At 31.0% G+C, this 123,208-nt stretch overlaps 16 protein-coding genes across 19 annotated transcripts; 4 read left to right on the forward strand and 12 right to left on the reverse strand.

Moving 5' to 3' along the window:
- The first annotated feature begins 1,299 nt into the window (after positions 1 to 1,299).
- Positions 1,300 to 20,350, forward strand: LOC111685998. Of its 2 annotated transcripts, none has more exons than XM_046947501.1 (9): positions 1,300 to 1,552; positions 2,667 to 3,202; positions 11,430 to 14,553; positions 14,649 to 15,284; positions 15,360 to 15,366; positions 15,926 to 16,150; positions 16,230 to 16,675; positions 16,743 to 16,909; positions 17,453 to 20,350. In XM_046947501.1, exons 3-9 carry the CDS (start codon positions 11,560 to 11,562, stop codon positions 20,232 to 20,234), a joined length of 7,257 nt encoding a protein of 2,418 aa, XP_046803457.1. In that variant the 5' UTR covers positions 1,300 to 1,552; positions 2,667 to 3,202; positions 11,430 to 11,559; the 3' UTR covers positions 20,235 to 20,350. The 2 variants fall into 2 exon arrangements, with proteins under 2 accessions (XP_046803457.1, XP_046803458.1); XM_046947502.1 differs by having other exon boundaries at positions 15,941 to 16,150.
- Positions 20,351 to 44,065: 23,715 nt separating this feature from the next.
- Positions 44,066 to 44,708, reverse strand: LOC111685559 (general odorant-binding protein 28a-like). Its single transcript, XM_046946080.1, has 2 exons — positions 44,360 to 44,708; positions 44,066 to 44,299 (listed from the first exon to the last, which is right to left on the reverse strand). Exons 1-2 carry the CDS (start codon positions 44,450 to 44,452, stop codon positions 44,066 to 44,068), a joined length of 327 nt encoding a protein of 108 aa, XP_046802036.1. The 5' UTR covers positions 44,453 to 44,708.
- A 2,465-nt stretch (positions 44,709 to 47,173) lies between these two features.
- LOC111685555 (general odorant-binding protein 28a-like) lies at positions 47,174 to 47,967 on the reverse strand. The gene is made up of 3 exons (XM_023447821.2): positions 47,782 to 47,967; positions 47,534 to 47,622; positions 47,174 to 47,471 (listed from the first exon to the last, which is right to left on the reverse strand). The coding sequence occupies exons 1-3, from the start codon at positions 47,918 to 47,920 to the stop codon at positions 47,250 to 47,252; spliced, it is 450 nt and encodes a 149-aa protein (XP_023303589.2). The 5' UTR covers positions 47,921 to 47,967; the 3' UTR covers positions 47,174 to 47,249.
- Positions 47,968 to 52,082: 4,115 nt separating this feature from the next.
- Positions 52,083 to 52,861, reverse strand: LOC111685558 (general odorant-binding protein 28a-like). The gene is made up of 3 exons (XM_023447824.2): positions 52,640 to 52,861; positions 52,493 to 52,581; positions 52,083 to 52,422 (listed from the first exon to the last, which is right to left on the reverse strand). Exons 1-3 carry the CDS (start codon positions 52,776 to 52,778, stop codon positions 52,204 to 52,206), a joined length of 447 nt encoding a protein of 148 aa, XP_023303592.2. The 5' UTR covers positions 52,779 to 52,861; the 3' UTR covers positions 52,083 to 52,203.
- A 4,629-nt stretch (positions 52,862 to 57,490) lies between these two features.
- LOC111685557 (general odorant-binding protein 28a-like) lies at positions 57,491 to 58,226 on the reverse strand. Its single transcript, XM_023447823.2, has 3 exons — positions 58,037 to 58,226; positions 57,879 to 57,967; positions 57,491 to 57,807 (listed from the first exon to the last, which is right to left on the reverse strand). The coding sequence occupies exons 1-3, from the start codon at positions 58,173 to 58,175 to the stop codon at positions 57,589 to 57,591; spliced, it is 447 nt and encodes a 148-aa protein (XP_023303591.2). The 5' UTR covers positions 58,176 to 58,226; the 3' UTR covers positions 57,491 to 57,588.
- A 3,323-nt stretch (positions 58,227 to 61,549) lies between these two features.
- LOC111685556 (general odorant-binding protein 28a-like) lies at positions 61,550 to 62,262 on the forward strand. Its single transcript, XM_023447822.2, has 3 exons — positions 61,550 to 61,726; positions 61,791 to 61,879; positions 61,936 to 62,262. Exons 1-3 carry the CDS (start codon positions 61,588 to 61,590, stop codon positions 62,152 to 62,154), a joined length of 447 nt encoding a protein of 148 aa, XP_023303590.2. The 5' UTR covers positions 61,550 to 61,587; the 3' UTR covers positions 62,155 to 62,262.
- A 2,873-nt stretch (positions 62,263 to 65,135) lies between these two features.
- Positions 65,136 to 65,972, forward strand: LOC111685554 (DNA-directed RNA polymerases I, II, and III subunit RPABC1). The gene has a single exon (XM_023447820.2). The coding sequence runs from the start codon at positions 65,249 to 65,251 to the stop codon at positions 65,879 to 65,881; it is 633 nt and encodes a 210-aa protein (XP_023303588.1). The 5' UTR covers positions 65,136 to 65,248; the 3' UTR covers positions 65,882 to 65,972.
- A 391-nt stretch (positions 65,973 to 66,363) lies between these two features.
- LOC111685549 lies at positions 66,364 to 73,864 on the reverse strand. The gene is made up of 8 exons (XM_023447815.2): positions 73,482 to 73,864; positions 73,239 to 73,424; positions 72,707 to 73,177; positions 71,386 to 72,647; positions 68,351 to 68,639; positions 68,076 to 68,282; positions 67,419 to 67,991; positions 66,364 to 67,357 (listed from the first exon to the last, which is right to left on the reverse strand). The coding sequence occupies exons 1-8, from the start codon at positions 73,794 to 73,796 to the stop codon at positions 66,431 to 66,433; spliced, it is 4,230 nt and encodes a 1,409-aa protein (XP_023303583.2). The 5' UTR covers positions 73,797 to 73,864; the 3' UTR covers positions 66,364 to 66,430.
- Positions 73,865 to 75,934: 2,070 nt separating this feature from the next.
- Positions 75,935 to 80,046, forward strand: LOC111685548. Its single transcript, XM_046945647.1, has 8 exons — positions 75,935 to 76,391; positions 76,724 to 76,909; positions 78,983 to 79,040; positions 79,108 to 79,179; positions 79,242 to 79,283; positions 79,343 to 79,521; positions 79,575 to 79,725; positions 79,805 to 80,046. The coding sequence occupies exons 1-8, from the start codon at positions 76,056 to 76,058 to the stop codon at positions 79,933 to 79,935; spliced, it is 1,155 nt and encodes a 384-aa protein (XP_046801603.1). The 5' UTR covers positions 75,935 to 76,055; the 3' UTR covers positions 79,936 to 80,046.
- A 2,399-nt stretch (positions 80,047 to 82,445) lies between these two features.
- LOC111685550 (myoneurin-like) lies at positions 82,446 to 87,879 on the reverse strand. The gene is made up of 3 exons (XM_023447816.2): positions 87,494 to 87,879; positions 83,908 to 84,072; positions 82,446 to 83,836 (listed from the first exon to the last, which is right to left on the reverse strand). Exons 1-3 carry the CDS (start codon positions 87,785 to 87,787, stop codon positions 82,490 to 82,492), a joined length of 1,806 nt encoding a protein of 601 aa, XP_023303584.2. The 5' UTR covers positions 87,788 to 87,879; the 3' UTR covers positions 82,446 to 82,489.
- Positions 87,880 to 90,984: 3,105 nt separating this feature from the next.
- On the reverse strand, positions 90,985 to 93,478 carry LOC111685551 (zinc finger protein 432-like). Its single transcript, XM_023447817.2, has 3 exons — positions 93,131 to 93,478; positions 92,734 to 92,898; positions 90,985 to 92,607 (listed from the first exon to the last, which is right to left on the reverse strand). The coding sequence occupies exons 1-3, from the start codon at positions 93,416 to 93,418 to the stop codon at positions 91,273 to 91,275; spliced, it is 1,788 nt and encodes a 595-aa protein (XP_023303585.2). The 5' UTR covers positions 93,419 to 93,478; the 3' UTR covers positions 90,985 to 91,272.
- Positions 93,479 to 94,745: 1,267 nt separating this feature from the next.
- LOC111685547 (zinc finger protein 432-like) lies at positions 94,746 to 96,846 on the reverse strand. Its single transcript, XM_023447812.2, has 3 exons — positions 96,507 to 96,846; positions 96,210 to 96,374; positions 94,746 to 96,107 (listed from the first exon to the last, which is right to left on the reverse strand). The coding sequence occupies exons 1-3, from the start codon at positions 96,780 to 96,782 to the stop codon at positions 94,773 to 94,775; spliced, it is 1,776 nt and encodes a 591-aa protein (XP_023303580.2). The 5' UTR covers positions 96,783 to 96,846; the 3' UTR covers positions 94,746 to 94,772.
- A 1,019-nt stretch (positions 96,847 to 97,865) lies between these two features.
- Positions 97,866 to 101,285, reverse strand: LOC111685545 (zinc finger protein 614-like). Its single transcript, XM_023447810.2, has 5 exons — positions 100,943 to 101,285; positions 99,662 to 99,844; positions 99,511 to 99,594; positions 99,372 to 99,455; positions 97,866 to 99,313 (listed from the first exon to the last, which is right to left on the reverse strand). Exons 1-5 carry the CDS (start codon positions 101,234 to 101,236, stop codon positions 97,919 to 97,921), a joined length of 2,040 nt encoding a protein of 679 aa, XP_023303578.2. The 5' UTR covers positions 101,237 to 101,285; the 3' UTR covers positions 97,866 to 97,918.
- Positions 101,286 to 103,527: 2,242 nt separating this feature from the next.
- LOC111685543 (zinc finger protein 846-like) lies at positions 103,528 to 107,910 on the reverse strand. Its single transcript, XM_023447809.2, has 6 exons — positions 107,518 to 107,910; positions 105,691 to 105,843; positions 105,543 to 105,626; positions 105,368 to 105,484; positions 105,217 to 105,300; positions 103,528 to 105,160 (listed from the first exon to the last, which is right to left on the reverse strand). Exons 1-6 carry the CDS (start codon positions 107,806 to 107,808, stop codon positions 103,769 to 103,771), a joined length of 2,121 nt encoding a protein of 706 aa, XP_023303577.2. The 5' UTR covers positions 107,809 to 107,910; the 3' UTR covers positions 103,528 to 103,768.
- A 2,252-nt stretch (positions 107,911 to 110,162) lies between these two features.
- Positions 110,163 to 113,972, reverse strand: LOC111685552 (zinc finger protein 62 homolog). Its single transcript, XM_046946919.1, has 3 exons — positions 113,568 to 113,972; positions 111,716 to 111,952; positions 110,163 to 111,657 (listed from the first exon to the last, which is right to left on the reverse strand). Exons 1-3 carry the CDS (start codon positions 113,868 to 113,870, stop codon positions 110,317 to 110,319), a joined length of 1,881 nt encoding a protein of 626 aa, XP_046802875.1. The 5' UTR covers positions 113,871 to 113,972; the 3' UTR covers positions 110,163 to 110,316.
- A 1,263-nt stretch (positions 113,973 to 115,235) lies between these two features.
- On the reverse strand, positions 115,236 to 121,531 carry LOC111685553 (zinc finger protein 502-like). 3 transcript variants are annotated; one of them, XM_046947272.1, is made up of 4 exons: positions 121,262 to 121,531; positions 117,928 to 118,086; positions 116,760 to 117,044; positions 115,236 to 116,664 (listed from the first exon to the last, which is right to left on the reverse strand). In XM_046947272.1, exons 1-4 carry the CDS (start codon positions 121,427 to 121,429, stop codon positions 115,303 to 115,305), a joined length of 1,974 nt encoding a protein of 657 aa, XP_046803228.1. In that variant the 5' UTR covers positions 121,430 to 121,531; the 3' UTR covers positions 115,236 to 115,302. The 3 variants fall into 3 exon arrangements, with proteins under 3 accessions (XP_046803228.1, XP_046803230.1, XP_046803229.1); XM_046947274.1 differs by lacking the exon at positions 121,262 to 121,531 and having other exon boundaries at positions 115,238 to 116,664; positions 116,760 to 117,040; positions 117,928 to 118,033; XM_046947273.1 differs by lacking the exon at positions 121,262 to 121,531 and having other exon boundaries at positions 115,238 to 116,664; positions 116,760 to 117,061; positions 117,928 to 118,031.
- Between the last annotated feature and the right edge of the window lie 1,677 nt (positions 121,532 to 123,208).

Consider the following 123,208-nt stretch of genomic DNA (forward strand, 5'->3'; position numbering starts at 1 on the left):
TGATATTAGGAAACGATATTTTGATTATGTCTTTTTGAATGGGAGAACTTTCTGAGGGAAATCTTACTTCCTAAATGGAAATGGTTGCTTTAACTCTGGAATTACCAGAAAATTACTTAAAGATCATTAGGATATAACAACCAGATCATAATTAGATGGACCTGCTAAGTGAGCTGCTCATTGAGTGACCAACCATTATACATGATACACATAATCAATTCTTGAATAAAAAACTGAAACATTTATAAACTAAAAATAATTAATGACTAAAATAGCAATAAAAATTCTAAAATAAATTTGTTTTACAAATAAAAATATGCAAATACTTGAACATTGTATTATTGTACTTAGCGAGCAAAAATAATTAATTATTGATTTAATTTCAATAAATCAATAATAAATAAAACAAAATGAAAGTTTTCTATAGTTAATGATCAAAGTCAAACTAAGTATCTTCATAGTACACAAACACTTGATTATAAACACGTACATACAACATAAATAAATAGTACGAATGTGAAATGACCTCGTTTTAAGCCAAATTAAATATAAATAAAAACGACTAAAAAAAATAAACGACGACACAAACACAATCATAAACGACAGACAGACATAACTAACAGAGACGAAGAAACAAAAATTGTCACAAAGAAAACAAAGGCAAAAAGGCCAACAACTAATGGCAATAACCAAAAAAAAAATTGCATAAAATATGGTCGCTGTTGAAGACTTCGTCATTGTACGTTTGTTAGTTCGTCTTTTAAAGCAGGAAGAAATATACACAAGGAAACAAGAAAACATGTCCTTGAACACAAAAATATCAATAAATTTTAAGGATTTTCTGTAAAGTTTTTCTGGTAATCAATTACATTGTTTAACAAAAACCAAACAAAAATCATGACATTGCTGCTGTTGTTGTTTGCCTAAAATATTAATTAAATATTTGTCTAATCGCTGGCTTTTGTTTGGGGTTTTTGGGAGTCGACCATGTTTTCTTTAAACTCAAAAAATTTCGTATTTTATATTTTCTAAAGTATTTTAATGAATTACAATAAAAAAAAATATACATAGATATAGAAAAACAACAAATGCCGCTAAACAACAACAGCTGTTCTTTTATTGTTGTTGTTTTTTTTTGGAAATATAAGGAGAATAAGAGTATATAAATCAACTGAATAAAACCCGAAGTTGCATGAAGAGAAACAACACGAAGTCATTTATAGTCGTATTTTGTTATTGTGTGCCATAGTGATTTAGTGAGGCCAAACGCCGCTTCGCATTAACAACATTGCAAATGAAGAGTTTAGTTCTGTTTTCAACCCCGACGAAGTGGGTTTACTAACGTCGCGTTTGTTGTTTACAAAATTGAAAGAAACAAAAAAAAAAAGAAAACAAAAGCAAATTAAAAGAATGTTTGAGAATATTTAAACAAATACAACACTAAACCTAAAGAGAAACTTAACAGAGATGTTAGTATAACTAAAGAGTAGAATCACACATTTGATATTACAGTTAACATGCCTGTACTAACAGCTCTGTTGTTAGTTAGTTGGTTGGTTGAAGGAAGAAGAGTGTGTGAGCGAAAGAGTGGAGAGCCATTTTCTTTAACAGTTTCATATTTTCTTGTGTGTGTTTTGTGTTCTGTTTTATTATTATTTTTTTCAGTTTTTGACAGATTTTATTTTATTACGCGAGTGTGTAGTAAAAGACGACGTGCATTTATTAACGCAAGTGAAAAAAATTTTCTTTTGCTTTTCTTTTTTTTTCGCTAAGTTTTACAATAAAATTTGTTATTGGAAAGTAATTAAACAGGAAAATAAAATGTAACTAATAAAGTTTCCAAGAAAATTTGCCAAAAATACAAACAAGTTTTATAATTTTAATGAAGTTTTTTTTCCAAATTGCTTTTATTACAATATTCGTGTTTAATTTGTAGTGGATACATTACGTTCGTTGCAATGTCGTGTTATATTTGGCAAATTGCTTTCTCTTAATTAGTATTGTTTATTTTGTACTTGGTGTTAAGAAAAATTAAGAAAATCTAGTTCCAGCAGAGTTGTATATGGGAAAGTGAATTTTCTTTAATTTCTATAGAGCCTTCATATTTTTTTATGTTCTGTTTTTTGCTTTCATTATTTATCGGGTGTTGTATTTTTTCTTCAATTTTTAGTTGCTAGTCGTGTTTCTTTGGTTACGTTTTGTGTTATTTTTTTGTTTTCTTCTTTTTTTCTATATATGCTTTGCTCGTTTCTCATTCGTTTGCCAATTACGTTGACGACTAAAGACACATCGTTAATTTCCGTTTTGTTGCGTTTCCTTTTCATATTAAAAACAATAATATATATTATTTTCTTTAGTTTGTTTTATTTATTTTTCATTTCAAATTTATATTTTATCAAAAAACATGGCTGCTAAACATTTAATAAAATAAACAATATATACTCTTAACACACTCACTCACTCTCTCTCTCATTCTTCGTTACAATCTAATACTCTCATAAGAAGAAAAAAAAACTCTTTAATTAAACAAAATCAAAATAATATTAAGCAAATATTTATTATTTTGCTAATATTAGCAAGTGTCAGTTATAATAATTTAAATAAATAAAAGTGCCTAACTAATTAATAAATTTCTTACTCTCTTTCTCTCTATAACAACTATTTAGATAAAACTACTTTCATTTGTTAATGTTTAATACAAAAAAGAGAAATATGCAAATTTTATTATAAATTTTATTTTGTGCAAAATATGTTTTAAACAAAAGTTTCAAAGAAAAAAACAAAATCAAACTAAACCAATATTAAAACTTCATATTTATTACAAATAAAAAAAAAACTCATCAACAAATAATTTGTGACATTATTAAGAAAGAAAAACTAAATAATAAATGTCAATTGTCAAGTTATACAGTTGTTTCCTATTACTGTTTATAAGGCTGTCATAAACAGACAGCGCGTATGTGTGTGAGTGCGCGAATTGTTTTGATTTTTCTTCTTAATTTTTTTTGTATGTGTTTTCCCCATTTTGCTTCCTATTGTTTTTTGGGGAAAAATCTTTTGTTAATGAAATCAAAACCAACAACAGCAAGAAGAAGAAGCATTACATATGTTGCTCTAAAGCATAATTAAGGATTACAATACTGTTTTTTTTTTTGGGAAAACAAGGAGAACAATAACAAAAGTACTATATAACAAAAAAATGGTGAGTACTTGAGAAAATTAATTTTTATACTTATTGTATGGTTATGCAATTAAATTGCAATTTTCCTTAATATTCTAATTGGATTTTTTTTAATTATTTGTTTATATCTAATAAATCAATTTGAATTTACAAATTGTACAAAATAACAGTAAAAATTTTACTTTTTATTAAACTAGATAAACTACATACTAATCTATTAGAAAATACATTAATTTAAAGACTAGTTGATAATCTAGATAACTAACTAGTCTAAATAATAGTCCATAGTCTAGATAAATAACTAGACAAGAAACAATAGTCTATAAATAAGATAAAAGAATAATCTAAAGACTAGACTAAAAGAGTCTATAGATTTTCATATAGGCTAGACTATAAACTAGTCTATAGGCTAGGCAATAGACTGCCATCTATACTAGTTTAATAAATAGTTCATATACATATCTATTGACTAGAAAATATACTACTTTCTGGACTGCAGAACAGTTTAGACAAGCCACTAAGACAACAAGTAGGATAGACAATTATGCCCTCTAGATCTTCACAGAAACACTTCCCATTTCTCCTTTGCCTTTTTTAGGTTAAGTTTGGCTCGGATCTGAAAAAAATACAACTGACAACTAATGGTCCTGCTATATGAACCATTCTCGAAAAATCCAACAACATTTTCCAACCTAAGTGAGACAACTCGTAGGATCTTTACAAAAAACTTCCCATTTCTGTTTGCATTTTCAAGGTTAAGTTTGATTCAGATTATCGCACAGTATTCAGAAACTCAATTTTCTTAATGTACATTAGAGCTATTTAGATTACATAACAGGGTAGTCCATAGTTCAGACAAGTCACTGAGACAACTCGTAGAATAGACAATTATGCCCTCTAGATCTTGACAGAAACACTTCCTATTTCTGTATACCTTATTTAGGTGATGTTTGGTTCAGATCTGAAAAAAGTACAACTAACAACTGAAAAAACCAACAACATTATAGAATCATAACGATCTATTACTGAAATTGTCGCACAATATACAACAGGGTAGTCCATAGTTTAGATAAGACGTAGAATAGACATTTTAGGTTATGTTTGGTTCTGATATGAAAAAGTACAACTAATGGTACTGCTTTATGTATATTTCTTGAAAAATCTAACAACGTTTTCCAAACTTTTCGATCTACATGTAAAAGAAATAATCACACAATATTATCTAGTTTTACATTAGAGCTATTAGAGTTCCTGAGAGATGTTTTATGTGGAATAATATTACAGGTATTTGGATCTTATTTCGACGAAAGAATGGCCTATGTTCATGTTTGTGTCCTCTCTGAATACATACTTACATACTATCATATAAACGTCGGTACTTATTCTAAGTGTGCTTTTGGTCCAACTCTTGTTTGAGGCACCATTTTGGTTATATTCCACATTATTCCAAGTGATCGTTTGGGTTTATTTGCTCAAGATTTTAATACAGTTAAATATCCGAAAGTTTCCTTGTCTTTATAGCAGGTGTTATTATAAATTATCCACGATTTTATAGTTTTTCAAAAATGTTTTGTTATTAAGATTGAGAAGTAAACTCTTCGTATATTACGGCTTTTATGAGGTCGTTAAAGGAGTTTAGAAAACATTGAAAGCTTCAGGAGGCATTACTGAAATTAAAAAAAAGTACACACTAATTGAGCTTTGGTTTTTACTACAGATCCTTTCTCAAAATGTCTCGTTATATGGTGATTTTAAGAATTTAGTAAAGGACTTATACCTTCCTTAACGCTTAACTTTATCGCATATATCTTGAACACCTGGGTGGCAAATTATTGAAATTTTTTTCGATGTAGAGCTGAATTTTTAGTTCGCAGCTAAATTAGATGGTTATTTTCAGATTTATAATTTGATGGCATTGTGTGCCAAAGATATCCTGGAATATCCTTTGAAAACACTTTTTCCACTTTCCATCAAAAATTATAAATAAACAGTGAACTCATATTCTTAAAAAGTCCACAGGTGAAGGGTTTATAGAAAAACGTTCAAAACAATCAATTAATTTGTTCTGAATTGAAGATTTTTCAATCGGCAGCTATAGCAATTACTCAATTTTTAACAATGCTAGGATGTTAGTCTTTTTTAATCTTAATGGTGCTCTCTAAAAATATTACTTAATTAACACTTTAAATATAATTATTATTGATGGAGATATCTAGAATCCTCCACCTAATTTCCATATTTTAAAATAATAAACAAACATAATTCCTTTTTTTGCAATTTTTCAAAATTGTAATACATAACTAAATATGTACAATTATGTACTTATAAATCCTGTTTTGTCCTTTTCTGTTTTTCTTACATTTTTCACAATACAATTTATCTTGTGCCCGATAGTTTTTCTTTTCGTTTTCTTTTTGCAAAAAAAACACAAATAAGGAAATCATGTTAACGATAATATCAACCCTTATTTAATGTCTTCCTAATCTCCTAAACTTCTCAAAACAAAAACAACACAGCATCTGTTGATAGGCCTGACCTTACTAACTATGAATTGTTGTTTTTGCATGGTGTCTGCTTGTAAGTATACAAAGGAATTTTTCTAATATTTAGGCAAAAAGTAACACCTAACTCTATTCGTACGGCTTTTTGTTAATTTATAGTTGCTGAAAATAAAAATATCTAATGAAACCTATTAAAGATTTTAAATAAATTTTGATTAAGGTTGAGGTTAGGTTTATTAGAGGATGTACACTACATCCGAAGAAATACACCAAAGCCACTGCTGTGCGTTCCTTTTCATGGAAAAATTAATTTTTCAATGAATTCATTTAACGTTTCCGAAATAACATCACTTCGACGAATGTCATTGGCAAAGAAAGTACTCCAAAGTTTCACTGACCTCTTCAAAACTCTACATTCGTCTGAATTCGAACGTCCAATTTTGTATAGATGTGCTCCATTATACTAACCTCTCGTCTTGCTCTCATCAGGGTCTTCCCATATGATCTTTGTGGATCTACCCACCGTTTCATTATTCCAAGAGGCCTAATGGCATTCTCAACCATATTTTTTTGTTGCAAAACCTCGAAAGGTTTTGCAACATTTCCCGACTGTTGTTGGAATATAGTAATTTTTCGATTCTGCAAGGAATGATTCCAATAACTCCAGGGAATAGGACATTGGAAATCAACAACTTGTGGTGGCCCCTAGCCACCTGACTACCCAGGTGACCGACCATTTTAACATGGGCTTGTCCTACGAGGAAGTCAATCGTCACTCTACACCCTACAAAGAGACAGTAAAGAGACGATTGCACCCGCTCTCGCTTGCAAAGAGGACACTAAAGTGATGACTGTCTTCATTCTCAAAAAAAAAACTTCTAAAAATATAATCTCTAGGTTACTTGAGGACAGTAAATAGACGACTGTCTTCGCTCCCGCTTACAAAGAGGACACTAAAGTGATGACTGTCTTCATTTTCGATTACGAAGGGTACATTCGTGACAAATGACCCAAAACATACGAATTACGATCATCCAGATGGGTAACTATTAGTGGAAATTAATGTCATTTTCGTATACATTGACTCTTTGTCGAACTGCTGGGATTAAAGTGTCCTGAAACTAGTTTCTTGGAATTAATTGGAATCAGTCCATCAGTCTGATGGATGCAATATCTAGAATAACATATCGCTCTTAAGATCTTTAGATCTAACTTTAAGTAAGTCTGGTAACCCTTTCATGCACAAAACTAAACCGCTAGACTTTTTTGGATATGACCTCACTACACACTGTATTTTGACGTATATCGATTAATTTTGTTGAAAAATCGAAAAAGTGTTTAATATTGCAGGCTATTATCCTTTTTAGCATCAAATTCTAAAAAATAACGTATTTTTTCTTTAAAAATAACCATTTACTGTAGTTGTGAACTAAAAAGTAATGCTCTAAATCGTGAAAATATAAAAGAAATCTTGGGACACCGGTACGCGAAAGAGGTAACGACATAGAAAGTTTTCCAGCGTTTAACTGCCCCTTTGGTACTCTTCCGGTACCGTTCGTACAATCTTTAATAGTTGTACCCGTAAATAAAGTCAGAATATGTACCATCGTACTAATCTTTGACCTCCGCCTGGATCACCCCATATAACATTCCTGCTCTTACTTATCGTTTCATTAAAGACCACCTAGTCTTGTGGTATTCTCACCACAAGACCGTCTCGTTGCGTGGAATGGTTTTCATGCATAAGGTTAACTTTCTGTTGTTGTAACTGATTGGCTGTAAAAGGATGTTCTTGCCTGGAGAAAAAATCTTTTCCAGTGTTTAACAGCCCCTCGGAATGTTTGGTACTCTTCAGGATTCGTTCGTTCAATCTTTAATCGTTGTGCCTACAATTAAAATCAGAATATATACCATCGTACTAATCTTTAAGCTCTCGTCTGGATCTCCCACATAATATTTTTGCTCCTCCTTATCGTTTCATTAAACTAAGAGGTCTTTTTGCATGAAACGGTTTTCATGCGAATGGTTAACATTTTGTTGTTGTTGTAACAGATTGGCTGTGACTGGATGTTCTTCCCTGTGAAAAAAAAACTTTCTGTTGATACATCTTTTGCTGAGTTCATTGAGAATCTGGTCGTTCGGGAGTGGATATCCAATTGTCGTGGAAACGTTTCCTTAATAGCAAAAACATTCTTACTTTCATTGTCGACTATACACAATGAATATCAACAATATCGACTTACATAATAATAACAAAAACGAAAAAACTTTCTTTATCTACTATACACGATCTTAGACTAAACCTTATCAACATATGTATATCCTCCTAGACCTGGACTACACTAGGAAACTTTTATTTCAAAAACTATGTATTAATTCAATTTTCCGAGTACGGAAAACTCCGTACCGCGAGAGAGATGAATGATATTCTTTCTCTTTCTTACGCAAAATCAAAAGTTTCCTAGTGTAGACCAGCATCAGCAACTTTCCTCGTCGTAAAATATGTGAACATATGTTGCCGCCATATTTTTACACATTCCTGTAAGACATACACAGCAACTTCACTTTTGTTACTTTTGATATTATGTGAGAGAGAAGGATATAGAATAACAGAAGAATGCTCTCTTGTGGTATGGAGTTGGTCTCAAGTATATTTCATATTTATCAAGTATATTTCATATTTCAATCTCGAAAATTTCGACCCGCAAAAGGTTCACATAGACACACTGACGGATGGTCATAACTTTATCGACTCAAAAAGTGATTCTCAACCGATTTGAGAATCACTTTTTGACAACATTTTTGGGAGTAACAAACACCAGCACAAATGCATAATAATACATACATACATACATACATACATACATACATACATACATACATACATACATACATACATACTAATAAAATTACATTATATGGAACTCATGGTACTGTAAATATATTGGATATTCACATTACCACGAGTAAACTTTTACTAATTTAAACACTTTTTCCACCATTTTCATTTGATATATAATAATAAAACACAACTATTATGTATAATTTCTCTGATACTCTGGCAACACTATGTTATACTCACGCAATGTATATAACATAGTACAACGTTACGTATGAGTAATATTGAAATCAATTCAGAGTTTCTTAACTTATGTCACAAAAAGTAATTTATTTTTAAACTTTATAAAGGAAATAAATTATAAATATTAAATATAAATAAACATTTGTTAATTATATCAAAACAAATTAAATATTTAAAATGTTAAAATGAGATAAATTAATTTAATTTAAATTTCTTTATTAAAATGTGAAAAAAAAGAAAAGAAATTTTTGAAAAAATATAAGATTTTGATGAAAAAATTAAAACATTTAATATTACATTTATTTAAAAATTTCCATTTTTGTATACATACATATAGTTTTTAGTAATATGTAAAGTAAACATACACAATTTATAATAAAAATCCTTTTATAAAACTGATTTTGTATGCCAATGTTGAACGGCCCATTTGCATAATATTCAAACACAATAACTTCTATATAACACTTTAGTTTTGTTGCCAACTTTATTTTTCGTTTGTTCTTTCGTAAAGTTAAGCTTCAAAACTGTTCTGCTTTAATGAATATTTAGATAAGACACTAAAAAACCGGTTTCAAGGAGTTACTTTAGTAAAACGAAAGAAACAGAAACACAGACAAGTTAACAAAAATAAAAAAAAAATATGGAAAGAAAACGAACTAGTAAATAAAACACATGCTCCAGCCATGTTCTATAAACAGCATCTAAAATACAGGCAGCAAACAGCAGCAGCAGTAACATTAATATATTGCTAACATCAACAAAAGTTTTCATCGTCATGTCTTTTTGTATATTTTGGGAGGGTAAAAATGCATACACGTAGATAATATATTCATAAAGTACATATATGCATGAAAACCCTGCAGTTTTAAAGTTATCACTTGTCTACTTTGCACTAATCATACAGCTTATTTGACAGATCTAAACGATAAAATAATTGCATTATTTCTAGAATGTTTTCTAATGGAAATTAGGCAAAAGGTTTCTAATAGAAAATCTCAACGTTTAAACTTTTGATTTAGGAAGACTAAATACAAATATTTTTAAAATTTGAAATATTTTTATTTGAAATAATTTCCTTAAAATCTAATACCAAGTTTCAAAAACTGCAGGGTAGACTTTACTGCTGAGCTGTCATCATAGTAACTACAGCTACAATACGTATTAATTGATCATACAAAGAGAGGAAAAAGAAAAGATTAAAAGAAGTACATAATCAAAATAAAAGAAAATGGCTACTAAATATCGAATGTATAAGTAAGTTAACATTTATTAACCCTTTTCCAAAGTCCTTTTAAAGACGTTAACAGTTATTTTAATGAACATAAGTTTATATACGATTTAATTTATAAATGTTACTTTTCCAAGTTCATGGTATAAAAAATTGCAAGTGATCGGATATAGATTAAAAAAATAGTTTATTTAGGGCAAGTTTTTCTGATAAAGATAATCTTCATTCTTTGATTAAACCTGATTTAATATATGTTTCGTGTTTTTCAGTTATCAGTAAAGTTACTTATTATCTTAGTTTAACTGAGTGTAATTGGCCAATTAAACTCAAGTTATAAGTGAGAAAAACACAATTAACAAAAACAACAAAAACAATGATTTCGGAAGAACAAAAATATAATATTGTAAGTAAATTGCAATATTCTGAATTGTTTTGTTTTATTAATTATTGTTTTAAATGTTTATTTAACATTTTTTCCAAAATTTTCCATTTTACAAAACTATTGTTTGCAAAAAAACAGCTGTTCATTGTTTATGTTTTTGAGTGAAAACTTTGCAATACTAACAAAGTTAACCGAGCTTAAATCTAAAACTGAAAAACACTATTATCGGTTAAAGTCCGCCTAAATTTGTTCCGAGTTTAATCTAACAGCAAGTTAAGCCTAGTTTAAATGATGAGTAAGAAACCCGCCCTTAATGTATTAAAAATACAAACGGCAATAGTAGATCGATTATTATGCAGTAATTTTTCATAAAAATTTTTTTTTTTTGTAAATTTTTGTAGTATAGTTTATTTTCAAATATATGCAATATTAAAATGTCCATTCCATTCACAAATCGATATTGCAGTTTAAAGCTTCAATTTCCATATTTTAAGAATCTGGCAGAAACTTATTAAAAAAAATAAATTATTTAATACTATACATCATTAAAAAAAAGACAATTATATGAATATTTTTAACTGCAATTGTTAAGTCGTCGAAAAACGTTTGATTATTTCAAAATATATTTAGAACCCTATTTCGTTTTTTTTTAAACTGGTATCACATTGCATAAAGTGTTCTTCTTAATTTTTTTCCGACATATATCACTGTTTCATAATAAATCTAGGGCTGAGAAGCTCTAAATTTTGCCGACAATAAAAATACTGAATAATTTTGTTTTACTATCGATTTATATGGAGAATCGACAAATTTTTATATTATTTCACTTAATTGGCAACTCTCCCACAAACGCTTATGGCGGCGTAAAATCTTACATCGGCATGGAAGTTTATCCCTGAACGCCGTTATTGGTTGTAATTATAATAAACCATAATTTTACACAAAATAATTAAAACAATTTATATAAAAAACTAAAATTTGTTTTTAAAATTTATATCAAATTAAGCTTAATTTCTTTTATACCAATATTTTTTGTTTTTTCTTTTCAATTTCAGTTGACTTGAAAAAAGGGACCAAATTTTGTTTTGCGGATCGAAGAAAGAAAATTCTTCTTGTCTAAGAGAAGTAACGGTACTAACCGAATACTTTAAAAGCAACAAACAAACTTCATGAACACATTGTACCATGTCAACACGAAAATCTACACTAGCTTCTCCAACAGCTCAAGGGACGAAGGTGGAAAATGCTTCAACGTCATCACCCACATCAACTGTAAACACAGCAAAAACATTAGAGAAAACAAATGCCAGCTCCAGCTCTTCTGGGGAAAAAGATGAAATGGGAGCAAATGCCTCTTCCAACACAAATACATTAAATCCAAGTGATTCAAAAGCCACAGAACAAAATCCAAAAGCAAATCAAGACACTAAACCATTTCTACAAAGAGTTACCAGAAATTCACCACTTTTACTAGCGTCACCGCTAGGTGCTATCACAATTAAAAAAGAACCATTAGATCCCAACGATCATCACGTAAACAGCGATAGTGAAGAGGTGGGAGGTACAAATACCACAACCAATACTAAGAAAACCAATATAAGGGGACGTAAGTCACTAAAAGAACATAAGGAATTGGCTGAGAAAGAAGAAGAACAAGAGGCCAAAGAAAAAGTAAAAGACAAAGAAGATTCAGCTAAAGAAACGAAAGAAGAACAAAACGAAAAGAAAGAACAGTCTGAGCAAAAAGATAACACAGCATCTGCTCAATCAACTAGCACTACAACTGCCTCAAATCGTTTGACCCGTAAGACGGTAGCAAACCAAGAAGCAGCCAATACTCGTGTTACCAGACAACGTCAGTCTAGCGGAGCTTCAGCACGATCCGAAACACCTCCAGCAAGATCTAGAAGTGGACGTACCATAGGTCGAAATAAAATGCCAGTACCAATGATAGATACTACTCCTGCCGTCACAAAACGCAAACGATCTGTTGATGTTGAAAATGCAGCTGTCAATAAATCCACTATTGATGAGCCAGGTCCAAAGTATATTAAAATAGAGGTAAAAGATCCAGATGTAGAAAATGAGGACATTTTGCTGTCATCACAAAATACTAATGCCAGTTCGGAAGGAGTCGAAGAATCTGTAATTAAAATCAAACAAGAAATTTTAGATGAAAGTGAAAATGAATTGCCTGCTACAACAGAATCTAATACCACAACTGTCAGCACAGCTGTTACTACAAATACTAATAGAAGCAAAGGAAGAAATGCTAATAGAAAATCAACTAACAATACGACCACAACAGCATCAAACAATAATTCACCTAGTACGCGAGCTACTCGACAGACAAAGCAGACCTCACCACCGGCACAAAGTAATAATGCTCCTGCGGATACTAAAAGACGAAGAATGGGCTCACAGACACGTAGTCTCCTTAAATCGATTGTTGGCAGTAATGCCAAGAACCAGCCTACAAATGGAGATGATGAAGACTCTAAAGACAGTGCTGCTTCCTCGACAAATACCGATGACATTGTTTTGGCACTGATAAAAAGTGAAAAAATCTCTATGGAGTTAGATGATGACAACACAAATGATGCCAAAGATATACCCGCCAACGTTGAAAAGGATGAACATGTTAAAACTATTGTGGTTACAGAAGAAAGCAATGATTTGCCTCCCTTAGTTGTGGATACAGACGTAGCCCAAGCAATAACTGATGAAAATACTGAAATTCTTGAATCAGCAGCAGCTTTAACACCTGTTGCAGCTAGTTGTTCTTCTGTAGCCTCTGGCTCTGAAAAGGCTGCCTCCTTAAGCCCTTCAGAATTGGTGAGCGAAGGTGTATCCGAAATCAGTGTTAAACAATTTTACAAAAAGCCCAAGTTTTTGGAAAATAACTTGGGCATAGAAGAAGATCCTAAACTAGGAAATATAGTACAGAAAGTTGTAGGTCTGGAAACTGTAGCTGTTGTGCCACCTACAACATCAACGGCTTCTTTATTAACAGACACCATCTTAAAAACAGATACAACATCAAGTGTACCACTACTAGATGAATCCTATTCAAATGAATCCCTTAAAGAGGGAACATTATGTTTGGAAGAAAGTATTGAGGATAAAAAATTGACTACCCAAGATGATAGTAACAGCCTGTGTTCGAGTGATAATTTAACACCTCTATTAATTGTGGAAGATGATGATGAAGAATTAGAACAAGAAGTTGAAGCTAAGAAGAATACAGCTGAAATAACCGAACCTATAGACGTAGAGGAACCATTACAGAAAACACCAACTAAACAGATTGTATTAAATAATGCTGTAGAAGACGAAACAACCAAACTTACTGTTATCACAGTCGATGAAGAAGATAACGAACGGGATCAAGATCAAGAAGATGAACTAACGTTAGAAGAAAGTGAAACTATATCAATGGATAATAATGCCTCGATAAATGATGAAATCATAACAGAAACCGAAGATCCAGCAAATGAAGAAAATATAGCAGAAATCGAAGATTTTAGCGATGTTACAGAAGCTGTGGAAAACACCAGCAGCAAATTAAATGAACCTCAGGACCAAATCGTGGAGGATAAGAATAAATTAGTTCTTCAGGCAACAAGTGAAGTAGAAAAAGATCATGATTTTACTAAAATTAAACTTATTACTAACGACAAGGAAAATATAACCGCAAAAAATACGGCCACAGAAGTTTCAAACCAAAATGTTAGCGTTCCAACTCCCGAGGATGAAGATAATGATGTTTTGGCAAAAATAGATGCTGAATTGAAAAAGATCGATGAACGTCATAAAGAAAAACTTGTAGTTAAGACTGAAGACAAGTTAGTGGTACCGCCTTTAGTCTTAAATATAACTGATGACAGCGTTAAGGAATCTATAGATGAATTAATAGTATCTCATGAAAGTATGGACATTGATGCTGATATTAAGTTAACAGCGGAAGAAGACACCAAAAACATTGCTAAAGAGGATGGCCTGATGGATGAAGTATTGAATATTAAACTAGATGATGAACAACCCTTAATTATAGCAGAAGATATTAAGTTAATAGAGGACAAAGACAAACAAGAAGAGGAAGAAGATGTAGGCATTAGCAGTGATATGGATAGTTTCTTAATAGAAAAAAAGATTGAGATTAAAAATAGTTTACTTAAGGTAAGTGTTTTGCAGTTTAGCTTTTAATATTTCAAACTATTGCTATTCCTCTATATGTTTAACAATTTAAAATGTCTTTTTTCTATTTCCTTTAGGCATCTTCTGATACAGAAATTGAGAATGTAAATGGCAAACCTACACCCACATCATCATTAGGCAGTTCACCAATTAAACCAAATTTAAACTTAATAAAAGATGATGATACAACTTCCATGAAATCGGGACAATCAGCAACATCTTGGATAACACTCGATCTTGAAAATGATGATGAGGAAACACTAAGGAAAAAAGAACTACATCTACAAAACTTGGGCTTGGTTACACATAAGGCAGCGGAAAAACGACGCTTAGAAGTTATGCAAAGTTCAGCGGCAAATGTGGAGGCTTCTAAGGCAGCCACACAGCACAATCAACATAACAAAAGAAATGGTAAAAATTCATCTCATGCTGCATCCACACATCACGAGTATACTGGTACATTGAAAACAATCATCAAAATTAATCGTAATTCAACAGGTGGTTCCACCAGTGGTAGCAATGGACGTAAATCACAAAATAATACAGCTGGTTCTTCGACGTCCAAAGAACAACAACAGCAACAAAGGCGTCAATCGTTAAAAATGACATTCCAAAAAGGTCGTGCTCGTGCCCATGGTACTGGCAATAATGATCGTTCTCAGCAAGATCGTGAAGGTCATGGTGAGGACAATTATTATACTATACAAAATGAGGTAAATTTTACTAAAATATTAAAAAATGTAAATTTTTAATGTTTTTTTATTTATTCTTTTTGAATTTCTTTGCAGACTGAAGGTGCGCTTCACAAATATCATTCTTTTCCTACAACCTCTACTACCTCTATAACTAGATTAGCTTTAACACATACTAACAATAATAGTAACAATATCGTTAAAAACTTAACCACCACGTATGCTAGAAAATCATATAATTATCGTTATAATCATCAACATCATACGCATCATAGTGCCACCTCTAACAACACTGCCCATATTTATGAAATGGGTGTGTATTATATAGTAAAACAATTAACATGGCTTTAAGAGTAATATTATTGTTATTGTAAAAATATAGTTTTTTTTTATTTTGTATTTGTATATTTTAATGTTTTTTTGTTTTTATTGTGCTACTAACTCCTTAAAGGACCAAAATGCATTTTTCCCCAGCAAAGTGATAATTTTTAAAAGAAAAAAATGTAATTTCTTTGCTAATGGAAGTATGTATTTGGCTCTTGATATTTAATCTTTATGGTTAACAATCTATTATCTATTTTGTTTACTTCTTGTGTATATAATTTTCTTTGTGTTCTTTTCAATGTGTATCTGTATTGTTTGCCATACAATTCTCAATTCAGATTCTTCCAATTCAGAATCTCATGACCATGTGACTGGTGTCTCTAGTAAAAAAGACGAAAAAGAAGAAATTCTTATACCGGAAAAGGCATCATCATTTAAATTTCATCCGGAACGTTTGTGTGAAGATCAATGTTTCTATTGCAGTGGCAAATTTGGTCTTTATGATACACCCTGTCATGTGGGACAAATAAAATCACTGGAAAGACAACAGAAAATTTTAGCCAGTAAGAATATAAATAAACTTTTAATTGTTTTACATATTTTCTAATTCAATAAACATTCTTTTTTTTGTCCCCCTAAAAGATGAAGAAAAACTAACAGTAGATAACTGTTTATGTGATGCTTGTTTTCGTCATGTCGATCGTCGGGCTAATGTGCCATCATACAAGAAACGTTTATCTGCTCCTGGAAATCTAGAATCAATGGCTTCTACTTCTAAATCAACCGAAAATCAACAATTCGATGAACATGCAGAAACCGAAGGTGGTGGCGGCAATGATGGTTTTACAACAACAAACACCTCATCACGCAAATGTTTAGTACCCGATTGTGCTCATCCTGCTGCTCATTCGCTGCGACGTAAATGTATACGTAAAAGTGTTAAAAAATTCTTGCTTAAATTTGAAATTCCCGCTGGTGCCGCCTGTGTTTGGCTTTGTCAATCACACTATGATACAGTTATACAATGTTCGGGTTGTGTTTTATGTAAAAGACGTTTGGGTAAAAATCATATGTATCATATAACATCGGTAAGTTTGTTATGCGCTGCTTATAAGTTTTGTCTGTAAATAATTTATATAAAATTTTATTTACCAGGACACTGATCGTTTGGAGAAGGCCTTGTGTGAAATGGGTATTCCTGTACAGTTGGGCATTGGTACAGCTGTTTGTAAACTTTGCCGTTATTTTGCCAATTTACTTATGAAACCGCCAGATAGCACAAAATCACAAAAGGCAGAATTTGTTAAAAATTATAGAAAACGGTAAGTAGAAGTTAAATATTGCTCATAACTACTATAGTCTAATGTTAAAGTTGGGATAACTCATCCGGTGTTAACCCAATAGGAAAAGTTCAGTCAAAATTATATTATTTTTCTTGTTGAAGATGTAACTATGTAATTTGTATACAAACCTTTATAGTACTTAGTCCAGAAGTTTCAAAAAGCATAATTAACCATGAATATATATTAAGCTAAAGTAGCACCTTTATCCATATTCCAAGTGATTAAGAATGTCCTGGAAATATAAGACACTGATACAATTCGATTATGTATTCCACGACGTACTAGGGAGTTGGTTATATAAATGTTTGTAAGCCATATAATTAGGTTTTATCGAGGAATGATCCTGTCATTCGATTCGCATATTACAGCAAGACACTTCTGATACTTTGAGAACTTAATCTTTTGAGGAACTAGGCTGTATCTCCCAATCTCCCAAAAACTTTTTATCTTAAAATCCATTAAACAACTTAAAAATTTTAAAGATTTTTTAACAAAACAATAATTCCACTCATATCTTTACAGCCTCCTACAATTTCACAATATACACGATGGCAGTAATGATGCCTCCGAAGCTGATGAAGATGATAGCAACAGTAATAGTGCTTCGAATCATGATAATAATGAACAACAGCAGAGAAGCGATTCTTTGGCACAAGAAAATGATGCAACAGCAAATGAAAAGGAAACGACAGAAATTTCCCCTAACACTTTAGCAGAAAAATCTAACACCAATAATAATAATAATAACAATACTGTCGATGATAGTGAAACAACAAATACTCTGGTACATGACTTTGAAACGGCCGGTATGACAACAGATTCCTCCAATTCTTCTTCGGTTTCGAATACAGCCACAAGTTCACCAAATGAAATGTCAAAATTAAAAGCAATTCTCCAAAGTAATGCTTCTGCTGAAAAGCAACCATCTGCCGATATCTCAAATGTCTTAAGAGCAAATCCTAACATTTCAATGCGTGAATTGTTTCCGGGTGAAGAAGATTTGGGTTTGCACTTTAAAGTACCCTTTGGTGGCAATAGCAGTCAGAGAACGCCTGAAGGCTGGACTAGAGTACAAACATTTTTGCAGTACGATGAGCCCACACGGCGTCTTTGGGAAGAACTACAAAAACCCTATGGCAATCAAAGTTCTTTTTTGCGCCACTTGATTTTACTTGAGAAATATTTCCGTAATGGTGATTTGGTGCTGTCGGCCAGTGCCTCGAATAATGCCAGTGTTTATACGCAAACTGTAAGACAACGTTTAACTTCCTATGATAAAGGTCATTGTGGCGGTTTACATATGGGGACGGGGACGCCAAAGGAAAATACTCCTAGCTGTAGTGGCAGTAGTAATAATACAAAAGCCAAGGAAATTGATAATCAAATACCAACATTTGTAATCAATGAAGATGATGATGAGGAAGATTCCGAAGATCAGGATGTAGAGATGACTGAAGTCGACAAATTAACATCAAAATCAGCTTCTGCGCAAAAGGACACCAATGCCAGTAATCAAAATGTCCATCAATTACAACGTTCACGTAGTCTTTCGGTGGATAAACTAACTAAACAATTGAGTTCTAATGCTGTTACCATTACAGCACGACCAAAAGATCCAGCATCTTTATTAAATAGCAAGAGAGCTACTCCCTCACCACAGAAATCATTGCTTAAAGATAATCTTATGGGCGGAACCGTTAATACTTCCACATCCTCGACTACAGCTAATTTGGCAGCAGCTAATGCGGCAGCTGCCGTTGCTTTGGCGGCCTCAACTGCCACGGCCAGTGTGGGAGGTGGACCCAGCAACAGTCGCAGTATTTTGAAATGTAATTTATTGGGCATAAATAAATCGGTAGAAATTTTACCCATCAACAGTACAACAGCTACTGCAATAGCCAAAGCCTCCAGCAATCCGAATGCACCACCACCACCGCCTCCTCCTCCAGCACCCATACCGCCAGTACCCGAAACGAAACAACAAAAAATACTTGATGTGGCCAATAAACTTTTGGGCAATCATTTGGAAGCTACTGCTGCCAATCAGAATAAAAATCAAACATCTCTTCTTAGTTCACCACCCGAGCTGGTAAGTTTACAAAGAAGATCCACTGGACAAGTGATGCCGGGTGCAAACGCTAATCCAAACACTAACCAACAACCCAGTAACCTTATCAAACGTCCTCAGTTATTGGGTAAACCTGGAACATCAAGACCACCTCCTAATGTTGTTATACTGCCAGATTCACTAACGCCGCAAGAACGATTGCAAAGCAAGACGTGGCGTCCCACACTAATGCCTGTGGAGGAAAATCAAAACTTGCTCAACAAAAACGGACCGCTTTATCAGACAGCCGATGGTCGCAGACTGCCGGCACTGGTGCAAGTGCAATCGGGTGGCAAACCTTTCCTTATTTCCATATTCGATTACAATCGTATGTGTATTTTACGCCGTGAAAAACTTATGCGTGATCAAATGTTGAAAGCCACTAAGAAACGGCAGGAAGCGAAGCAACAACAACAACAGCAACAACAACAACAGCAAGCACAAACACAACAGCAACAACAACAGCAGCAACAGCAACATTTACAAAATCAACAGCAACAGCAACAATTCCAAAAAACAAGTTTACAAAATATGAACAAAAACTATCAAACTCCATCTACAGCTGTTAATCAACGTCAACAACAACAAGTGGCACAACAACAATTGCTACAACTACAACTTTTGCAACATCAACAAGCTCTATTTAAAGCTGCGGCTGCGGCCAACAATAACTCGAACACACAAAACCCACCACGTTATCAAACTATTGCCCCCAAACCCGCTACAAGCAACATCACAACTATGCCTCCCCTACAGGCTCCCATAAATACTAATGCCAGCTTCACCGCCCCCATGATGCCGCTATTAGCGAATGCTATAACAAATGCCGCTAATACCGGTAATGTTAATCCCGCCTCCTCAACACTTAATAACACTTCATGGTTATGGAATAACTTTCCCGATGCCAATCAACTCCTACTCAATGGCGGCGCAGCTTCAGGTGGTGCAAATGTACCAAAACTTCCCCAACTATTAGCCAAACCTAATAATCCTGCTACAAATTTAACAAATGCTAATAATGCTATGAAACAGCAGCAGCAACAACAACAACAACAGCAGCAACAGCAACAACATCAGCAGCAACAATATTTGTTGTCGAAAATTCCAAAATCTCTAACGGTTATACCCCAGCATAAACTAATGCATAATAATCCAGCTGCCAGTGGCAATGTTAGTGGTAATATGATGAAAGAGTGATGATTAGTACATTGTTATTGGACAGTTAAAAGTCGCAGGAGAAATCGTTATAGCAGCCGAAAATATATCACTAAACATATAGGAAGGACTTGTAATACGCATTGTCGTAAAACAAAGTAAGTAAAGTTATTCAATAATTTTTTAACCTTATTTGAAAGCTAGGCTCAAATGTGGACCGCATTCGGTATAATATAAACATGAGCATTTCTGATCCAGGGAGAACAAAGTTTTATTGCTGTAGGTATTTCTTTGGTATTAAAGACTCTCAACAAGAATTTTTAAAATGTTTTGAACAGATGTTCTACATGTTAGATGTTCTACGTTTTGTCTATAAGTGATCGAGGGCTAAACTCCTTATGTCTTAGATCATCAAACGAAGGAAAATTAAAGAAAATTTCTTACATAATAATCTAAATCATTTTAGTCGTTTTGCTAGTAGGTTATTTCCTTGATCTCCAATAAAATTTGTTTTTATTAATTGTTTCGCTTTCGCAAGAGATTTACTCCTAGGCTACTGCCTATGACCCTGTTATTGGAAAGAACTATAGCATTAAATATTTCTGATACTAGTATCTAAATACCGTCCTTGTATCCCTCGATTGACCAGTTGGGCATTCATTTCAATACGCTGTAACTCTATATAATTCCGATCATCTCATGTAGATCAGTCTCTGTACAGCATCCCAGCAGGCTTATGCGCCATAAATAGGTGCAGCTTCACTCGAAGACCAAGGGATCCATAGTGATTTTCTTTATAGTAAGTTAAGATCCAAAGATAAAGCAACAAAGTTATAGAAATACAAGAAAGTAAAATAGTTAAAAAGAGAAGATAGAACAGATCGATTCCCAAGGAGTTTCAACTTAGATGATTTACAGAGTAGATTTCTAAAAGAAAAGTATGGGACACACTGAGTCCCCAGTCGAAGATATTACTATTTACCTTGATAAAACCTAATAGACAGCGACAGTTATGGCCCACAATTTCTCAAAGTTCGTTATGGGATCTATTATTCAGCCATTTCAATCTAAGATTCTGTATTCTAAAGGTCAAACCTAACAAACATGACCATTACTTATGCGAAGCACTGTTTTGGAACTAGGAAAATACTTTGTGAGAATGAGGATAGAGGGAGTAGTGTTTATGGACATTTGATTTGAATCTTCATATATCGAAAGTGGCAGGGAATAACTCTGCAGGAAGTTTATTCCACATACAAACAGTGCAGCTAAAAAGTGAAGAATGCAGTGTGTTGTGAGGTCCACTGCCCAATCTATCACAAATGGATGTGTTCTTAAAGAAAGACGTATGTTAAGCAATATACGGGTATCGGGAACAAGTTCCCCAATTTCAGTGAAACACATTCCATTGTAGTATCAATAGAACAGTGAAATTCACCACACGTTATGACGTTGCTCCAAGGAATCAATAGAGTTGAATACCCTACTGTCACCGATAAGTATTTTCGCGCTCTCCTGTACGCGGTCGACTTTGAAGCTCCCGCCTATATATGAGAGTTGTATTCCATTTTCGGTCAGATATAAGTGGTGTAATTAGTAAGAAGATCAGACGGAGACATGTATGTGATGTATACAAAACAACAATATCTAACAAGCGTTTATGTGTTAAAAAACAGCATTAAGTCTTGCAGGAGTTAAAATTGACTCTGTTAACACGACTCCATTCAGAGATTCATTAATATTGCGCCTCATTGCCTTGAACCCGCCGAATAGGGTTTTTAAGTTCATAATTATTAGTAAACAGTGCGCTAAGCAGTTGAATATGTGGTGGGTCTCTTAGGTAGCCTGATCACATGATAGGCATATCCATCGCGATCTCAGTTGTGCCAGAGAAACTCTTGATTTTCGCGGCAGGTTCATCTCTATTTCTACTCAAAGAGTGACATTAATGCGGTAACCTGAAACCGCTATATACGAACTCCGATCCAATAGATCCTGCACATATCTTCGTATACTGTCTCATATACACGAAGGTCCTCCTGACATGCCCCGCAGGAGCATCCAACTTTGTGATGTTTTAGTTGGGATGACTCGTCCGGCAACTTTCCAGGAGGAACTGTTTAGTCAGCATGACATTATGTTCCTTGGAAGGACCTTTATTTCCTCGTGTAGGTGGTGCTCCAAGATTATTTTTATGTTGTTTTATATAGCAACACTGCGAAGAGATTATTTGTATGTTGTTTTATATAGCAACACTGCGAAGATTAATCTTGTAATCTTGTATGTACTCAAAAACGTCTAAAGAAATTAAGATTAGATTACATTTATTTTGAGATTAACTAATTTTGGGCATTTGATTGCCAACTCAAAAACCTGCTCTTAGGACAGGTTTCTTACTACTCAGTTAAGCCAGGCTTAACTTGCTGTTAACTCGAAACAAATCATTGTTTTATTCTTTTTGTTAATTGTGTTTTCTTACTTATAGCATAAGATTAATTGGACAATAACACTCAGTTAAACTAAGATAAAAAGTAACGTTACTGTTTACTGAAAAACACAAAACATATATTATAAACTAGGTTTAAACAAAGAATGTAGACTATAATTATCTGAAAACTCCGCCCCCGTTCGGCTGTATGAAATTTAATTATTTTAACAAAATTGGCGTAATTGACGCGACTTCTGATCTTGTACCAAATTTGACAAATTGAGGCGCAAGTATGACTTTTTCAACAAGTACTATGATGTTTCTTCATCTTTGAAATTGAGTGACTTTAATGTTTTCAATGTCACTTTTTGAATTTCTGAGAGATGACCTGTAGTCTGATTATGATGATTCAATGATGTAACTTTTCTATTTTTGTAGGATAATATGTCAGTTTGTGATTAATTCACTTCAAAGTTAAAAATAATATATTGCGAAAGTTGGTAAGTTTTATCACAACTAGAAACCCGAAGTGCTTCAAGTTCAGGTGAAAAACCTATGAATTTTACATTAGCATGTCATTGGAGGGATGATGTTCATTATTTCATGCCAACTCTGAACTACATATAATCTTTTTAGAAGCGGTATAAATCCGATATTTGGATGTCAGAAATTCTCTTAATGACATGCTTATGTAAATTTCACTGTTTTTTTCATCAAAACTTAATGTACTTCAAATATGTTATTTGTAATGACGTTTCAACATCTCTTTTCTCAATTTTAACTGGGTTTTCATTCCACTATAGTGGGAAGCGTATTATACGTTTGTGCTGATGTTTGTAACACACACAAATTTTGGTCCAATACTCACCTTTAAGTATACTTATCGATTCAGAATCATTTTTTGTTGAATATAATGTTATTTGTATTTACTGTAAATACTTTGTATGATAATTTTTGTAGTAAACAGTTCAAATATTGTATTTATGAATTGTATACTTTTCAATAATTTTTCACTTCAATAAAAACCTTTATATATAACACATCAATATTCAACTGGTTATGGGCCCAGGACACTCTCGATAAGGGCATAATATAATTTATGGAATAAATATAAAGAAATATTTGTGCAAATTTTCAAAAAAATAAAGGATATTAAAGAATAGCAAGTGGCCTAGAAGGAAATAGTAAAGATTTCAAGACGCCTAGAAAGAAAATTATCAAAAAGGAAATAGTTTTTCACAAGACCCTTGAAGGATATATTTTAATATCAAGACGCTTTGGTATATTGAATTATCAGTAAGTTTCTTACTATTTTCAAGTCGCCTAGAAAGGATAAATTGCAAATAAATATTTCAAGACGCCTAGAAGGGAAAATAAAATAAAAGCTGAAGCTGGTGTTGTAAGATCAGAAAAGGTTTCTTAAATATTAAATAAAATTTTAAATATATAGATTAGTGTTGTAATCTAGAATTTTTGAAAGGGTTAGTAATAATAGGTAAGGGCTAAATATGGAAGAATTAAAATTGAAAAATTACGCGGAGCTGTGAATTGGTGTTCATGGAAGTTCCAGATGCGTATTATTTTAAAATCCATGGACCTTTACAAAATTCTTGATGGTTCCTACCGAAAGCCAGTTATGCCAGATGGTGGTGGCGATGCAAATAATGCATATATCTTCAAAATCTACAAATTTGGGAGAAAGCTGATATCAAAGCTCAAAGGATTATTATTACCTCAATTGATAACGTTATTATGAAATACTTGATGTGTTGTAAAGAAGCTAATGAAATGTGGCAAAAATACATAGTGTACATGAAATGCAGACCGAAGTAAGCATTCATATTGTTGCAACAACAATTCTATGAATTCAAAAAGAGTTCAGAAGACACTATTGAATTACATATTGCCAAAATAGAAGAACTTGCTGAACGATTAAGAAATTTAGGTGAACCGTTGACAGAAAATATGATTATTACAAAGATTTTAATGACGTTACCGTCAACCTATAATCACTTTGTTACTGCTTGGAATCTACTGAAGAAAATAAAAGGAATATTGCAAATTTAACTAATCGCCTCATTTTAGAACAATCACGTTTGAATCGCGATTTGGAAATGGCAGATGCTTTTACTACAAGAAGACAAAATCTACGTGATGAGAGCAAAAAGCCGGGAAAATGTTTTAAATGTAATAAAGAAGGTCATTGGAAGAAAGATTGTCCATTATTGAAGAAAAAGAAGAACTTTAAGCCACATAATTCCAATCTAATGCTTTCATGGTTAGGGAGCAAATGTTTCAAATCCGAATAAAACATGGTTAATTGATTCTGGAGCTTCTGAACATATGACAGCACATAGAGAATGGTTTCCAAGTTATCGTAAGTTTGAAGAACCGTCCAAAATAAAATTGGAGATGGAACAATTTTGAATGCAGTAGGCGAAGGAAACATTGATGTTCTTATTAATGTGATGATGGTTGGAAGCAAAAATACTTGGAGAACGTTCTTTTTGTACCTAGTATCACAGTTAATTTATTTTCAACAACTGCAGTCATGGAAAAGGATATGAAATGAAATCAAACAAAAATATGTGCACTTTTATTAGAAATAATAAAGTTGAAGCTATTGGTCATAGAAATGGCAACTTATTCGAATTGGAATTAAAAGTAATAACTAATCAATGTAATTATACTACAAACACAAGTATTGATTCAAGGATATGGCATCAAAGGTTCGTTCATCAAAACCTAAAACATGTTAAAGAGGTATTAAACTTACGAAATATTAAATTCAAAGATGATGATAACAAAATATGTGAAGGATGTTGTTTTGGTAAACAACATAAATTACCATATACTTCAAGTAAAAATAATTCAAAAGCTCCTGGTGAAATAATTCATGCAGATATTTGTGGTCCGATGGAGGAACTTTCAATTGGAAAATCAAAATATTTTTTATTGCTAAAAGATGATTTTTCCAAATTCAAGTGGGTTTACTTTCTACAACAAAAGAGCGAAGTTTTTGAAAATGTTAAACATTTTTTAAACATGATGAAAAATCAAAATATCAAAATTAGCATCTTTAGATCCGATAATGGTACAGAATTTATAAACAAACACATGGATCAGTTGTTTAAAAATTGCGGTATACAACATCAGAAAACTGTATTTTACACCCCGGAACAGAATGGAGCTGCTGAAAAGAGAAATGCGGACAATTGTAGAACTAGCAAGATGTTCTCTACAAAGTAAACACTTAAATAAGTTTTTATGGGGCTGAAGCAGTACATTATGTTGTATATGTATTAAATAGAACTGGTCCTAGTTCAATCAAGAATAAATCTCCATTTGAAATTTGGTTTAACAAAATACCTAAAATTGAACATTTAAAAGTTTTTGGTACTCAATTTATGCACATATTCCAAAACAAATACGAAAAAAATGGGATGCAAAAAGTAAGAAAGGTATTTTTGTTGGATTTGATTTAAACGTTAAAGGATATCGTATATATTTTGAAAGTAACAATAAAGTAGAAATATATAGAGACGTAATTTTTTGTGATGAACTTGAAGTAATAATTAATAACAACAACAGTAACGACAATCACAGCATTTGCCATTACAAGATTTTTGAAGAAGCATGTCAACCTTTTGAATCTGAAGTATGTGACAATTTAAATGCTGAACAAGTTGAAGAAGAAATTAATCATGAAAACTGTCAAGAAATTGTAAGTTTTGAACCTAATAATATAAATGTACAAGTAGACGAATGTATTCAAGATTTAGAAAATGTCCAAGAAGTTGTTTCAATTTCATCTCAGTCTGAAAATCCAAGTGTTCAACTAGTAAATTTTGAAAATGGAAGTGCTAATACCAGAAGAACAAATACAAAATATAATTTGAGGCCCAATCCAAAAAATAAAATAAACATTGATGAAATGTTTCTTTCTGTAATGGAGGAGGATTTTTTAGAACCAATTACATATGAAGAAGCTATAAAAACTAGAAATTCAGAAAAATGAAACTAGCTATGAAAGAAGAATATGACGCTCTAATGAAAAATAAGACATGGAAACTTTGCAAATTACCTGAAGGAAGAAAATTAGTAGATTGTCGTTGGGTATATAAAATCAAATACAAAGCTGATAACACAATTGAACGATACAAAGCTCGCTTAGTGGCTAGAGGTTTTACCCAAGAGCATGGTATCGACTACGAAGAAACTTTTAGTCCTGTGGTAAAGTATGACTCTGTTCGTCTTATGCTAGCAGTAGCAGTATCTGAAGGAATGTCGTTAAAACAATTTGATATAAAGACTGCTTTCCTGTACGGTGATTTAAATGAAGAAATTTATATGAGTCAACCCCCCTGGATTTATTAAAGAACCTCAAAATGTTTGCTTGCTAAAGAAAAGCCTTTATGGATTAAAGCAAGCTCCAAGATGCTTTAATAAAAAATTTTGTGAAATTCTGGACAAATTTAATATGAAAATTAGCATGTCTGATACATGTGTCTTTATCAAGAATATAAAAGGTTCAAAAATTATATTGGCAATATACGTAGATGATGGGTTGTTAATTTATAATGATGCCAAACTAGCTAATGATTTACTTAAACATCTAAGTAAGAATTTCGAAATGAAAGAATGTCAAATAAATAAATTTCTTGGCTTTCAAATTAAAAATAAAAATTCAGAATCTATATTTCTTAACCAACGACAGTACATGGAGAAGATTATTAAGAGATTTTCGATGCAAGATTGTAATTCGGTATCTACGCCTTTGGAACCAGGATGGATAAACCATCATATTACAGATGAAAAATCAAAGGAACAGTTTCCCTATAAAGAATTGGTTGGTTCATTAATTTACTTATCAATAATAAGTAGACCTGATATTTCATATGCAGTTTGTGTATTGAGCAGATATATGGAGAAGCCATGTCAAGTTCATATAAATGCTGCAAAAAGAGTTATTCGATATATTAAAGGAACAATTAACCATGGCTTGCTCTACACAAAGCAAAACGGATGTATAATGAAAACTTTTTCTGATTCTGATTACGCTGGTGATATTGAAAATCGTAAATCAACTTCTGGAATTATAACACAGTTGGGTGAGTGTACAGTTACATGGAAATCTCAACAACAACGAACAGTTGCACTATCAACCACTGAAGCAGAATATATTGCTGCATGTGAAGCTGTAAAAGACATCGTGTGGACGAAACGCTTTTTGAAAGAAATTGCATACAACATCGAAGAAAATGTTTTATATTTGGATAATCAAAGCACAATTAAACTTATCAAGAATCCTGAATACCATAAAAGGACCAAACATATTGATGTGAAATATCACTTTATACGCGAAAAATTTTCTGAACATGAATTTGAGCTGTGTTTTGTTAATTCAAAAGCACAATTAGCAGATTTTTTTACTAAACCCCTTTCAAAGCCTATTTTTGAGAATTTTCGAAAATGTTTAAATATTGTTTCTGATTTTGTTAAAGACTAGTATGCAAACTTCTTTTAATATTGTTTTTGTATAAATACAATTGTAACATTAAGGGGAGGTGTTGAATATAATGTTATTTGTATTTACTGTAAATACTTTGTATGATAATTTTTGTAGTAAACAGTTCAAATATTGTATTTATGAATTGTATACTTTTCAATAATTTTTCACTTCAATAAAAACCTTTATATATAACACATCAATATTCAACTTTTTTGAGTCGATTATGACATGTCCGTCTGTCCTGCTGGCTGTCCATGTAAACCTTGTGCGCAAGTACAGGTCTCAATTTTTAAGATAATTGGATGAAATTTGGACCAAGCATGTTCTGTGGCACAGAGACGAATCCTATGGAAAATGGTTAATATCGGTCCATTGGTTCACCTAGTCCCCATACAACCGTACCACCCCAGTTGGGCTTTTTATGTCATAATTTACGTTAAATATACTATTATCTCTGTAAAAATTGGCAAAAATAAGTTTTATAAAAGTATAAATGACACTGCAGATTTTCATAATGATCGGCTCTTATTTGACCCTAGTCCCCATACAAAACCCCTCTTCAAAAAATGTCTTACACGTCTAAAATTGACTTGTATGTAACCATTTGTATCGCAATGAAATTCAACAAAACTAACTGTTATTAAAAACTATATCCTTTTTCCAAATTTACCTAGGACATGAGCCGATGTTTGATCTTTATAAAGTCTCATTTAGAAAATTTTGTTTTTTATCAATAAATTGCTTAAATGCTTTGGAATTAAGATAAAATTCAACATAAAAGTTTCTTTATGAAAAATAAAAATTTTTAAATTGCCCGACTATACTTTCCCAGCAGTTCGACGGGACAGTCCCGAACTCTGACCACTTAACCTACCACTTGTGGTGGCCCCTAGCCACATGACTACCCAGGTGACCAACCATTTTAACATGGGCTTGTCCTACGAGGAAGTCAATCGTCACTCTACACCCTACAAAGAGACAATAAAGAGACGATTGCCTCCGCTCTCGCTTACAAAGGGGGCACTAAAGTGACGACTGTCTTTATTCTCGTTTACAAAGAGTTTATTTGTAGACCAAAAACGTACGAATTGGAGTCAGCCAGGCGGTAAGATATTAATGGAACTAAAATTTAAAAATTTCAAGTGTCTACTCTCTAGAATACTATGGGACAATAATGTGACGATTGACCCGAAAGATATAAATTTGAGTAAATCAGATGGTGGCATATTAGTAGAAAGTAATAATCATTTCTCCAAAAGATGGGTAAAATACCTACTTTCGGAAATACAAAAAAAAAAACTACTTTCAAGAGTATAATCTCTAGGTTACTTGAGGACAGTAAAGAGACGACTGTCTCCGCTCCCGCTTACAAAGAGGACACTAAAGTGACGACTGTCTTCATTCTCGGTTATAAAGGGTACATTCGTAACGAATGACCCAAAACATACGTATTACGATCATCCACGTGGTTAACTATTAGAGGAAATTACTGTCTTTTTCATATGCATTGACTTTGTCGAACTGCTGGGTTCCTAATTGTTTTTTGCTGGGTTGGTGTAACTATATATATACGTGTTAGAGTATAAGTTATGTTAGGTCCATTATAAATCTATAACACCTTTCATGCTATAGTTGTTATTGCCATATTTTTTGAAAATTGTTTTATTAAATTAATTTCATAAAATTAATATTGCTCTTTTCTCTATATTTTTCAGAAATTATTAAAAAAAAAGACTTTTTGGTTAAGTTACAAAGAAATACAAATGAAAGGTATACAACATCATTTTATTTTGGTTATTTTATTATTATTATTATTATTATTTTTAATTATTTTACTTATTTAATAAGACTCGTTTAATTTAAAACAAAAAAAAAGCAAAATACTAATTCACAATTAAAAGTGAATTAAAATGTGTTAAGTAAAAATATTATAACTATATACTACCTATTATTATATGTTAAGGAAAACAACCTCATATATAAAACAAAACCTGTAGTTAATAAGCAATACTTAAATTTTAGAAATAAAAAAACAAAAAAAAAACAGAATTAAAAAAAAAATTGAAACAAATTAACAAGGTTTTTAGAAAACTAATATTTAAGGAATAACAGTGCCTAACATTACTATATAAAAAAAAAAACAAAAAGAAATTAAAAAAAAAAGAAAACAATAATTTGAATAATAAAAAAAGAAAGATTTTTGGAAAAAATTATTTAAAATATAAAATGAATTTGGTTTATATATCTATATATATATATAGAACAAACAAAACACTTATAACTATACATACATATACACAACAAATTGAATAAAACAAATGTTAGAAGTTTTAACACAAAGAAAAAATTAACAAATAAAAAAGGAAAAGAAATAAAATTAAAGGCCTCCATAGTTTAGTCATTAGCTGTTAAGTTGAATTCAATATTTAAACATAAACAGGCAAATATTATAAATAAATAAAAAAATATATTTACTTTAATATAATTTTATGCATTAAACATTTATATAATTTGTTTAATTAAAACTTATTTAATTAATATGTTAATCATATAATGATTTTTATAGTTGTCCTAAGACAAACTATTAAATTTTTATTATTATAACTATTATATACATATACATATATTAATTACATACATATACACACACAAACACATACTATATACACCACACAAAATTCGTACATTTAGTTGGTATATACCTAAAGGACATTATTTGTTTATATATAACAACCCACATTTTCTTTTCTTTTTGTTTTCCTCTTCTAAGTTTCTTTACTTTTCTTTTATTTATACTCTTTATTTCTAAATATTAAATTTTATGAAAATAATATATATATTTAAAAAAATACATACATACAAACAAACAAAAAAACATTATTATTTTTAGAACATTTAATTTTTTTATTATTATTTTATTTTTTTTTTTTTTTTTGTTAATATTTTGATGATTCATGTAAATTTCTTTAATTACATAAATCGAATATGCATACAATTACTTTGTGAGTTAATAAACAACAACAAATAAATATGTTGTATAAAATTTGGAAAAAAAAAAGTTTTTATTTTAATTTTTTGTTAATTTTTCATTTTAAGAAACTATTTCATAAAACTAAACTAATGTGAAAAGATAAATGTGTTAATTGATTCCAAACGTCAATAATAATTTTAAGTTTATGTACATTATGAAGGAACTCTACACTAAAATCGTACAGTCCATTGCTTTTCACTTCATAGAATGTAAAGTAATCCAAAGTAAAACCATACAGTTCATTCCCAGCAAGAAAAGTGAGGAAAAAGAAGTAAAATTTTCACCACAAATAACATACTTGAAGTACTTCCAATTTTGATGAAAAACCTATGAATTTTTCATTAGCGTGTCATTGAAGAGATGTTGCTCATTTTTGACAACTATGAACTTTATCTAATCTTATTCATAGATGCAATAAAAATCCGATATTAAGGACGGGCTTTTTTTTCAGATAAAGATAATCTACATTCTTTGTTTAAACCTAGTTAAATATATGTTTTGTGTTTTTCAATTATCAGTAAAGTTACTTATTATCTTAGTTTAACTGAGTGTAATTGGCCAATTAAACCTTAAGTTATAAGTGAGAAAACACAATTAACAAAAACAATAAAACAATGATTTCGCAAGAACAAAAACTTAATATTTTAAGTAAATTGCATTTTTCTTAATTGTTTTGTTTTATTTATTACTGTTTTAAATGTTTATTTAACATTTTTCCAAAAATTTTCCATTTTACAAAAGTATTTTTTGCAAAAAACAGCTGTTCATTGTTTATGTTTTTGAGTGGAAAGTTGGCAATACTAACAAAGTTAACAACTGAGCTTAAATCTAAAACTGAAAAACACAATCATCGGCTAAAGTCCGCCTAAATATGTTCCGAGTTTTATGTAACAACAAGTTAAGCCTGGTTTAACTAAGGAGTAAGAAACCCGCTCTAAGATGTCAAAAATAAATCGAATTCGTTCAATGACATGTTTATGTTAATTTCATTGGTTTTTCACCAAAGTTTGAAGTACTTCGATTATGTTATTTTTAGTGACTTTTCTACAACTCTTTCCTCACTTTTAATTGGGTTTTCATTTATAAATATTTGGTTTATAAAAGCGAAAAATATATATTCGCATTTTTAGATGTGATTTAGACGTCGTTTGTAAAGTATGACATCAATAATTTTTTGCTGGGTTGTTATTCGCTTCATAGAAAGTAGTTAGTTAGTTTGAAGGAGAATGTGTGTACATAATTCCGAAGAAATACACCTAGGCTTCTATCGGGCCTGTTGTGAGCTCCTTAACCAGTGTCTCAGGGGGGAATCGAACCCAACACTTACGGTCTACCAGACTAGAACACTAACCACTAACCTACCGGCGGCCAAGTTAGAGAAATATAACACTACAAAAACGGAAAGAACCTAGTTAAAGAGGAGAGATATATGGAACGGTGGATAGGTTTAAACTCAGAAGATTTAACGAAAAAGAATTGTAAGGATTCTAAGTCTCTCTATTAAACGCAGTCGAAGAAATAGTTATTTTTCCTAATAAAATCTTGTAGACTTTAAGGGCTGAATCCTGTAATTGCCCTCAGTTTGTCATGGAAACTATTTTCTATTTCTACATGAGATTCCTTATTCAAGGTATGTAGCAAATTATGTGTTCCATTGTCTCTAGTTTCTCTTTTTTTCGCCTATCCTGCGAGATTGCTGTAATGTAACACATACTTACAAAGGCCTCGTTAAGATTCCTATCAAAATCCGTTAACATTCATTCATTCTACAGCCCTCTCATCGTTGGTAGCGCTTACATTAAGCATTGGCTTCTACGCCGTTGACATTTTAACGGCGTCAATCAACCCGTAACATATGACATATATATGATCAAACATTCCTCAACTGTTAGTTCTACGTACCTCAATGACCCGATATTATCGGCCTAGGGCAGTCAACCCAAGCAATAAAGGCCTCGTTAAGATTCCTATCAAAATCCTTTAACATTCATTCATTGTACAGCCCTCATATCGTTGGTAGCGCTCACATTAAGTATTGGCCATTACGCCGTTGACATTTTGAAACTATTCCAGAACTAGTTGATGAGGGCAGGGATTTTATCAATTTTGACATATATATGGTCAAAAACTGCTCGACTGCCGGTTTTACGTACCGGAATGACCCGATTTTATCGGCCTTGGGCTGTCAACTCGATCAACAACTACACAAAATTACATATATGTAGTTTCACTCTTCTATAACTATCATTTAGTTCGTCCATAACTTTATTAACATGTATAACCATTTCCCTAAGAGCTTTTCTACTATCTAAAACCAGTCGCGAATGAACCGTGTGACAAGCCAGTGCTCTAAGAATAACTTAACTATCGATATTCGTCCTTGACTTCATTACCATTTGTGACCATTTCCCTATGGGTTTTTCTACTATCTAAAACCAGGCGCGAATGAACCGTGAGACAAACCAATCCTGTAAGAGTAGTAAGTCGTGGGTAAGACCATGAATCGTTATTTCCAGAGCTTTCTAGATTTCTAAGATCTCTGCTTAGAAAACACCAAATTCGCTTTAATTTCATTCGGAAATACCTGGCATTCGTTGGTCTAGATGTTGCTAGGATCCTTTTTTTGCTATTTTTTTTAAGACGGCGGTGTATCAAACACTCATAATGCCAGGTTATCACCAAACGTTGTAAAACTCCTTTTAGAAGTTGGAACTTCGAACAGAATTTTATGAAAAAGTATTTTTTGTTCTCCACCAGAATTAAGTTCATAAATTGAGTTTAAAAGGTCTCTACCATTAATTAAAATAAGTTAAACTTCTAACCTCACTTTAAGGTAAAACGAAAACACGTGTTTAATGCAGATAACGTTTAACTGGAAAATAGCCACACAAAGTAATATATTAAATTCGTGCGAGTGAAAAGCAATTCTGAAGAGAGCTTGACAACAAAACCAAGGTTTACGACTCATATGTCATAATACCGAAGGTAGTTTTATAGCAGCTATTTCTGCGCAATTACATAAGTTAATGTCGTTTTCTAAGGAGGGACGTCTGTGTTAGCTCTAAGGGTCACTTTCAATACCAATTCATCAATTATTATTTGTGGAAAATTTCAGTCGTCTAGATCGTCTTATATATTTACATTTCTCCATATGGCAAATTTGGTACTCAGCCTTACGTCCATTTTAATGTTGTGCGACTGAGTGTTTTCTGCATTACCACCATTGCTACGTTTTAAGTAGTTATGTTCTTAATGAGGCTCTGTACGAGTCCAGATTTTGTTGGAATACAAAAGTGCATCCTATACACACTTAAAATTATACCAAACGGCTTCTGATTCATGTCCGTCAGTCCATTTAGCTTTTGGCGATAGTTGAATGAAGTTAGGTACATACACTTTTTTTGATCCAAGGACGAAATTGTGTCCTCATACAACAGAACTTCCACTTTTGTTTTCATAATAATAATGTTAAATATATTTGTATCTCAATTAAAAGCGGCTTTAAGTTTAATTGAGTTTTATATAAATCTTGATGTTCTTGTCAAATCCATAAAGATCGGGCCTCATTTGACCTAAGCTCCTACAAAGTCCCCTTCAGAAAATGGCTTCAATATAAGAAATTCATTCAAAATTAAAGCTATCCCCAGCCACCGACCCTCCAGGTGACTAGCTATTTAAACATATCCTTGTCCTACGAGGACATCAAACAAGTCTCCCCAAAGATTACGAAGCGGCAGCAAAACCGCTTAAGTTTGTTTTTTTTAAGTATCCACTCTCTCGCTTACAAAGGGGATACTAAAGTGTCGATTGTCTTCATCCTCGTTTACAAAGAGTACATCCGTGAAGAAAGACGAAATATAGCCAACCAGGTGGTTAGATGTAAATAGAAATCACTGTCTTTTGCGGTTACATACATTGACTCTTTGTCGAAATACTGATATAAGATTTTGTAACCCTTGATATTGGTTCTATAGAAGTTTCATACAGTCGACGCTCGTTCTAGAGAATGGATCTAAAACTATTATTACTAATAAAATTATTTCTATGGAATCTTTTGAATACAGTTTTAGAACAAGTTATTTCTGTGATTTGAGTGTAAAATAACTGCGTTATTCGCAGAAACAGAAAAGTACTATTTTACTAAAAATATATTATTATACTTGACTCAAGTGTTATTATATAGACAGATATATACAAATTAGTTTGTCATCACGTTCAATATAACTTTCCGACTGTATAAATACATATATGTATGGATTCCTTTAGAATGTAGAATCGTTTGATCTACATACTTATGTTCGTCCGTTTTAATCTATTTTCTGAAGACTCTGAATATATTCGGAATCCAAATGTTTAATAATCCTATCAAACATGGGAAACTTTTAATCAAATTTAAAAAAGTGTTAAAATTTAATAATATAATAATAAATTGAAGAGAATAGAAGAATCGTTTTTGGTTCTATAACTATACTATTTTGAAAGCAAAACATAGAGCAATTCCAGAGTAAGGTTATAGGTATAACCTTACTCTGGAAGGATAGAGATCCTAGTGAAAAAACAATGGAACGCAAATTTATAAATAAATTTTTTTCAGTATTGTACCCTACACCATTTTAGTGGGAAGGGTACATTGGATTTGTGCTGATGTTTGTAACACACAATAATATTGGTCCTATACCCACCTTAAAGTATAACAATCGGCTTAAAATCGATTGAGATATGTCTGTCCGTTCATGTAAACCTTGTAATCAAAATACAAGTCGCAATTTTGAAGAAAATTCAATAAAATTTGGTAAATGATATTCTATTGTCCCAGAGAATCGGTTTATAATTTCATATAGTCCCCATACAACTGAACCCACGAATAGGGCTTGGAAACTGTGTAATCAAACTACAGGCCGCAATTGTGGAGATAGTTCAATTATTACATGATATTCTATGGTACCGCAGAAGAAGCCTATTGAAAATAATTAACATCGGTTCATTATTTCACATAGCCCCCATTAAACTGAACCCGCCGATAGGGCTTTTAAGTTCATAATTATGTTTAATATACTCTTATCTCAACAAAAAGCAAAACCAAGTTCTATACTAGTCTTGATGACCTTTATGTACTTTTTAATTATAGGGCCTCATTTGACTCTAGCCCCTATAAAATGCCCCCTCAAAATTTGACTTAAATGCTTAACATCTGTGATGTAAAACATCACTCCGTTTACAAACACGCAGATGGGATGGCCTCTGTCGATTTGGCTACAGCACCTAGAGACGTAACCGGTAGACCAAAGTACGAATCCATCAAATAAGCCAATACCTTGTTCTTACTCCCAGGGATACACCGTGGTAATTCTGATATGAACAGAGTATACTCTGAATATATCTGGACAAGGAAGGAAAATTCAATGGTATCATTTGTATATAATACTTTTCATCCATCATCAGACAACCCAGCACACAACTCATTTATTCGATACATTCACAAGAGAAAAACATACGACACATTCATTATAGGTGGACGGGTGGGTTGAGGACCGCCGTACCCCACATTCATTCCCTACGATATACAATCAATACCAACTCATTTCCAACGCTTAGTTTCACAGTCACTCCTCTTAGGTAACTGTGGTTTCGGCCACAGCACCGAACTTATCCCGAAATATTGCTTTAACTTTACATCAGTCTTTTAACCGCATCTCTCTTCCCGCCAATTTGAGTTTTCTAGATCTCGAAGGAACCTCAACTTACTGGACATAGTCCTGCGGGCAACTGGCCATGCGCAGTACCAGATTATGTGGTTCTCTAGTTAGACCTTTTTTCAATCTATGCAAGGACTCAGCCAGGCAGTAGAATGTAAACACCAATTTATAGACCCGGTCAGACAGATGTATTCGAAAACACCTCTGTTCCCTGGGATTGCAATAACACCAAGGTGGAGGCACATGCCCCCGGGTAGTGAGGCAAGGTAACATGCCCCCGGGGAGTGAGGCAAGACACAATTAAACTTTAATGTTTTATTAAGAAATCTTGTAACAGATGTAGGGTATTATATGGTTGGCCTCGCTCGGCTATAATTTCTTACTTGTTTTTTTTTATTTTGGTTTCAAGTAAAAATGGTTAAAAAAATTATTATTTTTTTATATTTGTTTTATTTAAAACAAATTTTCTTTTTATTTTTTTTTTTTTTGGAAATTTTATTTGTTTCTTAAAAAAAATTCAATATAAATTAAGAAATAATATCAGGTTTATTGAAAAAAATTATTAAAAAATTATATATATATATTTAATTAAATATAAATAATATATTCATATATACATATATAATAAATCCTAAAACTGTTATATTATTTTATAAACAGAAAAAGAAATCGAATCAAAATTTATTTTAAATAAAAAAAATGTTATGTTTTGGCTTAAAAATTATTAAAGAAAAATCTAAAATAATGAGTTTATAAATACTGTTATAGAAAAAAAACACAAAATTTATTGTATATTTAACAAAAAAACTATATAAAAAACGCCTTCAAACAGAAATAAAATTATTATGATTTTTTTAAATATTACCCAACAAACAATTCTATTTTGATAGAAAACATATGATTATACAGAAATTTAAATTTAAAATCTTCGTTTGTTGGATAATATAGTATACGTGAGCATTTTTTTGTTATAACAAATTGTAAAATTATTAATTTTTTATTGTAATATTAATTATAAATCGCTTTAAGTTTTTTAACTTAAAATTTTTTGTTTTTATTAAAAGTTTTGAATCTTTTTATCCTTTCGATAACAACTATTTTAAGCAACACAGCAGTAATTTTTTCAAATATAAATTGCCACCACATTACTTTATAATATAAATATTTAATTATAATTGTATAGTTTGATTTATTTAATTGGCTAAAATACATATTTTATTATTTTTCTTGTATAAGAATTTAAAAATAAAAAAATTAATATCAAATTCATTTGTAAAATGTACTCCTCGTATCAATTTTACTATTGATATGCGTAAAACTACAAGAGAAATTTATATATAAAACAAACAAAAATATATATATAGTATAAAGAAAAAACATTTTTTTGAATAAATATGTACATATATTTCCCTAAAAATTTATTTATTGTGTTTTATTATAAGCAGGGCAAGGATTTTCATTCACTTTTATTTAATTCCAAATTCACTACATCTGAAGTCATTCTCAGGAAGTAATTTTTTTCAAGTAATTAGGAAGGGAAATTTGTTATTCCGTTTGTAATTTCTATAATTTTCTGACCCCATACAGTTGCGTTCAAAATAATAAAAGTGAAAATTTGAAAAATGTTGAATATAAATTTTTTAGTGAAAGATTTAGATTTTTAATTAAATATTTTTATAATTAAACCCTACAGCACTATAGTGGGGAGGGTATTATGCGTTTGTGCTGAAGTTTGAAACACCCAAAAATATTTGGTCCTAGACCCACCTTAAAGTATATCAATCCGCTCAGAATCACTTTCTGAGTCGATTTAGCTATGTCCGTCTGTCTGTCTGTCTGTCTGTCTGTGTGTCCATGTAAACTTTGTGCGCACGCTGCAGGTCGCAATTTTCAAGATAATTTGATGAAATTTGGCACATACTTAATTTTTGATACATTAAAAAACATTAAAATGTTCGTGTGGCATAACTTATTTTAAATAATTAAAAACCGTTACCTCTTAGATGAGTATATAAATGCCCAAGTTTCCATGTGTGAAGTAAATTGTATAATTCTGATTTCTCATCTGTGATATTTGCTTGGATTTCCTTAGAGTTATATGAAAATAAATGAGTTAATATATAGTATGGTAATATTCTTTTAATTTAACATATTGCTTCCCAGAATGAGTTTCAACCATTTTAACGGGAGGCCCTAAGAGTTCATCAATTCGTAATATAGTATAATTATTTGTACTGGATTGAATTTCAAAGGAAGAAAAATGAACATTGTATTATGTATGAATTCTTTGACAGCATAGAAGGATTTCACTGGGATTTTTTCTGATAATACAAATTAATTTATATAACTCGATATCTTGTTTAAATGCAGAAGTAAACATGTTTTCGCTATATGTATATCCGAAAATTTCAACATATCTATACAATGTTAGATTTTTGCTTTCTGTATTCAGTTTACGACTTATAATCGCTTTTTTTTTTTGCGTGAAGTTATCACATGATAATATATTTTGTATTTTTTATGTTTGGCTTCATACTTGTAGGTCCTTTTTTCTTATTATCATAGGGTAGTGAGTAAGAAAATGAAACTTCTGAATTAATTTTTTTTGAACAGATTTTGATAATTTTGATTTATCCTTTCAACTTTCTTCTCAATTTGTAGCAATAATTCTTGAGAGACTTCAAAACAAATCAAATCTTCTATTAATTCAATAAAATTTAAAACAAATTTCCAAACTTCATCTCCGTATGGAATAAGATCTCCAATTATAAGTGGAAGATAATGACAGAAAAGCATCAATTGATTGGCGAAAAACTTCAATTTTTTATTTTCTAACTCCGTCAACAAAATTTGTTTCTTTTCACTTCCTTTGTCCTTATGTGCATAAGAAAAACTTTTTAATCTTGCATTCATAGAATTTAGATCAAAGTATCTCATTGTTTGAGTGAAATATAGTAATGATTCGGCAAAAATATAATGGCACGTGCCTTCAAAAATATCATGCATTAGGTCAACACTGAAGTTTTCAGTGGCATGAAATGATGGCATGGTATTAAAGATTAAATTGGAAACAATTCCTGTTTCAGATGGTGCATTTGTTGAAATTGGTTTTCTGTAATTGATCCTATTTCTAATCAAATTTTGATTTTCTGTGCATGATCTTTGTGCATCTTGCTTTTTCATTTGGCAAAATCTACAATACTTAGTAGTTTGCTGAAAAAGTTTTAGCGAAATTTAGAATTGTATTTAACCCCAAATTATCACCAAGGATTAATCCCAAAACAAAGTGTACAGTCCTAACGCCTGTGGAGGTTTTAATTTCAATTCCATTTTCCTCTAAGTTTTTCAACACTTTTACTAGTGACATAAAACATTCATTTATACCATATTTTTTAAGTCCGAAGATTTTATAGAATATGCAAGAAAAACGGAATTTAATTTGTTGATTTAGAGCCAATAGGGTTGTTGATCCCAAAGTCGTCCACGTAAATAAAAAATGGAATTAATGTCTTTTGTGGATAAATCCTAGTTTTTTGAATCCACAAATCGCCTTGGATGAAGTTAATAATTTTATTATTTTTTTGTTTCTTCCATATGATGTAAAACTTTATCAAGGAAGTTATCTGATTCAAATATTTTCTTAAATTGAAATTCCAGTGGCATTATTGTACCTACAGTGTTTTTGGTTTTTCCGACTTTAAAAGTGTTTGGAGTTGATATAAGATCCATTTTTTTCATTCGTTTTTCGAATCTGTATTCTGTTTTTACATCGCTAAATAGTTCAGCTATATCATTTAATATCGTTTTCGTAGTTGAATCTTGTAGAACTAATTGTGGTATTGACTTCTTAAGGAAGTTCACGATTGCAAATACAATATTATTTTCAACGTTTGTTCAATATCGACTTCCATATTTGAAGATGCACTTTGAAATGACGTCATATTATTAATCTCACCTGTTCCACTAATGTCTTCTCGGATAGAAATGACACTTTTTTCTTTAAAATGATTTAAAACATGTTTTTTAAAAGATTTCTTTAGTGAAAATTTTTGAAAACACTCATTTAAATAAAACGTATAAATTTTGTTTTCACCAACAAAGGGACATTTCTTCAAATGGGTAAAAAACTCATTTGTGCAAGAAAATAATTCATCACATTGGAAACACTTAATATAATTTACCATTTTGCTACAAATATTTATCTAAAATCTTAAAATATGTAAATTTTATTTTTAATTTCGTTTGACTTTGATACTTTTTATTTTTGAGATATTTATTTTGAAAACAGTGTGAATAATTACCCAATAATTTTTATCCTCAATATATAAAAAACTGAAAATATTTAAATTATAAGCATACATTACTAATTTTGTTTTAATTTTTTCCCATATTTTCAACAATTTTATTATTTGAATATCAACTAATGATAAGTAAAGAACGATTTACATTTATTTAATTAAAAAAGTTGTTAAACATATTAATCAATTGGTAACAATTTTGTATAATTACTTCACAATATTTGCAATTTTTTTCTGTGTACGTTTATATGTTTTGTTTTCTCTTCTGTTTTTTGTATTTTAAAGTATTTTAACATTTTTTTTTTAATATAAATATTTACTTAAATAATTAAAACAATATTTAATATAACAAATATCAAAATAATAGATTTATTCATTTATAAAATATTTAAAACAATAAATTAAGAATTATAAAAAATGGCAACTCTTACACCCATGATTTCAAAAAGCAAGCATACCTTAAAAGTCTCAATGTAAACATTCAGGATGTTATGTGGGGCATTTAAAAGAAAATGAGAAAAGTCTAGGAGGAAAAAGTCTCAATTCAAAAGAGGACTTAGTGAAAACTAAAAAAGTTAGCACAAAAAGTTCACACAGTGAAATATTTTCACAACCCTTTGAAAAACAATTAATCATGTCTGCCTCCCATCATATGTAAAGTTAATGTTTCAAGTTTTCAGGGATGATAGATAATCGATAAACGAAAACAAAATTTGATAATGCGATAAAATCGATTACTCAGTTTTGAAGTTATTCGCATTGACAGATGTGCCCCTATGGCGTATGATCCCCCTTCTACCATACAACATCAGTCATTCTTGTAAAGATTTTATTTATAACTTGGGTATATAAACCTCCGGTACTTAATGTCCTTCCGACAACGGTTTTGAGGGGCTTGATGACACATGTCGTGACCGATTATCAACAAATATACAGTAATTTATTCAGAAAGCCTTAAAAGATGTTATACGCAAGGTCTTTTAACGTTTTGCTTTAGAAACAGTTAGTCGACAACCAAGTAATGGCCTACTTCCTATGGAACGAGCTTCTACCAATTTCGAATCAACAATGTTTTTATACGACAACACCGCCATTTTATCAAACTTGTTTATTGGGAATATTAGAGCATATCTTGGGCTAATATGTGTACCTACAACATTTGGGGTACGATACCATTTTACAATTTATTAGACCATAACCTTTTTGTCAAGACCCATCATGAATCATTCCTATTATACAACTTCCTTGAAAGTTTAGTTTAGAGCTTAATATTTTTCGATTAATGGACTTCCAATATATTTTCTAAATTCATTTAGATTTAAAAATATAATTTATTGTCATATTCATGCATTAAAAATTCATCCATTTATGAAACCACAAATAAATATCGTGAAAAAATATTTAATTTCTTTAAATCTTTCCTATTTAAATTAAGCTGCACAATTATTTTTCAGTCTCACTCTTATTTTTTGAACACAGCTGTATATATATTCTGAATCCTTATAGGTAGCGGAGTTGATTAAGCTATGTCCGCTGTCTGTCCGTCAGTGTGTTTGTTGAAATTAGTTTTTAGAGAACCCCGTATATCAGCGAGATCTTTAGTAATTCTGTTAGACATGCTTTCAAGATGATCGCTATTTAAAATCAGCAAAATCGGTTTACAAATACTGGAGATATGAGCAAAAATCCAAAAAAAAAACTGATTTTTTTTTATGCTCACACAGAATCCCCCACAGACCTAGGTGATTTATTGCAATCCCGGGGTATAAAGAGGTGGCCAATACAGTCTACTGTTTGCATAGATTGACAGAGGTCAGACCAGAGCACCGCACAATGTGGTAGTACGGGTAGTCAGTTGCCAGCAGGACTATGTCCTGGCTGGTTAGTTGGTTGAGGTTTCTTCGGGATCCACGTAGTGGCTCCCAAATTCGCGGGGAGAGTAAGTGGCGGTTAAAAGACTGATTAAGGTAAAGTCAATATTTCGGGATAAGTTCGGTGCTGTTGCCGAAAACAACAGGTACCCCACAGAGGAGTGGCTGTGGGACTAAGCGTTGGAAATGAGTTGGTATTAATTGTATATGGTACGGGATGAATGTGAGGTTCGGCGGGCCTTACTCCACCCGTCTATCTAATGAATGTGTCGTATGTTTTTCTCTTATGAATGTGTCATATGAATGAGATGTGTGCTGGGTTGAATGATCATGGACGAAAGGTATCATATACATATGATACTATTAAATATTCTTCCTTGTCCAGATATGTTCAGAGTATACTTTGTTCATATCAGAATTACCACAGTGTGTCCCTGTGAGTAAGAACAATGTCTTCAGCTTATTTGATGGATCCGTACTTCGGTCCACCGGTTACGTCTCAAGGTGCTGTTGCCGAATGAACAGAGGCCATTCAATGGACAAAGATTAGATAGACCTGGTCCACACTAGGAAACTTTTGTTGAGAAACTTTTTCTTAATTCTCTTTTGAAGTTTCCTTAATGTCCACACATAGAAACTTTTGTTTCAGAAACTACGTATTAATTGCATTGATTTGTTGTTGTACGAATGAGAAGAATAACAAAACAAGTTTCCAAGTACGAGAAACTCCGTACCGCGAGAGAGATGAATGATATTCTTTCTCTTTCTCTCTCACGCAAAATCAAAAGGTTCCCAAAAAAAGTTTCCTAGTGTGGACCGGCAGATAGCTCGAGTACTTCAGCAATGTACTTGTGCATGAACTAGTCAAAGCCAAGGTACAAAAATTCTTCATTGAAGAACAAAGGGGCGATGGTAAACCGTTCTCAAGTCTACGCATGCATGCGTACAATATACATGTATATAAAAACAAGGCAGAGCGAGAGCAGCAAAGTAAGAGTAGCAGAGACGCATGGTCAATTATGGACCAATTCTCTTGTCTAAACTGTTTCTTTTAAATAATCAAAATCATCTTCAACGTTATGAGCCTTGGCTTGCTCACTAAAACATTTGGCATACTGTTCGGCAGCTTCACAATGGTCATCATCAACTGCAATAGCACCACATGTATCAATTATTTCTTGAGCAATTTTGATTTTATCCTCTGGGGCATCAGTGTATCTTTTGGCATATGTCAAGGCAATATCCTTTAGAAACTTACCATTATTATCCATCTGGAAAAAGGCAAAGTTTAAATGTTTTTCGATTTAATCTCTGTTTGACTGACAACTTACCACTTCATATTTTTTCATGACACAGGAACGTAAACTTTTACCTTCTATTGTAGAGGCTGGTTTTTTGCCCATCATCGGCTTAAAATTACACATAAAATATTATTAATATTTTTCTTGTGACTGCCTATTAATTTTCTCTCAATTTACTACATATTTATGTATATAATACTAACAGTCCTTGGCATCAATTTCTGCTTTGCAAACATCCGTAAAAGCCATAAATTCTTCTATTGCTTCCTTATCGAATCCCTTAACAGTGAAAGCACAAAAAGCACAAATAATTGCCAATGTTACCAATAATTTCGTCATTTTTTTAATTGCTTTTTTTTATTAACAAATTATTTAATAAATACAAATTGTTTTTAAGGTTGATTTATACCTGATCTTTATTAATAAAAAATTGTCGTGTTTTTATATGATAGAACAAATATGTTTAATTTGAAACTTATTATTGTTTTAATTTAATTACAACCGAATTAAAATTAATAAGTGAATAATTAATTGTATGTTTGCCTTAATATTAACAGTAGTAAACATGAAATTGTAGGTTACGATCGATAAAACAATTAACGAAAAAAAAATTACATATTACAATTTTTGGGAACTTATAGCTCCCGTCTGGGTTGCAAGCTTTTACAAGAAGCCTTGAAAGTACACCAGGAAACGCGTTACAGGATTCTGTCAAAAAAAGTTGAAACAGTGCACTTTCATTTAACAAGTCCACGCTAGGAAACTTTTTTGGGAAACTTTTGATTTTGCGTGAGAGAAAAAGAGAAAGAATATCAATCATCTCACTCGCGGTACGGACTTTCTCGTACTCGAAAACATGTTTTGTTTTGTTATTCTTCTCATTCGTACAACAACAAATCAATGCAATTAATACGTAGCAGCCAGCATATTTTTAAATTTTTTATAACATTCGAGTCATTTATGACTCTACTGCACGATTCTGATCATAAATGATACATTCGTCGGGAATAATGGTACCCTACCCGCGACTCTTCTAAATGAGACATTTATGAGTCCCACTTCGAATCAATTATGACTCATTTTTTGAGTCAATAATGAGCCAAATAACTGGTCGTTTTATATGAGAATTTTATCAACTCATTTTAGGCCACACAAAGTGTTTTGCTAACTCTTCCAAAAAAGTCTTTTCTGAGTCCCATTTCTAATCAGTTTCGACTCATTTTTTAACCGTTTTTGAGTCATTTTTAAGTGTAAGTATTGCTACTTTATTACAAACAATAGCAATTACATAAGGAACAATTTTAGTTCTTCCAACTGCTTGAAATATAACCACAAAATAAGCTTTTAAAATTATCATATTTTAAGCACCAGGATGATAAATTTATGACTACATTTTGTTATTGTTTTTCAAATATTCAGTTTTCTACCATAAATCGGGATCATTTTCGAGTAATTTTTAAGCGCTCAACTTATTAATCAATTTTCGGTCATCAAAAAGAGTCAAAATAGTGTTAAAATACATTAAAAAAAGAACAAAATAACGCGTGGTGTGCAACTTGAAGCTTATAAAGTGCGAAAATTTTGACAAGCGTAAAACGCTTGTTGTGTATTTCCACCTTTAAACACCAACTAATTAGAATGGACATTTTAGTTTTGAGTTATTAATAAGAGCTTAAAAATTATTTACATATGGGGATTTCCATAGAAAAGTCTTCTTTTGTCACATGTAGCCACCTTATAGTGTGTGAATTTGTATACCATGCACCACTATAGTGGTGCATGGTATACAATGTTTGTAACTGCCAAACATATTGGTCTAACACATTAGATCATACCAATCGACTTAGAATCTCTTTATGACTCGATTTAGCTCCAAGCAGTTCCACAAAGAGTCAATGCATACGAAAAAGACAGTAATTTTCACCTGGATGTTCGTAATTCGTATGTTTTGGGTCATTCGTCACGAATGTACCCTTTGTAATCGAGAATGAAGACAGTCGTCACTTTAGTGTCCCCTTTGTAAGCGGGAGCGGAGACAGTCGTCTATTTACTGTTCTCAAGTAACCTAGAGATTATAATCTTAAAAGATGTTTTTTTTATTGTACTTCCGAAAGTGGTTATTTTACCCATCTTTTGGAGAAATGCTTATTACTTTCTACTAATATGCCACCATCTGGTTGACTCAAATTTATAACTTTTGGGTCAATCGTCACTTATTGTCCCATAGTATTCTGGAGAGTAGACACTTGAAATTTTTAAATTTTAGTTCCATTAATATCTTACCACCAGGCTGACTCCAATTCGTATGTTTTTGGTCTTTCGTCATAAATAAACTCTTTGTAATCGAGAATGAAGACAGTCGTCACTTTAGTGTCCCCTTTGTAAGCGAGAGCGGAGGCAATCGTCTCTTTACTGTCTCTTTGTAGGGTGTAGAGTGACGATTGACTTCCTCGTAGGACAAGCCCATGTTAAAATGGTCGGTCACCTGGGTAGTCAGGTGGCTAGGGGCCACCACAAGTGGTAGGTTAAGTAGTCAGTTCGGGACTATTCCGACGAACTGCTGGGCTATATATGTAAATATAAGTCTGTGTATATATGTTTAATAAAAGTAGCAATTTTTAAGATAATTTGATAAAATTTGTCACACACTCATCTCTATACGCCGTTCACAAGCTTCCCATCAATACGTGACTTGAAGATCAAAATTCACTTTTAAATATTATGTATACGATGAAATTTTGCAGAAATACTTTTAATGCAGACGTAAATTCCAAACTTTATAATGCTAGGCCTATATTTACCCTTACCCCACATGTAAGTCCTCTTGTAGAAAATCTATTTTTTTCATTTTTTTGCAGATATAAATTTATTGTAATTTCAAATCATTTGTCTATATAGTTTACATATTTACATGAAATTTTCAATTCATAAAATCTTCTTCTTTAATACCATGTGCCTCAATTTGTTTTTGGACACATTCACCATATTGTTCGGCAGCTTCACACTCATCATCAGACACTTCGATGCCACTGCAAGCATCAATTATTTCATGAGCTATTTTCATTTTATCTTCAGCACCACCGGTAACTTGTTCAGCTTTCGCTATTGCGGCATCTTTATCGAATTTTCCATTACCGTCCATCTAAATAGGTAAAAAAGTTATTGAATTTACATACATGTTGTTCTATAACGTTCACCACCTACCAGACCACATTTCTTCATGATGCATGAACGTAAACATTTGCCTTCCTTAGTAGAAGCAGGTTTATTAGAAACCATTTCTTCAAAATCAGCTAAAAAATTAAATATAAAGAAATTTTAATTTAATAATTGAGATTCCTGGTTGCCTCCGGTAGTTTAGTTGTTAGTCTGTCTATCCGGAGGCCATGCATTCGCTTCGCGCCAAAAGGATCTTAATTACTATTATTTAATTGTTTATATAATATACTAACAATCTTGTGCGCCAACTTCCTCTTTACATTCTTTCAAATTATTCATAAATTTTTCAAAAGCTTCTGCCTTATCGAAAGCATTAACTGCTACAGCACCAAAAGCACACAAAATTGCCAATGTTACGAAAAATTTTGTCATTGTTTTTAAACTACTTTTGACAGCTGGTTGAACTCGAAACTATTTTACTGTTACTTTATAACTGATGTTTTTACCTAGAACTAATAGTGTATTTATATAATTTTAATAAACAAACAAAAATTAAACAAGTAATATTTCTATATTCGGTTGTGCCGAATCTTCTATACCCTTCACCAAGTATGTTTTAAAAAACAGATTTTATTCATTTTGTATCTCTGCACACATGTCACACATAACATACACACAAATATAAACTGTAGCAGAAAGAAATATTAACCGTTGTACTGTAATACCACCGTCAAACTGTACTACCACCCTCAAACAAATATGAGCTGTATTACCAACATATTACTGCTTTATCTCCTTGTTCTTGTTATACCCACTTACCTTCGTGAGAACAGAACAGCATGCAAACATACAACAAAAAATACACTGCTGAATAAAACCAAATACATTTCCACATGCACATGTACATCTTTATCCAATTCACAGTGTTGTTGTTGCTTTTTTAACAAAGCATGAAAAAAATGTGGCTTTTTTGATGGAATTTTCAGAGGTTGTCTCGGATTTTTGCTCATATCTCCGTTATTTATAGACAGATTTTGCTGATTTTAAATAGCGATCTTCTCGAAAGCATGTCTAACTGAATTATTAAAGATTCGGATCTCGGCGATATCTGGGGACCTCTAAAAACTGATTTCAACAGACGGACAGACAGACAGATGGACAGACGGACATGGCTTAATCGACTCCGCTATCTATAAGGATCGAGAATATATATACTTTATAGGGTCGGAAAATTATATTATAGAAATTACAAACGGAATGACAAACTTATTTATACCCTTCTTACGAAGGTGAAGGGTATAAAAATAATTTCTAAAATTAATTTCTTTACAATCAAATAGTTAATGAATAAAGTAATTACATGTTTATTTATTTGTTCGAAATAATTAATATTTAAATTATAGGTATGATATGAAATATAAATCTGTACATATTTTAGTCAAAATAAATATAACATTTTTATGGGAGATTATTGATTATTTTGTTATTGATAAGAAATGCAATATTTATACAAAGTGTTTTAATGCGAAGATGGGAGTAACAATCATTATATTACTGTTCTTTTCATCAGGGTATTAAACATGTTATGGTGAACCTATAGGCCACAAATCATCGTTAATATTGTCATAAGGCTTAGTGTCCTGTAGTATTAACTTAGTTTTATAAAATTTTTCAATCAATATTTTTTTGAGTTCTTACCCAGCAGTTCGACGGGACAGTCCCGAACTGACCATTTAACCTACCACTTATGGTGACCCCTAGCCACCTGACTACCCAGGTGACCAACCATTTTAACATGGGCTTGTCCTACGAGGAAGTCAATCGTCACTCTACACCCTACAAAGAGACAGTAAAGAGACGATTGCCTCCGCTCTCGCTTACAAAGGGGACACTAAAGTGACGACTGTCTTCATTCTCATTTACAAAGAGTTTATTTGTGACGAAAGACCAAAAACATACGAATTGGAGTCAGCCAGGTGGTAAGATATTAATGGAAATAAAATTTAAACATTTCAAGTGTCTACTCTCTAGAATACTATGGAACAATAATGTGACGATTGACCCGAAAGATATAAATTTGAGTCAACCAGATGGTGGCATATTAGTAGAAAGTAATAATTATTTCTCTAAAAGATGGGTAAAATAACTACATTCAGAAGTACAACAAAAAAACAACTTTTAAGAGTATAATCTCTAGGTTACTTGAGGACAGTAAAGAGACGACTGTCTCCGCTCCCGCTTACAAAGAGAACACTAAAGTGACGACTGTCTTCATTCTCGATTACAAAGGGTACATTCGTGACGAATGACCCAAAACATACGAATTACGATCATCCATGTGGTTAACTATTAGTGGAAATTACTGTTTTTTTTTTGTGACTCTTTGTCGAACTGCGGGGTAATAACATCGCTTCCAAAGTATTGGGATCACATAAAAGCTTGGCAAAAACAGTAGTTATTTTCGAATTTTACAGTCCATTACCCATTTGATGCAAAGCCAAAGCATTTGGTTAAGGTATAACAGTCAATAAGGCCTTAGGTTTATAACCCTAATTGTATTCTAGCTTACGGTAATTAGTATAACCTCAGTACCACTTTTCGTTATTACCCGAACGTCTACCTGATTTCTAGGTTTTTAATCCCATTCCTGATGTGTCTCCCAGTTTAGAGGCATTTAATGCACAAATCCTTAGTTAAGATATGATATTTTTAAATAGTGATTAAGCTTGCAAATACTAAGGGCCATTCTTTTGGTGAAGTATTAGGGATAAAAATTAATCTTCGAAAGTTGTTTTTAAATACTCATTCAGCTAATTTTGTTTGCTAGTTTAAGCGTTCAATGGAGGTGGTTTAAGCTTGAGAAAGAAATGCAAAATTGTAAACAGCTGATAAAAAAACACAATTTTTATTAAAATGAACACTAAAATGCTTGATTTATCGATTAGTATTAATTATGAGGACTTCACCATATATTTTTTGTTTTAAATTAAAGTTTTCAATAATTTTCATATTACATTTGCAATTGTCTTCTTCTTTTTTTCTACAACATGCATTATTTTGACCTGGTCCACACCTGGAAACTTTTTCTTAATTCTCTTTTGAAGTTTCCCAAAAATGATACCTAGTGTGAACTAAATCTTACACGTAGTTTCTGAAACAAAAGTTTCTTTGTGTGGACATTAAGGAAACTTCAAAAGAGAATTAAATGGACAAAAGTTTCCTAGTGTGGACCAGGTCAAAGGGGATTAACATCAGAATGAATTTATTTTTAGATTAACTAATCTGATTTTTAATTGGCATTTGATTGCCAACTTAAAAACCAGCTCTAAGTTAAAGAGTATTAAGAGAATTCAGTAAAATTGCAATTTATTGAAACAAAACTAACACGCTTAGGGCGGGTTTCTTACTCCTCTTCAGTTAAACTAAGCTTTACTTGTTGTTATATTAAACACGGAACAAATATAGGCGGACTTTAACCGATGATTGTGATTTTCAGTTTTATATTTAAGCTCAGTTAACTTTGTTAGTATTGCCAACTTTTCACTCAAAAACATAAACAACAAGTAGGAAAGTATAGTCGGGCATGGCCGACCATATAATACCCTACCCTATTTTTAAAATTTTTACTTTTCATAAAATTTTTATTTTTTGTAAAGAAACTTTTATGTTGAATATTACCATAATTCCAAAATATTTAAGCCATTTATTGATAAAAAACTAAAATTTCTAAATAAGGCATTATATAGGTCAAATATGGGCCGATCCTCGGTAAATTTGGGAAAAGGATATATTTCTAAATAACAGTTAGTTTTGTTGAGTTTCATTGCGATACAAATGGTTACAAGTCAATTTTAGACGTTTGAGTCATTTTTTGAAGGGGGGTTTGTATTGGGGCTAGGGTCAAATATAGGCCGATAATTACGAAAATCCGCAGTATCATTTATACTTATATAAAACTTATTTGTGCCAATTTTTAGAGAGATAGCAGAATATTTGACGTAATTATAGCATAAAAAGTTCAAATCGGGAGGTACGGTTGTATGGGGGCTAGGTGAAATAATGGACCGATTTCAACCATTTCAATAGGCTTCGTCCTTGTGCCAAAAAACATGCTTGGTCCAAATTTCATCAAATTATCTTGAAAATTGCGGCCTGTACCTTGCGCACAAGGTTTACATGGACAGCCGGACAGACGGACGGACGGACATGTCTTAATCGACTCAAAAATGATTCTGAATCGATCGGTATACTTTAAGGTGGGGTATTGGACCAATATTTTTGTATGTTACAAACATCAGCACAAACGTATAATACCCTCCCCACTATAGTGGTGTAGGGTATAATGAACAGCTGTTTTTTGCAAACAATACTTTTGTAAAATTGAAAATTTTGGAAAAATGTTAAATAAACATTTAAAACAATAATAAATAAAATAAATCAGAAAATTGCAATTTACTTAAAATATTAAGTTTTTGTTCTTCTGAAATCATTGTTTTATTGTTTTTGTTAATTGAGTTTTCTCACTTATAACTTAAGGTTTAATTGGCCAATTACACTCAGTTAAACTAAGATAATAAGTAACATTACTGATAATTGAAAAACACGAAACATATATTAAACTAGGTTTAACCAAAGAATAAAGATTATATTTAACAGAAAAATTCGCCCTTAAACTCTTTAATTTCCAATCTGCAAAATCAATTTTATATTTTTTTTTAATAATCAAAATCATCTTTTATATTATGAGCCTTAGCTTGATCACTGAAACATTTTCCATATTGTTCGGCAGCTTCACAATGATCATCTGCGACGTCAATGCTACTACAGTTATCAATTATTTCACTAGCAATTTTCATTCTTTCCTCAGAGCCATCAGTGTATTTGTGAGCATGTGTTAAGGCTATATCTTTAAGGAATTTTCCATTATTGTCCATCTGAGTGGAAGAAAAATTTTGGGCATTTATTAAAATTACTTGTATCTATATGTGAATAATAATAACTTACTACTTCATATTTCTTCATTATACAAGAACGTAAACATTTGCCTTCCATAGTAGAGGCAGCTTTCTTGCCAACTAATTCCTCAACATCGGCTGAAATTTAAATATAATAAGTTTAAAATCCAACATGTTTTCACCACATATTACATACAATCTTTGGCTCCTACTTCAGCTTTGCAGTCATCCGTTTTTGCCAGAAATGCTTCCACAGCTGCCTTTTTATCAAATCCTTTAACTAAAACACCTCCAAAAATACAGAAAACTGTCAAAATTACAAAGAGTTTTGCCATTTTTTAAATCTTGTTTTTTTTTTTGCAATTAAACTTGAGTTGTTTGAGTGATAATTCAAAACTGATAACTTTTAGTTAATCTATTGTCATATTTATATGATAATAGATAGCACTGCTTTATTGTCAAAACTATTTTAGATAATTTAACATATATCAAACAAAACTAATACATATTGAATTGTTGAAAATTTAACGAATATTTTGTTCAAATATTCAAAACATTATGATTTATCATCTGTGAAATTATAAGTTACGCCTGGAAAATCTTTTAGCCAAAAGTGTGACCAACGATATGTCTAGCTTCAAACTATAGTTGATCCACATGCTAATACAAATGTTTGTACATTATAATAGGTAACTATTGAAAAATTGTTAAAATAAAATTTTCAATTTTCCAAGGTCATAATATAACATGAACTAGAATACCCTGGGTGCTTCGCTACCCTAACTTAAATTAAATACATTCAAAATTTTGTTTACTTTTATAGAAAATTAAAATTGATTAAACATATTTAAATGTTTCAGTCTTACACGTTCAATATCACGTGATTAAATTCGCATTCAGTTAGAAGCTTGTATTTTTAGTTTCATTCATTATAGAAAATTTTGAAAGTATTATTTGAAATAAAGTACCATATGCAATACCTCTAATATATCATCATTTAATAACAAATGTTATGTTTCTGTGTTCAATATAATATACAATTCAAAAAAAATTAATTTGATGAATAATAAAGTACCAAAAATCCCAGTTGATACTCATTCACTAAGGTCCCTACATTTTAAATTTTATTTTCAATATCGAAAAAATTTCAAAAAAGTACCAACGGAAAAACGAAAAAGTACAAAAATCTCTCTCAATAAATGCTCATTTAATAAGGACCATGTGTTCCGGTTAACCATTATAAAGAATCTAAAAGGTACCATTTGAAGAATAGAAAAGTACCAAATAGTTCTCACTTACAGAATATTGTTCAGTAAAGAGCATGTATGTTAAAATTAATGTTCCTAGGTTGAATATTTAAGAAAATTAAAAAACTACTATTTATGAGATAAAAAGGTAATCTTAAAGAATCTAATTTAATGAGGAAGAAAAAGTACCAAAAGTGGAATAAATTTTACTAAGTGAAAAGTACTAATAAAAAAGAGTATAATGTTTCCCCTTTTCGCTTAGAAATATACTTTTTCGAGAATTAAGTTTATAAAATGTTCTTTATATAAATATATATCACTGATAAAACTCAAACGATTCAAATCTGCATTCATTTGTTCTAAAAAAATTGTGCTTTCAAAAAGGTACCAAACAATTTCCTCGAATTTGCTCCTATATAAGCCTTAGTACTCGAATTCCAAAATAATATACCAAAAGCTTATTTTGCGTGAGTAAATAAACTACTTTTTTAAATTTTATAAAAGTTGGCTCAATGAGTTTGAATAAAATTTAATTTCCCGTTTTTCCCCTTTTTAGTACTTTTTTACCCAGTGAAATAGCAAAAAATTTATTACATGCTAAAAAAGTACCATTAATACAGTTTTGTCCCTTTTACACCCAAAAAGAACTGAATTTTAAAAAAGTACGAAACAGGTGTCTCATAATTTTGAGAGATATATCCAAAATATTTAGAAAAATTTGATTATTTAATTGGTTTAAAAGTTATAAAGGGCTGAAAAAGGTACCAAAAACACATCTACTGTCAAAATTTCATGATTCTAGGTTCAGCCGTTTGGGCTGTGCGATGATGAATAAGTCAGTTAGTAACGCTACTCTTTTTTATATATATATATATATATATTATATATATATATATATTATATATATATATATATATATAATATATATATATTATATATATATATATATATATATATATATATATATATATATATATATATATATATATATATAATATATATATATATATATATATATATATATAGATTCCTCAACAGTTTCTAAAAATTGCTCCTAATCTTAATAATTTCAAACAAAAACGCTAAAAATGAAATATTTGTTTATACATTCTCTAAAGCTTCCCTGGAACTAGTTCCGAGGTTGACAAATTCAAACAAAAATCATTGATTAAAGAACTAGTTCCAGAAGCGTTCTGAAGAACGAGTGTCGACTCCATAACGCTTCCTCAGAACCAGTTCCGAAGGTGACAATTTCATTGCCAAAATCATTGGTCTCAACGCCAAAGTAGAACGAATTCAGTCTAAAATCATGTGTTTTAGAACTAGTTGTAGAACTAATACAATTTTTCCTGGAAAGGGGTATAATGCTTTAACATAAGCGCCAAACAGTCCCTTTGTTAAAGCCAAAAAGATGTATGGTATAACTATCATTTCGCGATATACCACAGGGTGGAATTTTGTCACCTTTACTCTGGGTTAATCCAACAGAAAGGACTTAGACCAGTCTGCTATGCAAATGATGTCGTAATACTTTTAAAGGGAAAGGATTCAAATTACTTGTGTAGAATAGCTGAGGAGGCTGTGAGTACGGCCTTGTGCTGGACTCAACAAAAACGAAAATCTGTCTTTTCACAAGAAAGACAAAAATTTCTTCGTAAACTGAACCTTGCTTCCTGCGCAAGACGATACCAGTGACAGGCAAGTTAAGTACATAGGTGTAATTCTCGACCGGAAATTAAAATAGAGACACTACATATAGGATAGGATCAACAAGGCACATCGGTCCTTGCCGATATGTAGGAGAACTATAGGCAAGAAATGGGGTCTTAAAGCCGTAATGTACGGTTGTAAGATCTTACAACGTTGTCAGTAAAATGTAAAGGAAATGTCTAACAATCGCTTAAACTTATAATTTTTCTTTTGTAACGTTGTCAGAAAAGGCATTACTGACAATATTGAAAGACAAAATTTGTAAGTTTACACTGTTATTAGACATTTTCTGCACATTTTACTGCCAACGTAAGATCGTGTATACATAGCATTAGTTCTACTATGACAAATTGGCTTTAAAAATGTGTAATTAGAACAATTCAAGCTATGCTTCAAAAATCTGGTGGAGTGCTTTAGGCAAAAAGTGCAATATCAAACTACTACAGGAAGTTCTTGCTGCTTGGGTATACGTGGAAACGTTGCGAAACATATTTAAGATATGAGACGGTGGTTATTGGACACGTCATCAATGTATACTGGACACAATGGAAGGTTATACACAATCATCAGACATGCCTGATCGAATACCAGATACAGAATATGTCGAAAACTTTGAAACGCTGATCCCAGATAGAATGTCTTGGTCAGGCAGAACATTAGAGCAAATATGAGTAGAAATCCGTTGGTTCACTAATGGCTCTGAATTGGGGTATAAAGTGGGTCTGAAATATAACACCGTTTACCAAATCATAACACAAGCTTCCAGACAATAAGGCGATATCAGGTGATAGAACTAAATCTCAGACCGTATTGAATTGTAAGAAAGCCATAACTGAATACTCTCCCTGAGGTAAGGTTCACATCATATGGGTCGGTAAAGAAAATGCGAATGTAATAGTTTTAAATGGGAAGGGAGCTCGAGGCAGTTAAGGCAAAACCATTCGACGCAACAAAAGTTGAACTAAAATATTGGTGAAAGAATCTCATAAGGGTAGAACGACGAAGATCCTATAGGGTGACCCTGATGAGAGCAAGACGAAAAATCTCCTCAAATGAGCAAATCTGAAGTTAGTATGACTTCACGTATTCTGAGTGGACACACAGGATTACGAGCACATAAACAATAAAGAACAAGTATGAATTTCTAGTCGGACATTGCCGACCATATGATACCCTACACCAGTCAGTATGTTAAAATAGTGGATTTTTTTAAATAAAGCATTTAATTTGTTTTATTGTGGAATATTTTTACTTATTGTTGACAAAAAAAGAGATTTTCTGCAAGAGGGCTCATAGGGGAGCAGGGGTAAATATGGGCCTATCCTTATAAATTTTGGTAGATGAAATAACGTCTAATTCAAAGTCATTTGTGTAGATTTTAATCGTTTTATTAGTAATAATAAGTTAATTTTGAACTAATATTCAATATCTGAAGGGGAGTTTGTATGGGGGCTAGGGTCAAATGAGGCCCGATCACTTTAAAAATTAGCATTGTCATTTATTGTTCTATAAAACTATTTTTTGTTGATTTTTGTTGACATTATAATACATTTAACGTAATTATGAGCCTAAAGGCCCGATTCGGGGGATACGGTTGTATGGGGGCTAGGAGAAATAATGGACCGATTTCTACCATTTTCAATGAAACAAAAAAAGAGTATGTGCCAAATTTCATCAAATTATCTTGAAAATTGCGACCTGTTGCGTGCGCACAAGGTTTACATGGACACACAGACAGACGGACGGACATAGCTAAATCGACTCAGAAAGCGATTGGTATACTTTAAGGTGGGTCTAGGACCAATATTTTTGGGTGTTACAAACTTCAGCACAAACGCATAATACCCTCCCCACTATAGTGGTGTAGGGTATAAATATAGTTTTATTATATGAACAACATTCGGACAGTACTCGTGAAATTTAACGAAGTATTAAAATTTTGCAAAAATTTAGTGTGCGAGTGAGTAGATTTATAATTTTTTTTAATGAGCGTCAACGAGTTAAAGGAGCTTATTTTGCTTAGTAAAACAGAATTTACCGTTAGCTTGTAAGATTATATAAGCTACAAGGTATAAGAAAACTTTAATAAATTTATTTAAATTGCATTTTATTGAAACAACAATTCTCTAAATAACCCAACAAACTTTTCAATTTCCATCATCATTTGCCGAAATCAAATAAATAATGTTTAATAATCAAAATCATCCTTAATGTTATGAGCCTTAGCTTGATCACTGAAACATTTTCCATATTGTTCGGCAGCTTCACAATGATCATCTGAGACGTCAATGCTACTACAGTTATCAATTATTTCATTAGCAATTTTCATTCTTTCCTCAGAGCCATCGGTGTATTTGTGAGCATGTGTTAAGGCTACATCTTTAAGGAATTTTCCATTATTGTCCATCTGTATTTAAAAAGAAATATTAATTTATTATTAAAAATATTTATTTCTAAATGAAGCTTATGGCAACTTACTACTTCATATTTCTTCATAAGACAAGAACGTAAACATTTGCCTTCCATAGTAGAGGCCGCTTTCTTGCCAACTAATTCCTCGACATCAGCTGAAAGTTATATATAAATATGTTTTTAAAATATATTGAAGTTAAACATTTTCTCCAGTTATTACTTACAATCGTTAGCTCCAACTTCAGCTTTGCATTCATCCATTTTAGCCATAAATGCCTGCACAGCTGCTTTTTTATCAAATCCTCTAACTAAAACAGCACCAAAAATACAGAAAACTGCCAAAATTACAAAAAGTTTTGCCATTTTCAAAAAGAAGTATTGTAGTTTTTACAAGTAAACTCGAATTGTTTGAATGTTAAATCAAAACTGATAACTTTTAGCTAAACTCTTGGTGTATTTATACGATAATAATAAAGTCTGGTTTAAAAGTTATTGTTAACATTATTTTAGATTCTTCAAAAATGTTCACGTTAACTAAATATTTATAATATACTTCCTCAACTATGAAATTATATGTATGTGACGTAAAAAATAGAGTATGTTTGGTGACCTATTATAAGTTTTGTTATACTCTACACCACTTTAGTGGGGAGGGTATATTGGGTTTGTGCTGATGTTTGTAACACCCAAAAATATTGGCCCTAGACCCACCATAAAGTATACCAATCGGCTCAGAATCACTTTTTGAGTCGATTTAGCTATGTCCGTCTGTCCGTCCGTCTGTATGTGAGTCAATGTAAAACTAGTCCGCACGCTGCAGTCGCAATTTTCAAGATAATTTGATGAAATTTGATACATACTTTGATGAAATTTGGTACATACATACTCTTCTTTTGGTTCAGGAACGAACGCTATTGAAAATGGTTGAAATCGGTCCATTATTTCTCCTAGCCCCCATAAAACCGTACCCCCCGAATCAGGCCTTTAGGCTCACAATTACGTTAAATGTTTTATAATGTCAACAAAAATCAACAAAAATTAGTTTTATAGAACAATAAATGACAATACTAATTTTTATAGAAATCGGGCCTCATTTGACCCTAGCCCCCATACAAACTCCCCTTCAGAAAATGACTTGAAGGTCAAAATTAACTTATAATTACTAATAAAACGATCAAAATCTACATAAATGACTTTGAAGTAGACGTAAATTCATTTACCAAAAATTATAAGGATAGGCCCATATTTACCCCTTCTCCTCTATGAGCCCTCTTGTAGAAAATCTCTTTTTTGTCAACAATATGTAAAAAATTTTGCAATAAAACAAATAAAATGCTTTATATAAAAAAATCCACAATTTTAACATACTGACTGGTGTAGGGTATCATATGGTCGGCAATGTCTGATTATAAATTCATATTTGTTTTTAATTACAATTAATACTCATATGTATGTGAAAATGGAAAGGTATTGGTAAATAATCAATTAAGTTTAAAGACGTGTCTCATTGAACATCCCATAAGAATTTGATGACCTGACTAAATAGATTAGGTTCAAATCTTGTCCCTCATGGAGAAAACAGGAGGTTAAAACCAATCCATTTCTTACTAATATAAGTTAATCTTCGATTAAATCTAAGACATTATCAGTCTGTCCTGGAACAGTAGAGTGGATTGCACATCTTCCATGTCGAAGACTTGATAATATTGGACAAGATAATCTTGAACTAGAGCTTTCATCTGTAGGTAAGGCACTAACTCACCGTTTTGCGAAAATGTTGAGAATTCAAGGTTCAAGATTGAAATTGTAAGCAAATTTGTTCCACGATGAATGGTATAGTAATGTATGATGTACTTTTGAGCAGGTCTTATCAGACAAATTAAAAGTTTCTTCTATTTCGCAGAAAAAGATAAACGGTCCAGTAATGTAGGATGTACCCCCTGAGCAGGTCTTGAGGATTCCATAAGAATTTCATGACCTGACTAAATAGATTAGTTTTGAATCTTGACCCTAATGAAGGAATCAAAAAGTTAAGCATTTCTCTTATGGAACAGTCGAAGACTTAATATTTTTGAACTAGACTATCCCGGGTTAGTGTTTTCATCAGTTAATAAGACAATAACACATCGTTTTGCGAGGATGTAGAGAATTCAAGGTCTGAAATGGCTAACAAATATGTTCCACGACGAACGATCCAGTAGAATGTACTCACGAGCAGGTCTTATCAGGAAAATTATAAGTTTCTTTTATTTCCGCAGACTATAATGAGAATCGGTTTATAATGTATGAAGAACGGTTCAGTAATATACCCCCTGAGCAGGTCTTGAGCATCCCATAAGAATAGGATGACCTGACTAAAATGATTAGGTTCGAATCTTGACCCTAATAGAGAAAACATGAGGTTAAAACTATACATTTCTCACTATTATAGGTTGACTTCGACGGAGCCCACGACATTATCAGTCAGCCCTGTAACATCCGAAGATTTAATATTTTTGAACTAGATAATCACGGGTTAGGTTTTTCAATAACTTACCGTTTTGCGAGGATGTTGAGAATTCAAGGTCTCAGATTGAAATTGCAGATCAAATATGTTTCACGCCGAACGGTCCAGTAATGTAGGATGTGTCCTGAGTAAGTCAGGAAAATTAGAAGAAGTCAAAATTCACTTATAAACAAAATTTATATGGATAGCCCTTATTTACCCCAATTCCCCTATGAACCCTATTATAGAAAATCCCATTTTTTATCAACAATAAGTAAGAATATTCCAAAAAAATTATTAAAAAAACAAGTCAGATTTCTATATTTGGCTGTGCCGAATCTTATATACCCTTCACCAAGTATGTTTATTTTGTATCTCTGTCACATATAACATACACACAAACAAATATAAACTGTAGCAGAAAGAAATATTAACCGTTGTACTGTACTACCACCATCAAACTGTATTACCACCCTCAAACAAATATGAGCTGTATTAACAACATATTACTGTTTTATCTCCTTGTTGTTTTTATGCTTTTTTATAATTTGTTAAGTAAATTTTCAGAGGTAGTCTCAGATTTTTACCCATATCTCAGTTATATATGGACCGATTTTGCTAATTTTCAATAGGAAACTTCTCGAAAGCATGTCTGACAGAATTATTGAAGATTTGGATCTTATATATACCCTTCTCACGAAGGTTAAGGGTATAATAATCCAAATTTTTAACATACTGACTGGTGTAGGGTATCAAATGGTCGGCCATGCCCGACTATACATTCATACTTGTTGTTTGAATGTTATTTAAGTGAGGGAGCTTCAAATCAAAATGCAAAATTCCAAATTTGACAAAAGAAGAAAAATTCGATTCGAATTGAAATGAAGAATAGGGATGATTACTTTCTTTATATCGTTTAACAAATTAATTAAACTCAATTAAAAAATTGTTAAAACAAAATTTATAGTATTCAAATTTGTAGTATTCACATTTAAAAAAAAAGTTTGAAGGTCAATAATAAAAGTCATATGTTTTCGGCTTCAAATTATTTCGGGCGTAACGTATAATTTCACAGATGCAAGAGCATATTACGCTAGACGTAGAAACATGCAATTAAATACTAAATAGGTATTATATGGGTTAATGAAAATTATTGAATTGAAATTATAATATCATTTAAATATTTTGACAATAGGATTTTAATTAAAATATGCATTTATATTTTTCATATAAATAGATAAAAAATTTTAGCAAAAAGTATCAGTTTCAAGCAACAATAAAACGGTTAAAATGGCAAAATTTTATATAACATTGACAGTATTCTGTATTTTTGGAGCTATTTTGATTAAAGGATTTGATAAGAAAGAAGCTATAGCCGGATTTATGGCTAAAATGGATGATTGTAAAGCTGAAGTTGGAGCCAAGGATGGTACGTACATATTTTTTTTATTTTTAAGAATTCAATACTAATTAAATACTTTTTCTACTATCAGTTGATGTTGAAGAATTAGTGGGTAAAAAACCTGCCTCGTCCATGGAGGGAAAATGTTTACGCTCCTGTCTCATGAAGAAATATGAAGTGGTAAGTGATTGTTTTTCACTGACATACTTTATATTAATATTTCACTCACCTTTCAGATGGATAATAATGGTAAATTTGTTAAAGAAGTTGCTTTATCACATGCTGAAAAATATACCGATGGTGTCGAGGATAAAATGAAAATTGCTCAAGAAATAATTGATGCTTGCAGTGGCATTGATGTTCCTGATGATCACTGTGAAGCTGCCGAAAAGTATGGAAAATGCTTTAAAGATGAGTCTCTTGCTCATGGCCTTAAAGATAAATTAGATTTTTAAAAGTAAAAAAAAATGATAAATGATTTGAGATTTAGATGACGTTTGTTAATATTTAAAGCTTACAGTATGATGTATATGTATTATTTTTGTTTAAAATAAATTTTATCATTTCGTTATTAATGCAATTAAAATAAATTTTTCAAATCTCTCTCTATCCAGAAATTCCCTTAAAACAAAAAGCTAGAACATTGCAGTTGTAGATTTTTGTCTGAAGGCTGCACAGTGGTATAGGAAAAAAAAGAGGTATATAATTCGGTAACTTCTAAACGGTTAATCCGATTTTAATTTGGTATGCACAAAGAGGAGGTGTTGTCGAGTTTAGGTTTTGAATTTGGACCTTATAGGCCAACCAGAGGCGCGGCGGCTGGTCCTCAAATTAGGACACCTCGGCTATGTTAAATTTTGAAAACGATCCTATTTCTTCATTTGAGTTTCGATTTAAAAAAATCGTATATAGAAGTAGCAGTAAATAATCTCTTATAGTTTAGAAGATATTCGCATTTGAAAATTAAAATTTTAAAATTTTTACCGTCCTTACTTTAGTTTTTTAATAATAGCGGGTCCAAATATTCCTGATTTTCGCTATTTATTCACTTAACAAGTTTATATATCAAGCAGTGAAAGAATTATGTAAAAATCATGACTGAGTCCAAAGTTATAGACATTTTAATTTAAAATTTTTTTTTGGGAAAAAAGTAAAGAAAAAGTTCTTTTTAAGTTATCTAAAAAGTTTCTAAGAAGATGTATATATAATTTATACTTTTTAGAAAGCTGACTTTACATAAAATACGATAAATGAAACAAAACCTAAAAATTTTAAGTGACAAATTAGTTAGGGAAAACTCAAAATCTTTTAGAAAATTTACCTAGCACTATTATTTTCATCCAAACGGATTAGCCGTTTAGAAGTTACCGAATTATATCCCTCTTTTTTTCCTATACCACTGTGCCAATTTACCTAAAATATTAAGTTTTTCTTCTTCCGAAATCATTGTTTTATTATACCCTACACCACTGTAGTGGGGAGGTTATATTGGGTTTGTGCTGATGTTTGTAACATACAAAAATATTCGTCCTATACCCACCATAAAGTATACCAATCGGCTTAGAATCATTTTCAAGTCGATTAAGCTATGTCCGTCCGTCTGGCTGGCTGGCTGTCCATGTAAACCTTGTGCGCAAGGTACAGGACGCAATTTTCAAGATAATTGGATGAAATTTGGCACACACGCTTCTCTTGGCCCTATTAAAAATGTTTAAAATCGGTCCATTATTTCGACTAGCCCCCATACAACCGTACCCTCCAAATAGGGTCTTTTGGCTTATAATTAATTTAAATGATAAATTATGTTAACAAAAGTCGACAAAACTTAGATTTATAGAACTTTAAATGACACTACCGATTTTTGTAATGATCGGGCTTCATTTGACCCTATCCCGCATACAAACTCCCCTTCAGAAAATGACTTAAAGGTCAAAATTCACTTACAAACACTAATAATACTTTTAAATTCTACATAAATAATATTGAAGAAGACTTAACTCCCCCTACCAACATTTTTAAGGATAGGGCCATATTTTGCCCTACTTCCCTTTGAGCCCTCTTAAAAAATCTCTTTTTTTGCCAAAAAAAAAGTAAAAATATTCCGAAATAAACCAAATGCTTTATTTTTTTAAATAATCCCCATTTTTAACATACATACTGACTGGTGTAGGGTATCATATAGTCGGCTACGCCCGACTATACATTCATACTTGTTGTTTTTGTTAATTGTGTGTTCTCACTTATAACTGAAGTTTAATTGGCCAATAGCAGTCAGTTAAACTAAGATAATACATAAGGTTAAAGTTTACTGAAAAACACAAAACATATATTAAACTAGGTTTAAACAAAGAATGTAGATTATCTTTAACTGTAAAATCCGCCCTGAGTATTCAAAAACATGTTTCGAAGATTAATTTTAATTTAATCCTTCACGTAAAGGCCCTAACAGATCAATCATTTCTTGCGTTTGGTTTTCATTTAAAAAATGTATGGCTTTCATCCATTCGTTATTTTCCGTACTGTTAATTGCATTGGCAAATGTTACGGGAGTTTAAATTTAACATTTTACTGTATTATTTTCTTGTTCACTTATACCGCTGCTGTTCACTTCTTTAAACATTTTTCATATTTTAAAATTACTTCCGTTAACGCTTTCAAATTCTTTATTTTATTTTATTTTCTTGATTCTTTGTAAGAAATAACACGTTTTTCAGTGTATTTCTAAAAGGTACACAAAATAAAGCACTCTCTAGTCCCAAATGGTTGATGATGAGACTTTCCATAAATGCCTAATTTACTTTAATACCAAGTTTACTTTGTATAAGGTAAATCCATTTTCTTCTTACAGTCAACATAAATTCACTAAATTTATTTCTTACTTTTTTAAATCTTTCTATTGAAATATAAACTTTTATAAAAATTTGAACATAACAGAAAAAATAGTTATTTTATTACAACTTATTGTCAAATCTGGCAATTACACAAAAAAACGCTGGAATTCAGGCTACTTAAGTACAGTCAAACCCGTTTATAATAAACTCCAGGGGACCAGTATATTTTGTTTGTTATAAAACGGGTGAAGATTTTGTAGTTATAAACGAAAAGTGGCATTTTACGAAATTAAAAGAAAAATTAAATATATTAATTTAATATTATTTACAAAAAAACATTGATCATATATTTTATATAAATATTTATATTATCTTATGATTATAACTTGAAATTTAAGATGTTGAGCGCGGACTAATTAAGACCTATAAATTTTAAAATTCACGAACACAAAAATTTCCTACTCTGGTAGACAATCCAGAGACAATCCATAATCTCCCGGATTCCATTTTTTATTTAAAATCGTTAAAAAAACGAAAATAATTAGCCGTCTTACAGTCGTTTTTAAGTTGCGGCCGACATTTTTAATTTCAGCCGCCGTTACACTTTGTCGGCTCAGAACTTTGTCGCGGCGTGTTGATGAAAGTGTGATTTTTCTCGATTTCTTTGGCAATTATTAAATTTAATTCCTGTTATTATTAAATATATTTCTAATAAAACATGGATGATGAAGCTGAAACCTACAAACTTTGGCGTATACGTAAAACAATTATGCAGCTGAGCCACGACCGTGGTTATTTGGTGACACAAGATGAATTGGATCAAACATTGGAACAATTCAAAGAAATGTTCGGTGACAAGCCCAGTGAAAAGAGGCCAGCACGTTCGGATCTAATTGTTCTAGTTGCCCACAACGATGATCCCACAGATCAAATGTTTGTCTTCTTTCCCGACGAGCCTAAGATTGGTATTAAAACTATTAAGACTTATTGTACCCGTATGCAGGAGGAAAATATACACCGTGCAATTGTGGTGGTACAGGCCGGCATGACACCATCCGCCAAACAATCTTTAGTTGATATGGCACCTAAATATATCTTAGAACAATTTCTAGAATCTGAACTATTGATTAATATTACGGAACATGAATTGGTACCCGAACATGTGGTAATGACGCCCGAGGAAAAACAAGAATTGTTGGCACGTTATAAACTAAAAGAGAACATGTTGATGAGAATTCAAGCTGGTGATCCAGTGGCTAGATATTTTGGTTTAAAACGTGGACAAGTTGTAAAGATTATTCGTTCATCAGAAACTGCTGGTCGCTATATATCTTATCGTTTGGTGTGCTGAGTTTTAAAGCGACATTTTTTTTAATTTTAAGATTTTACTTTTATATATTAAATAGATTTACATGTATCAATAAAAATGATTGTCTAACGTATTAAGTTTTTATGTATTTGTGTTTTTTGGTAGTTTAAAGTGAAACGTCATAACGCTTTGGCCAGGAATATTTCCACAGTCAGAATTTGGGCTAATAAGGAATATTTAGTAAAAAGAACTTCTGCTATAAATATTCTTTAATACTTTGTTGAATAATATGAATATTGCTAAACAAGTCTAGTTAAAAACTTAAAAACCGAGAACAATGGAAACTTCTCTATTCTATAGAGCTTTGTTGTGTCCAAATACTGATAAAAGATTCAGAGGCTCTGTATTTAATAATTGATTAATTTTAAATAAATGAAACTGCTATCTTTTTACATTTTTCTGTCTGACCAAAAATTACAATTGTCCATAAATTTATTAAAATTAAATTTAAATAAACCTCTTAGTATAATACATATTATAAAACTATTATTACAAACTATGTTTATGTATCTACAATAAAAATAAAACATCTTAATTTATTTCATTTAAAGTTAGAACTCTTTTTTTCGGCTTTTCACCCATAACTGCTGCCACAGCTGCAACTGTTGTACCATGATCTTTAGTCATATGCCTCGAGAGACCGCGATAATGTGCATACGTTTTGCCACACAATTTACACACACTCTTCTGCTGACTATGAACGGTACGGTGTTGAAATAACAATTTCGAATTGGTAAAACCTTTACCGCACACATTGCAGATTGAGTCCCGTATATTGTTGTGAGCCTTTAAATGCCAATTAAGAAGTTTTTGCTGGGTAAAACCCTCACCACAAATATCACATATAAATTCTTTTTCATATTCTGGATGATTTTGAAAATGTAATTTAAGCTCCTTCTTACAGGGAAAACCTTTGCCGCAATATTTACAAACAAAAGGAAAATCTTGTGTATGACGTCTTAGATGTATAACATAACCAGGCTTTTGGGTGAATTCATATTGACAAACCGAGCATTTAAATGGTTTTGAACCATCATGTTTGGCGGTATGTATGCGGAATGTATAGATGTGTGACAGAACCTTGGGACAAAATTGACATTTAAACGGACCCAAATGTTGAAATAAAAATTCAATGTGTTCATAAAATTTACACGATGATTTGTATTCTTCAACTGGTTTATTGGTGGCGGTAAATTCTATAATATATTCCTTTTCTTTTTTCACCAGTTTGTGTATAAATTCAATTTTTTCCTCCAGCTCGCCTAAAGTATAGTTTGATTGCAGTTTTTCATTGACTTCTTTTAAAAGGGTTTGCAGTGTTTCTTGTCGCCTTTGATCAGAGTTATAGTAAATATCTTGTTCATCCCATAAACAGGGATGCGTTTTGTAAATATTAATTAAAGTAATGATTTGTTCATCTTTTAATTCAGGCTTAGCCAACATTTGCTCCTCCTCTAGCTGTGACAATGAAACAAGATTTATACATTTTTAAACTTTTACTTAAAATAAGAAATATTACCTCTTGTATGAAACTTAATGTGGGTTTTAAAAACTCCAACTGGTCATAGAACCATAAAGGCTTATAGTCTTTATCTTTATTTTTTATATAATTCATACGTATACGCACCTCGCGTATATAACGTACTCTCATGTATTTTATACATTTCTCCACATCTTTTGTGGTCATTTGAATTTGCATTTTCTCCAATTCATCACAGATGATTTTTAAGCATTCCTCACGTTTTTTTCGACATCGATTTACTAATTTCGGTGGTCTGGTTGCATCCCATAGTTCATCTTGTTTCTGATACGAAGTTATAAATAATAATACTTTCATTTTATTTTGCATAAACTCATCGATATCTAGACCATCGTCCATTTTAACTTTGGACTTTTTGGCTGGCGGTGTTTTTATTTCATCCAAAAATTCTTCTTCCTCATCTTCGTCATCATCATCATCTCTTATATATTCATCGTCAAAATATTCATCACTATCGTCTATTTTTGTAATTTTAATTAATTTCTCTTTCTTATCCTCCAAATCCCCAACATCCAATTCATCTTCATCACTATGTACATTTGAGTTTACAAACTGAAAAGATGTATTGATGTTTTTATAATTAGATCTTTTAAAATAACTTTTACAATTTAAACCTTTGTATTTTATAATAAATACCTCAATTTCATTTGTTATTGTTCCATCAGTAAATGATTTACTATCAACATCGAGTGGCTCCTGTTTAACATCTTTTTCTGGTATTTTTTTATGATGAGATTTTCTTTTTGATTCTTGTCTGCTGCTACAAACTTGATCTTTTTCTTTTAAAGGGGGATTTTTAATCAATAATACCTCTGGCTCTTCTAAAGGATCCATAAGAAAATCCTAAAAACCAAAAACAAAAGAAAACTTTAAACATGTCATTGTCACAAAACAATGCCTCAAAATAGCACCTTTTTATCCTCATCCTCTTCATTATCGGTTTTACCGTATTCACTGAGCACAATATCATCCTCTTCGTTAAAATCTTTATTTTCCTCCTTGGTCTTTACATCTAGATAGGAGTTTTCATGTTCCTGTTCTATATGTATCATAAATGTTTGAAATTGTAAACAAATTTCATGGCATTGCAAACACAACAGGGCATATTGTTTTTCTCCTATAATTGGAGATTGTAATATTTCTCCACATTTTTTATAATTTGAATATGCATTATAATTCGTTAAACTTAATGCAGTCATTTTTAGTTATTTTAAAATAATTTCTACTGTAAAAATATTTTGTAAAATGTTTAATTAGAAAAACAAGAAATTGTTTTTCTTTTCCAAAGTTTTTGTGGTGTATGTTCAGTGTTTGTACGTTTGACAAGAAATTCATAACTGTTATACTTCAATTATTTGACTACAGTATTGTTGTTGTTAATGTTGTAATGTAAGATTTGAATTGTAATCGAATTATACCCTACGTCTCCGTGGAGGGGATGTTATTTTATTGTTGTACTGTTGTATGTAACGCGCCCTACAGAATTCCGACCAAATTAGTTTCACTTTCTAAGACGATTTTGCATTTAGTCAGCTGAATGGCTGACTTCATAGATTCAGACTATAAGGAATTAGATTTTTATTGCACTGGCATAAAATTATTTTTTATACTTTAGGTTAAGTAATTAAGATTAAAATTTATTTTTATTTATATAAAACACAGGGACACGAAGTCTTTTATGCATTAAAATTAAATTTAAAAAGACTTAATATATACATAAGCATCATATTATATACATACAAACAATAGTTAAAAACATGTACATACAGTGTATCAACTAAGTTTTTTGCCTCCCTTTTTTAAGAGAATTTAGATTTTTATTCATAAATAAAATTGGAAAAAAACATGTAAAAGGTAAATTTATGTTTTCCAATTAATAATAGAGATTGTGTAAAATGGGAAAACTAAGAAAAAATATTAAAATACAAATTTTGGTGCATTTGTTGTTGTATTTTATTATTCTTCATCAGAATTTGGATAACAATAAAGTATTTTGCATGTTGAGAATTTCGTTTAATTTTGTTGGGTTTTTTTCAAATTATGTTTTAATTCCTTTTAGGAATTTATTGTTTTATTGTTAAAAGGACGAGCGTTAAGTATTTTTCAATTGTAATTTGCAAAAATCATATCCTCATTGTGTAAAAATGTGATGTTATTTGCCTTAAAAATGTTTAAAGGATAATAATGAGACAATTTATATAAAATATTAGTTTTGATTTCTAAAATAAGTGTAAATCAATGAAATATAATTATGAGATGCTAAATCAATAATATTAAAAAATATTAAATAGAGTAATTGATGAAATTGATGAAAAGCAACCATTTTCAGCTAATACATACTTATAAGTATTTAGAACCCAAATCAAAAATAACTATCCAGATCCTAATACGCCTACTGTATCTTATTCATAAAATAAAGCATTTATACCTGACTAAACATTTTTTCTAGGTCCAAATCCATTGATTATCTAATATATCATGTATCCAATTCAAGATTACTTATTATTTTCGAAATTTAATCAAAGAAACGATAGATTTTATATTAAGTAAAATATTGATAAATCCTGATAGGTATATAGGATAATAAATCGGTTAAGAAATGGCCAAATTTAGTCGTTCCACTACTAAAATATCTAAAAAATGTTATTCTAATATATAGGAGTAATAAAAATAATAAATTTTATAAAACAATACAGAAATATTGAAAAAATAACCCTAAAAAAGCAAAATACTTTACTGACCTAAAAAATTAACAATACGTTCTCATTTTATCAAAAATTTCGTTAAATAATATCACGATTTTACATTTTATGGTAGAAAATTAAAATATAAGATATTCTATAAAAAATACAACAAACAAATAGTTTTATTTTGCTACAAATAATTGTTCAGGTAAGGTTAGGTAAGTTTAGGTTGATAGGAGGATGTATACTACATCAAATCCTGATGTGCGCTCCAATTCAAGAAAAAAAAATTTTTTTCACTGAATGTATTATTTTTCCATGTTCAGAAACTCAGTTTCCTGAACGTAATTCCTAAGAATCTTCCAATCGGTGTTGGTTAAGAATGTTATTTCCGGAATAACATCACTTCCAAGATACTTGGATCTAACTTCGACGAATGCCTGACAATGGCAAAGAAAGTGCTCCAGAGTTTCACTGTCCTCTCCACATGCTCTACATTCGTCTAAATCCGCACGTCCAATTTTGTATAGATGTGCTCGTAATCCTGTGTGTCCACTGAGAATACGTACCATCATACTAACCTCAGACTTGCTCATTTTGAGAAGATTTCTCGTCTTGCTCTTATCAGGGTCACCCCATAGAATCATTGTGGTTCTACCCACCGTTTCATTATTCCAAGAGGCCTTATGGAATTCTCTCATCCATATTATTAATTCAGCTTTTGTTGCGTCGAATGGTTTTGCGTTTGTCAGGTTAACTACATCGAGCTCCCTTCCCTTTAAAGCTATTACATTCGCCCTTTCGTTGCCGACTACTCCCAAGTGGCCTGGTACCCATATGATGTGAACCTTACCTCTGGGAGAGTATTCAGTTAAAGCTTTCTTACAATCCAATACGGTCTTAGATTTAATTATATCACCTGATATCGCACAATTATATATTATTATTCTAATCCAATTTACACATTCCGTTATTGCATTGTTCAGATAAAGTTTTTTCTTAAAATTTATAAAATTTTACATAGGCAAATTACTTAATTGATTCACTGTACATAAGCATCATATTATATACATAAAAACAATAGTTAAAAACATGTACATAAGTGAAAATTTCTTAACTTTTCCTAAGAAAATTTTAGGACCAGCCAAATTTAAGAGAATTTAAAAATATTTTATAACAAATATTTGAATAGTTCAGTTCGCAATAAAAAAACATTATTATAATAATTTTTAAATATCTTACTATTTTAATAATTAAATTACTGTGTATTTGCAGTCAGTTTCTGTTTCTCCAATAAGGCATCCAAATCCCGGATATTAGTACCATGAGCTTTTGTTATATGCCGACAAAGACCACGATAATGAGCATAATCTTTACCACACGCCTTACACACAAACTTCTCGCCCGTATGAACATTTTTATGTTGATTCAATAGGTTAGTATTGGTAAAAGCCTTTCCACACACATCACATACTTGATCGCGTATATTTGAATGGGTCTTTTTGTGATCGGCCAAATTTCGGGGATAAGCAAAATGATGACCACATATATCACAAACATGTTTACGTTCAGCAGGATTACTTTGTTTATGCTCTTTCCGATGTTGTTTGGCATCTTGTATAGAGGAAAATGTTATTTTACATATCTGACAATTATACTGAGCCATAGAGGCAGCCGATGGTTCTTGTCCGGACTCGTGAACTCTTACATAATGTTTGCGTAAACTACGCGGATTTGAATAGATATTATCACAAAGAGTACATAAACATTTAGTTTTGTTGTGGGTCTGCAAATGTTGCCTTAACAAGCCACGATGAGTGAAGCCTTTGCCACATTCAGGACACACATGATCCCGTATATTGTTATGATTTTTCATGTGATTAGTTAACTGATGTTGGGTATAGAAACTATCGGCGCACAATTCACAGACATAAGGTTTAGAGCCATGTTTTATAACATGTCGATGCCATTCCTTTTTGCTGGGAAATGATTTATCACATTCATTACACTGAAAAGGACACTCTTTCGTATGACGCCTTAAATGGCAAACAAATTCTTTTTTGTGCGTTAATTCTCGAGGACATAGCATACACTGGAACGGTTTGGTGCCTTCATGTCTTGATCTATGAAATTTATAAGCGTAAATATCCGTAAATGTTTTTGGACAATAATGACATTTAAACGGACCCACATGTGGCAATAAAAATTCAATTTCTTTATAAAATTTATTACTAGAATGATAGGCGTCATTGTTATTACTTGCCATATAACGCATCTTATTCGTATTCTCCTCTCGAGCCATTTCTATGATTTCCTCTATTGTATTTTGCATAATATCAGTATTGAAATCTTTTAATTCATAAAGTTTTGAAAAATCATTGGTTATTGTTTTTAAAATTTCTTGCTTATTAATAACGGATGTATGATAAATATTATTTTCATTCCAAAAACATTCATTTTCTTTAAATAACTTAAGTAATGTAAGAAATTGTTCATCATTTAATTGTTTGCAAATACCGCTTCGCTGAAAATTAAAAAAAATACATAAAATACCACTTTTGCTTCCATTTCATCATTCCTTACCAGTTTATTTTCCTTTAAGTGAGGTTCTAAAAATTTCAATAAATCATAGAACCACAAAGGTTTATACGTTTCTCCCTTATCTTTTAAACGCGAATAATGTATAAATCTCAACTTAAGACGTTTGATTATACGTTCTATTTGCTGCTGGGTAGCACTAATTTCAAATTTATCATTAATTTCCTTTAGTATTATTTTAAGGGCTTTTTGTTTATCTGGCGAACTGCGTTTTGTGGTTTTATATTCCATGTCCCATAACAAACTTTGCTTTTGATAGGCACTTATAACTGCTTTAATAAATTCACGATTTTTTGTAAAACGCTTAAGATTTGTTTTCTTATTATCTTCAATATTTGCTTCCAATAACTCAATATCTTCGTGGTCATTATTATCTTCGGAATCTTGGTCAGATTCCTCATTTAGATATTCCCCGGTATTGTCATCATTATCATCATCAGAGCTTACTTTATCTGGCTATAAAATGTACAAAATCTTTAAATATTTTATAATTTAATAAATTCAAATGTATGCTTACCTCATAATCTTCATCACTGCTATTGTCATCATATTCTAATGGATATATTTCTAAAACTTCCTTGGCTTGAGTAGCACCAAGTTTAGCAATCATTTTACCATCGTGTTCATTAGTTTCAGAAGGTTCCTCTTTAATAGCGGTAGGCAAAAGATCGCCATAATCATAATGTTGTTCATCTAAAGGATCCTAAAAATGGCAAAAATATTTAACAAAACACCTCTAAACAACTTCTAACAATATTACATTTTCACCAATGCTATATGAAATCCGTTTTAATGTATTTGCTTCAATTGTTAATGCTGTAATATTTTCATTATTTATTAAATTATCTTCATTAAGCTCCTCTTCTTTATATAAATTTGAAGAATTATCTTCAATTGTGTGATGAACATTATCCAGATGTTGCAAGAAACCTTCCAATTCCCAAAATATATCTTTACAATAAATACATGATAAAAACATGTATTTTTTGTCACTTAGAACTGGAGATCTATAAACTTCACCACATTTTTTATATTTTTCCAAGGAAACAGGTCCTTGTTTGGATTTTAAATCCATTTTAATAACACTGTGGTTTAGAAAAACTTATAATAAAAATCAAATTGAAAAAAATCTATGTTTACGTCTTCAAAACAATAACAAACAATAACAACTCTGACATTAACAATATAACAGTTTGTCATATGTTTATTCCAAGATTAAACATACTTCCCCAATATTAAACTGTCGTTGTGTTTAACGGCGTTATTTAATAAATAAAAAGTTTTCTAATAAAATTTTTAAAGATTATAATAAAAAATTATCAATAATCAAGCTGTGTCATATAAAATTTTCCTAACAAAAATATAAATAAATAATTAAAAATTTTTAAACTAAAAAATTCATTAACGAAAATAAATTAATTTGTGCAGACTTTTGTTTTTTATAAGAAGCGCTGCCAGATTTTTAAAACAAAAACCAATAATCGATTTTCTATTAACTATTTTAGTTTCCATTTCTAAGTCGATTATTTTGACCGATTACGAATATTTTTTAAGATTTTTTTATATAAAAATGTTTCCAGTTTTTCATAAATGTTATGTTTGTTCGAAATATAATTAAAATATTAGATGCACCTCTAAAAAAAGGTGCTTTGATTACCCTTTTAAAATATTTATTGTTATAGGGTTTACTGTTGTCCCTTCGTAAACTGGACATTTTTTACATATTTAGAAAGAAAATTCAGCCAGCTTGAAAAACCATTCTTTTTATAATGATTCCCAAAATATTTTGAGTATTCGTGACTTGTTACAAAAAAGCTCCTTTAATTTTTTGACATTTATCATTTAAAAGGCTTTTTGAATCCGTATTTAACAGTGTACTATGGTTCAGATGACCACTTTTTTTGGCCAAAACTAAAAATATGCCAATTTACATAGTTAAGAAATTTAAGTTTTAACAAAAATTTAAAATATGGAGTTATTATTTTAAACCGTTAGATACATTTCAAATTTATCGAAAAAAATAAATTTGAGTTACTAATTAAATTAATCAATTTTATAGTTATAAATTACTATCCAACTTAAAATTTGTATTCTCCAATATTTACGATATTAGCTAAATTTTGGAATATTTAAAAAAATACCCCTTTATAACAAAATATCAGTTTTTTTAAGAAGTTATGCCAAACATCCATATTTTACGTACTTTCACATTCTTTTTGGATCAGCTTTTTACGTTAATTACACTAGTTTACAAAGATTTTTCTAATGACATAAAACCTATATGAAATTTTTTATTTTAACCGTCTAAGTCCAGAAAAAATATTAAAAAACCTAGGACGTACAATTTTTGAATTATTCATAAAGATAGAAAATGCTAAAAAGGGGTTAAATTAGGAGGAAAAATTGGATATTTAGAGTTGTAGTTATTTTTTATATAAAAAGTTATACTGGTCTTCCTAACAACACTCTATCAATTGATTCCTGTCACGAAAATATTACGTTGCAATAACGATTAATGATGAATAATGATTATTTCTCGATTTTGTTCTCTTTTACAATTTCTGGTAAAAACCTGCAAACATGACAAGTAAAGAAACACAGCTTTTATATGAAAAAGAGTTTAAAATGACCATAACATTTATATTTAGTTACAATTGTATTAAAAACGCAGAAAAATAATTATTTAATTTATTAGAATAAAATTACATTCGATTTACATTCCACTAGATTTGTGTACTCGGTTTTAAAATGAGAAAAATTATGCAAATTCGTTTTTAAACGAGAAATTTACTCGGATTCTGTTTACAGATCAAACAGGACTGTGTAATATTATTTTGACCAAATTGGCTTTTTTTATTGCTGAATAAATAAAATATCTTTGTTTTTACGTTATTGATAATTTTCATAATTCAAAATTTTTAGAAACTGATTCTCCTCGTTAAACATGGAGAAAGGATGTTTTTATTTTTTAAGAACTTTTATCCATCCCTGCATAATTTCTCACACAAGTTTTGTGCTTGCGCTGTTTTGTTGTTATAAACAATATATTTGCTTCCAAAATCCCACTTTCTGATCTTTTTAATTCCGTTTATATTTAAAATTGTAGAAAATTTAAAAACTAAACGTAGTTGAAAACTTAGCCGGCTTACAGTTGATTTTAAGCCTCCGTCGACATATTTGGTGTCAGTCACCGCCGCCGTTTATTTTTGTCGGCGCAGGTCTCTGTATCTATGATATCAAACTCTTTGAAAAATAAACAAATCTAAATTTTATAAATAAAGTAAAATAATAGTAATTCAATATAAAAATATTAATTTAGTATATTTTTTTTAAAATGACAACTCTTCAACATTCCTCAGCCAATCAAAATAATAGAAAATCTAATAGAAAAGCAACAAAAAGTTATTGCAACTTGAATAGAAAATGTGGAGAAATAAAATTCTGCACGCAAATGGACAAAAGAGTATACACTCTAAATTGTTTGTATTGTCCTCAAATTTGTTTACAATTGGACATATTCATCAATCATATGGAACAGGAACATGATGTAGATTTAATAAATTCCCTGCAAATGGATAAGGAAGAAAATGAATTACAAATGTACGACATGCAGGATGATGATATTTCGGAGGATTTACAAGAAAATGAAACCACAACTTTTAGTAAAGAGGTAAATTTGTTAAAAGACTTTGGGTTTTTTATAAAAGATTCAATTGCAATTGATGAGTTTTTATAGCTATTTGCACAGATAGCAAATTTTGGTTATGTATTGTCTATCTATCTATCTATCTATCTATCTATCTATCTATCTATCTATCTATCTATCTATCTATCTATCTATCTATCTTTTTATCTAATTTTTATCTCAAATTATCTAAGATTTAATCTTAAAAGATTTTATTTACAAATTAATTTGTATACCTATAATAATATTTTTAATATAAACATAATACTTGTATTAAAACTTACAAAATTAAATATAAAACTTAAAATTTTTTGTAGCCCGAGGAATCGAATCAATTTTCATTTAATGATCCATTAGAAGATGGTACTACCACAAGTGCATTGTCTTTCGAATGTTCTATCAAGAATGAGAAAATAGATTACGGCACACCAAATCAAAGTATTGTTGATGATAATATGGTTAATTTTATATGTAAAACTGAAATTCATGTAGATGATGAAGAGGTAAGTTAGAAATTTGATTGAAAGCATGATGATTTAGTTATTTCAATACTTATTCACGAAGTATTGGTGAAAAATTAACAACATATCTAAATCAAGTAAGAGTGTTATATTCGGCTGTGCCGAATCTTATATACTATTCACCATAGTATATTTTAAACATATTAGTTTTATAAATTTTGAATTTTTTCCCGACTACATTTTTATTACACCAAAAGCAAAGCAAAATGAGCAATAACAACGCTAAACGAAATAAAAAACAAAATACACAAGTCAATTAAAGCAACAGACATCTATACATACATAACGAAAAACAATGAAAAACAAAAACAAAATAAACAACGCAATAAAACCAACCAGTGTACACATAATAATAAATACACAGCTAAATAAAACCAAATACATCTACACACACGTGTAGTAGATGGACGTAACCTGAAACTATCACCAGCGAAATCTTCAGCTACACTTTTCACCACCTGGACGAAGGAGGTAAACTTGAATTTAGGCGTCGTAGTCGATGGAAACCAAATTCCGACTGTGAACCATCCAAAGATTTTGGGGGTCACCTTTAACAGCCTGTTTACTTCCTCAGCTCATGCCACTGCAATTACGCACAAATTGCGAAGTAGAAACAAGGTCCTCAATGCGCTAGCCGGCAGCACCTGGGTAATGGACAAAGAAACCTTGTTGGCTACCTATAAAACTATTGGCCGGTCAGTGGTCAATTATGCTGCTCCAGTGTGGTCTCCATCGCTGAGTAATACCCAGTGGAGAAATATTCAAAGCTGCCAAAATGCCGCCCTAAGGACTGTAACGGGCTGCATGCAAATAACCTCAGAACACCATCTACATGAGGAAACGAAGGTTCTCCCAGTCAAGGAACATAATGTCATGCTGACTAAACAGTTCCTCCTGGGATGTCACCGGAGGAGTCATCCCAACTTTAACATCACACAGTTGGATGCTCCCCCGAGGCATGTCAGGAAGGACCTTCGTGTATACGAAGAGAGCATACGTAGTTATGTTCAGGATCCCTTAGATCGGACTTCGTATACAGCAGCTTTGAACGACATTCATAGAGACGCCATCAATACCGCGGTTTCAGGTTACCGCATGAATGTCGTTCTTGGAGTTCGCCCACCGCCCATAGCAGAAATAGAGAAGAACCTGCCGCGGAAAACAAGAGTTGCTCTGGCACAACTGAGATCGGGATGGAGCAACAGGCTCAACGCCTACTGGTCCCGCATAGACCGTGCCGTCCCCAATATATGCCCATCTTGTGGACAGGGTCCCCATGATACCCACCACATATTCAACTGTCCAGCCCACCCTACTTCACTTAGCCCAATGGATTTATGGACTTACCCCATTGAAGTAGCCCAATTTCTTGGCTTGGACCTAAATACAGAACCCCCGGATTAAAATTGTATAGTTTAAGCTGTTACAACAACAACACACACGTGTATATCTTTTTCCAATATACAGTGTTGTTGTTGCTTATTTAACAAAGCATGAAAAAATATGACATTTTTTGGTGAAATTTTCAGATGTTGTCTCATATCTCCGTTATTTACCGACCGATTGAAGATTCGGATCTCGCCGATATCTATGGTCCTCTAAAAACTTATTTTAACAGACATACAGACAGACGGACATGGCTTAATCGATTCCGCTATCCATAAGGATCCAGAATATATAAACTTTATAGGGGCAGGAATAGTTCAGGCTGCAATAGATGCACATGTGGGTCCTATTGGTGCCTTTGTGAAAGGGTTCAGGAATAACTTTAGTGAAAAATTCTATATCTTTGAAAACACAAATATCATGATGACTACAAAGTAGTACAAACTATAGCAATGGTTTCGTATGAAACAAGTAGAATACTTATGAACAAGTTTAAAATAAAGTTGACTATTTGCTCACTCAAAACTAATGTGCATATTAACCAATATTTAGAAATATATTAGTAAAAACATTAAAACAATTTTCAATATTTCCATTAAAAAAATTGTGTATGTTGCAATATAACTTTTAAATAATTTTCAATATGTATTTTCTTTTTAAAATATTAAGGAAAACAAGTATCCAAAAACTAATAGATACCAATATGGAGAAAACTTAAGGCCACAGGGTAAGTAATTGAAATATATGTACAAAGTATTATATTAAATCAGTTAAAAACATGAATTAATTCACAGACAATTCAAATAGAACTCAATGTTGTAAAGTATGGAAAATGCTGTGTGATGCAAAATTTAAACAATTACCAGGTTTGTGCATAAGATATAACGATATTGTAATTATGATAACATTTTGTTTCTTACGACTTTAGAATCCATTAAACAACTAAAAAGTTCTGTTGACGAGTTGACAGGTACTAATAAAAGAAATACATTTAAAGTGATTTATTAAAAACAATTAATTTTTATACAGCAAATACAGTAAATACTGCACAAAGAAATGTTGCAATAATGGAAACACTTAACTCGCAAAAAGACTTACTGGGAAATGATAAAATTGAGGCAAATATTAGAAAAATCTTTCCAATTCAAACTACCAATGAGTTAGAAGACTGTAATGCCAAAATAAATGATACAAATCGTGCTGCTTATGTAAGATTTTTCGTTATTATTTTTATAAGTTTAATCCATATAAACCATTTTAGACTCGTTGTATATCATTTCTGCTTAAAGGACAACTTCATAAATCGCTTACCGAAATTTTTTCAGTTAATTTAATTGTTGCATCGAATATTGATGGAATACATGGTAAAGTTGCACTTAAAAGTTTTAAAAGACTTTATGATATTTTAATGGGTAAATAAAATTCATCTAAATTTCGTATATTTTTCTTTTGGATTAATCAATTATTATTATTATCTATTTCATCTGATAGATTCAATTCGTGCTAACGGTGAAGAAAATCCTGAAAAAGAGATTAGACATGCTTTTAAATTAGTTAAAAAACGTCATTTTCAAGCAATGTGCTTAAACAAAAAGAAAGAATCTTCACTAATTAATAATTAAAAAAGTAATGCTTTTAATAATAGATAATTTTAGAATTAAAAACTTTTATTTATTAAGCTTGATTTTATTTAAAATATAAAATAGTTATAAGACCTTTATATTATTATAATCATAAGTGTCGTTGTTTAAGAACAAATAATTTAAAATATAAAATAAAATACATTTATAGTCAATTGTTAGTTAGCTAACATACAGTGCTCTATTATTATTGCAACAGTGCACTATGATTCCCCCCAAAAAGAACAAAGAAAGAAAGAAAGTTGTCATGGAAAAGAAATACCAAATTTTCCGTATTTGAAATCCAAAATATTCCCCTAATGTAGACCAGTATGTCGCATAAGTTGCAGCCTGCTAAATCTCCTAGTTCATCGTGCATCTTTTGCACGACCTAAGGGTCCATTGCGATTCCATTGAATATAGAACAAAGACAAAAATAATGGTAACAGATGAGAATGGTAAGAATTTCCCTCCAAGAAGAACAAAGAAAGAAATTTGTCATGGAAAAGAAATCTCAAATTTTCCGTTATCTGAAATCCAAAATATTCCCCTAATGCAGATCAGTATGTCGCATAAGTTACAACCTGCTAAATCTCCTAGTTCATCGTGAATCTTTTGCTTAGCCATTCCAGTCAAAGATACTTATTCATAGAATATGCCCTACTGTCTCCAGTTCCTCCTCGTCTTTAAACAATCTGCAAAAGAGCTGTGTGTTACTGACCCTCTTACCCCTAAAGGCTTCAATTGCGCAGAGTCCAAGGATTGTCAACACAGCCACACTGACTTTACACGTGTCGCTCTTACAACAACAACAATCCACTCGGCTACCTAAGGGTCCATTGCGATTCCATTTAATATAGAACAAAGACAAAAAAGGAAACAGATGGGAATGGTAAGAATTTCTCTCCATGAAGAATAAAGAAAGTTGTCATGGAAAAGAAATCCCAAATTTTCCGTATTTGAAATCCAAAATATTCCCCTAATGTAGACCAGTATGTCGCATAAGTTGCAGCCTGCTAAATCTCCTAGTTCATCGTACATCTTTTGCTTAGCCATTCCAGTCTAAGATATTTATTCTATGACAGTGTCATAGAATATGCCCTACTGTCTCCAGATCCTCCTCGTCTTTACACAATCTGCAAAAGTGCTGTGTTTTACTGACCCTCTTACCCTAAAGGCTTCAATTGCGCAGTGTCGGGTTATTACCCCTACTAAAATCGTTATACTCTTCCTGTCCGATCCTAATAGTACTCTGGTTATACCCTACACCACTATAGTGGGGAGGGTATTATACGTTTGTGCTGATGTTTGTAACATACAAAAATATTGGTCCAATACCCACCTTAAAGTATACCGATCGATTCAAAATCGTTTTTTGAATCGATTAAGACAGGTCCGTCCGTCCGTCTGGCTGGCTGTCCATGTAAACTTTGTGCGCAAGGTACAGGCCGCAATTTTCAAGATAATTTGATGAAATTTGGACCAAGCATGGTTTTTGTCACAGGGACGAAGTCTATTGAAAATGGTCGAAATCGCTCCATTATTTCACCTAGCCCCCATACAACCGTACCTCCCGATTTGAACTTTTTATGCCATAATTACGTCAAATATTCTATTATCTCTCTAAAAATTGGTACAAATAAGTTTTATATAAGTATAAATGACACTGCAGATTTCGTAAGGCCCTTATTTGTCCCTAGCCCCCATACAAACCCCCCTTCAAAAAATGTCTTAAACGTCTAAAATTGACTTGTAACCATTTGTATCGCAATGAAACTCAACAAAACTAACTGTTATTTAAAAATATATCCTTTTCCCAAATTTACCGACGATCGGCCCATATTTGACCTATTTAAAGCCTCATTTAGAAATTTTGTTTTTTTTATCAAAAAATTTTTATCAAAAAATTGGAATAATATTCAACATAAAAGTTTCTTTATAAAAAGTAAAATTTTTTTAAAAATATACTCATGGTGTAGGGTATTATATGGTCGGCCATGTCCGACTATACTTTCCTACTTGTTGATTTTAGATTTAACTTTGGACATAGTGTTCTAGAAACCTTACAATATAGCCTACTTCGCCATGATGATAGGTACTACGATACAACTATACAACACCGACTGTGAATTGGAGAATTAAAAGGCCCATATTCTGCATTTCAATTTGAATCGAAATTTTCTCCGTTTGGCAACTTTGGTATTCTGCATTTCGATTCGACTCTTCGCCACATAAACAACTTACAAAAACGTAAATTCGATCGAAATACAGAAAACACATAATCGTAAAGCATTGAAACGAAATGGAATTGTTTCTTCTTTTTCTTACGATTCAGTTTTTTGTTGGAATACCTTTTTTCGATCATTGCTTAACTGAATGCGTAAATGTAATCGAAATACAGAATAGGGCTGAATAGTTCTATTAGCACTATTTAAAAAAGGCATCAAAAGTTTCATGAATTCATTTTTCAACACCCCCCGAACGTGTTGCATACACAGATAAGATCTAAAATTAAATTATGCCATTTTTATTTAATTTTTAATTATTTATTTTTATTTTAATTTTTATCTTCGACTTCAATTCTGCTGCCATGCGTTCGCATATGTTGTAATACACCAATTTTTAGCTTAAATGTTTTTCCGCACAATTTACATGCATGATTTCTCGCATCCTCATGAGTTACTGCATGGGTCTTCAATGCTTTGCTAGTAATAAATCCCTTGCCACACAATTGGCAAATGTGCTGTCTTATGTTCATATGCGAATTCATATGATCTTCATAGGTTTTTTTGGAATAATATCCTTTAGAACAAATACTACATATATGAGAATATCGCTTTAGATGACGTCTTCTGTGTCTATTTAAACATTGCACTTGGCGATACGAAGCACCACATATTTCACAACAATACGGCCTATCGCCAGTGTGTGTTAACATGTGTAATCTAAGAACTCCATATGCTACGAATTTCTTATCGCATATACTGCAAGCAAATTCCAGATCCTCAAAATGTCGTTTAGCATGAACGGTATACGATTGAATTGTTTTAAACTCTTTATTGCATTGAGAACATGTTAATTGGGCCGTTTCATCATGGGTGGCTTTATGGAATTTAAACAATAAAGGTTTCGTTAAAACCCGTTTACATTGGGTGCAGTTGAATGGTCCTTCATGATCATACAAAAACTGCAACTGTTCATAGAACTCATCAGAGTGTTTTTTTGTTTTTGCATTCTTTTTTCTAAGGCGTTTTTCTTTCGAAAAATAATGATGTATATTACGTAGATATTCTTCCAATGCACTGATACTTATTTTTATATTCATATTCATTTCTATACTCTTCAACATTTCAATATGAGCTGCATGTCTCTTATTTGAACATATAAATTCAATTAAATTTGAGTTCCAAAGATGAGGAAATTCTCTGTATATTTGTATAATTTGAATTACTTGTTCATTTGTTAAATCGGGTAAGTCAGCATCTAATTTCTGTAGTTTGATTTCTTGTTGAGGTCTCAAGAAATATAAATCTTCAAAAAACCAAGAACATTTATAGTTTTTGGCCTTTGAATGACTTTCCTCTTCTTCGTAGCGACGTAGCCTTTTGAAATCTGTTCGGTGTTTTAGATAAATGTAAGCAATAATATCGGAAACTTCCTTCCATGATAATGTCATATTTAGTTTATTATTTAAATCTTTAGTTATTTCTTCTAAAGTTGCCTGCCTTTTGTCTTTGAGTCGATAAAATGGTAAATCTTTGTTCCACATGTTTGGTTTATTTTTATACAGTTCAATTAAAATTTTCATATTTGGTTTGGATTTAATAAATTGCTGAACCGATGGTAGCATTACACTTTTTCTTTTTTTATTTGTTGATGTTTTAGTTGATTTAGTTCTAGTTATCTGTAATAAAAAAACCATCAAATTAAATTTTTAGTTCATTAACCGAAAGCGTTAAGTGTGCTTGAACTTACTTCTTCATCATCGGTTTCAGAATCATCTGTTTGAAAGTCTTCATCTGATTCACATGAATTATCTTCAAAGTCTTCATCATCGTCTATGTTATTGCTGTTATATTTTCCACCATCGTGTGAACTGTCTTCAATAACTTCATCTTTAATTCCTACCAGAGGGTCATCCTGAAATATTCATAATTTTTTTCTTTTAGATTCGATTAGATTTGTTGTATTACAATTTAATTAAAAATTTTACAAAAAATGCATGTAATGTATGCTTAAAACTAGAAATATTGAATGTTTCCTGCTCATTGTGTAGTGTGAAAAATAAATATAGACACCAATACAAGTTTTTGTTTAACCCCTAGTAAGTTAAACAAGGAGATATACAGGGCAATATCCTACAATAAAACACCTAAATATGTTAAATTTTCGCAAGTCCAGAGCGAATGGAAATGATCTTATTTGTGAATGATATGATCTAGTGAGGTATCCCACTAAATTTCACCAGGACATCACATAGTTGCACGCCTAACCAAACCAAAAAAGTTTTTTTTTGAAGAGGATTACATTATAAATGTATACACATACATACAGTGAATCAACTAAGTTTTTTGCCTACCTTTTTTTTAAGAGAATTTAAATTTTTATTCATAAATAAAATTGGAAAAAATATGTAAAAAGTAAATTTTTGTTTTCCAATTAAAAATAGAGATTGTGTAAAATGGGAAAACCAAGAATATTAAAATACAAATTTTTGTGCATTTGTTGTTGCATTTTATTATTCTTCATCAGAATTTGCATGTCAAAAAAGTATTTTGCATATTAAGAATTTCGGAATTTATTGTTTCATTGTTAAAAGGACGAATGTTAAGTATTTTTCAATCGTAATTTGCAAAAATCATATCCTCATTGTTAAAAATGTTTAAAGGATAATAATAAGGCCATTTCGATATAAAACATTAGTTTAGATTTCTAGAACAAGTGTAAATCAATTAAAATATAATTATGAGATGCTTAATCAATAACATTAAAAAATATTAAATAGAGTAATTGATGAAATGATCCAAAGAAATATTAGAAAAAAACGCACTGAGTTGTGCTTCAAAATCTTTAACTGCCAAAGGGAGTCGACTTGTATCCATGGAAAACCATTGGACTCCTGATTTATCTTCTCCAAAATCTATATACGAACTAGGAGGAACACTATGTTTTAATTTAGACCTCTAAACAGACCTTAGGATGCTTGGAACCAATGTAAAGTAAACTGTCGTGTTGTACAGGAAAAATACCTACTTTATATATTTTAAAATATAGGTGGTTATCATACCCCAAAGGTCAACAAAAGCAAAAATTTTCAGCTAATACATACACTTATAAATATTTAGAACTCAAATCAAGAATAACTATCCAGATCCAAATACGCCTACTGTATCTTATTCATAAAATAAAGAATTTAAAATATGAGGTTGAAAATCAAGATTTTAGCATTTAATAGTTCTATAGTGGTATATGGTGATGTCCCCATACTTAGAGTGGCTAGGATGGTACTTAGTGTTAGATTTATTGAATAAGAATCAATATTATACAATTCTAAATAAAATTTACACAATACTCCCCAAATAGATGGAGTTTCCGTAATGTAGTTTTTGTTTATCAATACAAAATGACCAAAACCCCAGATTATTTTTGTTAAAATAAACAGTGGACGTCCACTAGTACGAATTATATAATGTCAGGCCCTTTCGTAGTACCCAAAAATTCGTATTATTGATCAACACATTTTGTACGTTAAAATTCAAATAATACACATAAAATATTGGATTTTATTTATTTTTGTTTTATTTTTCATGAAGAATTACATAACGAAACAAAATATAATAAATGTGTATTATTTCAAATAAATTTCTTGTACGTAAACAGGCATAAAAGGGACATATTTACGTATACGAATTTTTAATTTTGAAAGTATCGTGAGTCCGATGGTTGAAATGAGATATAGAAGGTTTTAAATTTTAATGTTTTTAAAAATATGTGTGCCAAAGACAATGTGCATGTACGTATCTGTTCTAAAATATATTAAACATGTTTAGATTACATAAAACTTTTATTAAAAACTTGAATGGAATTTACCACTTTAAAAAACAATTCTCTAATTTAAAATTTTCTGTTAAAAACTTGGAATAGTTAAAGGATCACATAAAGGATCAGCTTAAACTCATTGGAATGTGGAGTCATACTACTTTCAAAATAGACAGTTCATACATATATAAATAACATTTTACTTATTAGAAAATCCATAATTTAACATTGATGTTTATTACTTTGTAAAATGATTCCTACGGCCTTTCCAATACAGCGGTTTTGAGGCTTCAATATTTTTCTGATTGGCGTTATCATCCAATTTAATTTCTTCACACAAAACACTAGCTAAAGGTGAATGATACGAAATAATAAATTAAAGTCATAATAAAAACTTCATTCATACGTAAATAAAACCAAAATTCCCTTAAAAATGCGTTATTCGTACTATCGAACAGAAAAATTGTGACTTTATTCGTACTATAGAGTAGACAATGCAACAATTTTGTCATTCGTATTATTAGACATTCGTAATAAAGAGGGCACGTACTATTGGACGTCTACTGTATATATTTATACCTCACTAAACATTTTTTCTAGCTCCAAATCCATTGATTATCTAATATATCATGTATCCAATTCAAGATTACTTATTATTTTCGAAATTTAATCAAAGAAACGATAGATTTCATATTAAGTCAAATATTGATAAAGGTATATAGGATAGTAAATCAGTTAAGAAATGTCCAAGAAATGTAGTTCAACTACTAAAATATCTAAAAATTTTATTTTAATATAGGTATAGGAGTAATAAAAATATTAAATTTTATAAAATAATGCAGCAATATTGAAAAAATAACAAAAAAAAAAGAACCTAAAAAAGCAAAATACTTTATTGACCTAAAAAATTAACAATACATTCTCATTTTATCAAAAATTTCGTTAAATAATATCACGATTTTACATTTAATGGTAGAAAATTAAAATATAAGATATTCTTTAAAAAATACAACAAATAAATAGTTTTATTTTGTTCAGATAAAGTTTTTTCTCACAATCTATAAAATTTTACATAGGCAAATTACTTAATTCATTCACTGTACATACATATCCTGTAGTCAATATTTGTCAAGCTTTGTTTTTCAAATTTTCTTGATATCATGTGAAGGTTTTCAAGAGGCGCTTTGAAAGGTGTATAAAAAAATAAAAAAATATTTTAAAAAAGTTTACACATTTTATATTTTATAAGTAGTTTGTAATGTAATTAACTAAAATTTACAACAAAAACAAAATGTTAACGCTTTTGTAAGCCTTTTCATATGATATCAAGCATATGTAGGTATTTACATACATAAGTATACATATTGCAGCAGCTTTTGAAAAATGGACTAAATTTTAGTGAAGCCGGTTGTTGTAAAACTAAATGCTTCACCACCCCATTAAATTACTTAACAAATCATATACATACATCCATATGTACATACATATGTAAATTAACAGTAGTATTAATTAATACACTTACCACTTCCATAATTATGGTCTCAACTTTTATTAAAGGATTATCAAAATGTGCCTCCTCATCGGCTTCCTCATTATCGGTGGCAACTTTAATTTCAACCTTTTCACATAATGCTGTAACACCTTTGCAATGTTCCTGGACATGTATTATGAATGACTCCAAAATAAAATTGATTTTATCACAATGATAACATTTTAGAACAAATGGATATTGTTTATTTGGTAAAGGCGATTTAAGAATCTCTCCACATTTTATATAGCCAGCAAAATCTTGAATATTTAAAACTTTTGTTGCCATTTTTAAATAATATTTTTAATTTATCTTTATACTGTTAATAACATTTAGAAAAAAATGAAAACAAAAAAATTGACTAGATACACACAAACATATAATAAGAGAATGAAGTTGATGGAAAAAAAGTTGTCGGCGTAAAAACAAAATATTAGCTGCGGCTTTCATTTATTTGTTTTATTTTCTTTTTTCAAAAAATGCAAATTTTTAAAGAATATAAATTTTGAGCGTTGATTCTAAAAGATTATTTTATGAAATTATGCATTATTCTTGGTTTTTTATTATGTATAATGATGTGTTTATAAGAGTTTCACTGTTGTAGGAAACTCATCAATGGCAAAAAAGTTTTGTTTAATACACATTTAGTTATTTTACTGGTCAGGTTCGGTTTCTTACAGAATATAATGGAAATGTCATTCATATTGATATTATATTGGGTGTCCTAGATATCGGTATGTTTTTGTATGAATCAAATGAGAAAACTCTTTATCGCCGTCTAAATAGACGTCATTGTTACTTTTTATAATTTTTTTATTATCGATAAATAAAAAGTTGACAAAAACACCCTAATGAATACCATATATGTATATATTAAGGGTTTTCCCACGTAAACTGTGCAACCAGTGCATGTTTCCAATCTCGCAATTGACTTGTATGAAAATTGATTTGCACAACCCTTATAAGATTGAGCGGCAACAAACTTGCGCAAACTCATTGTGCTTTTAATAAAAATGTATGGACTTAAATATTCACATTTTAAACATAATTTGGAAAAATTCTTTGTTAAAATAATTTATTATTTTTTGATTTTGTTGACATTGTAATGACCCTAATGAATACCATATATGTATACATTAAGGGGTTTCCCTCGTAAATTATGCAACCTGTGCATGTTTCCAATCTCGCAACTGACTTGTATGGAAATTGATTTGCACAACCCTTATAAGATTGAGCGACTATTTAGATTGGCAAACTTGCGCAAACTCATTGTGCATTTAATAAAAATGTATGAACTTAAATATTCACATTTCAAACATATTTTGTAAAATTCTTTGTTAAAATAATTTATTATTTTTTTGATTTTGTTTGACATTGTTTTTAAATGTTTATACATATTATAATTGAACAGAATTTGAACCGGGGTTTCATTGCACAAATGGGATACTTAAGCGTTTGCGTGAAAACCCTAAATAATTAATTGTAATTTACAGCAAAATGTTTAACAGAGTCGTAATTCAGGTCTGAGTTGGGGAACAACTCTCGCGTCATCGCGATTATTTCTTAAACGCGTTCAGGCTTGTGTTTGTTGCCTGGCTTTCGACAGTTTTGCGTCTCACTCGCACTGGTGTAATGTATTACTTCATATAACTGTTCAAAGTTATATGTTGTCTACATTAACCTCGTGCTTTCGTATTACCTCAAGTGAGGTTATGTTTTATTGGTGGAGACCATAGAATACTCAAACGTTTTTAACTGGTGGAGACCATACAATACTCACGATATAACCTGGTGGAGACCATTTAAACTCAAATATATACTGGTGGAGACCATTAATACTTTTGATGAAATCAAGTCCGGATGCTCCAACTTCCTATATGAAGGTATAGGTCGGTTGGTGGGGTTTTCTCTGGACAAACGTGTGATAACCTGGCAATATGAGTGCTTGATGCACCGCCATCCTAATCAAAACCCAAAAAAAAAAAAAAAATGTTTAACATACCAAACTTTGAATCTATAATAATAAGATCAGCTATAAAACAATATATGGTAGATTGGAGTAAGAAATTAATCCATTTTATTAATTTCGAAATTATAAATTTAGCTGGTCCATTACGTTAACGATAATTAATTCCCAATAGCATTTTTTTCAAACAGTTTATAATTTCAAAAGAATTATTTTGGTATCTTAAAGATGCATTTATAAATCCTTATGAATATCGGTTTAGCATTGCCCTACTATGCAGCAAACTCCCTTTTCAATTAAGTTTGTTTTTAAATGAAATATTTAAATTCAGATTTATTTCTAAATTTTCATTCCTTCTAGAAGTTTTCTATTTAAAATCGGCAAAATCGATAAATTGTATAAAAATATTATGTTTTTCTCATTATACCCTACACCACTTTAGTGGGGAGCGTATATTGGGTTTGTGCTGATGTTTGTAACATTCAAAAATATTCGTCCTATACCCACCTTAAAGAATACCAATCGGCTTAGAATCATTTTATGAGTCGATTAAGCTTTGTCCGTCCGTCCGTCTGGCTGTCCATGTAAACCTTGTGCGCAAGGTACAGGCCGCAATTGATAATTGGATGAAATTTGGCACACACGCTTCTTTTGGCCCAAGGACTATTGAAAATGGTTATAATCGGTCCATTATTTCGACTAGCCCCTATACAACCGTACCCCCCAAATAGGGCCTTTGGCTTATAATTAATTTAAATGATCTATTATGTTAACAAAAGTCGACAAAACTTAGTTTTATAGAACTTTAAATGACACTACCGATTTTTGAAATTATCGGGCTTCATTTGACCCTATCCCCCATACAAACTCCCCTTCATAAAATGACTTAAAGGTCAAGATTCACTTACAAACACTAATAACACTTTTAAATTCTACATAAATAATATTGAAGAAGACTTAACTCCCCCTACCAACATTTTTAAGGATAGGGCCGTATTTTGCCCTACTCCCCTTTAAGCGCTCTTAAAAAAATCTCTTTTTTTTGCCAAAAAAGTAAAAATATTCCGAAATAAAGTTAAAAAAAACAAACCAAATGCTTTATTTTTTTAAATAATCCCCATTTTTAACATACATACTGACTGCTGTTGGGTATCATATGGTCGGCTACGCCCGACTATCCATTCATACTTATTTTTGAGTAGTTTTCTTTAGAAACTATAGCAACTAATTCACACATCTAGTTTTTCATCCAAGGTTTAACTCTCTTGAAAATTATAAAAATCAGATAAAATTTCAGTTATTGTTAATAACTCAATATGGAATATTGAGACAACCTAGAACGGAAAATTCATTTAATCGTAAATAACTCATGTCTTGTACATAATAAATCATCCGTTTTGGCTCATAATTGATCATATATGTAAATTAGGCATTTTTTGCGACCAACAGGTCAAAAGTTACACACATTTCCAAATCAAAAGACCTCTATTTTAAAAGTTGTATCTTTTTACACATAATAGCCAATATAAGTATACAAATACAAGATCAAATTCGATTAAAATTTAGAAATTGGCCATAATTATTCAAAGCTCCCTTATTTATAAGATGAATTTATTAATATCATAACACTGGTTTCAACATTAAAACACCATGGGTTTAAGGTTAAGTTAATTTAACCTAATATTCTACGAACTAAAATAATTTATAATACCTATGTATTACTCTATAAATGTAATTTTATTGCATAATCTATATAAATAAATGTTAGTATTAATAGTAGTGAAAATTTATATATATTTTTTCTTATTTAATGTTTATCTTCGATTTCAAATCTGCTACCATGAGTCCGCATATGTTGTAATACACCAATTTTAAGCTTAAATGTTTTCCCGCACAATTTACACGCATGATTTCTGGCATCCTCATGAGTGACTGCGTGCGTCTTTAATGCTCTGCTTGTAATAAAGCCCTTGCCACACAACTGACAAATATGCGAGCGTATATTCATATGTGAATTCATATGATCATCATAACGATCTTTGGAATAATAACCTTTAGAGCAAAGATGACATTTGTGGGTGTAACGTTTATCATGACGTCTCTGATGTCTTTTGAAACATTGAATATGACGATAAGAAGTGCCACATACTTCACAAAAATATGGCCTATCAGTAGAGTGTGTTAATATATGCACTCGGAGATCTGCGTAAGCGACAAATTTTCTATTGCATTCTGTGCATGTAAACTCAAGATCCTCAAAGTGACGTTTTGCATGAACTGTATACGATTGAGGTGTTTTGTATTCCTTATTGCACAGAGAACATGCAAATGGTACAGTATCATCATGAGTAGATCTGTGGGCTTTAAATGCTAATGGTTTTGAAAACATTTTATTACAATCAGCGCAATGAAATGGTCCCTCATGATCGTACAAATACAACATGTGTTCATAATAGTCTTCTTTTTTTGATTTACTATCCTTATTTTTCATGCGATTACCTTTTTCTTTCGAAAAGTAATAGTGTACGGTGCGTAAATATTCTTCTAATACCGTTACACTTATATCAAGACTCATATTTTCTTCTAAACTTTTTACCATTTCACCATAAGCTTCGTGGCGTTTATTTGTACATATGAATTCTACTAAATTTGTATTCCAAAGTTTTGGAAATTCTCTATATATTTCGATTATTTTAATAATTTGCTCTTTCGTTAAATCTGGCAAATTTGTATCCAATTTTTGTAATTGCATTTCCTTTTTCGGTCTTAAGAAATATAAATCATCAAAAAACCAAGCACATTTGTATTTAACATCTTTTGGAGTTTTATCATCTTCCTGATAAAGTTGTAGTCTTTTGAAATCATCTCGATGTTTACCATAAATATATGTTATAATTTTTGATACTTCACTCCATGTGTATTCTGTATTCAATTGTTTGTTTAAATCTTTTGTTATTTCTTCAAGAAAGGACTGTCTTTTATCTCTAAAACGATAAAAAGGTAAGTCTTTATTCCACAAGTTTGGTTGATTTTTATAAAGTTCTATTAATTTTAGCATTTTTGGTTTGCAATTAATAAATTTCTCAACCGCCTGCGGCAATGCACTTTTTTTCTTTTTCTTTTTAGTGGTTTTTGTAGTTAACTAAAATATATAATAAAGAAGACAATTTAATTTTCAAATAAATAAGGACAGCAATTAGAAAAGTACTATTTAATATGAATTATTAATTAAATCATATTTTATTTATACTATACATTTGAAATTTACCTCATCATCTTCCGTTTCGGTATCATCCGTTTGAAACTCTACGTCTGTATTTGTAGAATAATCCTCAAAGTCTTCGTTATCATCCATGTTATTACTATGAGCTTCTCTGTCATCGTGATGATTTTCATCTGAAACTTCATCTTTAATACCAACTAGAGGGTCATCCTAAAAGGTATGAAAAATATAGCTTACAATAAAATATTGTCTTCTTCTTCTGTATGGTATTAAAGGAAAAATATTTTAGTCTATTACACCTAGATCTTTACTAATAGAGACAGACATACATATAGGCCGGTATAGCTGCTAGATAGATTTTCAATTGACATGTTCTGCAGTTTTACATTGAATTCCCGGATTGCATCCATAAAAATACGTGTACACCCAAAATTTTACTTACCTCCTCCATAAGAATAGTTTCTAGTTTTACTACGGGATTTTCTATTGGTTCACTTTCCGCTTCATCATCATTTAAAATTTTTATATCAACACTTTCCTTTGAGTCTTCTCCAACATTGCAGTGTTCTTGAATGTGTATTATAAATGATTCCAAAATGAAATTGATTTTATCACACTGATAACATTTTAAAATAAATGGATTTTGATAACTTGGTAAAGGTGATCTTAAGATTTCTCCACATTTTATATAGTTAGTATAATCCTGAATATTTAGCATTTTTGTTGCCATTTTTTACAAAAAATTTTAGTTTTCGCATGTAGTTTATACAAACAAAAAAATTTTTTACAAACATATGTACATATGTATGTACATAAAAAAACGTTGGGCTTGTTCAGTGAAAACAAAGTTGTTTAGATTTTCTTCTTTAAATTAATCATTCACACAGGAATATTAGACCGAGCGGGTTTTTGTGTTAGCAATTAAATGTTCATTAATAATAAGATTAGTTAATCTGATGTTTGATGAAATCCCCCTTGATGCGTTTGAGGATTCGCTATTAAAAAAAGAACAGAAAACATGACTTTTTGGGTCAAGATATAAAAATTTTAGTGTTTATTTTTATAAAAATTATATTTATTTTTCGCTTTTCTTGCACAAGTTTAAACCACGTATATTGAGCGCTTAAACCAGCAAAGTGCCGGTCCACACTAGGAAACTTTTGATTTTACGTGACAGAAAGAAATATCAATCATATCTCTAGCGGTACGGAGTTTCGCGTACTCGGAAACTTGTTTTGTTTTTCAACAAATGTGAACCAGGTCAAACAAAATTAACTGAGTGCTCAAAAATAACTTGACTGTCGTAATTCAGGTCTGAGTTGGGGAACAACTTTCGCGTTATCGCGATTATTTCCTAAACGTGTTAAGGCTTGTTTTGTTGCCTTCCCTTTGACGGTTTTGCATCTCGTTCGTACTGGTGTAGTGTATTACTTCATATAACTGTTCAAAGTTATATGAAGGCAATGGAGGCAATGAAAAATTCACGATATAACCTCTAGTAATTGAGACCATTAAAACTCTAGCACTTATTTCAGGTTGAGACCATATAATACATTTGATGCGACCAAGCCCAGTGTTTTAACTTCCTATATGAAGGTATAGATCGTTTGGTGGGGTTTCTCAGAGCTCACGTGTGATAACCTGGCAATATGATGATAATACAACGCCATCCAAATACAACCCCCCCCCCCCTCAAAAAATAAAAAAAAATAACTTAGACCTGGTTCACACTAGGAAACTTTTGTTGAGAAACTTTTGATTTTGTGTGTGAGAGAACGAGATGGTTGATATTTCTTTCTCTTCCTCTCTCGCACAAAAATCTAAAGTTTCCCAAAAAAAATTTCCTAGTGTGAACCAGGTCTTAAGGATTAATTTTAATTAAATCGATAAAGAGCCGGTTCACACAGAGAAAATTTTTTGTCTCTGTGTGAACCGGCACTTAATAAATTTTTTTAACAATCCGGCTAACGCCAAAATAATTATAAGCTATATTTTTTAAATTATAAATTAAATTTAGACCAGCCATTAAAATCTATAGAATTAAAAATAATTAAGAATATGTTGAAAATTTTTTAACATTTTATTCAATTTTTCTCTTCAATTTCAAATTTGCTACCATGAGTGCGCATATGTTGTAATACACCTATTTTCAATTTAAAAGTTTTTCCGCATAATTTACATGCATGATTCCTCGCCTCCTCATGAGTGACTGAGTGCGTCTTTAATGCTCGGTTTGTAAAAAATCCCTTACCACACAATTGACAAATGTGTGGACGAATATTCATGTGCGAGTTCATATGATCAACATAACGATCTTTAGTATAATAACCTTTAGAACAAATATCACATATGTGAGTGTATCGTTTATCATGGCGTCTTTGATGTCTCTTAAAACATTGAATATGGCGATAGGAAGTGCCACATATTTCACAAAAGTAAGGCTTATCTCCAGTGTGAGTTAATAAGTGCACTTTGAGATCAGCGTAAGCGAGAAATTTGCGATTGCATTCTGTACAGGCAAATTCAAGATCCTCAAAGTGACGTTTTGCATGAACTTTATATGTTTGAATAGTTTTAAACTCTTTAGTGCAGAGTGAACATGTGAATGGTATAGAATTATCATGTGTAGATTTATGAAGTTTAAAACCTAATGGTTTTGAATACAACCGATTACATTCAACACAATTAAATGGACCTTCGTGGTCATATAAATATAATAAGTGTTTATAATAGTCTTCTGCAAGATTTTCCGCTTTAGTACCACTACTTTTTTTTCGAAGCTGTTTTTCCTTAGAAAAGTAATTATGTAAAGAACGTAAATATTCTTCTAAAACTGTTACACTTATATTTATGTTCATGTTTATCTCTAAACTCTGCAACATTTCACGATGAGCTTCATGTCTTTTATTTGTGCATATATATTCGATTAGATTTGTATTCCAAAGATGTGGAAATTCTTTATATATTTGTATAATTTTAATAACTTGCTCGTCAGTTAAATCTGGTAAATTTGTATCCAATTTCTTTAGTTGTATTTCTGACTTGGACCTCAAAAAATATAAATCAGGAAAAAACCATGTACATTTATGTTTTATATCTTTCAAAGATTTATCGTCGTCTCCAAAAAGTCGTAGTCTTTTAAAGTCTTCTCGGTGTTTACGATAAATGTAGGAAATAAAATTTGATACATCATTCCATGTGTATTTTGTATGTAGTTTACTATTTAATTCATTAGTAATTTCTTCAAGAAATGATTGCCTTTTATCTCTAAAACGATGAAATGGCAAGTCCTTATTCCACAAGTTTGGTTGATTTTTATAAAGTTCTATTAATGTTTGCATTTTTGGCTTGGATTTTATAAATTTTTCAATATTCGGAGATATTGTTTTCTTCTTTTTTGTAGTTTTAACGTTTAGAATCTGAAAACAAAAACAACAACAAATTATTTTGAAATTGTATAAGTTATGAGGAAGTAACCAATCCTTTTCTGTTCATGAAAGAACGAAAATTTGTAAATGTACCTCATCGTCTTCTGTTTGACTTTCTTCTGTATGAAATTCTTCATCTGTGCTCTCCGAATAATTTTCATCATCTTCCTTATCTTCTAATGAATTGCTATGAGTGTCACCAGCTTCCTGTAGATCGCCACCAATAAGTTCATTTTTAACTTCAACTAGAGGATCGTTCTGAAACGAATTAAAGTATAAACTGTTTAAAGCATTATATAGGGAATATTTTATTAAACGAATTTAATTAGTTTAGCTAATTGTTTACTATAATAATAAAGATTCTAATCAGCTTTGGTATCTGTTACTTACCTCCTCCATAAGAATAGTCTCTATTTTTAAAATAGGATTTTCTACTTCTTCACTTTCATTTATAACATTCATATCAATGCTTTCTTTTAAACTTTTTTCATCCACACAATGTTCTTGTATATGTATTATAAAAGATTCCAAAATGAAATTTATTTTGTCACACTGAAAACATTTGAGAATAAATGGATATTGATAATTTGGTAATGGTGACTTTAAGATTTCACCACACTTAATGTAGTTAGTGTAGTCTTGAATGTTCAGCATTTTTGTTTCCATTTTATTGATAAGAATTCCTTAGTGTCTGCTCCTAAGACAAAATCAATGCAATGTAAATACATACAATAAGAAATGTAAACATATACAAAAACATATGTATATGTGAAGACTGTTCAGTGAAAAAATATATTTGTTTAGATTTTCTTCTTTGAATTAATCATTCTCAGAGAGATGTTAGCAGATATGCTACATCAATACATATAATAAAAACTTCGTACTTAACCGAGGGGTTAAATTAGGGTGGTATAAATAGATTTATGTATAAAACGCAGCTGATGCCGATATACAATTTATTTATTATCAATACAAAAAAGCCTTAATGGTCAATGTTGTAATACACCAATCTTTAGCTTTTATGAAAAAAACTATTTAAAATTAAATATAATAATTTTGATTTATATAATGTAATTTCAATATTTCAATCTGCTCTCTGATATTCTCATGTAAGCTTAATTTTCATAAAGAAAGCTAATAGTTCTTCAGATCTTAATAAAGGAACAACTCTCAAGTCATCGCCATTATTTCTTGAGTTTCGTCTCACTTGCACCAATTAAAGGTATTACTCCGTATATGTGTATAAAAGTTTTTTATTTTACATATGTATGTACCACGTTTGAGGTTATGTTTAATTGGTGGGTTCAACAATTGCAGATCAAATTTGATTTCCTTAATGAATGTAAAGTCGCAGTCAGTATGTTAAAAATATGGAATGTTTTTTTAAATAATAACCGCCTTATGCAAGTTTTTCTGATAAGGATAATCTTCAGTCTTGGGTTAAACCTAGTTTAATATATATGAGTTTTTCAGTAAATAGTAACGTTACTTATTATCTTAGTTTAACTGAATGTTATTGGTCAATTAAACTTAAGTTATAAGTGCGAAAACACAATTAGCAAAAACACTAAGGGCGGGTTTCTTACTCCTCAGTTAAACTAGGCTTAACTTGCTGTTAGATTAAACACGGAACAAACTTTAAGGTGGGTATAGGACGAATATTTTTGTATGTTACAAACATCAGCACAAACCCAATATACCCTCCCCACTAAAGTGGTGTAGGGTATAAAAATCAAAAAACTATATTTGTTCTCTTAAAAAATAAAACTATTGCGTATATTTGAAATAAAATATTCATATTTTTATAAGAGCAAACTACTTTTCTCCATTTCCGCTTTGCTTCCATGTGTTCGCATATGTTGTAATACACCAATCTTTAGCTTAAATGTTTTACCACAAAGTTTACATGCATGATTCCTAGCATCTTCATGTGTGACTGCATGTGTCTTTAATGCTCTGCTCGTTATAAATCCCTTGCCACATATGTTACATACATGTTGACGTATATTCATGTGTGAGTTCATATGATCGACATAACGATATTTTGTGTAATATCCCTTAGAACAAATATGACATGTATGAGAGAAACGTTTTTCATGTTGTCTTTGGTGTTTTCGAAAACTATTCGACTGGCGATAAGATGCTCCGCAGATTTCACAGCAATATGGCCTGGCGTCGGTATGTGTTAACAAATGTATTTTTAGATCGCAATGCCTAAGAAACTTTGTACCGCACACCTTACAAATAAATTGAAGATCCTCTAAGTGGCGTTTGGCATGCGTGGTAAAAGAAGCCACAGTTTTAAATGCTTGCTCGCATTGGGAACATTTAAGAGCTGGTGAACCGTCATGTTGGGCTTTATGGATTCTGAAACACAAAGGCTTGTTATAAATGCCACTACATTCTGGACAACTAAAAGGTCCTTCGTGATCTTCCAAAAAAGCCATGTGCTCGAAATAGTTGGGCGAACTATTTTTCGTATTGTTTTCCAAATCTTCTGGGGTGGCTATGCCTAATCGTCTTCTTTTTTCCCTTGAACAATACTCATGTATAGTATGTATATATTTCTCCAATACACTTACATCAATTTTAAGATTCATATTGGTTTCCAAAGCTTTTGACATCTCCTCAAGAGCGTCATTACGTTTATTTAAACATATATGTTCAATTAGATAGGTATCCCATAGATGAGGAAAACCTTTATATATTTCTAATATTTGTATAATTTGCTCTGATGTCAAATCGGGTAGACTGGCATCTAAATGCTCCATTCGTATCACAACTTTTGATCTTAAGAAATACAAATCATCATAAAACCAACAACATTTGGTTTTTTTATCGACCTTTCTTTCATATTTCCCTGAAGTTTTGCCATTTTTCTTTAATTTTTTCTTTTTATTACTTTGGTAATGTATTCTCTTGAAGTCACATCTATGTTTTGAAGAAATATGTGCAATAATTTCTCCAGTCTCATCCCAAAATAGTTCTAAAGAACATTTTTTATTTAGTTCCTGTGTAATTTCCTCCAAAAATTGTTTCTTTTTGTCTTTTAAGCGATAGAAGGGGGCATATTTATCCCATAAATTTGGCTGATTTTTATAAAGTTCTATTAATGTTAAAACATGGGCTTTAGATTTCATGAATTCTTCGACGATTGGCGATTTTATGCTAGTTTTATTAGGTGACTTCTTTTTTATCTAAAATATATGTATGTTACTCGTTATTACATTAAGTTTACGTTTTATTATACTTTACCTCCTCATCTTCATCTGATTCAGAGTCTTCAGAGTTTGTTTCATCTGTAGAATTTTTCTTTCTTCTATTTGTTCTTTCTTTGATCTAAAAATAAGTTCTAGTTATTATATTTACATTTCATATTTACATTTTACTTTACCTCATCTTCATCTGTTTCAGAGTCCTCAACTTTTGTTTCATCTGCACTGTTCTTCTTTCGTTTACATGCCCGTTCTTTTATTAACTAAAAATATATTTTAATAATTTTTTTTTTTTTACAAAATTACAAAACAAATTTCTATTCACTTTACATATTCTTCATCTGAATCACTGTCATCATCATGTTGAAATTCGTCTGCACTATCTATTACATCTTCGAATTCATCTTCGTAATTTGTTTTAATACTTGTCTTCAAGTCTTGTGAGTTTTTTTCGACTTTTGTGTTGGTTTTATCTTCTTCAATTTCAAATTTGACGGGAAATAGTGGATCTTCCTAAAAAAGATAGATATTTATAAACATTTATTTAGTTTAACGTGTATATAAGGTAGGAGAACTTAAGGATTTTATTCAAACTATTTGTAACTTGTGGTAAACACATTTCGATTACAACGACGCTTTACATATATAAAAGTAAATATGTATGTATTTGTATTTACACATTTTTTAAAATTCCGATTTTAATTACCAAAAAGTTAAATACACAGATAAACTTTCGCGAAATTAAAAAGTCATTGCTAAAAGTATTAAGTAACAAGTATGAATGTATAGTCGGACATAGCCGATCATGGGGATTATTTAAAAAAATAAAGCATTTGGTTTATTTTTTTAACTTTATTTCGGAATATTTTTACTTTTTTTGTGGCAAAAAAAAGACTTTTTAAGAGGGCTTAAAGGGGAGTAGGGCAAAATATGGCCCTATCCTTAAAAATGTTGGTAGGGGGAGTTAAGTCTTCTTCAATATTATTTATGTAGAATTTAAAAGTGTTATTAGTGTTTATGAGTGAATTTTGACCTGGGGATAGGGTCAAATGAAGCCCGATCATTACAAAAATCGGTAGTGTCATTTAAAGTTCTATAAAACTAAGTTTTGTCGACTTTTGTTAACATAATGGATCATTTAAATCAAATATAAGCCAAAAGGCCATATTTGGGGGGCACGATTATTACTTTTTACTAATATACCACATTCTAGAGAGTAGACACTTCAAATGTTTAAATTTTAGTTCCATTAATATCTTACCAACTGGCTGACTCCAATTCGTATTTTTTTGGTCTTTTGTCACAAATAAACTCTTTGTAATCGAGAATGAAGACTGTCGTCACTTTAGTGTCCCCTTTGTAAGCGAGAGCGGAGGTAGTCGTCTCTTTACTGTCTCTTTGTAGGGTGTAGAGTGACGATTACCTTCCTCGGTCGGTCACCTGGGTAGCCAGGTGGTTAGAGGCCACCTCAAGTGGTAGGTTAAGTGGTCAGTTCGGCACTGTCCCGTCGAACTGCTGGGAACATACATTCATATGTATGTACAATGTATATCAAATAAATAATCCTATCTATAGATATGATTTAGAACTTATTAAATTATATAAACTTACTAATTCTTCTAATTTAACTTCAAGATTTTCAATACCAACACCTTCCCTTTCCATTTCATCAACATCATGAACATTTTCAAACTGAGCTTTCGCTTCACTTTCCTCTAATGACAAAACATCCTTAAAATGTTCTTGAATGTGTGCAATAAATGTTTCCAATTTAAAGTGAACTTCTTTACATTCAAAGCATTTGAGTATAATTGATTTTTGATAGTTTTGTGATGGAGATTTTAAAATTTCTCCACATTTTATATAATTATTATAATCTTGAATTTCTTGTAGTTGCGTTCCCATTTTTGCAAACAAAAAAAAAATACCTAGTTGTCTTAAAGATGAAAAATTATAAATGTAAATATACATATACAATTTTGGGGTATGTTCAGTATAAGTACATAGAATTGTTTAAATCAGCTTATTCTTGTTATGAAGAGACATTCACAGAGAATGCTTTGTTTTGAAACATATGCACTGAACGCAAATAGAATATAAATTGATAGCTGTTGTAACAGACTATAATAGCCTAAGTCGAAAATAGGGTTCTATAAATCGAACAATCGACTTTTTGACGAAAAAGTCGAAGTCGACTATTTTGTTCCAAAAAAATCGATAACTCGACTATCGTCTATGAAAAAAGTTTACTTTGTAAATAAAAGTCGAAAAGTCGGAGAAGTCAAAAAGTCGACTATTTAAAAAATATTAAAAGTCGAAAAATCAAGTTTTAACTAAATGCAAAAAGTCGACTTTTCATAAAATGTAAAAAGTCGAATTTTCATAAAATGCAACAAGTCAAAAAGTCGACTTTTCATAAAATGCAAAAAGTCGACTTGACGTTTCAACTATAGAACCCTAGTCGAAAATTATTAATTCAAGAAATATATCAAATACAAAATTTAGATCAAACAATGTCTTCTTAATACTCTTTCTCACATCTCCGAAAAAAAAATTCTAAATTAAATCTCAGAAATTACATCTTGATTCTTTACTGAAATATATATTTTTAATAAATTTTAGAGTATTATAGTTTGTATTCAAATATTATATTTAGAATTTATAGTATAAGATCCGATATTTAAAATAACAGTGAAAAAAAAAAAAAACAAAACGTTCTATCGAACATTTTCCCCCAAATATATGCTTCGATAAACCGCAGCCCCAATCCCTGGTTTTTCTCCATATAATAACATTACATTAAATATCGAAAACTTTAAAGCGGAAACGGGAACGGGGAAAAGTTGCATAAACCATAGAACATTAGTAATGTAAATTATGGAATTTTTTTTTGGTACTTTTATAACACAATTTTGTAATTTAAATAAAACTTTCATAAGTAATTTATAATAATAAAAGATTACATTTATTTAATTTTACGTGTGACAATTTGATTCTAATTAGAATCGATTTTGGACTGAATCATGAAAATATGAGACATACACCATATTTACTCATTCTTAATAATATTGGTTGTCCTTATTAAAATTAAGCTATAATTAAAAATGCTTAATAAACCATAATAAAGATAATAAACCAAAGTGTAATCTGCATCTGGAATATAATGAGTTAATTGTATTTTATAATATTCAATTATTTATTATTTCGGTTTGTGAATTTATGTTATATTGTTATTAGTATTTCGTTTTCATTTCCTTTTTCTTTGAGATATTCTAATAAACATTTTGTTTTTGCAGCCATTTTGAGTATAGGCCAATAATTTTATTATGTTCGGTTATTAATCATACTCAAATCATAAGTCAAATTATGCAAGCATATGAATTTATGATTTAAATCGCATCACTTGACCTTTTGCTCTTGTTGGTTTTTATCAAGATGTAAATTGATTCAATTGAAAATATCTTTTTTATACCCTTCACCTTCGTGAGAAGGGTATATATAAGTTTGTCATTTTGTTTGTAATTTCTATAATATAATTTTCCGATCCTATAAAGTATATATATTCTGGATCCTTATAGATCCTGTCTGTTGAAATCAGTTTTTAGAGGACCTCAGATATCGACGAGATCCGAATCTTCAATAATTCTATTAGACATGCTTTCGAGAAGATCGCTATTTAAAATCAGCAAAATCGGTCGGTAAATAACGGAGATATGAGCAAAAATCCGAGACAACCTCTGAAAATTTCATCAAAAAATGTCATATTTTTTCATGCTTTGTTAAAAAAGCAACAACAACACTGTATATTAGAAAAAGATGTACACGTGTGTGTTGTTGTTGTAACAGCTCGACTGTGGCCGATAGTTCTTTCCTGAGCAAAAAACTTTCGGTTGATACAGCTGTCGCTGGGTTGACAATCTTTGGCCGGGTGTGACTCGGGTCGTTCCGGAGCGAAGATCCAATTGTCGTGGGAACGACACGTGTGTGTAGATGTGTTTGGTTTTATTCAGCTGTGTATTTTTTTGTATGTTTGGATGCTGTTGGAGTCATTGCGTTGTTATTTTTGTTTTTCTGTGTTTTTCGTTATGTATGTTTAGATGTCTGTTGGTTTAGATGCCTTGTGTATTTTTTTTTTTCGTTTAGCGTTGTTGTTGTTCATTTTGTTTAGCTTTTGCTGTAATAATAATGTAGTCGGGAAAAAATTTAAAATTTATAAAAGATGTTTAAAATACACTATGGTGAAGGGTATATAAGATTCGGCACAGCCGAATATAGCACTCTTACTTGTTTTCAATTAAACTTTTCACAATAAAAACTTTTCTAGTACAGAGAAATCTCAAAAATGCTAATGATGAACATTTTCAAATCTAGCATCAAACATATAAATTGATATTGAGTAAATTTTTCATTATTTAATTATAATATTCATAACGACATTTAAAAGAGTAAACTACTTTTCTCCGTTTCAACTTTACTTCCATGTGTTCGCATATGCTGTAGAACACCAATTTTAAGCTTAAATGTTTTGCCACAAAGTTTACACGCATGATTTCTTGCTTCCTCATGGGTCACAGCATGAGTTTTTAGTGCTCTGCTGGTAATAAAACCTTTGCCACATATGTTACAGATATGTTGACGTATATTCATATGCGAATTCATATGATCGATGTAACGATACTTGCGGTAATAACCTTTTGAGCAAATATGACATGTATGAGAATAACGTTTTTCATGTTGCCTTTGGTGTTTTCTAAAACTAGTAGAATGACGATAGGATGCCCCGCAGATTTCACAACAATATGGTCTGGCATCGGTGTGAGTTACCATATGCTTTTGGAGATCGGTATGTCGTAGAAATTTCGTACCACATTCTTTGCATGCAAATTGAAGATCATCTAGATGACGTTTGGCATGTGTGGTGTAAGAAGCAACGGTTTTACATTCCTGATCACATTGTGAGCATTTAAGAGCTGGTGAACCGTCATGTTGGGCTTTATGAATTCTAAAACACAATGGCTTGTTATAAATATGATTGCATTCAGGACAACTCAGAGGACCCTCGTGATCTTCCAAGAATGTCATATGCTCGTAATAGTTGGGTGAACTATTCGAAGAATTTTGCAAATCATCTGGTGTAGAAATTCCTAATTTTTTCCTTTTTTCTCTTGCACAATATTCATGTATGGTATGTATATATTGTTCTAGTACATTTGTACTAATCTTAAGATTCATATTGGCTTCTAAGGATTTTAACATTTCGTCTAGAGCATCATTTCGTTTATTTAAACATATGTGTTCAATAAGATACGTATTCCAAAGATGTGGAAAGCTTTTATATATTTCTAATATTTTTATAATTTGTTCTGATGTTAAATCAGGTAGATCTGAATCTAGATGTTCCATACGAAATACAACTTTTGATCGGAGAAAATGCAAGTGATCGAAAAACCAGTAATATTTAGTTTTCTTTTCCGATTTAATTTCATATTTCCGTGGGGTTTTACTGTTTTTCTTTCCCTTTTTCCTTCTGTTTTGATAGCGCATTTTCTTTAGATCATCTTTATGCTTTGAACAAATAAATGCCAGTATTTCTCCAGTATCATTCGAGGAAAGTTCTAAAGAACATTTTGCATTAAGTTCCTGTGTAATATCCTCTAAAAATTGATTCCTTTTGTCTTTTAAGCGATAAAATGGAGAATATCTGTCCCATAAATTTGGTTGATTTTTATAAAGATCAATTAATGTTAAAACATTTGGTTTCGATTTTATGAATTCCTCAACGATTGGTGATTTGATTTTGCTTTTATTTGTGGATGTATCCTCCATTAACTGAAACACATATTTTTATTAAAAGCAATAATGACATAAAATTGATTATATTTTACCTCATCTGCATCCGTTTCTGAGTCATCGGATTTTGTTTCATCTAAAGATTTTTGCTTTCTCCTATTTGCCGGTTTTTTTATTATCTAATAATATTAATAATTGTTACATAAATTAATTCGTTTGATTAATATATTTTCATATATTTTTTACCTCCTCTTCATCCGTTTCAGAGTCATCTGTTTCTGTTTCATCTGGGGAATTTTTCCTTTTTTTATTGCTGGTTTCTGTAGTTTTTTTCTTTCTTTTATTTGTCGTTTTTTTTATTACCTTAAAATAAAGTTATTTAAATTATAATTAAAAATTAATCTTTTTCAATTAATTTTACCTCCTCCTCATCTGTTTCAGAGTCATCAGATTCCGTTTCATCTGTGTAGGTTTTCTTTCTTTTATTGACTTTTTCTTTTTTAAGCTAAAAATATAATTTAGAAAATTTTATTTTTATTTATTATTTTTTAATTTTCCATTCATTTTACATGATTTTCATCTGAATCGGAATCATCATCATCGGGTTGAAATTCATCTGGACTATCTAATACATCCTCAAATTCATCGTCGTACTTTTTAGTACTGATATTGGTAGATTTTTCTTCACCAAGTTCACATTTGACAGGGATTAATGGATCTTCCTATAAATAAATAATTTGTTGGTAAGAGTAAAGGATTTACTTCTAACAGTTTAAAATTTATTTATTTTGTAAAAATTAAAGATGAATTATTAACTTTCAAGTAATTTTTTTAAAGGCTAAGGGCGGGTTTCTTACTCCTCAGTTAAATTAGGCTTAACTTGCTGTTAGATTAAACTCAGAACAAATTTAGACGGACTTTAACCGATAATTGTGTTTTTCAGTTTTAGATTTAAGCTCAGTTAACTTTGTTAGTAATGCCAAATTTTCTCTCTAAAACATAAACAATGAACATTTGTTTTTTGCAAACAATAATTTTGTAAAATGAAAAATGTTTGGAAAAATGTTAAATAAACATTTAAAACAATAATAAATAAAACAAAACAATTCAGAAAAATGCAATTTACTTAAACTTTTACTTTACTTTTTGTTCTTCCGAAATCATTGTTTTATTGTTTTTGTTAATTGTGTTTTCTCACTTATAACTTGAGTTTAATTAGCCAATTCCACTCAGTTAAACTAAGAGAATAAGGCCGGGTTTCTTACTCCTCAGTTAAACTAGGCTTAACTTGCTGTTAGATTAAACTCGGAACAAATTTAGGCGAACTTTAACCGATGATTGTGTTTTTCAGTTTTAGATTTAAGTTCAGTTAACTTTGTTAGTATTGCCAACTTTTCACTCAAAAACATAAACAATGAACAGCGGTTTTTTGCAAACAATACTTTTGTAAAATGGAATATTTTGGAAAAATGTTAAATAAACATTTAAAACAATAATAAATAAAACAAAACAAATCAGAAAATTGCAATTTACTTAAAATATTAAGTTTTAGTTCTTCCGAAATCATTGTTTTATTGTTTTTGTTAATTATGTTTTCTCACTTATAACTTGAGTTTAATTGGCCAATTACACTTAGTTAAACTAAGATAATAAGTAACTTTACTGATAACTGAAAAACACGAAACATTTATTAAACCCGGTTTAACCAAAGAATGAAGATTATCTCTATCAGTAAAACCCGCCCTAAGTAACTTTACTGATAACTGAAAAACACGAATCATATATTAATCCAGGTTTAACCGAAGAATGAAGATTATCTTTATCAGAAAAACTCGCCCTAAATGTGCTAATTTTTGTCAAATTAACTTAAAAATTTCGACTTGTAGAGTATGCACAAGGTATACACGGACACATAGACTGATGGTCACATGTTAATCGCCTCAGAAGGTTATTCTGAGCTGATTGGTATAAAATAAGGTGGGTATATAAGCAATATTTTTGGGTATTAAAAGCATAAACACAAACTCATGATTCACTCTACACTTCAGTAATGTAGGGTGCATTTAATAGAGTTTTTTAAGGAAATAAACAGTAAATAAAGAAAATAGAGAAAGAAGTTAGAAAAACTTTGATAAATTTTTGTTTAATGTTTACATCGACTACTAGGTATGTAGTATATGAAAAACTGGTAGCATTGATTTTTCCACATATGTTTATACTACGATTTTGTATACCAACATACATAGTTTTTATTAATTAAAAATTAATTAATTTACCTACATTATTTTTAAAGTATATTATAGGTATATATTGGAAACATAGATACATAGGTTTTTTATAGAATTAATTGTGCTAACAGACAGATATTTTTCTGTAAGTACTAAATTAATACTTACTAATTCTTCTAATTTAATGGCAAGATTTTTAATACCAACTCCATCATTTTCCATTTCAACATCGTGAACATTTTCAAATAGAGTTTTACTGTCATGTTCCTCTAATGATAAAATATCTTTAAAATGTTTCTGAATATGTGTAATAAAGGATTCGAGAATAAAATGAACTTCTTTACATTCAAAACATTTAAATATAATCGATTGTTGAAAATTTTGCAATGGAGGTTTTAAAATTTCACCACATTTAATATAATTAGTATAATCTTGAATATCTTGTAGTTGTGTTCCCATTTTTTAACACCGGAAAATATTTTTCTTGAGCGAGAAAAATTGAAAGAAAAATGTAATCTAAATATTCCACAAATAAATGTAAATAATATGTACTATAAAAATTTGAGGTATGTTCAGTGGATTTATATGCAATTGTTTGATTTTTCTTCTTCTTATAATAAGGCATGCAGATGATTGATTAACATTTATATGTATATTCTTTTATCTGCACTGAACGAAATTTTACAGACAATAGAACCAATTAGATTATTATCAAATTAGAATTTTTAAAAGAACCTGATAATGGCTTAATTAGTTAGTTAGTTAGTTTGAAATTAGGATGTACATATATACATAAAATCTTTAAAAATACACCTAGGCCTCTAACGGGCCTGTTGTGCGCTTCTTAACCATTGCCAAAGGTGGGAATCGAACCCACCACCTCCGGTCTACCAGACTAGAACACTAAACTACCAGAGGCCACATCATAATGACTTGACTTACCCAAAAGGTGTTGAAGTCAAATTTTACACTTTGTCTAGTGTAAGTTATATATGTATATATACTACCCTAATATTAAGTCAATATACAGCTTATCCAACAAAACATATTTTATACGCTACACCACCATTATTTCATTATTTCACCTAGCCCCCATACAAATCTACCTCCCGAAAAGGTCGTTTGTGTTCATTATTATGTTAAATATTGTAGCATCTCTACAAAAATCTGCAAAACTTAAATCTATATACGTCTTAGGGCAAATTTCTTACTCTTTAGTTAAACTAGACTTAACATGCTGTTAGATTAAACTCGGAACAAATTTAGGCGGACTTTAACCGATGATTGTGTTTTTCAGTTTTAGATTTAAGCTCAGTTAACTTCGTTAGTATTGCCAAGTTTTCACTCAAAAACATAAACAATGAACAGCTGTTTTTTGCAAACAATACTTTTGTAATAAACATTTAAAACAAAAAATAATAAAACAAAACAAATCAGAAAATTGCAATTTACTTAAAATATTAAGTTTTTATTCTTCCGAAATCATTGTTTTATTGTTTTTGTTAATTGTGTTTTCTCATTTATAACTTGAGTTTTATTGGCCAATTACACTCAGTTAAACTAAGATAATAAGTAACTTTACTGATAACTGAAAAACACGAAACATATATTAAACCAGCTTTAACCAAAGAATGAAGATAATCTTTATCAGAAAAACTCGCCCTTAATAATATTACCGATTTTCATATTTATTGGACTTTATTTGAACATAGCCCCCCTTTATAAAGTCCTCTTTAGAAAATTACTTAAAGGTCAATAATTCACTTATAAACGTATCACTAGTATCATGATGAAATATAGCATACATCACTCTAATATAAACGTAAAGCTATGTACCAAGCCAGTTATAAAAGTTTTAGAAAATCTCTTTTTTTCAGCAAATTGTTAAAATATATTTCCATTCGATCGGAATGGAATTCTGTGATAGGCCTGACTATTTTTAAACCAAAAATTTATAGTTTTTAAATGACTTTAGGGTTATATTGGTTTCAACGTTACAAATGTGATAATTTTGTTTTTGTTATAATTTTTAACTATATACTAACAAAGTAAGTACAAACAATTTCAAACTAACATTGTAAGTTAAATTATTTCATTTGTATACCCTTCACCTTCGTGAGAAGGGTATATATAAGTTTGTCATTCCGTTTGTAATTTCTATAATATAATTTTCCGACCCTATAAAGTATATATATTTTAGATCCTTATAGATAGCGGAGTCGATTAAGCCATGTCCGTCCGTCTGTCTGTTGAAATCAGTTTTTAGAGGTCCCTAGATATCGGCGAGATCAGAATCTTCAATAATTCAGTTAGACATACTTTCGAGAAAATCGCTATAATCAGCAAAATCGGTCTATAAATAACGGAGATATGAGCAAAAATCCGAGACAACCTCTGAAAATTTCATCAAAAAAGCCACATTTTTTTCATGCTTTGTTAAAAAAGCAACAACAACACTGTGTGTGAATTGGATAAAGATGTACATGTGCAATCAGCTGTGTATTTGTTTTTTGTATGTTTGGTTGCTGTTCTGTTCTCACAAAGGTGAAGGGTATAACAATAACAAGGAGATAAAGCAGTAATATGTTGGTAATACAGCTCATATTTGTTTGAGGGTGGTAATACAGTTTAACGGTGGTATTATAGTAAGTACAACGGTTAATATTTCATTCTGCTACAGTTTATATTTGTTTGTGTGTATGTTATGTGTGACATGTGTGCAGAGATGCAAAATAAATAAAAACTGTTTTTTAAAACATACTTGGTGAAGGATATATAAGATTCGGCACAGTCGAACATAGAAATATTACTTGTTGAATTAAATATTAATTTTATTAACTTAAATCTAGCACTAAATATAAACATAAATTTTTTTTCTACAGAATTTTAAAACTAATAAAAAAACAACGTTAAATACTTGCAAGTATGTAGAAGTTAGATTTTTAAAAAGTTTTAATTATATTTTATTTAAACAGGGCTTCTCTCTTCATTGGTTGCTATATCATGGGTCTTCATGTGTTGATTTACACCAGTTTTATGTTTAAACGTTTTACCACATAACTTACAGGCATAATTTCTAACATCTTCATGAACAACTTTATGTTGTTTTAGAGCTCGCTTTGTAATGAAAGTCTTATTGCATATATCGCATATATGTGGTCGTATATTCATATGCGAATTCATGTGATCATCATGACGCATTTTTGAATAAAAACCTTGAGAGCATATTTTACACGTATGCAAATAGCGCTTTTCATGACGCCTACGATGATTGCTTAAAGTCTGTAGGAATCGAAATGAATCGCCACACATTTCGCAACAATAGGGCTTGTCGCCAGTATGAATACGCATGTGCAATCTTAAATTCGTATAATTAACAAACTTCTTACCACATTCCTTACATATGTAATTGAGATCCAGAAAGTGACGTTTCGCATGGCTCGTATAAACATTAACACGTTTAAATGTTTTATTACATTGAGAACAGGTGAAAGGCATTGTGCCATCATGTGTGGATGTGTGCATTTTAAAATGTAGCGGACTTATAGATTCAGCTCCACACACAGAACATTTCAAGGGAGGAACATGATCATAGAGAAACATTAATGTATCGTAGTATTCATTATTCGTTTGTTCATCGTTATCTGATTTACCAGATTTCTTATCATTCAATATTCGTCGTTTCTCTCTGGAAAAGTTATTGTGTATGGTACGTAAATACATTTCCAATTCGTTTTCATTAATATTTAAATTCAATTTCGTTTCTATTTGCTTCAGCATTTCAAGTATACTTTCATGACGTTTATTTTTACAATGGTTTTCAATTAGATTTGAATTCCAAAGATGTGGTAAACATCTGTAGATTTCCAAAATTTGACGAATTTGGTCTGGCAATAAATTAGTATGATGCGGAGCTAAAACTTTTAGAGAAAAACTTTCCAAATACGGTTTGATGAAGTCTAACTGAGCAAGATACCAAGGTTTTACATAAATCTGTCTTTTGACGTCATCTTTCTCCTGAGCCCTGTGCAAATCATCTTGATATTTCCGATACAAATGTACAATAACGGCAGAAACTTGACTTCCATTAATATCTATTTTATATTTTAAATTAAGTTCTTGAGCAATTTTATTCATACATTCTCGCCTTTTTAATTTGTTGCCATAATTCGTCATAGTTTTATTCCATAATTGTGGTTGTTCCTTATAGGCTGCAATTAAAGCGGTAACATTTTCTTCCGTCTTCATAAAATTGCTGACAAATGATGATGTGACACCAGTTGTATTAGTTGGTTTTTGTGTTGCGACCTGGAATGATGTTATAATAAATTTTAAATTAAAATAAAAATAAGATTTTTGTACATACTTCGTCTTCTTGTTCAGATTCTTGAGAGCCAACTTCTTCTTCATGACTGTTTAAAGACGCTTCCTCTTCCTCGACAAATTCTTCATCATCTTCGTCTTGATCTAAATAATTTGTGCTTTCGAATTGTGTTGAATTTTCAAATTCAAAGTCATTAGTTTCATCGAAGTTACTGGGTTCTATTTTAATAATTGATTTTTCAGCATCCGATTCATGTTTAACAACAATTAAAGGATCCTCCTAAATAAAAAATGTATTAAGATTGTAGATAATCTGTAGCAAAATAATAGTATGTGCTAATTTGTTCATACGTCCTTGATTAACAAAAAATTCCTATCCTATAAAGGATAATATAAAGTCACATTTTTGTGATGCTAAATGAAAGGAATCCAAGAAAACGCATAATTTAAAACGGTTTATTATACCAAACAATTTCACCATAATCGTAGATTTAGTAACAATAGCAAGAAGGTTCTGCGAATATACATAGATAGTATGTAAAGAATAACAAAATGCATACCTGTGGGGCAGCAGAGTGGAAATCGTTTAAACCAATCAATTACGATCAATCAGATCTAATTTTATAAGACAGCTATTGTTAAAAGGCCTTTAAAAACTCCATATTTCTCAATCTATCTTTATTAGTATTCATATTAATCAATTCTGCATAAATACCCCCATATTCATAAATGCCTAATAAAGTTATTGATGTTTTATTATAGGAATTTTGTATGGAAAACTGGCGTAATAAAACTAAAATAAGCGATTAATATCTTAATACGGGGATAGTAAGTACATATAAATGTAACGATAGACATGTTGTGAAGGCTTCAAAAGTTTTCAATATCCACAGGTTGAGAGATTGTGAAGATAGGTCTTAATCATTAGGATTATAAATAACTCTGACCTTAGAGATTATCAGCTTCCCGAGAAAGTTCATATAGAAACGTAGCAGAGAGAAACAACGCGAGACTTATTCCGAGATTGATAAATATTCAAAAGCAAGACAAGATGTTAACTGTGTTAAAAATCAAATTCCTATAGAAAAAAAGTAGACCATCCCAGCCTTTAAGGATAACACTGAAACAACTTTCTACTCTGCATTAATATAAGAATAAATTTTGTATATATATATGTGTGCATGTAGGTATATAACAGTTCGACCTACCGCTTGTGGTGGCCCCTAGCCACCTGACTACCTAGGTGACCAACCATTTTAACATGGGCTTGTCCTACGAGGAAGTCAATCGTCACTCTACACCCTACAAAGAGACAGTAAAGAGACGATTGCCTCCGCTCTCGCTTACAAAGGGGACACTAAAGTGACGACTGTCTTCATTCTCGTTTACAAAGAGTTTACGAAAGACCAAAAACATACGAATTGGAGTCAGAAAAGTGGTAAGATATTAATGGAACTAAAATTTAAAAATTTCAAGTGTCCACTCTCTAGAAAACTATGGGACAATAATGTGACGATTGTCCCGAAAGATATAAATTTGAGTCAACCAGATGGTGGCTTATTAGTAAAAAGTAATAATCATTTCTCCAAAAGATGGGTAAAATAACTACTTTCGGAAGTACAACAAAAAAAAAACTACTTTTAAGAGTATAATCTCTAGGTTACTTGAGGACAGTAAAGAGACGACTGTCACCGCTCCCGCTTACAAAGACGACACTAAAGTGACGACTGTCTTCATTCTCGATTACAAAGGGTACATTCGTGACGAATGACCCAAAACATACGAATTACGATCATTCAGGTGGTTAACTATTAATGGAAATTACTGTCTTATTCGTATGCATTGACTCTTTGTCGAACTGCTGGGTATGGCTACATTGGCATTATAATTTTTACCATCTGAGAGGTTGTATTTTCCAATTTAACTGGTGATTCTTCCTCCAATGGTTCATTAACCACTTCATCCTCATCCAAACCGCACTCCATTTGGGCTCTGTCATTATTTTTTTTAACTTCTGCAACTCTTTTTTTACAAGTGTCATCCAAGTGAAATATGAATGATTCCAGTAGCAGATAAATTTCTTTACATTGTATACATCGCAAGATGTATGGATCTTGAAAACTTTTTTGAGATTTAAGGATTTCACCACATTTAATATAGCCATACGAATTTGGCATTTCCTGCGCCATGGTCAGCATTTTAATTTTTTTTTATCCAATAATAATTGTACACTATTTTCTATTATTACTCTATTTATTGAATTAAACAAAATTAGTATTTTTGTTAAAGGGGTATGTTCAGTAAAAACTTCTACACAAAACACAACAGCAGGAAGCATCAGGGATACCAGATTATTTTCTAGCTTCATTGCCAAATTATATATTAGAAATCGCCAATTTTATTTTTTTACAGAAAACAATGGAAAACGTCACTATTTGTTATCAAACCAATGCAAGTTTTATAAAAAAGAAGAAAACAATTATAAATGTAATATAAAAATTAAAGAACATTTAATTTAAAAACATAAATTTTGTGTTTTAACGTGCAATCTTTGCATTTCTAGACTAAGTTTAAACTACCTCTATTGGGCGCTAAAGCTAGCAAACAAAATAAACAAACAAATTACTCAAAAACAACTTTAATAATTTTATTTTCTTATTTTAATTTAACTTTTCACTTCCTGGCCCTTAAAAGTTATTTAAATAATGGTTAAATCTCATATTTAAAGATACTTTTTAAATCTTGTGTTATTATTTTTAATAAAATGCAAACTAGTTCAGGCATTTAATTTTTATACCCTTCACGTTCGTAAGAAGGGTATATATAAGTTTGTCATTCCGTTTGTAATTTCTATAATATAATTTTCCGACACTATAAAGTATATATATTCTGGATCCTTATAGATAGCGGAGTCGATTAAGCCACGTCCGTTTGTCTGTCTGTCTTTCTGTTGAAATGAGTTTTTAGAGATCCGAATCTTTAATAATTCAGTTAGACATGCTTTCGAGAAGATCGCTATTAAAAATCAGCAAAATCGGTCTATAAATGACAGAGATATGAGCAAAAATCCGAGACAACCTCTGAAAATTTCATCAAAAAAGCCACACTTTTTTCACGCTTGTTAAAAAAGCAACAACACTGTGAATTGGATAAAGATGTACATGTGCGTGTGGAGATGTATTTGGTTTTATTCAGCTGTGTATTTTTTTGTATGTTTGGATGCTCTTCTGTTCTCACGAAGGTGAAGGGTATAACAAGAACAAGGAGATAAAGCAGTAATATGTTGGTAATACAGCTCATATTTGTTTGAGGGTGGTAATACAGTTTGACGGTGGTATTACAGTACAACGGTTAATATTTCTTTCTGCTACAGTTTATATTTGTTTGTGTGTATGTTATGTGTGACATGTGAGCAGAGCTAAAAAATAAATAAGAACTGTTTTTTAAAACATACTTGGTGAAGGGTATATAAGATTCGGCACAGCCAAATATAGAAATATTACTTGTTTTTTATTATATATAACGTAATTTTGATACTTTGAAACAATAACAATAATTAAAAAAATACTTTCATTATTTTGTTTTAAATTAAAAAACTTAAGACATAAAAATTTTGTATACAAAATTATTTTATTCCTTATTTACAGTACTTTTTTCTTCACTATTCGCTATACCATGAGTTCTCATGTGCTGGTTGACTCCTGTTTTGTGTTTAAACGTTTTACCACATAATTTACAAGCGTGCCTTCGTACATCATCATGTATTACAACATGCTGCTGCAATGATCTTTTCGTTATAAATGCTTTGCCACATACAGTACATATTTGCGAACGAATATTTGAATGGGCATTCATATGGTCATTATAACGATCCTTCGAATAGAAACCTTTACTGCAAATACCACAAGTATGGAGATAGTTTTTTATATGACGTCGATGATGATTACTAAAACCTTGAATATGACGAAACGACGCCCCGCATATCTCACAACAAAACGGTTTGGCACCGGTATGATTACGCATATGTATACGCAATTCATTGGAATGTAAAAATTTCTTGCCACATTCTTTGCACTCGTGGTTTAGGTCCTCCATATGACGTTTTGCATGATTAGTAAATGAATTGGCAGTTTTGAAAGTCTTTTTGCACAAGGAACATGAAGGCGGTTCTGATCCATGTTCCTGAGTTTGGTGTATTTTTAAGCACAATGTACTCTTGAAGGTGCGTTGACATTCAGAGCATTTAAAGAAACCTACATGATCATAAAGAAATAGCATGTGCTCATAATAATCGTCCTGTGTATTTTCATCTGCAACAGAGCTTTTACTTTTCTTGTTTTTTTGTCTGTCAGATTTGATACGTTTTGCTCGCGTAAAACAATTATTAATTGTACGAAAATAATCCTCCAATATGTTCTCTGTGATTTTCAATCCCAGCTTGGTTTCTAATTGTTGCAACATTTCCTGTTTGGCAACATTTATTTTGTTTTTACAATAATGTTCGATTAATTCCGTATTCCAGAGATGAGGAAATCCTTTATATATTTCTAATATTTTTATTATTTGTTCCGGCAATAGATCTGGTAAATGAGAGTCTAATTTTGCAATCGGATTATTTTCCATAAATGGCCGTAAGAAGTTTAATTCTTCGAAAAACCAGGATGGGCTGTATTTCTTATCACCTTCCTTACTGTCCTTAATACATTTTAAGTCTTCGCGATATTTTCTACATAAATATACGATAATGTTTGCAACCTGATTCCAAGTGATTTCCTTATTCTGTTTTTCCTTAAGTTCTTGAGCAATTTGTTGCAAACAGTTTTGTCGTTTTATTTTATATCTTAAAAATGGAAAATTTTTGTTCCATAAAGAAGGTTGATTTTTATAGGCCTCAATAAGAGCAGTCACATCACTCTTTGACTTTAGAAATTCAGTAATAAAAGGCAACTGTTTTTTAGGACATTCCCAATAATTCTTTGATGTAGTAACATGCTATATGTCATCATTAAAAGGAAAAACAAATTTAATTATTTAAGAGTTTGTTGAGAGTTCATGAATAGTATTTATAAAGATCTTTATTTACTCACTTCATACTCATCATCTTCATCTTCATCACAAGTTATAGTATTATCTGTGCTATTGTCTATTTCTTCATAACTGCAGTCAGATTCTTCACCATTAGTTTTATTTATATTTTCCATAGAATCATCTGTTTCACATGCTTCCTCCACTGATTTTAAATTACTTTCTTCATCATTTTTAGTACTATCCTTATTAGTTTTCGTTGCCTCTGGCAATTTTAATTCTTCTTTCATGGAAGAGCTTTCATCTTCAGAATTATATTCTGGTTTTACGACAATCAAAGGATCTACCTAAGAAAGAAAAGTATCTAAAATAAATCTTAAGTTGTAGCGTAAAGCATTTTTGAAAAGAAATTATTTAAAGGATCTACAAAAACGATTGACAGGTCAACTTTATATTCCAGCAGTTCGACGGGACAGTCCCGAACTGACCACTTAACCTACCACTTATGGTAGCCCCTAGCCACCTGACTACCCAGGTGACCAACCATTTTAACATGGACTTGTCCTACGAGGAAGTCAATCGTCACTCTACAGCCTACAAAGAGAAAGTAAAGAGACGATTGCCTCCGCTCTCGCTTACAAAGGGGACACTAAAGTGACGACTGTCTTCATTTTCGTTTACAAAGAGTTTATTTGTGACGAAAGACCAAAAACATACGAATTGGAGTCAGCCGGTTGGTAGGATATTAAGGGAACTAAAATTTAAAAATTTCAAGTGCCTACTCTTTAGAATACTATGGGACAAAAATGTGATGATTGACCCGAAAGATATAAATTTGAGTCAACCAGATGGTGCCATATTAGTAGAACGTAATAAGCATTTCTCCAAAAGATTGGTAAAATAACTACTTTCGGAAGTACAAAAAAAAATACTTTTAAGAGTATAATCTCTAGATTGCTTGAGGACAGTAAAGAGACGACTGTCTCCGCTCCCGCTTACAAAGAGGACACTAAAGTGATGACTGTCTTCATTCTCGATTACAAAGGGTAAATTCGTGACGAATGACCCAAAACATATGAATTACGATCATCCAGGTGGTTAACTATTAGTGGAAATTACGGTCTTTTTCGTATTCATTGACTCTTTGTCGAACTGCTAGGATAATTTACATACATACATACATACGTATTTATGTATGTAACTTAATATTACACATGCATTCCTTATTACCGTTTGCATCGCATAATTATTCTCCTCAACTTTTACATTTACGTCTGTAACATCAATTGTGTCCCCAAAATCCATTTGATCATCACCATTATTGTTTGTTGAATCAGAGGTGAATACAGTATTTTTAGGATTTTGAATACATTTAATTGCACCACTGCACTATAGGCAGAATGACCAGTTTTCGAGGCAACAAATCGCAGGAAACAGCTAGAGCCTTGAAATTTTGCACATTTAACTATTAGGCCAATAGAAGACTACAGTAAAAATTTCAACTCGATCTGTAAGTGCCACGCCCACTTTTAGAGGAATGTTATGTTGCATCTAAGAAAAATAATATTACTTTAAATAATGTGTAATAGAATTATTTTGATTGATGATTTTTAAAACTGGAGTAATATTTATAGGTCAGCCCAATCACAACCATGCCCACATAAAGTGGGCGGGCCATTAATTAAAAAATAAGTAAGTGATTTTGATGAAGAAAAGTTTTTTATTTTCATAATTAATAGTTTACAAAATAAAGATGTTTCACAATAAATTTAGTTAATAAGTAATAAAATTTGTAGTTGGTTTAAAGTAACTTCCAGATTTACTCCAACTAAAGTTAAAAAATATTAATCAAATTTAATAAAAGTAAGTATGTAACTCATAAGAAAAGATATTACCTCAAAATCTTCAAACATTTCATCAATTTCTAATTCCAAATTAATTACGGGAAGAATCTGCTCCTCTTCAGAATCAGTAAATGTTTCATTTTCGGTGGCACTTGACGTAGATGGCAACTGATATTCAGGAACCTCTGGGATCTTTAAAAGTGAAATCACTTCTCTCGGAAGCTGTAACTTTCTTTTTGCAGAATGGCGTTTTTTGATATAAATACTTGATAATAATGGATCAGATGAATCCATAGCCCTGTTAAAAACATCTGTTATATTATGTACTCTGGAATCTTTTCGAGCATGTTCGATTCTGTCCTTCTTATAGAATTTGTTTCTCGCCTCAGAAGCATTTTCTCCAGCACATCCGAGCGGAACGATTGAAACTTGCAATATTTGTGCAGAATGTGCTAAAATTTTATGCAAGGTCGCTGACATTGGATACCAATCGTAATTTTTAAAGTATATATCTGCAGTTGCACAACAGAAATGTTTTAAGTTTTCAACACTTACTTCAAATTCACTTGAAATTGCAATAAGTATAATATGTAAATGCTTTATAAAGTCAACATCAACATTTGTTATCGATGCAAACAATTCTGGATTCAAAAACGCTTTTCGTGCTGTATTTCCATCATTTGTTGTCCCGCTACCATTACTTTTCGGCTTATGGACATGAAGACCCATTTTGTTCCAAAACTGTTCTTGAATTTTACGTTTTCTTTGTTGCATCAGCGATTTGTCCTGTGCATTTCGAATTTGCCATTTTTTAACAGGAAGTCTATATGAAAGATTTAAAACAAACTCAAGACATCGAATCCAGGCATGCAATGGGCTTATACCGTATTTTAATGTATTTAATTTGGGCTGAAACACCGATGAGTTTAAATCCTTTATTAACAAAAACTGCTTTGGATTTGCCCCACATATTGGACATGATTGAGAAGACTTTGTTCCAGTTAACACGTTTAGGACTTTTCCGTCTATTAATGTCATAATAAGTTCATACTTTACTGAAATTATTTTACCATTTGATAAAGAATATTCTAAATGCTCAAGGTTTGATATCTGAAGATCTATATTGTGTTTTTCTTTCAAAATATGCTCCTTAGTTTCCTTATATAAATTCAATTTTAAGTGGTCGACAAAATCGAACAGATTGAGGAGTACGATTTTTTCCAAACGATTGCGTTATTCGACGATATTAATTTCAATGGAATAACTGAAGTTACAAAGAGTGAGCTATCTAAACTTTCAGGGGGAATCGCTGTTAAACATTTGCTTAAAGGAACTTTGACCTGTGGAACCATCGAAAACCATAACTAAGAACTAATGTGACTTCATTAAGTTCAGGTATTAATAGTTAAACTTCTTCTTGGTACGATAAAATTCTCTTTGCTGTGTGATTAACCAAGTTTTGTAGAGGAATTTCTGCCAACGAGTCTGTTACACTTAATCCTTCGGTCTACATTGTAGCTTGTATTCTTGAATTTTTGGGTAACTAGGGAAAATATCACAGTTATGTGATTTATTTAATTCCCTTATTTTAATATATTGCTGTTTTGTCAAATTATTTTCTATCAAAAACAGTAATGCTTCTTCAGGTGATAGCATTATAGGCTTTTTATCATCACAAGAAAGCATTTGTCTAATTTTAGTTGGTCTTGTTGGTGATGAAACTGCTTTTTTTAAAAAAATTCAAATCATTTTCTTTAGATGACTGAGCTGCAATTGAAGCAGCATGAAGCAATTAACTTGGTGTCATTTCCTGTGCTGACGAGACTACGGAAGCAAGTTTTCGTTTTTGCCGTACGCTTCCTTCACTATAACCAACACTTGGCGACCTTTTTTAATTGAGACATCGCTGTGGATTAAAGTAAGCTCAGTCATACCTGATAACCATACTTTTTCATTTTTTTCGAATCTAAACCGGTTTCTGTTGTTTGCGATACACTTTTGGTTCGCACGTGCACAAAAATTGTTAATCTTTTTCCTAATAGCTATCATGGAGACTTCATTAGATTTCTTTTGAAATTTATCACAAATCCAATTATATAACAGTGGTAGCATTTCGATTATTTTCCAACCAAAATTTTGCAATTTGCGCATTTTGGATTTTTATGCAATCTAAAATCGTAAATTTCGCACAGGGGTGCAGTTATGAGCAGTTGGAATTATAAAAACACATTAAAGTAGACATTAATGCCATTCTAAACATATAAATAGTTTAGTGAATACGTCCCGATAAACAAAGTACTACTCCATGGAACACAAAAAACAAACACCAAAATCACATAAAAAGACGACACACTTTAACGTTAATAATGATGTAATATAAAACAATTTTACACTTTTTTTTTACAAAAACTAATATTTATATACCTTTCTGAGTATTTTCCATTTTTCAAAAAATTAATAAGCAGAATACTTTTTGTTTGTCGCACTTTTATTTTTCTCTATAACTTAAGCGCCAAATGTATGAAAACAAAACAAACAAACAACATCAAACTTTGACAGGTTGTAGTTAAGTTATGGGTTGCCACCTGATTTTAATATTTTGCACTTGTCTATTCCAAAATGTTAGCAACTAATTGGCATCATTACTTTTGAAAAATTTTTCACTTTAAAAATGGACTTTTTGCCTCTAAAACTGGCCATTCTGCCTATAGTGCACTGCAATGATCTTCCAAATGGAATATGAATGCCTCAAAAAGTAAATAAATTTCCTTGCAATTAAAACATTTCAGCACATAAGGTCGCTGGAAGCTTTCCGATGGCGGTCTTAATATTTCGCCACATTTTGTGTATCCATGGTAATTTTGCATGTTTTGTACTTTTGTCTGCATTTCGTTAAGAAATTTTTTTAATATTTTTCACCAAAAATTATATTTTCGTACAATTAATAGTTTACACAAATATTTATTTCACTACAAAACATAAATTGTTATGATGGTGTATGTTCAGTTTGAAAAATAATATTTCTTTTATTTAAAGTTGCCAGATGACTTGCCTTAATTCCAAAATTTAGATCCCTATACTTATTGGGTTTTATTTAAAATTTTAAAAACCGTTTATTTTTGAATTTATTATCCATATATTTTTTAAATTATGAAGGAATTTCATTGAATGATCATTCCTCTTATTACAAATTGAATGAAAGACAAAAACTTTAAAGCGCGTAGTTGGAAAGAAGAATGTAAAACAATATTTGAAATTTTGTATGAATAACACTTAACAAAAACTGAATAGTTAACAAACAAAATTTTAAAAATTGATTTCTTTTCTTCTTTCTGAATTTTAATAAAGATTTGTTAATAAAGATTTCATTAAAAAAAAAAAAAAACAATTTAAAAAAACTATTTAAAATTGAATAGTTGAAAAATTAGTAATAAATTAAATTTTTATCATTCAATTTATAACAGATTGAATACAAACAAAATATTATTTATTCAGAAGGAATTTAACCTTCTATAGCAATTAATTAATTATTCAACTACATCGAAAGCTTTAAGAATTTATTCTAGAAATGACGACCAGGATCAGGATTCAGAATACAATATTTTCAGAAAAATCCTGAAAAAATGAAAGCTTATTCGAAAGAATATTCTATACACAACTGGAATATCGATGCAAAATCGTATGGTTTTAAAGGATGCATTACGTATCGAATCAAATCAACCTAAATCCTCTTAAGGTGTCTAGTTTGGTAATCATTCGCTACGACTTTAAATAATTGAAGCAACGCCCATTAAGGAATCCGATTTATAAATAAGCAACATCATTTTGATCATTTAGTTCAGAATTTCAAGTGGGGACGTGCCACGCCCAGACTTAAAATTATTGTTAAAAGTCACATATCTCAGAAACTGCATAAGTTAGAGTTTTAAAATTTTATATGGACAACTTTGACATTTATGAGAATATTTTTGGAGAAAACAGATAGAATCCTTAAATTTTGTCGCAATCACTTTAGTGATTTTTAAAAGAAAAAGGAGCGGACAAGCAGAAGAGGTCATTGCACCTCCAATATGAATACTATATACAAGAATTCGTTTATTTGGGAATTAATAGAGCTAGCTTATCCGAATTTCGCAAAAGAACTTTAATATTTATCTGAACATTTTGGGGAAAATGGGGAGCTTGAAGTCCCCATTAGATTTAGAATCTTCAACATTTTCTTGAAGAACTTTGACATTCATTTCAACATTGGGACTTGACACCACCCATAAATTTATATATAAAATTTTGGTTATCTGGGAAACTGATAGAATTATACCCTTTACCTTATAGATAGCGGAGTCGATTAAGCAATGTCCGTCTGTCTGTATGTATGTTTGTTGAAATCAGTTTTTAGAGGACCCCAGATATCGTCGAGGTCCGAATCTTCGATAATTCGGTTAGACTTTCGGGAAGATCGCTATTTAAAATCAGCAAAATCGGTCCATAAATAACGGAGATATGAACAAAAATCCGAGACAACTTCTGAAAATTTCATCAAAAATTAAGATTTTTAATTCATGCTCAAACAGAAATTGCAAAAAAAAAACAAAAACAAAATACATGATCATACGGTGTTACGGTCTACTTTGGCCTGACGATTCCACCGACTAGCTTTCCCATCCCAG

Source organism: Lucilia cuprina, chromosome 3 (assembly GCF_022045245.1).
Source record: "Lucilia cuprina isolate Lc7/37 chromosome 3, ASM2204524v1, whole genome shotgun sequence".
Classification (NCBI taxonomy): Eukaryota; Metazoa; Arthropoda; class Insecta; order Diptera; family Calliphoridae; genus Lucilia; species Lucilia cuprina.

Excerpts from the sequence above, each read along its gene's own strand:
- LOC111685998 (XM_046947501.1), top strand. The coding sequence starts at position 11,560 with ATGTCAACACGAAAATCTACACTAGCTTCTCCAACAGCTCAAGGGACG. Across the intron at positions 14,554-14,648 it reads TTAAAAATAGTTTACTTAAG|GCATCTTCTGATACAGAAAT; the intron begins GTAAGTGTTTTG and ends TATTTCCTTTAG. Across the intron at positions 16,676-16,742 it reads ATATGTATCATATAACATCG|GACACTGATCGTTTGGAGAA; the intron begins GTAAGTTTGTTA and ends TTTATTTACCAG.
- LOC111685559 (XM_046946080.1), bottom strand. The coding sequence starts at position 44,452 with ATGTGTAATTTTAAGCCGATGATGGGCAAAAAACCAGCCTCTACAATA. Across the intron at positions 44,300-44,359 it reads TCATGAAAAAATATGAAGTG|ATGGATAATAATGGTAAGTT; the intron begins GTAAGTTGTCAG and ends GCCTTTTTCCAG.
- LOC111685555 (XM_023447821.2), bottom strand. The coding sequence starts at position 47,920 with ATGACAAAATTTTTCGTAACATTGGCAATTTTGTGTGCTTTTGGTGCT. Across the intron at positions 47,623-47,781 it reads GGAAGTTGGCGCACAAGATT|CTGATTTTGAAGAAATGGTT; the intron begins GTTAGTATATTA and ends TTAATTTTTTAG. Across the intron at positions 47,472-47,533 it reads TCATGAAGAAATGTGGTCTG|ATGGACGGTAATGGAAAATT; the intron begins GTAGGTGGTGAA and ends TTACCTATTTAG.
- LOC111685558 (XM_023447824.2), bottom strand. The coding sequence starts at position 52,778 with ATGGCAAAACTCTTTGTAATTTTGACAGTTTTCTGTATTTTTGGAGGT. Across the intron at positions 52,582-52,639 it reads TGAAGTAGGAGCCAAAGATT|CCGATGTTGAGGAATTAGTT; the intron begins GTATGTAATATG and ends TTTAAATTTCAG. Across the intron at positions 52,423-52,492 it reads TAATGAAGAAATATGAAGTA|ATGGACAATAATGGAAAATT; the intron begins GTAAGTTATTAT and ends TCTTCCACTCAG.
- LOC111685557 (XM_023447823.2), bottom strand. The coding sequence starts at position 58,175 with ATGGCAAAACTTTTTGTAATTTTGGCAGTTTTCTGTATTTTTGGTGCT. Across the intron at positions 57,968-58,036 it reads TGAAGTTGGAGCTAACGATT|CTGATGTCGAGGAATTAGTT; the intron begins GTAAGTAATAAC and ends TATAACTTTCAG. Across the intron at positions 57,808-57,878 it reads TTATGAAGAAATATGAAGTA|ATGGACAATAATGGAAAATT; the intron begins GTAAGTTGCCAT and ends TTTTAAATACAG.
- LOC111685556 (XM_023447822.2), top strand. The coding sequence starts at position 61,588 with ATGGCAAAATTTTATATAACATTGACAGTATTCTGTATTTTTGGAGCT. Across the intron at positions 61,727-61,790 it reads TGAAGTTGGAGCCAAGGATG|TTGATGTTGAAGAATTAGTG; the intron begins GTACGTACATAT and ends TTCTACTATCAG. Across the intron at positions 61,880-61,935 it reads TCATGAAGAAATATGAAGTG|ATGGATAATAATGGTAAATT; the intron begins GTAAGTGATTGT and ends CTCACCTTTCAG.
- LOC111685554 (XM_023447820.2), top strand. The coding sequence starts at position 65,249 with ATGGATGATGAAGCTGAAACCTACAAACTTTGGCGTATACGTAAAACA.
- LOC111685549 (XM_023447815.2), bottom strand. The coding sequence starts at position 73,796 with ATGGATTTAAAATCCAAACAAGGACCTGTTTCCTTGGAAAAATATAAA. Across the intron at positions 73,178-73,238 it reads GCAGTGATGAAGATTATGAG|CCAGATAAAGTAAGCTCTGA; the intron begins GTAAGCATACAT and ends TACATTTTATAG. Across the intron at positions 68,283-68,350 it reads AAGAGGATGAGGATAAAAAG|GATTTTCTTATGGATCCTTT; the intron begins GTGCTATTTTGA and ends TTTGGTTTTTAG.
- LOC111685548 (XM_046945647.1), top strand. The coding sequence starts at position 76,056 with ATGACAACTCTTCAACATTCCTCAGCCAATCAAAATAATAGAAAATCT. Across the intron at positions 79,180-79,241 it reads AAAATTTAAACAATTACCAG|AATCCATTAAACAACTAAAA; the intron begins GTTTGTGCATAA and ends TTACGACTTTAG. Across the intron at positions 79,726-79,804 it reads ACTTTATGATATTTTAATGG|ATTCAATTCGTGCTAACGGT; the intron begins GTAAATAAAATT and ends TTCATCTGATAG.
- LOC111685550 (XM_023447816.2), bottom strand. The coding sequence starts at position 87,787 with ATGGCAACAAAAGTTTTAAATATTCAAGATTTTGCTGGCTATATAAAA. Across the intron at positions 84,073-87,493 it reads AGACCATAATTATGGAAGTG|GATGACCCTCTGGTAGGAAT; the intron begins GTAAGTGTATTA and ends TGAATATTTCAG. Across the intron at positions 83,837-83,907 it reads CTGAAACCGATGATGAAGAA|ATAACTAGAACTAAATCAAC; the intron begins GTAAGTTCAAGC and ends TTTTTATTACAG.
- LOC111685551 (XM_023447817.2), bottom strand. The coding sequence starts at position 93,418 with ATGGCAACAAAAATGCTAAATATTCAGGATTATACTAACTATATAAAA. Across the intron at positions 92,899-93,130 it reads AAACTATTCTTATGGAGGAG|GATGACCCTCTAGTTGGTAT; the intron begins GTAAGTAAAATT and ends CATACCTTTTAG. Across the intron at positions 92,608-92,733 it reads CCGAAACGGAAGATGATGAG|TTAACTACAAAAACCACTAA; the intron begins GTAAATTTCAAA and ends TATATATTTTAG.
- LOC111685547 (XM_023447812.2), bottom strand. The coding sequence starts at position 96,782 with ATGGAAACAAAAATGCTGAACATTCAAGACTACACTAACTACATTAAG. Across the intron at positions 96,375-96,506 it reads AGACTATTCTTATGGAGGAG|AACGATCCTCTAGTTGAAGT; the intron begins GTAAGTAACAGA and ends AATTCGTTTCAG. Across the intron at positions 96,108-96,209 it reads GTCAAACAGAAGACGATGAG|ATTCTAAACGTTAAAACTAC; the intron begins GTACATTTACAA and ends TTTTGTTTTCAG.
- LOC111685545 (XM_023447810.2), bottom strand. The coding sequence starts at position 101,236 with ATGGGAACGCAACTACAAGAAATTCAAGATTATAATAATTATATAAAA. Across the intron at positions 99,456-99,510 it reads CTGAAACAGATGAAGATGAG|ATCAAAGAAAGAACAAATAG; the intron begins GTAAAGTAAAAT and ends ACTTATTTTTAG. Across the intron at positions 99,314-99,371 it reads AATCAGATGAAGATGAGGAG|ATAAAAAAGAAGTCACCTAA; the intron begins GTAAAGTATAAT and ends CATATATTTTAG.
- LOC111685543 (XM_023447809.2), bottom strand. The coding sequence starts at position 107,808 with ATGGGAACACAACTACAAGATATTCAAGATTATACTAATTATATTAAA. Across the intron at positions 105,301-105,367 it reads CTGAAACGGATGAAGAGGAG|ATAATAAAAAAACCGGCAAA; the intron begins GTAAAAAATATA and ends TAATATTATTAG. Across the intron at positions 105,161-105,216 it reads CAGAAACGGATGCAGATGAG|TTAATGGAGGATACATCCAC; the intron begins GTAAAATATAAT and ends TATGTGTTTCAG.
- LOC111685552 (XM_046946919.1), bottom strand. The coding sequence starts at position 113,870 with ATGCTGACCATGGCGCAGGAAATGCCAAATTCGTATGGCTATATTAAA. Across the intron at positions 111,953-113,567 it reads AAAATACAACCTCTCAGATG|GAGGATCCTTTAATTGTTGT; the intron begins GTAAAAATTATA and ends TTTTTTATTTAG. Across the intron at positions 111,658-111,715 it reads AATCTGAACAAGAAGACGAA|GTCGCAACACAAAAACCAAC; the intron begins GTATGTACAAAA and ends ACATCATTCCAG.
- LOC111685553 (XM_046947272.1), bottom strand. The coding sequence starts at position 121,429 with ATGCAGACAAAAGTACAAAACATGCAAAATTACCATGGATACACAAAA. Across the intron at positions 117,045-117,927 it reads ATAATTATGCGATGCAAACG|GTAGATCCTTTGATTGTCGT; the intron begins GTAATAAGGAAT and ends TTTCTTTCTTAG. Across the intron at positions 116,665-116,759 it reads ATGAAGATGATGAGTATGAA|CATGTTACTACATCAAAGAA; the intron begins GTGAGTAAATAA and ends GATGACATATAG.